Source organism: Diceros bicornis, chromosome X, assembly GCF_020826845.1.
Source record: "Diceros bicornis minor isolate mBicDic1 chromosome X, mDicBic1.mat.cur, whole genome shotgun sequence".
NCBI classification, from domain to species: domain Eukaryota; kingdom Metazoa; phylum Chordata; class Mammalia; order Perissodactyla; family Rhinocerotidae; genus Diceros; species Diceros bicornis.
This window is the reverse complement of record NC_080781.1, coordinates 134,294,366-134,438,544: the sequence shown is the minus strand read 5'-3', so window position 1 is coordinate 134,438,544 and position 144,179 is coordinate 134,294,366. Positions and strand designations below refer to the sequence as shown.

Sequence of the window (144,179 nt, the reverse complement as noted above, 5' to 3'; positions counted from 1 at the left end):
TGGTAACTTGAAACTTTAGAGTTTTGCTGAGTTAAGTTAAATAATGGCAATTTATTGAATATCTAGATCATTTCCATAGGAGATAAAATAATGAAACATTAATTGCTGAAAATAGATTTACCTACATTTTGCTTCCTTTTACAGAGGAATTAAAGATGATTGCATCTGTTAATAAACACATCTTGTGCCACATTAAAAAAAATGTGCTATGAGGAAATGTATGCTTCCAGAAATTATGAAATATATTAATGAATTTGCCAATCTAAATAATGCTGATATAACAGACAGTTCATAATTACATACTTCCTACTTGTTCACAAGAAATTAAGATTTCTAAAGGTTGAGAATTCTAATTAATATACCTAACTATATCTACTAGAAATAATAAGAGAAACATCTCCATATGCAAGGAAAATAAAATGTGTGCTTTTTGTAAAAGAAGGAATAAAGAATAGAGATGCATTTTTGTTGAGGAAAAAGTAAGTTGTAAAAGGTTTGTGGAAAAGGAATCTTTGGAAAGGCATTTTATGCATGATCAGGGCTAGTTAAGATTGGAATGAATTTAATTAAGTGAATGAGGCTTAAAATCGAAAGTAAGCTTATGAAAATTAGAATTTGTTTTTTTTCTCTCTATTAAAAGGACAAAATTCTCTTATACTGTTGGTCTACTCTTGATAAGATATTGTGAAAGGGTTTCCTTTACTCTTTAAAATAATCTGTCTAGAAAGCAAATATTTTGTGTTTTATCAAAATGACTTCCTGTGCTCTCTATCAAGTCTTTGATTACTTAAGTAAACCGAGTCTTCTTAATATTAAAAGAGCTAAGTTTTGCACACAACTATGTAACCTTCTGTTTTTACTTTTGAAATCTTTTATTGTCTCTATGGTTAAATGGATGACAAAGTATTATTTCACAGTGACCTATGATCCTATTTAGTCAAGTGTCAAAACCTTTTTTTTTTTTTTTTGTTGAGGAAGATTTACCCTGAGTTAACATCTGTTGCCAATATTTCTCTTTTTTTGCTTGAGGAAGATTAGCCCTGAGCCAACATCTGTGCCATTCTTCCTCTATTTTCTTTGTCAGTAACAACCACAGCATGGCTGACAGGTGATGTAGCTCTGAGCCTGGAATCTGAACCTGTGAACCCAGGCCACTGAAGCGGAGCACACCAAAGCCAACCACTATGCTATGGGGCCGGCCCCTCTAACCTTTTAATATTTTTGACAAACTTCCCCAAATCAAATTCTAAACGAAGTCCTTTTGACCTCTAGCTAACTTTGGGATTTTTCAGATGGCCCCTGAAACATCTCAAAGGATTTGATCTCTCTCCTTATAAAAAGAGAGATGGTACAATAACAAGACTTATTTGATATGTTAAATTACATGGGAAGCATTGTCAGATAAGTAATGGTAAACCTTCTTATATTACATTTGTGTGGATATATGTTATTAATATAAATATTCTAGAAATCATATAAAATTGCTAGAAATCTCTTATGTCCTGGTATAAAGTTATCAGTCATAATTTCAGTTATCTTAAAATGTTGCACGTTAAAGAAATAACCAAATTTCTTTGTCAATTATATTGTAATGAACTCTAATCAGATCTTTAACCATGGTGATTATTAAATCTTTTTATAGACAGTTATTGTGTTTCTCTGATGCTTTTACATATATATTTCATCTTGAGAGAGAGTCATGGAAAGGACTTTGATAAGTACTCTAGAATACAGGTTTCTGATAACTAAGATCATACCCCTGAACCGGGTATGAATTTACAGAATACTAACAAAGAAACTGATGGCTTCATGAAACTGCTAAAAAAAGATCAAGATCAAGAATTAATTACATAGGACCAACTGGACTGAGGAAGATGATTATAATTTGTATGTCTTTTTGTTTAAAATATTGCTGGTTCTTTTTTTGTTTTCCAGATAAAAAGAAACTGTCCCTCTTTAGCTAAGACTTACAGCAATTTGGTAAATTACACCTTGGTAAGCAGAATTGAAACATTTATTTTTTTCTCCCTACATGATCCCTCCAGAATTCAGAAGCTCTTAGTGAATATTCTTATTTTCATGGCAATATAGTTATTTGCATAAGTTCAATAAGAATCTGTTCTCCTTGTAACAGGACACAATTGGAAACTGTTTATATTACCAAGGCTTTGACTGGAATGTCATATTTGAGAGAGAAATGCATAGACTTAGAGATGACCAGACAGCTTTAAGGAACTAAGGTTGACTTTATGGAGCCAATAAAGTGCCTTGGAAATATCAACCTGGTACCTTGCTTACAGGGCTCCTGACAGCCTAACAAGGTGAGTAAGGAAGGTCACTTCCTGGCAGGCTCAGGCACCTCAAGAAATTTGGGTAACCTTGAGAAGAGAGGAATTCACCCAAATCTATAGATATTGCAGGTGAAATCTGATGTCAAGTCATTTACGTGGCTTTCTTGGCCTCTAGAGGCCTTTAAAAGTTCAATGTGAGATTCCTTATGAAAAGTTCCAGCAAAGCAAATTTAAAATAGGCTATATAATCAATTTCTATTCTTTCTGCATTTATGTAAATAATCAGGCCAAGTTTATTGAAACTGGACTCGTCTTGCAAACAAATTAGTCTTAATTTGGCTATCTTTGGTAAAAATGAAATTGATTTTAGAGAGAAAAATTATGTTTTGGTAATACATCTTTGTGGATATTAGATTCTAGTGCTGTTCATTGTCTTTTAATATTTTGTTTTCTACCTGTAAACTAGACTAGATCCTGAATTCTTCTAGTTTCCACCAATATTAGCCCACAACTCTACAAACTAACCTTTCCATTTTTTTTCTCCCACTCTCTGATTTTGGATTGTTAAGAACTAAAGCTGCCTTTTCCCAAAAACTATATAAGCTAAAGTGGGACAATTTGATATAAACTTCAGAGAAATCACCACAGCAGCTCATATATGGGCAATCTTCATGCCTGTTGCTATGTGGGCCACTCAGAAAGGTTATCAGAGATGTTCAAACTGCAAAACAGGAAAACCTATCAGATTGCCACTGTCTGATCTCCATCTGTCTAAAGATGCTTCAAGCCTGACATCTAGAAATCTTCTTGCTGGCAGCAGTCAGGACCCAGACACTGGGTTTATAATTGCTCCAACTGTTAACCTTTGTTTTTACTTTCATCTCCATAGTGATGCCTCTTATTAAATACTCAATTGCTTGCTTATGTGATATAGGCCTAACTTTGGGAGCCCACCTGCAAGAACACCTCCTGAAACTGGACAAAACTGTTTAACTGGACTGACCTATTCTGTAAACTGAGACACTAGTCCAATGAGATGGAACAATTTACAAACTCAACTTCTGGACTGTGAAGCTTCTTGGGGAAGTTTCAGAGGAGGGAACTGTAGGGATTCAGAGCGAGTCTGCCCAGAATGTGCCACTTTGGCATGTGCATTATTTCGAGATGAAGACAATAAAGGCCTCACAGACTCAAGAAGAACTTTTTACCTCCCACTTAACTGCCTAAAGGAATTTAGACAGGGAGTCTGTACAAGGAAGAGAGAGCTGTTACCAAAGTTAACCTTGTTTTACATAAGAAAGACCTCTCCGCATGGCATGGTAAACATTTATTTACCAAACATTTGTTCTTCCCGTCTCCGTGTGAAGTATCTTCCTCCCCTTTGAAGTCCCAGACCCCTACCCCCTTCCCCTTAGCTCAAAATAGCATATAAGCCTCAATTGTCTGATAGTCTTTGGGCCTCATATTCTTATGGAGCCCCAATATGTACATAATTAAATTTGATTTTTTCCTGTTAATCTGTCTCATGTCAATTTAATTCTTTTGTGTGTGTGTGTGTGTGTGTGTGAAGATTAGCCCTGAGCTAACATCCATGCCAATCCTCCTCTTTTTGCTGAGGAAGACTGCCCCTGAGCTAACATCTGTGCTGATCTTCCTCTACTTTATATGGGACACCGCCACAGCATGGCCTGACAAGTGGCACACCAGTGCGTGCCCGGGATCCAAACCCAGGCCACCAGCAGCAGAGCACACGCACTTGACTGCTGTGCCAGGGGGCCAGCCCCAATTTAATTCTTAGACCAGCCAGAAGAACCTAGAAGTGTGGAGGAAAATTTTTTTTCTCACCAACACTATGCTTTATTCATTCCTGGAATCCTTCACATAGTATGTAAAACTATAATGAGTAGCTTTATGCCTAGATTTTTTTTTCCTTTGGAGATTATGATCAGGAAAGTGATGACCATGTCAAAAGCTGTTCTCACACATGCTTCTATTTTGTTTTCCATGGATTGCCTGACTTGCAAGCAGAATGAGTCGTCCAACGGTTAGCTACAACACAGAGAAGCAAGATGTTTTATTTCCCCAAACAATGCATACCTGGGGCTTCCAAATCCTTGCTCCTGTTACACAGTTTTCTTTAGCTCCCTTTCCTAACCTGTTTTTTATTTTTTTTTTGGTACTTCCTCATTTTTGCCCCCAGGATATATAGAACTATTGGGCATGCATTCATTTACTTCACATCATTTTTTCTATTTTTCACTTTCTGTTAACGTTTTCACATCTTCTCCCATTGGATTTTGTCAATCTTATAGAATCCGTTAACTGTGACAGTAAACGTAGTCCTAAACTCCATCTCATCTACTCTCAATGGTACAATAATTAGTGTTCTAATTAGATTTAATTCCACATAGTATTCCTCTGCATGTTTTACAAAATCATATTATAACCTTTCACTTGCATGTACTCTTCTTTTAAATTTAGAACATTTTTTAATTAAAAAAGATATAATCTATTTTGAATATAAAACAAGTCCAGAAGTTGCTATACCTAAGATTAGGTAATTGTGAGCACAATTAGCTACCAGCTGTTCATTCCAAAGTACAAGAGTTTGCCTGTGTCACTAATTATTTGTACATAAAATTTTGCACTTTCGCATTTTGGCCTTAATTAAATCATGCAGTTAAATTACGCATGATAATTGGACATGAAAGAAAAAACTGCAAATAGAGAAAACTTAGAAAAAGTAGCCCTCATGAGTAACATATTTTCTAGCCACATAGAAAGATGGGTCTATTGAGTAGCCATCTGAAATGCCTTTTCATGGAACTAGTTTCACAAAGTGAGAGATTTGCTGAGAACTCTTTCCCCCTATGTTGCATACCCTGGCTTCCCCCAGGAATTCCTGGGGACCCAGGACAGCTTTGGGGCTCTCTGAATGCCTGATTCTCTCTGGCTGCTGAAAACTCTCCCTTTCTGCTTCAAATTACAGAAGTCTCTGGGAAGTGACTTGTCATCTCTTCCAATACTCCCTTCGCCAATCTGGCTGTAGGTACCAGGCACTGCTCTAGGCATTGGAGATACAGCAATGAGCAAAGCAAAGTCCCTGCCCTCATAAAACTGACTGTCTAGAGGGAGAAGACAGTACAAATACACAATTAAACGCACACAATTTTAGGTGGGGTAAGTCCTATCATAAAAAGTAAAATAGGAGAAGGGAATAGAGACTGAAAATTAATGCCTATTTAAGTGGCTGTTGGGAAAGACCTCTTTGAGAAGGTGATATTTGATAAGAGACCTTAAGGAAATGAGATAGTGAGTCATGCAGATGTCTTGGCGGAAGAGCTTTCTGAATGTAGAAAGCAAAGTGTGAAGCCCCTGGAGTGAAAACATATTTGGTTCAATGAAAAGACACCAGTGTGGTTGGAGCAGAAAGAGTGAAGGGGAGAGTAGTATGAGTCTTGAAGGGCAGGAGCGACAAGATCGTGGAATGTCTTGTAGGCTGCAGTAAGAACTTATTTTGCATTTTACTCAGAGGGTACTTGGAAGTCAAGGGGGAGTTTTGACCTGTACAGACAAATCACCCAATTGAGAAGTTTTTATGGGGCCAGACACTTGACCCCACCCAATTAGAAGGAAGGCTTGGTTCCAAAGTTCTAGTGACAGGGAAGAAGCATGTTTAACACACCTTATCCTCTGGATTATCTATCAACTGCCACACTGTAGTGTAACAAATTACCCCAAAACTTAGTGGCTTAACACACATATATTATCTCATAGTTTCCATGGGTCTGGACATGGCTTAGATGCATTCTCTGCTATAGGGTTCTAACAAGGCTATAATCAAGGTGTTAGCTGGGGTTGTGGTCTCATCTGAAGGCTCAACTGAGATAGGATCTGCTTCCAAGATCACTCACATGGTAAGTAGCAAAATTCAGTTCTTTGAAGGTTATTGGAGGGAGGCCTGAGTTTCTCATGACCTGTTGCCTGGAAGCATCTCTTGGTTCCTTGTCATGTGTGCCTCTCCATAGAGCATCTCACAACGTGGCAGCAAGTAAGCAAGAGGGCAAGAGATAGTGCCAATGAGAAATAGAAAAAGAAGACAGAGAGAGAACTAGCAAGATGGAATTTACAAGTCACAATCTCTTGTAATCAAACCACGGAACTGTCATCCCGTCACTTTTGCCACATTCTATTGGATAGATATCCACTATCTACAGGGGGCTTTGATTGGTCTACCGCATCTGTAGTGTGGTTCAGATGCAGGCCCAGCATGAGAAGTGGAGCTGAGGACCTGGGACAGAATGAGCTGGAGAAAGTCAAAGGAGAAGATAATATTTCCAAAAGATCTATAACTTCCAGGAAGATCAGCAGTCAGCAAAAAGGAGGCAGGTACCACTGGAGCAGAGGATTTTATTAATCACACTCTTCTCTTCTGGGCACATTCTCATCATACGTCCTGCTTATATTTTTATTTATCTATTTCATGTATTCATTCATTCACTCCTTTTTTAATAACAGATTTATTATAATATAATTCACCTACCACAAATTCACCATTTAAGGTGTATAATTCAATGGTTTTAGTATACTCACAGAGTTGTTTAACCATCACTGCAATCTAAGCTTAGAACGTTTTTGTCATCCAAAAAAGAAATTCCATGCCCATTATCAGTCAAGTTCTATCTCCCTCAGCAACCCCTAGCACCTGGCAACCATTAATTTACTTTCTGTCTCTGTGGATTGCCTATTCTAGATATCTCATATAAATGGAATCAAACAATATTTGTCTTTTTGTGTCTGGCTTTTTCCATTTAGCTTAATGTTTTTCAGGGTTCATCCATATTGCAGCATGTATCAGTACTTCATTGATTTTTATGGCTAAATAACATTACATTGTATGGATGTACCATATTTTGCTTATCTATTCATCAGTTGATGGACATTTAGATTGTTTCCGCCTTTTTGGCTACTATGAATAATGCTATGAACATGTGTGTACAAGTTAAGATTATATACATATATGTATGCACACACATATATACATACACACATATATATACATACATACAACAGCAAAATTGCTGGGCCATTGTGTATACTTAATCTAACTGAGTAGTGCTTGACTGCTCTCCAAGTGGTGGCCCTGTCTATGCTCCCACAGCAAACATGAGCATTCCTATAATACTTCAGCTCTGTCAACTTGATAATATATATTTTTTTTTTTTGTGAGGAGGATCAGCCCTGAGCTAACGTCCAGGCTAATCCTCCTCTTTTTGCTGAGGAAGACCGACTCTGAGCTAACATCTATTGCCAATCCTCCTCCTTTTTTTTTTCCCCCAAAGCCCCAGTAGACAGTTGTATGTCGTAGTTGCACATCCTTCTAGTTGCTGTATGTGGGATGTGGCCTCAGCATGGCCGGAGAAGTGGTGCGTTGGTGCGCTCCTGGGATCCGAACCTGGGCTGCCAGCAGCGGATCACGCTCACTTAACCACCAAGCCATGGGGCTGGCCCCTCAACTTGGTAATCTTTAACTTTCTGATTTTTCTAGGCCAATATGTGTAAGGTGGTATCACATAGATGTTTTAATTTGTATTAATTAATTAGTTGGAACATCTTCTTATATGTTTGCTTTTTGGGTTCCTCTTTTATAAATGTCCTATTCCTTTATCCTTTGCCTATTTTTCTATTACACTTCCTATCTTTTTTGTGATGACTTTAAAAAATATTAGTCTTTGTTGGTTTTAGTTACTGCAAATATTTTCTCCCATCTTACCATCTGTCTGTCTTTAATTTTGTCCGTGGTGTTCTTCATCAAACAGAAATCCTTAATTTTAATCTAATCAAATTGATTAACTTTCACCTTGTGTCTTTGGCTTTAGAGTCTTATTTAAGAAATCCTTCCCTACTCCAAGATAAAAAATATTTTTAAAATTTCTTTTTTGATGTTACCATTATTTCCTTTCATAATTATTATTATTATTTTTGTGAGAATTATTAGCCCTGAGCTAGCATCCAATGCCAATCCTCCTCTTTTTGCTGAGGAAGATTGGCCCTGGGCTAACATCCGTGCCCATCTTCCTCCACTTTATATGGGACGCCACCACAGCATGGCTTGACAAGTGGTGCGTCGGTGTGCGCCCAGGATCCCAACCTGCGAACCCCGGGCCGCCAAAGCAGAGCACCTACACTTAACCACTACACCACCGGGCCAGCCCTGACCTTTCATAATTATTTTTGAAACGATCTAGAATTCACCTTCATACAGGTCATTAGATGTTGGAATCTAGTTTGATTTTTCTGCCCATAATGAGACAATTTTCCCAACACCATCTACCAAGTAATCTATCCTCTCCCATAATCTGTGGTGCCACTTTTATCGTACCCTGTTTTCCTATGTATACCTGGGTCTCCCTCTGAACTCTATTCTGCTCCACGGTCTACTTAAATTTGATAGTATCATCTCTAGCATGACTTTAGCTTGGATCTATATGCATTCACCTTGGTCATTTTCTTCAGTGCTAGGAAAATAATAATTTTCCTCAAAAAAGAAAAGAAAAAAAGTGAAGCTTGCAAGATAAATCTGAGAAGAGGCTCACCTGCTGGATTCAGTGTAGGCCGCACCTTTCGGTGAAAATTAGCTACACCGTGAAGTGTGTTAACTTCAGCGTGCCATGAGTACCAAGGGCTCTTTGCAGAGTTGAAGGCTCAGTTTAGTTTCCAAGAATCTCCTCACTTTTCTTCATTCTAAAGCGTTTGTGCCAATTCCTTGCCCCATGGGGCAGCCAGAAACTTGTGCCATAAAATGCTATAAATCAAGAGCTTTGATGCACTTCTAACAAATCTGGTAGGAGCAAGACTTTCTCAAATAGCTTAATTAAATGATACTTGTTGTTAATTTACCCTAGTATCCCATTAGCTGTCCACAGAGATATCTATTATGCAACATCAACAGTGAAAATGGCGTGGGTCTTATTTGAAAGACATGGTGTTAGGGTATATAATTATCTTCAGGTTGTATTCATATACAGTATTAGCATATATTCATATTATAATTATTTCTTTGTATCTTCTAGTTAGTCCCTGGCTAGTTAGCCATTATGACTAGTTATAAACTGTGTTTTACAGTAATTTTGTGTCACATTTAAAATAATCATATGGATGCATATATATTTTGCTCAAATATTTGATCTCAAGCCATGAAACTCACCCTTGGTTTGAGCCAACTGTGGCACATGATTGCCTGCAGCCCCAATACAAGCCACAATACAATGAGATGTTTGTGGCCGGGCAGGTCAGTGCATTGCTTTTACATGTTTTCTCATAATCATCAATTTCCTACCCCCTCTCCCTTTCATTTCTGCCATGCCCACCAGCTCCCACTCCTAGAATGTTATTTTCTAATATCAAATTTTTAATTGATATGTAATTCACATATCCTAAAATTTACCCTTCGTAAGAGTACAATTCAGTGGTTTTCAGTATTCACAAGATTGTGCAAATATCACCATTATATACTTCTAGAACATTTTTATCATCCCCAAAAGAAACCCAGTACCCATTAGCAGTCATTCCCTGTAATCCCTCCCCCCAGCTCCTGGCACCACTAATCTACTTTCTGTTTCTGTGGATTTGCCTATTCTAGACATGTCATTATAAATGGAATCTTTTAAAATTATGGTTTAATACACATAACATAAAATTTACTATCTTAACCATTTTTAAGTGTACAGTTCAGTAGTGTTAAGTGCATTCACATTGTGCAAGCAATCTTCCAGAACTCTTTTTATCCTGCAAAACTGAAACTCTATACCCATAAATGACAATTTTCCATTTCCTGTTTCCTCTAATCCCTGGCAACCAGCCCACCATCCTACTTTCTGTCTATGTGAATTTGACTAGTCTAGGTACTCTAGGTATGATTCAATATAAGTGGAATCATACAGTATGTGGCTTTTTGTGACTAGCTCATTTCACTTAGCATAATGTTTTCAAGGTTCATCCTTTTTGTATCATCGGTCAGTACTCTGCTAATTTTTATGGTGGAATAATATTCCATTATATGGATATACCATATTTGTTTATCCACTCATCAGTTGATTGACATTTGGGTTGTTTCCACTTTTTGCTATTATGAATAATGCTGTATGAGCATGCCTGTGCAAGATTTTGTGTAGACATATATTTTCAATTCTCTTGGGCATATACCTAGGAGCGGAATTGCTGGGTCCTATGGTAACCCTATGTTTAACCTTTTGAGGAACTGCCAGACTTTTTTCCAATGTGGCTGTAACACTTCACATTCCCGTAAGCAATGTAAGAAGGTTCCAATTTCTCCACATCCTCGGCAATATTTCTTATTATCTGTCAATTTGATAGTCATCTTAGTGGGTTGCTGCAGGGATTCCCTACCCACTGCCCACTCTCATAATTTCTGATCTAATCCAGATGAGAGGGGATTATAGCTGTTCCCAAGTATACTGACAAGAAGGCCAGTAATCAGATCAACTGATTTTTAAACAGGAACTGCTTTCTACTTTTTTTAAAAAAAGGCCATTCTGAACCCTCAGTTTTTGACCAATTAAAATAATCAGGTGACTGAACTGCTTGAATAAACAATGTTGTGGTAGGCTGTGTAGAGCCAGTCCATCCTGGGTTTGAATCCCAGTTCTGTCTCTTTGGACTAGTTATTTAACTTTCATAGGTCTGTTTCTCTCTGTAAAACGAGGTAAAATCACAATCAGATGAAATGTATGTAAAAGAATCTACACACATCTGGTGCAGAATAGGTACATAGTAAATCTCCATTTATTTGTTCTTTGATTGTTACCACCCTTTTTTATTGAATTTTTACTAAAATTTCCTTTGATTTCAGCATTTGGGTATTCTTTGTTGAGGTCTGCTGGCTTTTCATGACAGGTAACACAGAGAAAATGGAGAATACTCAGGTGGTTACTAATGGGGAGAAGAATGTTTGATTGATTTTTTTTAAAAGGTGGGATATTGGGGCCGACCCGGTGGCGCAAGCGGTTAAGTGCGCGCGCTCCGCTGCGGCGGCCCGGGGTTCGCTGGTTCGGATCCCGGGCGCGCACCGACGCACTGCTTGGCAAGCCATGCTGTGGCGGCGTCCCATATAAAGTGGAGGAAGATGGGCACAGATGTTAGCCCAGGGCCGTCTTCCTCAGCAAAAAAAAGAGGAGGATTGGAGGATGTTAGCACAGGGCTGATCTCCTCAGAAAAAAAAAAAAAAAAAAAGTGGGATATTAAACCCTACACATTTCAGTGGTTTTGAAGCTTTACAGTCTGAGACAAGTTGTGTACCTTAAACTGTTACAGTTATCATGGTAAGCAGTATTTTCTTTCCATAGCAACTGAAGCCACATGTAATGACACTAGTGTTGGATAAAATGACCAGAGGGCAAAAACATGCCTTGCTCACAGTCTTTAGGTGAAGATAAAAGCATCTTACGGTTCTGTGACAAAAGCCCCAGGATTGCTTGGACAGTAGTAACCACTTCAGAATGGATAGGAGTGGAGTCCCAGGACTCTTTACTTGGGGTGGTGAAGTCAGCTCTAGAGTCTTGTACCAATCAGCTTAAAAAGATGGAAGAGGTCAGGGATGGCTCAACTTGCCTGGGATCTCACACAAAAAGAGAATTGATAAACATGGTTGGAACTAGGGTGAGGCAAGTGAGGTGCCTAGGGCGGGAAATTTAAGGAGGCACTCACTCTCAGGGTCATGCAAGGTTACATGGGCTGTTTGGAAATATAAAAGGTGGGATGCTGTGACAGCTCAGAGGGGAAATTTATCTGACCTACCATAGCATCAAATCACAAAATTAAATTCACCCCCAACACCCTACCCTGTCCTGTTTCCTCACCACACTTGGGCCTGATGCTGAAAACCTTGTATGGTCCTTGCCCTCTGTGAGCTACCAGACAGTCATGGACAGACCTCTGCACCCTGCCAGGGGAGGTCTGGAAGAGGATCAGAGCCGAGAAACCTTGGGCAGGTGAGAAATGTGGCATGGCTAGCACAGAGGCGGTACCACTGCAGGAGGCAGGAGACATGAAGCTGGAAAGAAAGGAGGTCTAGGGTTAGCTTGGGAAGGCAAAGAGGAACTAACATCTATCAAACCCACTATTTGCCAAGCAAAGGAAAGCCGGTCCACCTCCTCCCCCGATGGGGTTTTGATGGCTGGAAAGGCCAGAGAAAGCCTGGATGGTTAAAGAACCAGAGGTCTACAGTAGGCCAAGGGCAGAGACCCCTGAGATTGACTGTAATGCACTGTTTATAAGGGAGGATTCTTGTGCCCGGTATATCTATTTCCTTACCTACGAACTTACCAAAGAACTGCTTATAGTTTGGGAGGCAGCTTTGGCCAAAGAGTCCTTTATTTTCTTTAAAAAAGAAATCCTGTTTGTTTTTATTTTTGGCAGCTTTATTTAGAAAGAAAGTTTGGCCTTGGGAAATTAGAATGGTGATTCATTCTGCTTTGTGAAGCCAGACCCCCATGCAAGTGCCCAGAAACCCTGACCGCCGGGCCATGCATGGGCATGCGCCACCACATACCCATGGGAGAGACCTCTTAGATTCCACTAAGAGGAAAAGATGGCTTCAATGGCACAGAGGCAGGCACTCTCTGGTCAACTTGAACCAAAGTGTTCCCTGTTGCAGATACCCCAGGAGCATGCCGTTCTGTTCTTTCTGTTCTTTTTGTCTCTCAACTAGATCACTGGTTTATTATAAAAGGATATAACTCAGGAATGGCCAGATGGAAGAGATGCATAGGGCAAGATATGTGGGAAGGGAAACCTTTTCGGTTATGTTTATTTCTAAGTATTTTATTCTTTTTGGTGCTATTGTAAGTGGAATTGTTTTCTGATATGTCTTTTTGGATCAGCTCTTTTATTACGATGAAATGTTTCTTTTTGTCTCTGGTGATATTACTTGCTCTGCAGTCTACTTTGTCTAATATTTATATAGCCACTCTATCTCTCTTGTGATTAGAATTCGCATGGTATTTAGTTTTTCGTCCTTTCACTTTTAACCTCTCTTCATCTTTATATTTAAATGCATTTCCTGTAGACAAGAGTAGAGTTGCTTTATTTCTCCAGTTTGACAATTTTTATTTTTTAATTGAGGTTTTTAAACCATTTTCCTTTAATGTAATTATTGATATGCTTGAGTTTAAGTCTACCTTTCCATGTTTGGGGGATTTAGGAAGAGCCTTAGGAGCCTGTTCACCCTCTGTTTCAAAGCAACCTTTTTGTGAGGGCAAAATACATGTGGACATGATGAAGCAGGAGCAGCCAGGACTTCTGCTCTGGGCACAACTGAGCCCTAGCCCTCAGATTCTGGACAATTCTTCCCATAGGATTCAAAGGGCTTCAGTGTCCTTAATTAGAAAGTGAGGGGCTTGGCCCAGACCATCTCTACGGGCCAGCTTGGATATGCTAGCATCGCCAAGGCAGGACCCCCAGCAAGTTCCCTACTCCACCCCCTCTCATCCATGTGGGAGACCCTAACCGTCTGTAGGTTGGAGAACATAGGTAATTTCAATGTTCTAAACTTGTTCTTGCTGAGATGAGAGTAGAGGAAGAAGAAAGCATAGGTGTTTAGGCTCTCCGGGAGCCTATTTTAACATCACTTTTTTTTTTCTTTTTACTTAATGATCTCCCAGAAAGGATCATTACTTTTTTCTGGGTTCTAATGCCAGAACATGTCTCTTCCATAGTTTGTCACATCAAAACCTTTAGTAAAAGCTATAAAAAATATGTGTACATACATATGTCCTACCTGTTGTGGAGTGAGGAGAGAAAAGCAGCCATTACACTTGGGAGGAGTATTAGAGGAGGTGAGAATGGGATTGAGCCTTCCTCACCACGCAGAAAGAGTTGGGGACGGGGGCTGGCAGTATTCCCACCATGGGAATGATGTAACATGAATGCTTTTAGAGGTCACTCTGGCTGCTGGGTGGAGAACGGTTTGGAAGGGACAAGAGTAGGGGTAGCAAGGACTCCAGTCACGAGTGCAGACTAGAGCTGACGGCAATGTGGACTAAAATGGTGCCAGTGATGAGGGAGACTACAGCTCACACAACTTTTTTGCCTAAAGGGCATTTTTAGCACCAGAAAGCATGACTCTGTTTCCAGGGTTTTTGCCAGGGAGCAACAACCATGCTATATAGGAGAGGCTTGGCATCTAGAAGCAGATCTTTTTTCAGGCACATACTCCTGGGTTAATGGAGACTGTAGTAGGTAACAAAATAGACACCATCCACTTTATACTTGATGGATAGAGCTGAAAAGCATATAGATATAAAAGGAGGATCTTTCCAGAATTCACTGATTGATTTTTCAAAATTCAAAATGAATTAAAATAGTACTCCTTAAATTCCTTTCATGTATTTATCATTGAATTTTCCCACAAGTAAGATACACCATTCTTCATTAAAGTATACCACTATATATTATATTAATATCACACCCGGAAAAATAGGGAACTTGTAATGGAAAGTGAAATCACACAATGATCAGTGTATTTCAGATGTAGTAGAAACATCACCACAGCTCACACGTGGGTGGCCGTACAAGCCATGAGTGACTTGATGTTGATTTTGTACAAGTGTGTTCTCTTTTCCCTCAAGAGATGTGAAAATGAGACACTTATCTCCCTTGGGGATAAACCAAACAATTGGCAGTTTGATGACCACACAGAAATAAAACCTTACATCATTTGGTTTTTTGTCTTCCAGGGAATTCCTTTGGAGATTTTCATGGAATTTTGGGAGCTGCTCTAGAGGCTACTCATGACTGTCCTTTCTCTGCAGAGGAATACCTAGTCTCTGATATTGGCCAGTCCCCTGTGAGAAAGACCAGAGGTAAGGTGATACCTCCAAGCAAGGCCGGAAGATTCTCAGGTGGAAGTCCTTCAAGTCCTGCATGTTGTGTTCAGGGAGAATGGACATCCAGCAGCCCTCTCTGCCTTTGGTGAGTATTCTGTTGTGGTCCCTGATGGTAATTTCAGCGCCACTGACGAGGGCGTCCTTCCTGCTATTCCCTGTACCAGGCACTTTGCATGCATCATGCCATTGAATCCTCCCAACTCTAAGAGGCAGGTACTATTTATTATTGGGCCCATTGTCGAGAGAAGGACACTGTGGCTTCAGAGATGTTAATTACATTCTCCAAGACTGGTCAGGATTTAGACTTAAGCCCAAACTCTTCCTGCTCTGCTCTGTTGGTGCTAATCTCTCTGCTTTTGGGGGCGAGTCACGCCTTGTTTCCGAGGAAGCTTGGCTGATCATTATTGGGATTAATGCATTTAATAATTGCTCTCTTTTGAGTGCTGTCTCTGACCACTCAGTACTAATTGCATATTTAACGTTAATTAGTGCTGATTATATGCTCTACAACTGACAAGCGTTACATATATACATGCTATCATTACCCCCTTGCATGTAATCTGGCACTGAAAGAATCAATTTGTTTAAGGATAAGAAGAACATGAGAATTGGGGAAGATGGGACCTGGCTTTTCTGTGCCTCATGCAACATTGTGCTTTTGGATTTGGGAAGGGTTACAGAAACGCCTATCTCACTAAACAACTTTTTGTTCTACCATTTCCTGGTTATTTCAGAGGTCATGCCATGCTGAAGCATTTTTCTCTCTTTTTTGGTGAGGAAGAGTGACCCTGAGCTAACGTCTGTTTCTAATCCTCCTCTTTTTGCTGAGCTAACATCCGTGCCCATCCTCCTCTATTTTGTATATGGGATGCCACTACAGCATGGCTTGATGAGCGGTGCACATGTCTGCGCCGGGGATCCGAACCTGCGAACCCCATGCCGCAGAAGCGGAGCGCACAAAGCCAACCACTACGCCGCCAAGCCAGCCCCTGAAGCTTGTAAACTTAATAGAGTTTGTCTGTAGTGCCTGAAGGCTGTGTAATACAGCTACAAATCAGAATGGTCTGCTTAAAATTCACTTCGGGAAGATTCATCCTATTTTAAAATGAGTCCCTCCTGAAACTGAAACTTCGGAGCTTCTTTCTAAACTCCGTAAAAGTTCAGGATTTTATCTTTTAGTATGGAGAAAAGAGTACATCCAAAGACTACCCCCCAGAGTGGTCCACTTCCCCCAGCCCCCTGCTTTATTGAGATATGACTGACAAATTAAAAAAACATATTTAATGTGTGCAACGTGATGTTTCGGTATACGTATACTTTGTGAAATGATTGAGTGGTCCAGTTTTGAAATCAGAAGCACTGTGTAGGAGATAGAAAGTTCTGGAGCCCTTTCTGTGACATATACTCCTTGTCTGAGAGGCAAGTGTTGCCCCAATTATGAATAAAATTTAATATTAATGCTGTTGTTAAATTAATATTTACTTTGTTCATCCCGCTGGGGTGAGTGAGCTGGAGCAGAATTAAAGCTGGTTTTCGATCTTTCAACTCTTTGAAGGTCTTGTTAGTTTCTCACAAAATTGGCCAGCTTGAGAAAATAATATGTAGGGTTAAATCTAGTCCTCAGTGAAGATAATTCAGTCCTGGATTGAGTGGCTGCGGGTGGCGGTGGACTTGTCATGAGTCCTGAGAAACAGACTTGGGATGTCAAAGCGCGCCACGTAGGGCAACCTTGCAAAGCTCTGGTGGGTGTCTCTGCAGGAAAAGGCAGGTGAGGAGGGCAGACTGGGAAGTGTGCAAGAAAGCTGCCTTGCAGTTAGGACCGACATGTTGAATGAGATGGCAGGTCAAGGGGAACACCTTGCAGTTACCCTGCCTTTGACCTCTGGAGTTCCAGGCACCACTGAGCCTGCTCCCTGAGCCGCAACCACCGGCAGGATTTGATACACAATACTCAACCCAGGACGAAATTTTGGTTGCTCTCTGGCTACAACGGCCCTTTCCTCAGATGAGGATGACATCTGAGCTTCTTTGGCTCCACAGTGGAGTCCAGGCTGGACTCCAAAGACCGCCATCTTCTGGCTGCACACCCCTCGTCAGGTGCGGCTCAGCTAGCGCCCTGGGGTTGAGCAAGGGCGGAGGGCTTGGACCGCAGTGTAACATTGTGTCTCTGCGAGCTCACGGCTGCGTGGCGCGTGCTCGCGATGCCAACACCTCAGGGTCTAGGCGGAAGTGCTCCTTGCCCCCCGCTTTGCACCCTGGGAGCCTCCCGCCCTGGGGGGTTTCGTCGCCGGAGGAATCAGTCAGAGGGAGCTGTTCCTTCACAAACCGTCAGAGCGTCCTGCAGGACGGGGCGCCAGGAGACGCCTCTCGGCCCGCACCCCGACCCTCCTCGAAAGCCCTGGCCTCCAGGCCCCCGGCTGGCTGAGGAGGCTTCTGTGAGGGTGAGTGCAGGCGGGCTGGGCACGGCCCGTGAGGGCTACTCGGAGAAAGAAGGCCTTGGGTGGCTCGGTGCCATTTTGCCGCCTGCTGCGGGTGAGGCGCCTGCGGTATCCCCTCAGAGAGACGTCTCCCCGAGGTCTCTGTCTTCCTGAGTACCCCGGGAGGGCGGCTTGGTTGGGAGGACCTTGGGGTGCGCCGGTGGGAAGCCCGGCCTTCTGAGGCCGCCAGAGGGCCGCCATTGCAGGTGGCACTGCAGGGGGCGCTCTTTGACTCTTCGGAAATTTCGAGAAAGTTCCCAGAGTCACCCTAAACCTCCGAAACAGATTTTTGAGGAAAGTGGGTGCGTAGCAAAGCCTGAGGCTCTTCTGGGCAGGCGGGCCGGTGGGCCCGCATTGGCGCAGTCGAGGCAGGGTGGAAAGCAAGGGATTTACGCGACTTGACTAGACCGAGCTGTTGGGGCACTGTGAAATCACAGGCTTTCCAATTTTGAAGGCTATGTTGCAAGTGTGGATTTTCAAAGGATCCACTTGAGGCTTCTGTGCTTTTTGTCTGTTTTTTTGTTGTTCGAATGATAAGACATTTGCCTTGGGATGTGTATGTGAGCACATCGAGACTGAGAGCATAGAACGCCTGGCTGCTGCAGAAAAGCCGTTCGTGTAAAATGGGGTAATACCAACCTCAAAACTGAAGCCACGTGCGTGTATCAAAAAAGCTGGAGTACAGTGATGGAAGCCTACATAAATATAAACAAATGACCTTACAGCAATAAGTAAATAGAACCCCCCCAAAAGTAAACAACACAGTTTGAGGAAAAGCTTTTATGGTTGGTAGAATAACTTATGTCAAAGTGGTTTTGTGTTTAAATTGATGTTTCTGAAAGCGTTGTTTCTTTGAGGAATATGGCCAAATTGACTGAGGGAGGGAAGGGACTCAGAAAGTGTTGAAATCTCTTTCTATCAACAGAAGAAAGAATGGCATGTTCTGGACCTGATGGAGGGGGCAGTTGTGGCTTTTAACTCTCCTATGAATTTAAGAAGTGGAATTTTTATTTAATAATCGGACCAGATTATGGGGCTGGCCCCATGGCATGTGGTTAAGTTTGGTGCGCTCTGCTTTGGCAGCCCAGGTTTGTGGGTTCAGTTCCCGGGCTCAGACCTACACCGCTCATCAAGCCACCCTGTGGCAGCGACGCACATACAAAATAGAAGAAGATTGGCACAGACGTTAGCTCAGGGCTAATCTTCCTCAAGCAAAGGAAAAAAAAAGGGGAAGATTGGCAACAGGTGTTAGCTCAGAAGGACTCTTCCTCACCAAAAAAAAAAAAAAAAAATGGACCAGATTAACTTAATGTATAGCTAGAAAAATTTAATGAGTTATTTTACCAGTGGTCCCTAATTTTACCTTGTTAATGGCAAACACATACTGGCTGCATTCTATAAATTCAAATTCTGCTTGTAAATAGTGACATAGTTTATAACTCTGAAAGTAAAACTACCATGAAGCCAGGTTCTAGGGCTTTGAAATGGAAACATTCAAAAGAAAAAAGAAATGGTTGTGAAATGTGATCAGTTCTTAAATATTTTAAAACACGAACACTTAGATGCTACTGTGGCCGGTGGTGGCAGCGAGGTTAGTGGCTAGTGAACTAGGGAAGTGCCGTCATAGGTGCCAAGTGAGTCGGAGGTTGTGAGCAAAGTAGGAGATGCTAGTATTGTTAAGATTTCAGGGAATTTTGCTCTTTTTGTGGTGGGAGCAAAACCTGACAGAGAAGAGAATAGATAGCTGTGATGTCTGGCAAGACCAGGAGAGAAAAAGAGAGTAGAGAAAAGGGCGAGGACAAGGTCTGTATAGTTTCCCTGCCATTTTTCTGGGGCTTATTCAGCAGTAGATTACTAATTTCTCTGACCTCAAACACAAAGAAGGAATCTGAAAAGAAGAATAATTTTCATTAGACTAATTAGGGAAATTTTGATTATTTTTCAACTTACGTCTTTAAACAAAACAAAGTAAGAGGCTCAAATTTTTATATAGTGATTAACCCCTCAGAGGAGTGCGTGTTTTCCGTTTCTGATTTAAAATGGCAGATGAGGAGCCCCAGAGTTCTGACTGCTTGGTACTGGGAGAGCAATGTGAGCAAGCAGGTCAGTGAATCATCCAGGGGTCTGGCTTGGCCAACTGGATTTGTTATATGTGTAACTGAATTAGAATGAAGGTGGCCCTTTGCTTGTATAGCTCGGTGGCGTGAGGTGTGGCTCCCTGCAACTGGGGACCTTGGGTGGTGGGTGAGGCCACTGGGGAGATGTGATGACCCGAGGAGGGACACTTGGCTTTTCTCATCTTGGCTGGTTGTTTTACTCCTAAATGATTCTCTTTGCATCCTTGCCTTGTGAATGTTGCTATTTCTATCAGGAAAATACATTTTTAAACAGTTCTGAGAAAGATTTTCACATATGGTGTATCTTCATAGGTAAATAAAATAGCACGGTAATAAATTTCTCCTTGTTGCTCTTAATGGAATGAAATCCAGCTTTGGGCCTACTTATTCTCCCTTATTTTGAAGTTAGTCACTTAACACTGAATATCATGGCAGAGGGAGAGTCTCAGCCTGAAAGTCCATCCCAGACGATGGCAGGACCTCTTAGAAAGGTCCCTCTTCTCTCACCCAGGGCTGCGACTGTACAAAGGAGAAAATGTAATCATAAAATTCCTCCTGTCTTATAAAATTAAGCAATTCTGCAGTCAAACAGGTAGCCAGTTTATTTTAATTACTCCACAAGGCATTCACAATGATCACATTCAGCAATAAATACTGCCAAATGAAATGTTTGCTCTAGAAAATAAAATAGTCCAGTTGTGTCTGAAGTACATAGCTTGTTTTGCTTATTTCTCTGCCGGTTCTAGAAGAAAAGGGAGTATTGAGATGTGGTCACACCAAGGCATCAAAAGAGGCTCCTTTCCATGAAACTCCAGGGAATAGGTGGAAAGCATTTGATTCACGAGTTTGAAAGTCCTTGGGCCAACGTGGCCAGGTTGGAGAGGCCTTTGGACTTAGTGATGAGAAGGCATGGCTACCTCCGGCATCAGTCAGTCAATACACAGAGATATCTGCCTCTGAGCACGGGGAGCACGGCGAACCTGGCACTTGGCGGGAGGGGAGGGAACTGGATCCTTCTTCCATCTGCCAAGAGCAGGTGTAGGGGCTGTTCCCCCTCCCCTTCCCCCCACCAAGCCAGGACCACTGTGTCCAAATTTGTTTGCAAAGCATTTCACAAGTACCCAGATTTTTGAGTGATGAGAATGAAATGGACTAAAAATCCTCCCATTCCTTTTAAATTAACTGAAAGCTGTTTAGGTTGATGTGGTAATTGTGGTTGTTGGGAAAGCATAATGGTGGTAAAACAAAAAGTTGTGATAAAAATATAGTTTAATTCTTCTGGTTTTAGCCTCCACTGAAATTTCATTCAACACACATTCCCATTGTTACAGGCACTCTCAGAGCTGGGGATTGGGGAAAAGCCAGTGGGAATAAGATACGAGTACTGCTTTCAGGGAGCCCACAGGCTAGTGGGGCGGAAAGACTCGGAAGCAAATGAAAGACTTGGAAACAAATGAATATATCCCGAAGTGCTTGTGTTGTGCTTGAATATGTGACTAAGCATCCTTGGTAGAAGCAGAGGGAGTGACTGACTTAGCCTGGAGGGTTGGGCCTCTGCACACCTTCCTGAAAGAGGAGGATTTAGATTGGGCTTTGAAGGATGAGTTTCATATCCCTAGAAGGAGAAGGCAAGAGGGAAGGGCATATGTGAACAAAGTCAAGGAGGAGTGAAGAAGCACGGTGTTTTCCAAAGCAGGAGGTGACCAAGTGAGGGTGGCTGGTCCTGAGGCAATTGGAGGAGGAGTGGGAAGCCAGCATCTGGTGGGTGGGTCAGTTTGAGGAGTTGCCTTTCATTTCTTGGATAGTAGGGAGCTGTGGCAGGGTTTTAAGAAAGACTGTGATTCCAGATACCACATCTGATTTGGAGGTAGACTCATTAGGACTTGCTGAAGTGGATTGGATTTGGGGGAGGATGAAGGAGAGGCAGCTGTTAAGAACGACGCCACAGCTTTCTGGCTTGTATGGCTATTTCCACTTACTGAGATGGGGACACCAAAGCAGGAGCAGTTTGGGCAAGTTTAGTTTTGAAGATGAGTGTGAGGTACCGGTGGGACATCTAGGAAGCCGCTGGAAATGCATTCAGGGCCAGAACTCAAGGGAGCAGTCTGGGCTGGAAATAAAGACCCAGTTTCCTTGAGGTTTCCCTTTGGCAGGCTTCTGTGGACTATCGGCACCTGTTTATGGCTCTGGTGTGGAGAAACAGTCATGCCTACCTGCTCCAGCCATAAAAAGCTGCTCGGTCTCCTGTCATCCCTATGTGACTTATGCTATGTCCGCATGTTGATAGCTGCAAGCTATGTGTGACCAAGCTTCCCACTGGGTTTTCAAGTTGATAATCTCAGAACATCAGTCTCTTGAAAGACGAGGACCAGATAATTGTCAGGTTTTTAAATAGAGCACATAAACTGCCTTTGAAGCAGGCCTCCCGGTTTTCATTCTGCAAAGAAACTTTACATTTTCCCTCTGTCCTTTATCAAGAGCTTAAGATTTCTGTAAGGCTTTTCCCAAACACTACATAAATATTAAATTGACTTACAAGTGTTGTTTATGAGAGATAGAATATTGTTATTGTTATTTGATATGTATTTATGGAGTATGTGTGCTAACGTGAATCTAGCTAATGTCCCGGTAGGGAAGGATGCTTTGGAAGTTGATGAGTTTTTCTTCTGATTCTGTTTCTAACAATTAAGGACACTGTTTAAAGTAACAGGCTGTCCTTTGATTATAGAGTGTTCATGACCACTAATAAATGTACCCCATATTTAAATATACAAGTTGTACCTCTGGGAGGGCAGGGAGCTAAGGGCAGTCAGCCTTTCATGTGCTAATTCCTGAGATCAAGGCACACTAATCAAGCTAATATTTAGCTTTGGAAAGGAAAGCATAAATTCATGAATTTGTTTAGTATTCATCTCTCTGCATTGATATTTAACTAAAATATATGTATGCACACAATGTTCTAAGATTTTTCCTTTTTGTTTTTATTATTTGACAATGTATATTTTCTTTGCCGCAATATTTGTTGAATTCACGAATGCAATTGTTTTTCAGGAGAAAGTCATCCACGAGGTGTGGAACTCCCAGTGTATCTTCCCGCTGCTTGTCTCCTTGTTAAGATGAACCTTATCATTTGAGGCACTCACCAAATACATGAGTGTGCGATGCACTTTAGACTTTCCACGGAACTTCCCCTCCTTTATGGTATCTGATCCTCCTGAGAGTGACCATATGGGGTCGGGAGGTCAGGGCTTAGCACCGTTTTACAGGTGCTCAGAGAGGCCAGGTGACTTGCCTAAGGTCACACAGCTAGTGCAGAGCTGGGACTGGATCCCAAGCCTTCTGACTTCAAGAATATTGTTGATTTCCACTAGTTTTGCAAGCTCCCTTAGTTAAGCCATTGGATTAATAATTTTTTAATTGTGGATTAAAGCAAGTAGATTTTTTTGGCTTGCTAGCCTCTAACTTCAGGTCCCCCTTTTGGGAGAATGAACTTGTAAGTCAGTTGTTTCCTCATAGAAAGCAGTAAATATATCCCTTAGTAAAGGTAATAAGTTGTGGAAGTTTCACTCTCCTCCCCAGGCTGTGTCAAGCCCACTTTGAAATGTTCCTGGGTACTCCGCAGAGAGGACTTAGTAAAGGCTGTTTACTCTTTATCTCCTCTAGTATCAGCTCTGTTTGCTGAGCTTCTCAAGAAACCCAGGTGCAAGCTGTGCTGTATGGCATGGACCCCACAGTGCTTTGAAATGAGAAAGCTTTAAAGTAACAGGCAGGAGTTTGACTGGGAAATGGAAAGGTCTGTCAGCACAAAATGATTGTACTTTGAGGTGAAGTTCACAAAGTCAATCAACGTGAAGACTCTGGAATCTCTCAGTGAGAGCTGTTTCATTTTTCTATGGATTTCACAAGAAACAAGTTGGAACCTTTCGTGTAAAGTTCCAACACATATCACAGAATTTATTTGAAGTGTAGTGAGCAGGGAGGATACTGTAGCTGTCAGCGAGGGCATTTGCAGAGCCTCACTTTAATGTGGCTATGTCTTAACCATTGGCATTGAGAAAAGGAATTGTGAGGAAGTGGGGACTGGGGGTGGGGTGTGGAGGAGGGCGTCTGGCATGGGCGCAGCCAAGCGTCAGCAACAATTAGGGAGATCATTTTAAGTGAGGAGGTCCACGGTCTTTCGTTCCGGAAATGGAAGGTTTCCTTGGCCCCTCTTTCTAATTTGAGAACTGTGTGGCTAATAAATTGAGGACATTTTTACTGAAGTGATATATATCTTTTTGATCTTTCATGTGATATTGGCACATAATTCATATATCGATCTTAAATTATTTTTGGTGCATATGGGTTTTCATTAGTGGACATGGTCTCCTTTTTTAAAAAAAAAACATAGTTGAACAGTTTCTGGGAAAGAATTTCTCTGCTTTTTTGGATAAGGCAGCCTACGGTACCCGGAAGAGTGGAATAGGTGTCAGGACACCTGGGGGTTAGGCTGGGGGATTACCTTAAGGGAAGGGGGTTAAAATAAGGAGAAACCTAACTTCTAAAGGGTTCATTCCTCATTTGAAAAATAGGGATCAGCTAGACTTGCCCTGAGGAAGAACTGTACTTACAGAATTTGCACTGCTACATAAAAAATACTGGAAAGAAATCATCCGAAATGGCAATATTTGCCTCTGATTGGTAGAATTATGTTTGCATTGTTTCTCCATTCTACTTTATAAATTTAACACTCTTAAAAAGAGGAAAACTAAGATAAATTTCTTTGAAAAGTGAAGTCGCAAAAGAAACAAGAAGCCTGGCTCTTTCCCAGCATCCGAATGCGAAATGATTATAGAGTTCCACAAAACTGTCAAAGGGGCTACATAGTGATGAAAGGTTTTTGGTCTCTCTAGGGAGTATTGTAGGGAATGGCTTTGCCGGAGCTCCCTGCTCCCATAGCCCCTTTCCTCTGTGGAGGTTGGGCTCCGGGACCATTGTCTTGAGTGGTGAGTGCCCAGCATGCAGTCAGGAGTGCTAGCAGTGGGCACTCCCTTATGGAGCACCTTTTGGGTCTGAGGCTGACAGTTGTCCTGCCTCTTATTCGGTAAGCTGTCAGGCCTGTGGGCCAGCTGCCTTAGCTTTACCAAAAGGAGGCGGTTCATTCATTCTTTCACCGTGGATTGTCAGCTGAATAAAGCGGCCCACCGCAGCCTCGGGGACAAAAGCTCTCCGTTAGGATTACACTGCCAGGTTGGAGAATGGCCCTTTCAATGCTGTACAGCCTCCAATAGGTGCTGTACTCAGCTGACCACCTTTATGCAAATCCCTCTTCTTTGTCCAGAGGACCCCCCGTGACAGAGGCCAGCTAAGCCTTTCTGGGCGATAGGCTTTGTGCAGGGCTGGGAGGGAGATCAGCCAGGTTAGGTGTTTCTAGGAAGAAAAGCGGATTCAATTGGTTTTGTAAATGCCATTGCTAATAAATTGAATGCTGGCAAAAACTTCTTGCGCTTAAGATATTATTGACAAAGAACAAATTATTCCTCAAATGGAACAGATTGACGTGGCATAGAGTTCGAGAGTGTTGTGTTGTTCTTTGACATTATGCAAAATATATCACATCTTTATCTGTTGTTTCTGTTCTCTTCCAGTTTCCTTCCTGATCCTGGGCTTCCTTGTCTTTGTCCGGAGTGGAGAAGCTGCTCCGGCTGTGCTCACCTCCTCACTTGCTTTGGCTCTCTTCTCTCTCCTGGCCGTTGCTCACTCCCTCTATGCTTCTAACTGAATGTGTCTGAGGTCTTGTCTTCTCCTCCTCAGGTCACTCCCTTAGGGCACTCCAGTGGTTGGTTGAATTCCAAATATTCCCTGTGCACATGTCTTGTAGAATCATGGACTCTTCAAGCTGGAAGAGATCTCCAAGTCATCTGTCCAACTCTCTCTCATGTCTATGTAGTCAAATTGATAATTCTTGTCAAATAGAGGGGGGCCTTCTTGCATGTTTCATTGATGCCTAAACGTGCAAGAGAACCCAAAGCTGGTGAATTTTCTGTCCAGACTCTTCCATCACCCAGTTTCCCTTCAGTAAAGAACACCTCTGGCCCGGTGACCCTCAGCACTTCAGCCACTGCTGCCCCCAGGCCCATAATGGTAGTATCACATCTGCCTCTTAACTTACTCTTTGTCCCTTCCCTATTAATCTGCCTCCTTTATAGCATGTCTGAAATCCATCCTGTCTTGCAAATTTCTTTTCTTCCTTCTGCAACAACTGCCTTCTGAACTCAGACCTTTGCTCAGCCTGTCTGCTTGAGCTCCCTGCATTGTCTCTCAAAGTTGGTTTGATCTTGTTAGTTCCTTCTCAGAAATTTTCAGTCGTGCCCAGCTATCTAACAAATTAAATAACAGTGTTAACCTCTTTGGTTAGAGAACCCAGCCTGTCTGACCACATTGATTTTCCCATTTGATTCTTATGCTTTTCAGCATTCCAGCTGCTCAATTTTTAGAGAATTCTTTTGACAGTTATGTAGCTCTTCCTTGAAATAATAATAATAATTATTATTGTTAGGTCTTTTAGCTTTAAGGGCTGATGATGACAACAACAACAACAACAACAATGGCAATAAAAACAGCTGGCACAGTGCCTTGCCCATAGTAGATAACTATTTGGGACATGAATAACTGAACAGATAAATGGAAGCACTTGAAATCACTGTAGATACCTGGATTTGTCCAGAAACCAGAATGTAGGATTCAATGTCCTGAAAACAGAATTCTTGCTTCCTTGGTAACGTCCTATGGAGTCAAGTAGAGTGAACCTTAATAAATATGGACTAAGAGTGGCCTAAAATACTCCAATATAATCTGTAATATTTTTAGGTCCTTGACTCAAATTCAGTATTTCTGTGAGTTTATGTTTGTGGGTCTCCCGGTTTAGAAAGTTCTACTATGAAGAGTTCCAATATCATTTTCTTTAGTTTGTTTCACTAATTGGCTCTCAATATTTTAAACTGAAAATGAACCAAAGACAGAGAAAACTTACCTATCAGATTCTTAATTAAATGATCCACTAAGATCTCTTTAAATGGTTACTTAAAATATACCTTTATGTAAAGAGAGATGGCTGTCTACATATTAAGTCATGTCTCCTATATCTTTTTCCTACACCTTTTTCTATATCTTAGGTCATTCATTTCCTGAATCCTAGGGTCTCTGGAGAAAGAGCAAGCTCTTGTCACAATCCTCAACTAGCTGAATGCGATTTATTCCTCACAGATTTACAGGCTGGGTTCCGACAGCCATGTGTTGTAGAGAGGAACTAACACTATTCCTTGCACTGAGGGGAGAGAGTGACAACACATGACTTTCATACAGTGCCAAGTAGGGCAGGTGCCACGTGAGGTACAGGAGAGAGGCTCAGAAGTCTTCTTGGAGAAGATGCTTTGGAGAAATGTGCCTTGAAAGATAGACATGGCTTCGATCAGTAAAGTTATGGGGAAGGGCACTCTAAGCAGAGAGACTCTCATGAGCAAAGGCTGGGTGGGGGAAATGAAGAACATGTGTCTGGGTAATGGTGAGTACTTCCTGGAATTCAGAAGACGTGAGCAATGGTGTGGCTGAAAAAGTGAGTTGAGTCATATTGTAGAGAGCCTCGGGTGACAGGCTGAGATAATTTATCATGAGTGATGCTTAAAAGCTGCAAAGAGGAGAAGAACACATGTGACCATGATACAAGAGCACATTCAATAAGTGTTTGTTGAGTAATCACGTATTGAACCTCTTGTATTCTCACTTTACTAACGTGATCTTGTGTGCAATGAGGTAAGATAGAATCGGCTTAGTAAATTAAACCAAACCAAACCTATCTAACTAGGTGGGCTCCAAAGTCCACATTACCATTCTTGCTTCTTCATAATGGTTTCAAGTGACAGATCTTGTCAGAGGATCTTCCTCGAGGTCAGAACTGTGCCAAAGAAGTAGGCCTGGATGCCAGTCACCAGAGGAGTAAGCGTTGGGCATGAGCGCTGCCGCGGGCACCCGGCTGGGTTCTTGCAGATGCTCTTTGGCTAATGTGAACTGAGGTCATCTGTTGAGGAGTGGCACTATTTCCCTTCGATGGGTGCTCCTTGAGCTTCTACTCTGTGCCAGGTGCTAGGGACGGGGAGGAATGAGACCAGATTCTGGCCTTGTGCTGAAACTCCAGTCGGGGAGACTGACAAGGGCGTTGTTATGAGAGGTTCGGGGATTCGATCTGAGATGTAAAAGACACTTTCCACTCCAAACAAATGCACTGAAGGTATATTTCATTATATAGAGGAGAGTAAAGGCGATAGTCTACAAACAGATCTGAATAGGTCAAATATTAAGAGGGAAAAACATCAGCTCATCTGGACAGGGAAAACTTCCACATCGACTGAGATAGCACCAGATTCGAATAGATCATATAATGAGAGGGAAAAAACATCAGATCGATTGGGAAGGGAAAACATCCACATCGACTGAAAGGAAATGACACAAATCAACTGGAAAGAGAAACACCAGGTTGACCGAAAAGAGAACACATCAGATCGGTTACTCACAACATCCATGCCCCACTGCCAGGGAGAGTCCCTTCAATTGACATGGCTGGGCGGGAATCCGATCATCAGAGGTCCTGGGCCAGGGCTCCCCTCTACAGGTGAGACTCTCATCAGGCCTCAATCTCCAGCAGTTTATATAGCATCAGCAGTTTCCAGAGTAAACAGTTACAGAGTTTACAGAGCAAGCATTCAATGTTCCCATGCACAAATGGTTATCAGTGGCATACGTGCACTGAGCCTCCTGGCTATCGTCCCAGCCCGGCAGTTGTGTACGTGCATTGTTTTCCCTGGTTACCGTCCCAGCCCGGCACAGGTGGCCAGTCTGCCCCGGGCTGCGCCACCCAAAGGACCTTGAAATTTTTACAAATTGCAACTATCTCCGTGGGAGAATGGCCAGTTCCCACCACACAGAAAGCAGCTCTATATTTCTTTGTGTGCTGGTGGCTGTAGGTCAATGGAGTGGCCAAACATGGCTGTACTCATGTCAAGACAGGCGTGAATAGTGGTCAGACGTCCTAGAAAGTGGCACGTGCCCTGAGAAAGTAGTAGACAGTGAGTTTTAGAGGGCTCAGGGAGGAGGAATCTGAGGAGAGCATGTACAAGAGAGCATTCTATGTGATTCTGGAAAAACTTGAGAAAAGCAATATCTTTTTCGTTCCAAACCCATATATCCAGATTCTCAGATATGTTCAGGCCTCATAAATACTTGGGGTATGTTGGCCAAACATCACAAACAGATTTCCATTTTGGTACCATGCTGTTTGGCTTCAGCATTGGTACCATCCAGATAGTGCAAGGATTGTGTGTCCCTCAGGGAAGGCGGGAATACTCCTTGCCTAATGCAAAGCAAGTCCATAGCACCTGTTAGAAGAAATTCATGAACATCAACACTTATTTCTATATCTATAAACCAAGTTAAGGATTACAAGTAAAAGTTTTTTTAAATTGTACAACAGTGAGAGTTTGTATAGAGATACATCTTATCATCTCTAGGGCTTGTATCAAGGCCACTGGATAAGATGGCATCAGAAAGCTCAGTCCCTTTAGTCGAGTAGGCTGTGTGGTGATTGACGGGGGCTGGAATTAGGAGGAGACTAAGTAAATTTGACTTCATGCAGAAGCTAGAAGCAGTTTAAGAACATTCTTGGGTGAGGAGTAATCCAGTTTCTACACCCCATAGCATTGCTATGAGAATCGTAGCACTGTATGCAAAAGTCAGTTCGAACCTGGAAAGTCTTGGTAGTTGAAAGGGATTCTCATCATTATTTTAAATGTGCAGTTACGTGATTATTGACTTCTCTTTGTGTTGCTGGAAGGGCTGTTTTTGATCTAGAAACATCTCTCTCTTCAAAGGTCACCTGGATAGACTATCCAGTATCCACAGACAACACTCATCAGTTTCTTCATCTCTTGTTCTTGTGTAAGAAAATGCTTTTTACCTTTTACACTTTTTTACACTTTTACATTTTACTGTGCACTTGTGATCTAATGGAAGTAAGAATCCTCTCTGTTTTGAAACTGATCGGCAAGTTGTAAGTGATTGGGGAAAATCTAAGTAATGAGCTGCATTTTTAAATAATAATAACACCTGAATTAGTCGATAATTCATACAGTCAAGGCATAGTCAGGTTTACAGCACAGGTCAAGATGTAACATCATTCAAGTAGTCACAGTCGACTCTTAACACTAGTGAATTGACCACATGTGAAATTGTGTAGCACGAATAATAAAAATATCTGCTTACAGATGTCCTTGATTTTCACCAGCTACAGATTTAAAATGCAAATCATATTTTATCTTAAGGGATTCTACTCAGTCACTCTAAATGTACAACTCTACCCATTTCGCTGAGAGAATTATAAAATCAAGTGAAGGAAAGAAAAAGATGTTTTGGTTTTGATAAATTGGAGATTTTAGATCAATGAGGCGCATGCACGTGTGTGTGTGTATGCATGTGAACTCAGTTGTAGAACAAATGCAAACAGAACTGAACTTGAATGTTAGTTTTTTTGCATCTAATTTTGTATATATATAGCTATGTATATAATCATATTCTCTCATAAGTGAAAAATGAATCTACATATTTCCTTTGAACTGTGATGTATGAAATTCATGAACTTCATTGTATAGAGGTAGATCTTAACATCATCTTTAGGGCTTATATCAAGGCCACTGGACAAGATAGCGTCAATATCATCTGTTTATTGCAATCTATTGCAATAACATCTATTTATTGCTATAAATGTAATTTGATATTTGGGTTCCCTGGGAACTTTGATATTTCTGTAATGAAAAAGTGAACAGATATGGAAAATAGGTTTATAAATCTTAGGATGTAACAATTATACACATTCTCACCTATTTCTTTCAAAGGGGGCATTTCCACAGGTATGCAGCTGGTCAATTCCACAAATATATTTTCAAAAATTGCCTGGAACTTACATGTCTCTCATGCCAAGTTACTCATTTTGTAAAAATATCTCAATAGAAACACAAATTGCCCTAGTGCAGCCTTGAAATTCCATAGTGGGAATATTCCCTTAGTATTGGAATTCCGCGGTTGTGGTACACCTGGTGAACAGACTTTACCTTGTTTCTGGCTTAAAAGTTACTTAGATGTTAGGGATTAAGGACATGGTAATTTATGGTTCATATTGTTTGCACAAAGGAGAACATTATCTTACATATATAATTCTGGGAGAGATACATTTGTAATGCACAATCTTTGCAATTGTTCTTTTTATGTTGGAGGAAGGTCTTTTCTGTTTTCTTTTTTGTTAATTTCAGCTTTATTGAAGTATAATTGACATAAAAAATTGTGGAACACTTCACTAATTTATGTGTCATCCTTGTGCAGGGGTCATGCTAATCTTCTCTGTATCATTTCAATTTTAGTATATGTGCTGCCAAAGCTAGCACGTCTTGCAATTGTTCTTTAAAAGAAAAGGTTAGGTGAGAGTCCTTTATCCTTAGGGTGTGTCCCAGGTGTTTGGGCAGGCTATGCTGGAGACCATTTGGGGAGCAGCTTGGACTGAAACCAGTAAAACTATTAAAAATGACCTCTGTAGTTACCACATTCACCTTTCCTTGGACCCTTCATAATCTTTGGAGGGATCTCAGACTGGTATTCTTATCCCAGAGCGCATTGAATATTTATTGTTAGGTTTTCAAAGTTTCCTTTCTGTCATTTGTAAGCTAAAATGCATCATGCCATCGAAGATGCTTGAGGATGGGAGGTAAAGCAAAGCAAAGGCGCACTGAAGGCATCTTCCATGTTCCCAGTGCTCCTGAACCTGTGAAAAGCGCTGAGAAGTCTTTCAGTCAAGAGAGCTGCTTTGCTATATTTGACTCTGCATTTTCCAAATGTACCCAACCAAGGAACACTTCATTTTTATTTTTGCTTCACACCTATTAACATCCTTTGGTGTTAGTGTTCTGTGGGAGCAATAACCTTTAGGGAAGTCTGGGTTACTCATATGAGATCATTTCCTAGATGTGAGCAATAGCATCTGGCCCCAGCATTCTTGAACTCCCCAGGCATAAGATTTACCAGCCATTTCTGAACAAGAAGAATACCGGTGGTTAATTGCAACTTCAAACTTCCTAGGATAACTGGCCACGAATGTTGGCACTGATTTAGGCTCCAGGTTTGAAGGTAGCGAAAACTCCTGGGCTATCTCCAGGAGGTTCAGAAACTGGCCTTTGAGGCTTAGCACTTTCTCTGCTGCAGAGATGATGGAAACAACCCCAACCCCTAAAACCGAGAATGAGATTTGTTGACAAAGTCCCTTGTGCTCTTAGATGCTGCTGCACAAGGATGATATTCACCAGAGATCTCTCCCCTCTCCCTCACCACTGAGTGGCTTTGAGAGGATGGACTTTGGCAACTGAGTCCGTGTCCTTGGGGAGGAAGTGTGGGGACCAGCATAGCATCTGTGGCAAATGAAGAGGGTCCTTCCCTTCCAAGGAAGCCAGGAGGGTGTGCTGCTTCAGAGAAGAGTTAAAAAAAATGAGTTTCAGAATATGTTATTTGATTTTTTTTTCTTTTTGAAGAATCATCTGTTGAGCCATTTGGGTCATAGACCAAATCCAATTCCGTATTTCTGAGAACCCATCTTTTTTACTGTAGAAAAATGAATTTGTCTTTGGTTTGACAAATTAACTTTTCTTTAAGGAAACACTAAAAAATAATTTTCCCATTTTGTGAAATTTTAAAATCCTTAGCATCAACTTTCAGTGAGTTTTCTTTTCAATGAATATGATTGGAATTCTATTTAATACATAATTTTAAATTTTACAAAGTCAGCACCTGTTTATATTGCTTATAAGGTATATCTACTGAGGACAATTTCATACCAGATGTTTATCTTATGAGCCAGTAAAGGCTCATAAGCAAAAAATTTGAAAGTTTAACATAAGCCTCTTACTTAGGTGTGGTATAGCTTGGCCATTTTTATAAAATATTTGAATTAGATGAATAACTAGAATAACCTTTAGTTTCTATAAATTCTAATATAATGGGCAATGAAGTTTTATCCCTACATGAATAATAATGGAAGAATTGTTAAAGTGTTACACATATCTGTAGAATCCAAATCAAATGATAAGTTATCACTCAGATTTTGTAAAGAGCAAAGGAATAACTCTGTAGGAAGCCTAAAAGCCGTAGGCATTTTAGGGAAGGCGGCATGTGGAAATGGACATGAGGTAGCCTGGGGATAATCTTGATTCAACTCTAATTTTTTACATAGTCGTTTGCAAATTCTAATGCTTTCATCAATATTAAAGCATGATTATTTCATTTATTCACTCATTCAATAAAAATTTTGGGTGAAAGTGAGAATGGAGAATGGAAAGTCCAGGGGAGATGTGCAGGCAAGGAATAGCTTCTCGATTAGCAACTCAATTTATGAGCAGGATGGACCCTGGCAGCCTGTGGTGTCCCCCTGAAGTCCCCACTTGTGGCCCAGCCTCTCCCTGCACGCCCAGGACCTGGGGACTGATCCTAGGAAGCATGGGTGCTGAGTTGCTCCTGTGCACAGGCCCTCAGGCATCCAGGACCCCCAGGCCTGTGTAGACAAGGCTGCCCACGACCAGCAGGCCATCTTTCTGGGGCCAGCGGTTCCCCGCACAGAAAAAAAAAAAAGAGCTTCTCTTCTCTTCTCCTGGAATTTTAGAGGCTGTACTTTACTGCTTTACATTAATTTTATTATTAGACAAGATTACACACATTGGTTTTCCTCAATGGATTGAAATTGAAGTTCTATTGAAATATAACGGAACAAAGTAGTTTTTCTTTGATAATGGTTTGCTTTCCTCTGCTCTGTGACAGTTTCAGGTCTACTTTCTCCGTGGTTCTAAGAATGACAGCCTGAGCTTCCCACTACCCAGCGAACCCTGAGCTTTACTGTGGCAGAGTTCAGGGGGTGGCATTTAATAAAAAGCATGATTACTTTCACCTGGGTGCTCCACTCCTACCTATAAAGTCAGATTGTGGCTTCTGTGCCACTGCTCCTGTGTTCTCTCTGTGCTCCTCATCTCTGTTCCCTCCTCTCAGCTTCCAGAGCACTTTATGTGAATTTAAATTTCACCACTTTCGACCTCGTATTCTAGCTCGTTATCTATTTACAAATCTGATCTCTCAAAGGGAAGTCCATATCAACTTCATCTCTTTATCCCCCAGAGTCTGCCATAGCCTCCACACTTAGAAAATGTCTATCAAATGTCAAATGAATGAATGGGATTTGACTTACACACAACTCTTCAGGAAAGGTATGTTATCTGATGAGGGGAAGCATTCCTTTACTTCCACAGTTGAGTGCCTACTTTTTACTAAGAGCTATCTGGTAAAGAGAACCAGGATATTAGGATATAGGATGTTCTCCTCTTGATCTTTTCCCTTTAACATCTCCCCTTTATTCCTTTTCTTACAGATGAACTATCAATTGCACTTTGTGAGTTTCTTGTTCTTCATTTTCGGTAAATTCTTGGGTTGATTCATTTAGAGATGAAGCAATATTGGAACATGGGGAGTAAATGATGAAAAAGGAGAGGGGAAAAGAGCAGGATAGAAGAAGAAAGTGTCCATTGACTATGCCTGGAAAGAGAGGCAATGCACAGCCAGCTCTGTTAGCTGAGTTATGCGCAGTATCAATGCGTAGCTGAAATAGATAGGACAGAGCTATGATGTGTGAAGGACAGACAGGGAAATTTTTCTGTGTAAGTATCTGACTCTAGGAGACTTCAGGGGCAATATTCCCAACAATGTGTTCTTGGGTCTTGAGTGAGTCTAAGAGTATTAGCCTTGGTGTGATGCCGTGGTCCACTTGGATAATGACAGCCAAAAACACCCAGAGGGGTTCTGAGAGAGCTCTTGGTTGGGAGAGAGTGGTATTAGGTGCTGGGAACCCATGATCTCCAACCAGTGGAGGGAGGAGAGGTGGGAAGGAGTCGATGGAATGCACTGCAGGATTTTTACTGCCTACAAAGCCCTAGTGCTGCTGCACTTCAGCCTTGATGCTGTCTAGAGTCTTGAAGTATGCTGGACTGTCACTCTTTGCTATAGACCAGAGATTCTCAAATATTCAAATCTTGTGTCTCACAAATCACTGTCAAGGGACTGGGCTCTCACCAGGATAGAAACCAAACTCCCCTATGTTTTTCAGTGAAGGACATTGATGTGTTTAGACAGTTTGTCAGCATATTTATGATTTTTGGTGAGTTTCAAGGACATGGTCAATTGCAGAGAGGTTATTGGACATAAATGTGATTGCCACAGAATTTCAAAGTAATTTATCGATGGGCTGGGGATCCAGAATTGGGAGGAACGTGAGATGTTCATGCTTGTTCCTAGTTGGCTGGAAGGTCACAGATGGAGAGTGGAGGGGAGGGTGGAAGGAGGGTAGCTGGGAGACGACATGTGACATTCACAGATGGACACGAGTGTTGAAAGAGGGCTAATGCTAAGTCATAGAGAGGCAGTATGCTAGTGAGTGAATGCTCGGACACTGCCACTGATTCTCAGGGCGGCCTTGGGAAAGTTAGGTAACCTCTCTGGACCCCATTTTCCTCATATGTAAAATAGAGAAGATAATAGAGCCCGGGATGTAGTAAGTGCTTAATAAATGCCATCTAATGTTATTATTATGTTTCACTTTTTTGAAAAATCTTCTATATTCCTATTACTATGAAGCTAAATCCAGTAAATATGGTTGAGTCTGAGCCCCATCCCAAGGGAGGTCTATTGTTTAAATATAAAAATAACATTGTAATGAGGATGTTTTCATCTCCAAGGAACTCTTATCACAAGGGGCCTGAAGACAGATTCCTAGCAAGTACCATCCTCGTTTCTTTGGGATTTCAAAGAGGAAGGATAGCAACATATTTTTCGTTATTAAATTAAAAAGTTTGCAGTATCTTTCTGGTTCTACATGTCTTTTGGAATTCACAGACTGTTTTAATTTTATGAAATCCGTTTTAATTGGGGGGTTAAAATTACTAGTTTAAATGCCTCCCCTTATTGACTGTGAACTTCACGAGGGCGGAGACTATGCCATCCTCATCTCTGGATTCCCATGCTTGGCATTTCCAAGCCAGGCACGGAGGAGGCACTCCATGGATGCACTGGGAATCAGTGCAGCACTTTAGCTTTTCAAGTTATGGGCTTTCATATGTCCTAGTCTTAAAAGAAGTCAGACTAAGTCTAGGGAAAATTCAAAGAAGATTGAAAAGAGATATGATAAAAATCTACTGATGCTTCCATTAGTTCTCAGCTAGATTTTTTAAAATGAATATTATACATTTAATGGATTAATAGAAAGTCAAAGTTGGTGTACAGTGGCATAGCTAGAAATGTAGAGACCACAGCAATAGTTTTAAGAGTATGAACTATAAGTTATAAGATGAATAAGTTCTGGAGCTCTAATGTACAGCAATGTGACTATAGTTAATTGTATACTTGAAATTTGCTAAGAGGGGAGATCTTAAGTGTTCTCACCACACACACAAAAGATAATTATGTGAGGTGATGGAGGTGTTAATTACCTTGATTGTGGTAATCATTTCACAGTGTATGTGTATGTCAAATCATCACATTGTACACCTTAAATGAATGCAATTTTGTTTGTAAGTTATATCTCAATAAAACTGGAAAAACTGGAATTCCTCTCCACGCCCCACAGTAGATCACTCTCATAGTGAAGTGAAGGCTAGCCCTGGTAATGGAGCTTGAAGGAATTGGTCAGGGAAAGATAGCACCAAACAGGACATCCAGAAGAAAAATAAAAGTACCATCCCATGAGTCTTCTGTCATTAAAGCTCCTTTTCTCCATCTCAGGGGTTCGGGCTTCTATAAGGATTGATTTCTGTGTTTAATACAAGGACATGCTTTGGGAATAATGAAAAACATTAAGTTCTACATGCTGATTGAATTCTACTTAAAATCTTAAAAATCTTGCTTGTCACCTAAATATCTGTAGGGTTCATTTGTGAGGTTTTGTTGTCCAGCTATTGTGGCTAGCAAAGATAATGTGCACATCGGAGCAGCAGAGACTTCAGATCAATTCTGCGTTTCCAGGAAGTGAAGTCCTGCAGAGTTGCCCTGTTCTTTAGGTGGAAGTCAAACCCATTCTGAACTTCTCTGTCGGCAGTGGAGGAAGCCCTGGGCAGTTAAAGATAGTGTGGAAGCAGCCCTTTAACCGTTAGATGTGAGTAACTTGGAATCCATTTATCTTGTAAATGCTTCCATAGGCCATTACCGGTCCTTTAACATGTTGAAACGTCTTGAGACGTGATAGGGTTGGTAGGCCTCACACAAAAATTCACTTTGGGCGTTGAATAGGCTGGATTTCTCTGGAAGTATTTCTTCTCTAAAGTCCCAGGACTCCTAGGGACGACATCCTTTTGATTTTTGGCATTCTCAATTCCCGTTTCCTCTCTTCTGTCATCTGAGTGTATAGGACCATATTCTGTCACTGAAAACTTTGCAAAGAGAAGGGAGAGCTGTTAAGGTGAAATAGTTTGCGCTAGCACTCTCACAATCGATAACATAAATTCTCTACATAATCTTTTGTACTTATGCACATTTAATTGTATTAAACAAATACCTAGTAATTTGTGTGTATGGAGAATGGTTCTAGAGACTTTAGGGTATAGAAAGCAGAGTAAGACTTCTCTGCCCTGAGGAAGCTTAGGTTCTAATGCACAGTTTGTATAGGGGTCTTCAAAGGAAAGACTTAGGGGAAATCCGGGAAGACTTCTTGGAAACAATGACACAGGGATGGAGGGCAGTGTAGTGTAGTTATTAATTGCAATACCAGACTCTCTGGATTCAAATCTCTGATGTACCACTTACTAGCTGGATGAACTTGAGCTACCTTTCTGTGCCTTAGTTTCCTGAGAAACTGAGACGTTGAGACTCAAATAAGTTACTTGCTGCAGAGATCAGGGCCTCTCCATAAATCTGGGATAGTGGGGGACCCAGTGGGGGGCTTTAGGTGGAGGGACAGGATTAGGCTGGTGTATGGGATCATGTTGGCTGCTAGGTGAGGATGGACTGGATTGGAACAAGAGGTGAGACTGACGAGGAGGAGGTGGTTGCAAGAACTGAGGTGAAAGGCCTGAGTTTGAGGTCTGGCATGGGGGATACGCAGGAGCAGGTGGGCGTGTGCCACAACGCAGAGGCGGATGCAACATCTGACAACATCTGTTGTCAGGCCATGGATGCTCATCAGATGGGCCCACAACGAGGGCAGAGAAGGAAGAGAGTTATGAAAGGTAAGTTGGCAACCTTCAATTGCAGAAATAGATTGATGATGCTCACGCTTGAGGAGTTTTGTCATATAACTGAGATTTTCTCTGCTAATATCTTGATAAAGATGAAGAATTTGATGTTCTACTCCTTTTAGAGGATTATTGTCTAAGACGGTGGAAATTTAATTCTGGAGATCTTCTGTTGTTGCAGCCAAAGGAAGGAAATGTTGAGTGCTGTTGATAAATGAGGAAGGGAAAGGAACAAATATTGAATCCTCCCTGTTGCTGATCAGCCGAATTCCTACATAGCCTCTGGATTCTGGAGGACAGTGTTGTGGAAAGGTCACTCAGTTTGACCTTGGACGAGGAAGCAGATTACTTAGGGGCTTCAAGTACAACCCAGACAAGGGCTGGGAAACAGGATACAGAAGATTGTAGCAGGTAGCTAGAAAGCTCAGAAGTTTCCCATTTATTTATATATTGCCTTCCACATCAGTTGGGCCTCCAAAATAGTTTAGAGAGCTTTCAGAGTAATCATCTCAGAGTTTAATAACAGGGAAAGGAAATGGGTAGTGTAGCAAGACAGGGAAAGCTCATTTTCCCTGAGGTTTGAAGAGCAGTACAAAGGAGATGATGAAGCACATGTTTACACACTGATTCGATCCTAGTTCTGTCAGGAACCGTCTGTGTAACGTCAGACAAGTTACTTCAACTCTAAGTAAATTTTTTCCAGTTTTAGTGAGATATAATTGACACCTAACATTGTGGAGTTTAAGGTATACAACATAATGATTTGATATATGTATATATTGCAACATGATCACCACAACAAGTCTAGTTAACGTCCATCACCTTACAGTTACAAATTTTTTTCTTTGTGATGAGAACTTTTAATATCTACTATCTTAGCAACTTTCAAATATACAGTACAGTAATGTTAACTGTATTTACCATGCTGTACATTATATCCCCAGAACTTATTTATTTTATAACTGGAAGTTTGTACCTTTTGACCCCCTTCACCCATTTCCCCCACCCCCCCATCCCCCACCTTTGGCAACCACCAGTCTGTTCTCTGTTTCTGTGAGGGTTTTTTTTTTTCTTTCTTAGATGCCACGTATAAGTGAGATCATACGGTGTTTGTCTTTCTCTGTCTTATTTCACCTAGCATAATGCCCTCAAAGTCCATCCATATTGTTGCAAATGGCAGAATTTCCTTCTTTTTTGTCGCTAAATAATATTCCATGTAGGGAATGTGAGTAATAGCACCCATCACACAAGGCTGTTGTGAGGATTCAATGATGGTTTTTGAAATACACAGAGCCTAACATGTATGTAGTAAGTTCCATAAAGGTTGGTGATTATAGCTCCATCTCTGCTGCCACTGTCCTACTCAAGTCCTTATCCTCTCCGAGCTGAACTCCTAACCCAGTGCTTCACAAGGTTAGTGTGCATGGGCATTGCCTAGAGATCTTGTACCATGAGGATTCTGATTCAGCAGATCTGGGGCAGCCTGAGAACTTGCTTTCAGGTAGGACCAACTCTGCTGGGCTGGGGACCACACTTTAAATAGCAGAAGTGTAATTGCCATTCCTTCTTTCAGCCTCAACTTCTTTCTAACCATCTCATCCACCCCAGGGTGATCTTTATAAAATATCAATATCAATTATGTCTTTATAAAATATCAATTCAAGTCATAGCACTTCCAAGTGCCTCCACAGGGCACTAGGGTAGATCAAGTTCACACTTCTCCTCAGCCTGTTATTCGAAGCTCTTTGCTTCTGGCCCCAACTTACCTTCCTAAGTGTTCTTGATTTCAGTCGCACTGTGCTGCTTGCTGGACAGGCCTCATACTTTATTTTTGTTTTTTGTTTTGCATTCCTTTATTGTGGTGGTAAAATATACATAACATAAAATTTGCATTTTAACTATTTTTCGAGCACACAGTTGAGTGGCATTAAGTACATTTGCATTGCTGTGCAACCATCACCACTCTCCATCTCCAGAACTTTTTCATCATCCCAAACTGAAACTCTGTCCCCATTAAACAAGAATTCCCCATCTCCCCTCCCCCAGCCGCTTTTAACCACTATTTTACTTTCTGTCTCTTATCACACTTTGTTTAAAAATATTTATTGAGGCCTTATTTTATATGTGGCACTAGGCTGGGCACCTTGCTATCCATTATTTCTGTGAATCTTCACAGTAGCCCTGTGAAGTGGTGCTATTATTATTCCCATTTTATAGCTGAGGAAACTGGGGCCCAGAAAGGTCAAGTAACTGGTCCGAGTTCACACTCTAAGAAGTGGTAAGGACAGTTTGATGTCACCGTACCATGATGTTCCACCTTAGTGTCCTTACTCAGACTCTGTTTTCTGCCCTGCGATGTCCTTTCCTCTCCATTTACCAGTTGAAGTCTTTTGGATCCATTACACAGTCATCTCAGATGCTGTTTTCTGTGAAGCTTCTAGTCCAGTAGTGATCATTCCCTTACCTTGAATCAGTGGATTTATGTAAATGCCAGTCTTGCCTGTAAGCTTGTGTGCAGCCAGGGTGCAGTGGGGACAGGGATTGAATGAACTGCTGAAATTTCAGAACTGGCTGGACCATGGAAAGATTTTATAGAAGATCCAGAGACTTAACTGGAGTAAGGCTGGGATCAGGAATTTAACGGATTGGGATTGTTGACCTCTTTCAGAGCCAGGTCCAGTTTTTACTGCACCATGTAGAAACTTGAAATGTTCTGCTACAATATTGAAGGATGTAAGAAACCTCTTGCTTCTTAGTATTCCTATTGCCTCAGACTAAGAGAACATGCCATACAGAATTCCCCAAAGTGCGAAACCAATAAGAGATACACGTTTAGATCTGACTTTGTTACTCTGCAGATCTGGGTTTGCCTTTTTTTTGCTTTGTTTTGACTGTTTGTCTTTTAGGAACAGATTAGCTGAGTGAGAAGTGTTCAGTAACCTTTGGCTGCTCATCAACATTTTGCCAGGTAGGACTCAGTGTTTCTTCATTCATTTATTCATTCACCAAACATTTTTTCAGCATGGGTTTTCTGCCAGGAACAGTCTGGGGTGTTGGGAATATAACAATGGACACAATTGACTTCACACTGTCCTCAGACGAGACCACAGGATGTGCGCAGAATGAGCCTTCAGTCTAGGAAAGAGTGGACATTTTACCTGTGTAGATGTGTGTGCTCCTGTGCAAATGGGCTCATTCCCTTCATCACCTGGTTTCCCCACCACCTCACCCAAGCAGGGCCCATGCCTGTGTAGTGAGGGCTTGCCGAAAGAGCTCAGGTTGGAGAAAAGAAAAGCCATTCGCTAGAGGTACTCCAAAGGACTCAGGAAGTCTGACCCTGTTTCTGGATCTCTTTTGGATTGTGACTTTGCCACTTGCTCTTTCCTGGCTTATTTGGTGTGGTACGTGGCATGCATGTTACGTGATCCAGTCTAGGTTAATTTCCATTCTTGATTTTATCCATTGGAAAATTATATTCCCTTAAGACGGATGAGTAACTGATGAAATATAGTCTTATGAGTTGTAAATTTTGAAGAAAGTTTTGATTGAAAATAAATTTGAAAATTCCACTGACTTGGTTGATATATTTATGCCAGACACATTTAACATCATTACTGTCTACATGAGAATTGTAAATATTTCCTTTTTTTCACTGATCAAATATCTTTAATAAACCATATATGAGTAAGAGAAGATGACTTCATTCAAATGGATGAAGCATGCCTTTTCTCCTAAAAACTTTTAAAAAATCCCCAGAATCATACTGAGATTTGAAAGACCACTTTTCTTTACTTGAGCAATTGTTTATTAAAAAATGTGTGTGTCTCTCTCTCTCTATAAAGAAAGAGTTGATCCCTGATAATGCACAGCAAATTTTATAGCTACACATATATGGTGTGATTATCTTTCACAATGGCATTTTAAATACTTTGAGGTTTTTACTTTAAAATAAAAAAATATTGTAACCAGATAATACCCAAAGATGTATTCACCTCCACATGCTGCTTTTCCTCAGACCCTCTCTGGTTTTCTTTAAAATTCCATATAAACACTTTAAATGATGTTTACATGAGCCAAACACTTTCTGGCCATTATTGCACTGTGGAGGCCCCAGGAGTTTCCTTCTCGCTGTCAGTCTGGCTGAGCTGACTGACAGACTGGTGGGGGGAGGAAGAGGGGAGGATGAACTGATAAGCAGAGCACAGCTCTGGCTGCTGAAATAAGACCAAAAGTGCTGAATAGCTCATGAGACCTCCCAACGACTGCCTGGGATTTGGGCAACCCCACAGAGAGGTCAGTTGTTCACTGGTTACAGAGCACTAACTAATTAACCTCAGCCTCTTCAGATGTGGAAGGGTGAAGATGTGCTCTCTTTCTCGTTCTCTCTCTCTTTATGAAACAGAATAGTTCATGATTGCATTTGGTATCACCAAAAACTACTGGTGACATTTTCAACTGAATTCTCCCCAGTTATTCTGGAACCTCCTATTCTTCCATTGCTCTCTCTGTGGCACTTTTAATACCCCTGCTCTTTGTCCTCCTCAAATTTATTCCAGCCCCTTGACTGCTGTACTTTTTGTTCTCAGTGAACCTCCCCCATCCCTGCCCACAACTTCTTTACTTAGCTAGTCTTTACATTATGGGCCAACACTTCAAGTACTTTTGTGGCCGGTATCCTTTGTGTCTCTTGTCCTCCTTGGTGCCCAGAAAAACTCCGAGCAAGGGTCAATCTGATCATCTCCCTCCTCCATTCCTACACGTGGGCTGTTGTGTGCTGCTGGAGAAAATGTCACTTCTGTGCAGCTCAGTACCACTATAGAGTCATGCTCTTCTACCTCATGTTGCTCATGACGAGAACATGCATTCCATTAGGTGTCATGATACCTGACTCTGTACCCAGACCTGAGACCCCACTTATTCATGACATGTCAGATTTCCCCAGCTGGCCCACTGCTTGGAGATTGATCTCCTCAGGGTTCTCTCATTCTTGCGACAACAGGTGCCACCAAGAAACTTCTCTATATTGCCAATTGTTTGTCATCACTTCCCTCTCTGACAAGAGTGCGTCTTCCTCATAGTTCTTTACATGTTATACAGCTGTTATAGTATTAATATATCTAATTAAAGCTACAATTTATTGGAGCTTTAATGCAAAAAATATTATATATTATGCAATATATATAATATATAATATATATAAAAATATTATATAATTTGCAAAAAATATGCAAAAAATAAAAATGCAAAAAAATATTTTTAATCACCCATAGTTCCACCACCCAAAGACACCTCTGAATGTTTTTTTTTTCACTAGTCATGTTTTCTACACTGTATTTTATTTGTTCATTTGTGTATCATGTTTTACATGATTGGGCTAAGATAGCATATACAGTATTGTGATTTTCTTTTTGAGCTGATATTGTAACAAGTGTTTTTGCATAATACAGATTCTTCACAAACATGCTTTTCAGTGGCCTCTGCATTGATTAAAAAACACTGAAGAGTGTCACAAATGCTGAGACTTTCCATGAAATAAGAAATGTAATCTCGGGAGGAAGGATAAAGGGAGTTTGGACTCCTAGTCCTGGGCAAACGTTACTCTATTTCCAATTGAAGAATGCAACAAGTGTACACATTTCACATGGAACTTCATTAAAATTCAACTTTATAAATCCTCAAGCAGAATAGGCAAACGTGGGTGAGTCCATGTATTTTTCTGAATTTGCATAGAATTTGTTGGAGAGGCCATCAGCCCTAGCTATGTAAGTAAATTCCTTGAATTACGATGTTGTAGTCTTTATTGTAAGACTCTTCTCTTTCCCTAGGTTTGCATCCAAGGAAAGTCATGATTTTTCTATTTTGTTGCTCCTGAGCCTATTTTCTCCCCTTCCACAGCTGCAGAGTGTAGTAACTCTGAGACTCTTTAAAGTAGTCCAGGGATGATGGAAGATTGAACACCTTGGGCCTAGCTGAGTCCTGGAATAGTTCTCAGGATGTGTTCACTTTGATTGTAATTCAGGATTAAACCTTTAGTGTCATTTAGTCCTGAGCTATTTGTGCTGGGAGATGATGGCACATGTTATGTGTGTCACGTAGGCCCCAAATATGACCCCTGCAAAATGTTTCAAGAACATTAGCAGCAGGAGCCCAGATTTGATCAGCAAGTCACTTGTCTCTAGAGAAGATTGATATTGCCATGAAGCCTGAACTGAGAGCCTGATAACTTATTTGGTTTTGGCAGTTTTGAGACTGAGAGATTGAGATGAAGTTTCCTTTGACTGTGGATCTTATGTCAGTTGAACACTGATAACCTATGCCATCATAACTGTTGCACTAAAAAGTATCTGCATAAGTTATTCTCAACCACAGAGCGCCAAGGATTAATTAGAGAAATCAGTTCATGTTATATTTCCATAATCCATTTATTCAGTGTATTTTCTTGTGAACTAAAAAAAATATGTATGTGTGTGTGCATGTACACACAGACCCCCCCAAAACTGAAAGTGGATGGGAACAACACCTCCTCCCCTTGCCTCCCAAAGAGAAGAAATCTTTGCAAGCATGACGCTCTTGATATTATACTTCAGTAATAAAATTTGATGAAATTATAGATTATTTCCCATTGATTTTGGAAAAAGGCACTCAGTGCATAACTGCTCTTCTGAACAAATTAATTATTACTTTGCGTAAGAAGGCTGGCTACTCTTGGCCTGAGAACTTTTAATTAGCCTTACTCTTTTTCAGTCTTTGCCTGTTCTTTTGCTGCTGTAAGTTTCTAAGTCTTTGTTTTAGAACAGATTACGGAGTAGAAAAGACTCAAAGTGCATTAACAGTTAGATGTCTGTGCCTACCTTGTCCAATGGAGAAGGAGAGTGGTCAGATATTTAGCAGTGTGCTTTGAGTGTCTTCTCTGTGTAGAGCTGGGTGCTGTTGGAAATATCAAAGACATATAAAGCATAGCTCGTGTATTTAAAGAGCTTGCACACAAATTTTGTTGCCTCAATACATAGAAAGGGCCATATTCAACACAGACGCACACACACACACACACAAACTCCATGATAGAAACTTAAAAATTATGATGCCAATACACAGAAAGGGCTATATTAAAACACACACACACGCACATGCCCACACACACACTCTATGGTAGAAACTTCAAAATTATAATGCTTCTTTCATCATAAGTCAAATTTAAATTTATGCATGGTTCTGTCCTTTTATAGCTCTCTTCTGTCCCATTATTCTATACCTATGTTTTGCACCGTTATCCATTTACCTAAATACTATAGCTTTACAATAAGCCTCCATGTCTAGTAGGGCACATCCTTTTAACGTTGCTGTTGTTCTTCACAATTATTGTGGATATTTCTGACTTGTTGCTTTCCACGGGAATTTTGTAATTAACTTGTGAACTTATGTAGAAAACCAAACCAAAACAAAAAGTTTACTGAGTTTTGATCAGAATTACATTAATTTGTAGATTATTTGGGGAGATGTGATAAATATATGATATTGGGACTTGCTGTCCAGGGATATGGCATATCTTTCCATTTATTTAGATCTTCTTTTATATGCTTCAATAAAGATATTTTCGGTGTAATGTTTTTGCACATTTTTGTTAGGTTAACTACTAAGCACTGTATAATTTCTTTTCTATATGAAGAAACCTATAAATGTTATTTAGGAACGTGAAAAAATGATTTGAATATTAGTTATATCTTTTCTTGATGGAAATATATAATACCATAAATATGTAGGATGAAATTTTAACAAATTCCAATCATATTATTGAAGTTTTGGAAATTAAAAATTAAATTTCATAATCTCTCAGTTAGAAATATTGTCTAATTTCCTTTGTTTAAACCTTTTCCAAAGGTTCCTTCTTTGACCCACAAATTATTTAGAAGTATGTTATTTAATTTCCAAATATTTGTTTTTTTCCAGATATTTGTTTATTTATTATTGATTTCTAATTTAATTCTGTTTTGATCAAAGAACATAATCTGTATGATTTTAACATTTTAGATTTACTGAAACTGGTTTTATGGCCTAGCATATTTTGAATCTTTATGACTATTATATATAGAATGGAAAACGTGTGTTCTACAGTTCCTGAGCGCAGTGTTCTATAAACAAATGGGGCCAAGTTTGCTGTCGGTGTAGAGGTCTTCAGTATCCTTACTGATTTCCTGTTGACTTGTTCTGTTGATTACTGATGGAGGAGTGTTGAACTCACCAGCTGTAATTGTGGGTTTGTTTCTTTCTTCTTTTAGTTTGCACTTCATTTTGAAGCTTTGTAATTAGATGTACACCTATTTGGGATTGCTGTGTCTTCTTGATTGACTCCTTTATCATTATGGCGTGTCCTCCTTTTTCCCTAGTACTATTGCTTATGCTGGAGTCTACTTTGTCTGACATTAATTAGCCACTCAAGCTTTTTATCATTAGAGTTACGCAGTATATATGTTTCTATCATTTTACTTGTAACCTATCTTTGTCTCTATAATTAAAGTGAGTATCCTGTAGACACATGTAATTTGGTCTTACTTTTTATCCAGTTTTGACAATCCTAGACTTTACAATTGTGTCTTTAGTCCATCGACAGTTAATATAATTAGTAATATGGTTAGGTTTAAGTCTACCATCCTGCTTATGTTTTCTGTTTGTCCCATTGATCTTTGTTCTCTTTGTCTTCTTTTTCTGCTTTCTTTTGGATTAAATGAGTATTTAATTTGTATTTAATGTTATCTCTTTTGATTTATAATCTGTATCTCGTGGGTGTTTTATTTGTTGCCTTAGGCAGTTTATAGTGTACATCTTTTATTTATTTCTGTCTGCTGTGATTTAATATTGTGCCATTTCATGTATAATAAGAACCTTACAACAGTAGATTTTTATTTTCCACCCTCCTGTCTTTTGTGTTATTATTGTCATAGGTTTGACTTCTACATATATTATCAACCCTATAGTACTTTGCTTTTATTTTAGTTATCTTCTAAAGAAATTAAAGAGGAAAAAAGTCTTTTGTATTTATCCACATATATATTATTGCCAGTGTTTTTCATTTCTTTATGTAGATGTGAGTTTTCATCTGGTATTTTTTCCTTCTGCCTGGAGTACTTCCTTTAACATTTCTGGTAGTGCTGGTACACTGGCCTTGACTTCTTTCAGATTTTGATCATCTGAAAATGTCTTTATTTTACCTTCAATTTCTTTGAAGGGCATATTTTTGCTCGATATAGAATTCTAGGCTGATTCCCCCCACCCCCAGCACTTTAAAGATGTTCCTTTTTATTTTTTTGCTTGGGTAGTTCTGATGAGAAGTCAGACAAAGGGAGATTGTTTTTTCCCCTGTGTTAAATGTGTCTTTTATTTCTGTTTGCTTTTAAGTTTTTCTCTTCATAATTGCTTTTCAGCAATTTGTTTATGATGTGCCTTGGTGAGTTTTTCATTGTGTTTATTCTCTTGGATTCACTGAGCTTCTTGAGTATATGAGTTTATATTTTTCATCCAGTATGGGAAAAAAATGGCCATTGTTCATATATATATGAATATATTTGTTCTATATATATATATATATTTGCCTTCCTCTTCTGGGAATCCAATTACATATATTTTAGATTGCCTGATATTATCCCACACTGAGGCTCTATTCATTTTTTCAGTCTTTTTTCTCCACTCTGCAGGGTGAAACTCCAGTGTCTTCCAGCCCTGTGTAAGCTGTGCTTATTGTTGAGTTTTGAATTCATGGTATTTGTCCTTTCCCTGGTGGTGGTTCTTGGATTGATCTTATTTGTAGAGTGTCACTCTGCACAGGCACAACTTAGTATTCAGCCAGAGATTCAAGAGAACCTGGATTCACATTTCTGGAGCTTTTTTTTTTTGCCTTAGCTCTTTTCTTTCTGATATTCTCCACAAATTCCAGCCATCTCGGCATTCCTGAACTCTTATTTCTGTCTCCTAATTTTAGTGAGACTGCTGTACTCTGCTTGGGATTGTGCCCCCTGAACTGGGGTCTGGAAGTACTTTTAGGCAGAAAATGAGGATTGCTGTAGGGCTCATCTCATTTTTGCTCTTACTTCAGGGACAGCAGGCATGTGCTGCCTGCTGTCCAATGTATCTAAACAGGTACTTCCTATAATTTGTCCAGTTTTCTAGTTGTTCATGGCAAGAAGGCTATTCCCATATCAGTTATTCCATGGCCATAAGCAGTAGTCTCTATAAATTTTTGTTGCTATTCTGTTTTTAAAAAAATGTTTTCTAAATTTAGTCACTTTTCTATAGGAACAAAGTTAATTTTTAAATATTAATCTTGTATACAGCAACCTTGCTGAACTATTTTATTATTTCTAGTAAATAGTAGAATCTCTTGGATTTCCTATGTAGATAATCATAGTGTTTATGAATGAGGACTGTTCTATTTTTCCTTTCTAAGAGGTATTCATTTTATTTGTTTTTCTTATCTTAATGCTTTGGTTAGTACCTTTAGCACTATATATTAAATGTTTTAGCAGCCATCCTTGTTTTTTTCCTGAATCTAAAGAATTCCTTTAATGTTCCACTTTTAAGCTTGATGCTTGTGTGTTTTTGGTTGATTCCCCTTATCAGGTTATGGAAGTTCCTGTCTGTACTTAGTCTGTTAAGAATATTTTTAAAATTCATATATGTGTATTGAATTATATCAAAGCTGTTTTCTGCATCTACTGAGATGATCAAATTTTCTTTCTCTTTGTGTCTGATATGTTGAATTATATTTTTTTCTGATGTGAAATTATCCTGGTATTTCTAGAATTAGCCCAAGTTTTTAAATACTCTGCTGGTTTGGGTTTGGTAATTTTATTTAGGATTTTGAATCTGGATCATAAAATTGGCTTATACAATTTTCCCTTCTGATGCTGCCCTGTTCTGGCTTGGTATAAAGAGTATATTAGCACTATAAAATGAATTGGATGGGTATCTTCTCTCTTTGTCTGTTTTCTGGAATAATTTGCATGAAATATGAGATAACCTGTTATTAAAATGTTTGTAAGTATCCATCTGTGAAACCGTTGGAGCTGTTTTGTTTAGGTTTGGTTAAGTAGTTTTTCTGTGGATAAATTTTTAATGATTGAATTTCTTTACATTTATAGGATTTATTCAGATTTTATTTTCATTGTTAAATAGGTTTGACTAAAATACTTCTTTCTAGCAAATATTCTATTTTGTCTCTGTTTTCACATTTATGGGCATATAGTTGATCATACTGCTTTTTAACATCTCTTTTATTCATAGGTATGCACTTTTCATTCCAAAATGTGTCTTCTCCTTTACTTTTGATCAATCTTGTACAACAATATTTCTTATTTTATTGTTTTTTTAAGAAACAGATTCTTTGATCTGTTCTATTTTATATTTATTTTTTATTGTGTTGTTTTCTGGTCCTATCTTTATTATTTCCTTGCTTCTTTTTTATTTAGCTTTACTCTTATTTTTACAATTTGTTTTGTTGACTACTTAGCTCATTTATTTTCAATTTTTTCTAATACGCATTTAAATGTGTAAATTCCTCTGTATTGCTTTAGCTACATTTTACAGGTTTTAATATATAGTATTCTTACAATACTTCAGTTGTGACTATTTTCTGATTTCCAGAGCTACTTAGGAAATTTTGTTGTTACTGTTGCTGTTGTTTTAAATATCCAAGACTATAGGGTTTTATATTATCCTTTTGTTCTTGACTTCTAATTCAATGACATTAGGCCCAGAGCATATGGTCTGTATGATATTATTACTTGGTATTTGTTGATCTGTTTTATGGTCTAGAATGGCCTAGCCATTTTTGGTGTTCTGAAATTTCACTATGATCTTTCTAGATGTGTTTTTTTTTAGTTAATAAACTGTTTATTGAGGTAGCATTGATTTATAACACTATGTAAATTAGAGGTGTACATCATTATATTTCAATTTCTGTGTAGAATACATCATGTTCACCACCCAAAGACTATGTACTATCCATCACTGAACAAATATGCCCTGTCACCCCTTTCACCCTCCTCCTTCCCCCCTTCCCCTCTGGTAACCACCAGTCTAATCTCTGTGTCTATGTGTTTGTTGTAGTTATCTTCTACTTATGAGTGAAATCATATGGTATTTGACTTTTTCCATCTGACTTATTTCACTTAGCATAATACCCTCAAGGTCCATCCATGTTGTTGCAAATATTGGAAGGTTTCATCTCTTTTTACAGCTAAGTAGTATTTCATGGTGTGTATATACCACATCTTCTTTATCCATTCGTCCATTCATGGGCACTTAGATTGCTTCCACATCTTGGCTATTGTGAATAATGCTTTAGTGAACATAAAGGTGCATATATCTTTTTGAATTGATGTTTTCATTATCTTGGGATAAAGACCCAGTGGTGGAATAGCTAGGTCTTATGGTAGTTCTATTCTTAATTTTTAAGGAATCTCCATACTGTTTCCCATAGTGGCTGCACCAGTTTGTATTCCCATCAGCAGTGTATGAGAGTTCCCTTTTCTCCACATCCTCCCCAACACTTGTTATTTCTTGTCTGGTGAGTTATAGCCATTCTAACAGGTATGAGGTGATAGCTCATTGTAGTTTTGATTTGCATTTCCCTAATAATCTTTTCATGTGATGTGGTTTTATTTTAATTTATCCAGATTGGATCACATTTTCCATTCTGGAAAAATTTCAGCCATTATCTCTTCACTGCCTTGTCTCCCATTCATGCTATTCTCTTCATCTGGAACTCCTGTTAGATATATATTAGGCCTTCCCCTTCTGTCCTTCATGTTTCATAACCTCTTGTTTCATATTTTCCACTTCATTATTTCTCTGTAAAGACAATACGGTAAATTTCTTCATATCTATATTCCATTTACTGATTTTCTCATCTGATTTTTCTTAATGCATTGCTTAATCCATCCTTTTGAAATTAATTTCATTGAATATGTCTTTATAAAATTTCTCTTTTGTTCTTTTTTGCATCTACCTGGTCTTTTCTCATATTTTCAGTTCCATTTATTTCGTTTTTAATATTTTTAAACACAATTATTTTATAATGGCTTTCAAGTATTTTAATTTGAAGTTCTTGGAGGTCTCATACTGCTGGGGATGTATGTGTGTGTGTCCTAATTCTGGCATATGGTGGATTGTTTCCTCATGTATTTTCCAGTTTTAGATGGTGAGCTAATCTTCAGCGGTGCCTTATCTGTGGAAATTCTGTGGAAATTGGCTTTAAAGATTATCTCTCCAGAATGGGTTTGTCTTTGCTTCTCCTGAAACCTTAAGGTTGATTCAGTCTAGTAGCACCCTTTTATTCCCACCCAGAGAATGTGTTCAGACAGACAAACTTCCTTGTCTTTTCTCTTTCTTGGTGGGAGGATTTTTTAAATGAAATTGTAGCCTCTGGGAGTCTTGCCTATACGTAGCGAGGAGGTGGTGGGTTTTAGGTTCAGTTCCCTGCTTGGATTCGCCTTCACCCAAGAGGGCCTTAATACCCATGCTCCTTTGTTGCATAGCTATGCATCCCCATCCCCACAGCAGTGCAGGCTGGTGTACTAACCAGCTTTGGTTTTCAGTTTTCTTCCCAGTGTTTGACCCCTGAGCTTTCCCTTACCTTCTTGAGAGGATTTAAAGGATCTTTGCTATATTTTAACTGTTTCTTCTTGTTTAACACACATGTATTTGAATGTCATTTATTTCTACCTTGAGGCTTTATCTTTGGGGTGATGTGTGAGTCTAACTATACAATTCAAAACAGAGGACTCTGGTGATTTCAGGGCCATTTTTTATATACCCAGGATTTCTGTGATATCAACAATAAATGCAGATTGGTCTATTGAGGCATGATATTGTGTCCAGATGTGAAGCTTTCAAGCCACATCTGTCTTTGTTTCATTAAGTGTTCTTGAAGTTAAAAGAATTAAAGCTAAAGGAAGTTAAAGGAATTTAAGGGTATGGAATTAAACCTACACGTACTTGACTTTTGGATTAAGTTGTGTAACTTCACAGAATGGTTTTGTAACTTTTTCAAATATATTCATTTGTAATGTTATTGTGACAAACATTTATTGGGGACCACACAATACTGCAAGTCTTCAACATTTACCTAACGTATGAGACGATTATTGGTATTAATGAAATTCTATCTTTAAAAGAAGTAGGCATTCCTTGAGGGAAAGGTGCTATGCACTTGAGAATTTTGATTAGTCTTATTGCTTTACTGTGATTCATCATAGACTGGTTTCTTAGTAAAATATTGCTCCATTTTGATTTCAGAATTCTTTGTTACATCACTGAATAATGGAAGAGGATGACAGAGAAAAAGAGCAGAGGTATGAACTCATAACTGACTGATATTTCTGTCAAAGCCCAATCCTCTGTCCTCTGTTCCCATTTCATATCTAGCAAAATCCTACTTCCTCAGGGAAACCTGACTCTTTCAGGGAAATTTGGTCTCTAGTGGGTTTTCCATAACCCCTAGCCCCAACTCTATTATAATACTTAGTATATTACCTATGTATCTGACAGCCTTCCGCATCAAACTCTGTCCTCCATGCCTTGCACAGTGGCTGCCCAGAGTTGACACTAAATAAATGGTTTATACTCCCTGATAGGTTTAGAAACTTGTTTTGGGGCCTTGGCTTGCCTAGAGCTTAAATTCATTTACGTTTGAGAAGATAAATTACCTTATTTTTCTCAGTTCAAGCATCTAAAGTAAATTTAAAGCTCACTGATAGAAAAGTTTCTGTCAAAATTTTTCAGCATCGTCTATGTTTTTTAAAGGTGTAAAAAAAAATCTCAATTAGCATTTCATTGCTCAGCCTTCTCTCTGAGAAGGGGCACTGGCTTTGAGAGAGCCTCGTGAGTAATTATAGGTCATTTAGGAAGAATTTTCTTTAATCAGAAGTACTCTTGTAAAAGCAGGTAAGAATATATGGTGGAACAAAGACCCACCATTAAATTCAAATTAATTTGGACTTATGTTATATAGTTCTTAGGCCACTGTCCCAGACATTGTGCTGGGCTTTGCTATGGAAGGCATAGAGACAGATCTGGGCCCTACCTCAAGGGCCTCACAATCTAAAGGAGATGAGATTGGCTTTCATTTCCTTGGTTTAATATTGACAGTTGTTGTTGTCATATGAGTGATCGAGGGACTGGATTTTTGCTCAAATGTTGATGTTAACATCTCCCTTTCTGTCTTATTATTTCTTTCCATCTATTGTTCCACCATCTGAATTCTCAGCCCTCCCTTTACCATTAATAACCCTGATTGTTTTTTGTCACTTAGGGATGCACCTAATACATCAGAAAATAAAGAAAAGGACCGCGTCAAAACCTTGTTCGCGGGTCTGCGCACCCTGCTGCAAACTCATGGCTATCCTGTAAAAGGAGACAGATCTAAAACAGCACAGAGCACTACTGCCGTGTCACAGGAGGAAGGTTTGATCTGAGCACCGCAGCCCATTCTTATAGCTATTTGGTTAGCCATGTTGAAAACTAGTTGTCGGTGAAACAGTTGGCTCTCTCCCTTTACCTCAAACATCTTTGGGAGGGATTAATGACTAGAAGATCTCCTGCAGTGCCTTTTAATACACAGATATTTAGTTTCTCTCCATTCATTAATTTGGTTATGGTTGATGCTGCAAACATTATTAAGGTTCATGCAAAAGTGGAACAAGGAAATGAGAATTAATAAAAGTATACTGGGCAATAATAATGCAAATTTCTGTATCTTAGTCATTTGAAGACATATGGTAAATGTTGCTAAGGGAAGGATGGCCCTGAGGGTGTAAAACAGTACCTATAATACTCCAGTAGGTTTAACTCAAAACATCTGAGCAGATTATGCCCATAAACATGTAATCATTCTGTAAAAACCTCTTATTTAAAAAAAAAAAATTTTCTTGACTCCATGATACCTCCAGCTATTTCCCTATTTCTGTGCCCCCTTCACAGCAAAACTTCTTGAAATGACTGTATAGACTGTCTCCACTTCCTCGTGCCCCATTCTTTCCTCAGCCCACTTCACTGAGGCTGGAGCTCCTGCCACTCCAGTACAACTACATTTGTCGGGAATAACAGTGACCTCCGCGTTGCTGAATTCTTTGGTCCCTTAGCTGTCCTCATCTTTCCTGACCTTTTAAAAGCATTGGACAGGTGACTACTCCCTCCTTGACGCACTTTTCTCTTGGCTTCCAGGATAACACACTCACCTGGTTTCTCTCCTAGCTCATTGGTCACTCCTTCCCTGTCTTTCTTTGCATCCCCCTACTTCACAGACTGTTTTTGTAACTTTTTCAGATATATTCATTTACAATTAGTGGGCCCCAGGGTTCAGTCCTCAGACCTTTTCTCTTCTTTTTCTACACTCATTTCCCAAGTAATCTCATCCAGTCCCTTAATTTGAAGTGCTACCTGGATGTCAGTGACCCCTACTTGTTAAATCTGTCTGACCCTGACCTCCTACCTGAGCTCCATGCTTGAGAATCATACTCATTATTCAATCAGCAAGAGAGTTTTCTATGTGACTTCTTCACCTGGATATTTAACAGGAAAGTTAACATGGCCATAAAGGAACTCTTGATCCCTCTCTGTTCCATTGCCTGTCACACCCCCACCCTGGGTCTCCCCATTTTAGAAACTGGTACCCCCAGGCATTCTTCTAGCTGCTCAAGCTAAAAATCTAGAAGTCATTCTTGTGTCCTCCATTTATCTCACCCCCTCACCCAATCCATCAGCAAATCCTTTGGCTTCACCTCTAAAATATATCTGAAATCCATTCACTTCTCCTCATTCCCATAGCCTTGGTGTACCAACCTAATCCAGGCCACCATCATCTGTTGCTTTTGGAGAAGCTTCCTCGCTAGACTCTCTGCTTCCTCCCTTGCTCCCCAATTTGATCAGTTTTCCACAAACAGCTACAGTGATCTTTTACAAACATGTGTCACTCTCTCGCTTAAAAGCACTTCATGTTCCTTTTGGTATACCCTACATGATCTAATCCCGCCTATCTCTCAGACTTTATTTCCTACTACTCTGTCTCTTGGTCACCCTACTGTAGCTCCTTTGGCCTCCCGTCTGTTATTTATATAGGCCAAATTATTGCCTGCCTTGCTTTGTGCTTACTGCTTCCTCTGTCTGAGAGGCTTTGCTCCCAAGGTCTTCCTGTCATTCAGATCTTGGCTCAGATGTTACCTTCTCAGTAAGGCTTTCCTTGATCACCCAGTCTAAATTATTGCACTTAAAGATATATGAAATTATCGGTTCCATTGTCTATGTGTTGATTATCTGTCTCTCCCTCCCACCAGTCTGTAAGACACAAAAGACAGTCACCTTATTTGTCTTGTGCATACTGTATCCTGAGCCTCTAAAACAGAGTAGGATACATAGTAGGAGCACAGTAAATATTAGTTAAGTAAGTGAATGAATGAGGTTCAGTTTAACAAGAACTACCGAGTCCTTATTGTGAGTTAAGTACTATTCTTCTCACTGGGGTTATAGTGAAGAACTGGATATGGTGCCTGCCTTAGAAGCAAAACAACAACAAGTTTGTGGGTAAGGTGGAAAAGCCTTTTATGATTGAGTGATAAAATACATCGGTTTTCTTTTCTTGGAAATATATGGACTCTCTTCTGTCGTTTTTATTTTTTTGGAGCTAGTGTAGGAGATGAAATTCACTAGGTGGAGCTGAAGGTCAATGGGGAAACGACTTCAGAAATTAGCTTTGGGAGAATGTCATAGGTTGTTTCCTGAGTTTGAGGAACTGTGACCAGAATTGAGTTTTCAGGCTGGGACAGTGGTCACTGATCTTGAGGCAGTTGTGTAATTGGCGTGGTTTCTTTTTCATATTATTTCTACTTCCCATGCAGTTACACACCCTCATCTCGCCTCTTTAGTGAGGGTTCTGGAGCTCTCCTGCTCTTGCTTGGCCTCCTTCTATTTGAATCTACTCATAGCAAAGTATCTGAGACTCATACCCACTAAGAAAGCAAGTGCTACTCTCAGAATTATCCTTGTCAGAGGTTTAACATTTTTAATAGGGCTCAGGGTCTCTAACCCTGATCTGTGTGCCATGGGTCTCTAACTTTTCTGTGAGGAGAAGAAACTAATGTTTATTGACATGCATTAAAATAACTGGAGGCTGGAGGGCTGTGTTAGTGGAGTCCCTGAGTTAGAGAAGTTGGAGTAGGTGGCATTGGGGGAGGTGGAGAGGTGGAGAGGTAGATGGCAAAGACTCTGAGTGAGCACAGGACCAGAAACACTGCTCATGGGGAAAACCAGAAAACCTTGAAGAATGGAGAAGGCTGGATGGGAGATAGAACAGTGTCAAGAGCTTTGAAGAGATACAAGATAGGGCTTAAAGAATTTCTAGTTAAGGGCCCTTGCTAAAAGCTTAATTAGATGAAACTAAATTGTGGAATTCTCTATTTTAGCCAGGGGTTGGGGATATTTTAGGTGTCTGGGTATGCCTAGAGCCCTGACACAGCCTGTAGCTTATCTGGCATATTATGAATACTGGGTTTTGGCAGAATTCAGAAGACTTGAAGGAGTCAAAGAAAAGGAAAGAACTGGAGGTAGAAAATCCTAAGTTGTTGGAGAGGTCAGAATGTGTTTAGTAGAAATTGAGTTGGATGATCTTTTTCAATTCCAAACACTTATACGTTTATGATAATTTATAAGCATAGTCTACATCAGATCCTTCATCAGCACTCAGCATTTTCTCATGAGTCTTTTCTCTAAAATTAACTAAAACTTTGAAAATTCTAGTACCCATAGCTAATCATTTTAATGTGACAGTTTGCTATCTTTTCTTCCTTTTTCTAAAAAGGCAAAGACAATCCAGAAACCTCTACCGAAGAATCTAATTGGATTCCATCATTCCATACCTATGAAAACTTCAACCATATGACGCTACAAGTAAGAGGGGGTTTGTTCTTGGATTACTTCATATGTAGAATATGTGCAATAGAAGATAAAGAATAGTGTTTAAGTCTGGCTAGGAGACCATGCATATCAGAATTACCTAGGGAGCTGTAAAAATACAGATTCCTGGGACCCACCTTAAACTGTCTGAATCAGAATCTCAAGCCTTGTAGGGGCCAGGTGCCTGCATTTTTAACCGGCTCCCCAGATGCTTCTTATGCCAACTGAGTTTTGAAAACCACTGATCTGGAATGACAACAAATACGAACAAGTCTTTGCATAGGTTAGTGGCAAGTTAAGTAATTATCTGGTAGACTCGTTCAACATAGATTGTTAAGCCTTCAAGTCTTATTTTTTTCTCAAGGACATGAGGTGTTTATGGTTTCTATCTCCAAGAGAACGGGTTAATTTCGCTAAGTTCAAAGGCCCAAACTAAAGCCTGAATGCCCATGGTCTTTAGAGTCAAACAGATGGGGATATGTATTGTGCCTTTGTCACTTACTTGCTATGTGCCCTGGAGAGAGTTACTGTCTCTGAGCCTTGATTTCTTTCTCCGTAAAATGGGTAAAAATATCTCTCTTTCACTGAGTTGTGAGAAATAAAGTGAACATGTGTAAAACGTGTAGGGCTCTTTCTCATTCTCTCCGTGTCACTTAATTTCTCTTATTTTTCATTCCTATGTCTCTTCGTGTTGCAGTCTGAGTCACTTCTTCAACTCTATCTTCCAATTCAAAAATTATCTTTCCAGCTATGTTCTAACATGCTATTTAACTTATACGTTGAATTTTTATTTTTGATGATAATCTCATTTCTAGACATTTTGTTTGATTATTTTTCACATCTGCTTGATCAGTTTTGAGTCTCTTGTTCCTTCATCATATTTTAAGTACCCTTTGTTATTTATTTAAGCATATGAAGCATGCTTATTTTATATTCTATCTCTGATAATTCCAGTATCTGCTGTTTTTCAATCTGAATCTGCATTTTATTTTTTATACTGTCTCTCGTTCACGATGTTTCATTTCTTCCTGTGTTTATTAATATTTTATTATAAGTCCATGCTATTTGGAACATTATCTGCATGAATTCTTTGAGCCCTGGTTTTAAAGTAATTCTTTAGAGATGATTTGAATTTGTTTTTACTAGATATCTGGGATCAGATATCCCACTTACTAGCCACTTTAAAGTAAATGATAGGCTTGGGGTGTTGAGGGCTACACAGGTAGTATGTGAATTTCAGCTCTAAATCTGTGTGTGTGGGGGCTTCTGTTTAGCAATTCCCAGATGAGACTAGTTTTTCTTTTTCTTCTCTAGCCAGAGCTGAGGCTGAGGCAGGCATGCTCATTTCCTGTCTCTCTTTGCTGGATAAGATCTTTCTGTTTTGCCTGCTGAAAGTGTTACCCTTTGAGAGGCCTGGCTTTATACAGGAGTCTTTGATTTTACCTCCCACCTTGTGCAGGCGGCTTTGCTTTCTGTACCCTAAGCTCTATGCCATCAGTGTTGTCCAGATATTCCCAAGCAAGTACAGGTTCCAATGTCCCCTTAGCTCTTAATTTACATGTTCTAGTCATTTCTGATATCAGATTGTTTCCCTTACTTTCCCATAAGCTCGGTCCTGTTTTGAAATAATAAATTTTTATATATTTTATTCATCATTTTAGGTGTTTGCTACCAGGAGGCATTTGTCTCCTCCATTATATATCTAATATCCATTATCTAGCGCGAAGGCAATGGCAATTTCCATGTTTATAAGTAGATGCCCAACTAACCACAAATGAAAATGCTCTCCAAAATATTATTAGTGTTTTGGAAATTAATTTTGAATTAAATGTGAAACAACCTACACACGGAGATGAATCTTCCTAGTTTGTGTTGGAGAGTTTTGTGTTAATTGGGTGTACATTGAAATTTGTTTGTCTAAGTGACACATCATTTGATAAACATCTCATGCTTAAGATTAAGTAGATTCTGTGTAGGAGGCAGAATAATGGAATTTTAATTAAGTCTGTGCCTGCCTTATTGATATTTAAGGACCACAATACATTTTCAGTGTGCTCTTATAATTATTTATGCGTTTAGAGATAAAGTTATCATTTTATTATTGTTCCACTATTTACTTACATTATTGTTCTCTCTTCATTAGTCATTAGATGGATTTATGATAATACTCAGCACAGATGGAGTGATAATTTTCGTGGATGAAAATATCTCTTCTCTTCTTGGCTATTTACCAGTAAGTTCTTCCAGCTTTTGGGAAAGCTGTTGCTGTTTAGGGGTTCATTATTTGTTTTCAGGAGCATATAACTCACCAGAGAAGACGTTCTCAATGTTGTCAAAACGTGCACCTGATTTATTGCCGTCTCCATTGGTTTCAGTTTTAAATCTATAAAAATAAATTGATATGAGGTAATGAAATACGTTGTGTGTGTGTGTCTGTGTGCGCGTGCATGTGTGTTTGTGTGGTTTGTAAAGTGCCCCTGAAGGCAATCTCCAAAGAACAATGTGCTTTTTGAAATGGCAGTCTCCTCAGAATCCGTGGATAGTCCCCAGGGCAACTGCTTTGCAAGGCAGCCTTCACTGGGATGGATGTGTTGGATTTTGTTCATTTTTTTCAGAGTCTATCACATATTGATTAAACAACGAAAGTCATGATTTGTTCATGCTAGCTCAGGGCATCCATTTCCAGGTCTTATTTGCTTTTTGTTTCTTTGTACTGAAGAACAAATTATGATCTCATTTAGAAAAAATATATAGAATTGATTGTATAGATTAGCAATGTTGTAAGTATTGCTGAAGACACCTATACGTGAGTTGTAGTCAGGGTCTCTGGTGTCCAAAATGGTCACTCATTCCTGAGCCCTTTGGGGTTACTATGCCCCTCTCAGGAAAGCTTTCTCTATTTTCATAGCACCATTGACATAGAATATATGATTTACTAAAAGTGTTTCTGGATCTTTAGGCTGCACACCTACCAAATATATTGCTTAAATATGAAAGTACTACGTACCTTCATATTCCACTAACGCATGTGTGTGAAGAGGGGCTATGTACACTACATCCACCATCACCACCACCCCTGAAATCTCTGTCATTTGGCTCGTTGTGTTAGTCATATCTGGATTGTTGCTTTCATTGCATATTCTTCACTCCACAGAGTTGTCTCAAGAACTTGGCAAACCTTGACCCAGAGATCTATAGCAATCAAGTTTGGAACATGTAAATTTGTAGAAATTTTGTTAAACTACCCTGTAGCTAAGTTAGAAGTGGATTGATTAGATGCTTATTCCACTAGTTATGCTGTTTCAGCCGGCATGTTTCATGGCCCACTTGGAAACTCAAAGAGATTTTCTACTCTTTTCTCTTTATTTACAGATACTATGATCCATTTCTTTATTTTTCATTCTCATCCTTTCTTTTAGAAAACAGTTTACACTTTCAAATCCAGCTTATATTTGTAGTATCTGAAAACAGCTGAATAAAATGCAAACATTAGAGAGATTCATTGAATTGGACTTTGGAGTACTTATATTGTGAAAGGGGTATGGTCTTATTAAATCTACATAAAAGAAAAAATGTATGAGTATGATCCATTACAGATTAAATTTTGTTATAGTGGAGACCAGAAAACTACTCAAATTCTTGTGGTATTAGATATTATTTAAACCAAATTGGTCATTGACTACAACTAGTGACTGTGTCCTACTACATGAGGATTTTTCAGTGATGGTGTTAGTTATATTATCCTTGTTTCTTTATGTATTTTTGTTCAGAGTTTTCACTCTCAAGAGACTCTTTCACCCTTCAACATTTGAGGTATCACACACACACGCGCACCCACAAATGCACGCATACACGGTCACCCTAAGGTAGAGGTGTCTGGAACATGGGTTTGAACAACTAATCTTAAACCATGGACTTGATTACCTGAGATTGATGTACTTAAAAATAAAGCTATAACTATTACATCTGTACATAAACATTGACTGGGAATTAAGTTATATGTTCTTATAAAACAAGGTTAAAAAGAGCTATACCTGAGGCACAATTTCACACTTTTCCGCATTAAATCCTAACTCTTCTTGATTTTTAAGAACATGCAATTTTTTTCCAAGATTTGATTAAAAATTTCATTTTATAAAGCACCCGTCTTATATTAATATGGAAACCAAACCATTTCTAGAGTATCTGCCTGGCTCCAGGAATCTACAGTTTCATTAAAAATCAAGCCTCCTCTGTCTATTGGACAACTCTAAACCAATAGCATGATGGGGTGGAAAGACTTGGTCTTTGGAGTCAAATAATCTGGAGATTAAAATTTAGCCCTATCACTTACTAAGTACATGAGCTTTAGTGTCTCATCTGTAAATGGGGAAAAAAATATTACTTAGAGAGTGACGAGAGGTGAGCTATTACAAATGGTCTGGTTGGTGAAGGCCTGTCTGATTAGGTGACGTTTGAACAGAGACCTGAACGGAGTGAGTTGTGTGAGTCACGCAGATAACTGGAGCAAGTGTGTGCCAGGCAGAAGCGAAAGCAAGTGAGAAGGCCTGAAAGCAGGAATGTGCTTGGTGTGGAAAAGGTATGGTAAAGAAGCCACTGGGACTGTAGTGCTGTGAGCAAAGGAAAAAGTACTAAGAGGTGATGAGGACAGAGCCGTAACAGAGGTCCACCTTGTTTAGGGCCATTGTAATGACTTTGCATTTTCCTCTGAGGTGGGAGGAAGCTATTGTGGGGTTGTAGCAGATGAAGGAAATGATCTGAACTTAAGTGTTACCAGCATCTCTCTGGCTCTTGTGTTAAGAATAGGCTATCGGGGCAGGCATGGAAGCAGGGAGTCCACTTGGAAAGCTACTGCAATAGTCCAGGCAACAGATGGTGAGGGATTGCATTAATTAAGGTGGACGTGGAAGTAGTCAGTGTTTTGTAGGTAAAATAAGTGTTGCTGATGGACTGGATGGGGGTGTGACAAAAAGAAGGGAAGAGTCCAGGTTATGATGTTATAACACATACCGTGACTAAAGTGGTGGCTATTATCATCATCATGGTATTAAACCTATATCTGAAATCTGCCATCAGATCTTCCCAACCATTCATTTCCTTGACAGTTTTTCTTTTGGAAAAACTTGTAGTCATTACACCCTCTTTCTAGCAGCCTGCCCTCCTACGCACCCTACTTCATCATTCCTCCACCCGTGCAAAAAAAGAAAATTAAAACTAGGGATTTACGTTTAGTTGTTCTCTTTTACAATTCTTAAACAAATGAAACTTTAATACACGTTTCATCATGGAAATAATTTTTCAGCATTTTTTAGGAGACTTTATTAGGTTTTGAACATAGGTATGTGGTTAATTCATGATAATTGGGATGAGTTTTGCTCTGTTCTCCCTGCGAAGTTTACAGCACAGTAAAGAATTACTAGTGATGAGTCTTGTTTGATTCAGGATGCAGTCTGAATCTCATGCAGAGGCTCTTATCCTTCCCGGTGCCCTATACAGTTGAACAGTTTTCTAATGCATGTGTAATGTGAATGTCTCTGCCAGCAAAAAGACGCTTCTTGGGGCCGGCCCGGTGGCGCAGCGGTTGGGTGGGCACGCTCCGCTTCGGCAGCCCGGGGTTCGCAGGTTTGGATCCCCGGCGCGCACCGACGCACCACTTGTCAAGCCAATGCTGTGGCGGCGTCCCATATAAAGTAGAGGAAGATGGGCACAGATGTTAGCCCAGGGCCAGTCTTCCTCAGCAAAAAATAGGAGGATTGGCATCGGATGTTAGCTCAGGGCTGATCTTCCTCACAAAACAAAAAAAAAAGACTCCTCTTGACTGGATTATCAGTAAATGTCGTGGAGTGGAGTAAATTCCTTTGTTCTTTTTTTTGGCATGACTGAGACTAACTAATATTTGTGGGACAACTAGTAGGTATTTGCAAACTTGGCTTTTGAAAAACCTCCTTAATTCTTCACTGGTATTTATCCTTGTTTCCTTAAGGTCTAAGTACCTTGATCTCTCTGCCTTCTGTAATAAGAAGAGCAAATGCCAAAGATTTACAAAAATAACATGGTGCTGATAACACTTTCAGGTTTCTGCCCTTTATGTAGCTATGGAGCAAGGTCACTGGAATGTTCGTTATGTCCACTATTTTTAGTTGGTGGTCAATTATAAGGCCTTCGTTGTCACTGTCACCTTCCTTAAAGAATGTAGTTAATTAATAGAAACTCATTGCCACTATTTCCGTCCGAGGGAATGTACACTATCAAAAGACTGCTCACTTTGAACTCTTTTAAGTGACAATGCTGTCCTACATTCTTCTGCGAATGAAAGAAGTGGTGAGCCATAGCACTTTGTACCTCTTGTTACGGTATGATTTTATACTTTGCATCATAATTGCTTGTGCCTGTCTCATCTGTCCTACTGAGCTATGTGTTCAATGAAATTAGAATTCATGTCAGGTTTATATTTTTTAACCCTCCTAAGTACTCAGTAAAAGAAAATAATAATGAACTATTTCATGTAGAAGGTCCAAAATGCAGAAACTGGCCCAGTAGCAAATTGGCTGCTCCTGGTGCAAACTGGACTTGAGGCAGCTATGGTGTAGTGGAAGGAACAGTGCACATGGAGTTGGAGGGAGCTGGGTGTGAATCTCAACTCTGAACTTGTGACGTCTCACTAATTGGACAAGCCTTAATTTCCTCGTGAATGAAATAGGGGATAATTCTTCCTCTTAAAGGGTATCAAGTGAGCTAGTTCGGGTGAACATACCTAGGAAAATGTCTGGCGCGAAGCAGTTGTTAATCATACGTTAGGTGAATGAATGAATGAGTGGCCTCTACTGACCAGCGATAAGTTGGTTTGGTACCTAGAGTTTATTTTATAACTAAACCAATAAAAGCATTTTTATTGAAAAGGTCAAGTTTAATGAAAAATATCTATCTTTCTTTTGGGAAGTCAGTTTATTACTGTGTAATTTTCATTGTCAAAAATCATTGCCTGTTAATTTCATAACTTTTTGTTTGCTAAATTAAGGTAATATTTCTGCCCTGAATGGAGCCAAGCCTTTTCTTGATTGAGATAGGATCCATCTGCTAATTTGAGCATTGGCCAACTCATAGGCTGACTTCTACAAATGAGCCATGGAAATGTATTTCTGAATTTTGACTATAGATTATTAATATTAATCAGTTAAAACATCATTTGACTTTGTGCTTCATCACCCAAAGCCATTATTCAGCTACAAAGAATACTTTGTTTATTGCTTTGCTCCTATCACATTAAAAACTCATTACTTAATTTAATGTCTAATATTCAATTTATCCGTGTGTCACCATATTTCGGCTACATGGTATAGCACTATTCATTCATTCAACTAATATTTATTGAGTACTCACTTGTGCCAAGCTGTGTTCTAGATGTTGAGGATGTAGCAGTGAATAAGACAGCCAAGATCTCTGTTGTAAAGCAATTTACATTTTACTGAGGGGGACAGATAATAAACAGATAAACATATATATGTGGCTATAATGTCAGGTATGATAAGTGGTATGAAATAAAGGCAGGAAGAGAATGTCAGAGAATTGGTGCTATTTAAAATACTTTTCAGTAGAGACTTGAATGCAGTAAGGGAGTAAGTCATTACAAATGGCAAAGAGTGTTTCACATTGAAGAGCAGGTTTAAGGGTCCCAAGGTGACTATTTGCTTGATGTATTTGGATGTGAGCAAGAAGTTCAGTGTACCTGGAATGCAGTGAGCACCAGGGAGAGTGGGAGGGGCTAAGGTCTATAGGCAGCAAGGAACCAGAACATAGAGCTGTAAAGGCCATTGTAAGTTCTTTGGCTTTTACTCTGAATGACTTGGGTGGCCAGTGGATAGTGTTGAGCAGAGGAACAACATGATCTGACTTATGTTTTAAATGGCTCACTCCAGATGCTCTGTGGAGAATAGAGTGAGAGCAGGGATGTGGCAAAAATAGATGCAGGGAGACCAGTTAAGGCGATGGCAGTAATCCAAGCTAGAGATGATGGCTTAGACCAAGTGGTGAGAAGTGGCCTGATTCTGTATGTATTTTGAAGGTAGAACCAACAGAGTTAGCTGATGGACTGGATTTGGGGTTTGAGGGTCAAGTCAAGGCAAGGACAAGCGTGTGGGTAAATGGCGGTGTTTGTTGAAATGAGAAATACTGAGGGAAGAGCATGTTTTGTGAAGGAAAGATCAGGTGCAATGTTTTGGATATCTTAAAATTGAAATCCATCCTATTAGACATCTAGGTTGAGTTATCTAGGAGAGTTCAGGGAGAAGTCTGGACTGGAGATGAGAAGTTCAGAGTCATTAACAGATAGATGATATTTAATGAGATGGAACTGGAAGAGACTACATGGAGAGACAGTATAGTAAGAGAAAAGGTCCAATGACTAGGTCCTGGGCACTCCAATGCCAGGTAGTCAGGCAGAGGAGAAAGATCCAGCAAAGAAAAATGTGAAGGAGTAGCTTTTGAAGCAGAAGGGTATCCTTATGTGTATGGTGCCCTGGAAGCCAAGTAAACAAAGTGTTTCAAGGAAGAAGGAGGGATCAGCTGTATCAAATGCTGAGAGATTAGGTAAGACAAGGGTTGAGAATTGACTATTAGATTTGGCAATGTGGAGGTCATTGGCGACTTTGACGAAAGCAGAGTGGTTAGGATAAAAAATCTGATTAGTGTGGTTTCAAGGGAGAGTGAAAGGTGAAGAAACGAGAGATAGGAAGTGAAGTTCCTTTCAAGGATTTTTGTTCTAAAGTGGACCAGAGAAGTAGTTCAAGCTGGAGGAGAGGATATTGTGTCAAAGAAGGTTTTGTATTTTTGGAATTTTGTGTTGTTTTTGTTTTTAAGATGACAGATATGATGTAGCATCTCTGATATAGCATTTGCATGCTATGAGAAAGACCTAGTAGAGAGGGAAAGCTTGATGATATGGGGATTAGGGGAGAATTTCTGGAACGACGTCCTTGAATAGATGAGAGAGGATGAGAAGCAGTGCACTAGACTTAGGTAGAAGCTTATTCATTGGAATAGAAAGGAAAGCAGGTCTCTGGCTACGGGAACAGATAGGTTGGTAGATTTGGTGGCAGGGAGATATTGACGTTTACTTTCCCCTTTGTTTTTAATTGAAATAAGAAATGAGATCCCCAGCTGAATATGAGGAGGGTCGGGGGGTATTGGAGATTTGAAGAAGGAGGAAAATGCAAGAAATAGTCACACTGAAGAGTAGGAGATGAATTGTCTAGGGAAACGTAGAATGATTTCTAGGCAGATCTGAGTGCCCATTTTAAACAATACACAGCATGGTTGTGGGTTTTTCTCTGTATACCTTTAGTTGCATAGGTGAAGGTATAGGGTAGATGAAGAGTTGAAATTAACCAGAGTTGGGATTTTCCCAGGCAACTATGTCAGAGAGAAAGAGCACATGGTAGTGATTATAATGACCAACTATGAAATCTGAGTGAAAATGTGATAGGAATGGACTGGAGGTTTCAGTGTGTGGAATAATTGTTGGAGAGGTGGGGTATTTGCATGAGTGCACCAGAAAGGTGGAGGCGATGGCCGTAGAGTGGGGTAATGTGAATTCAGACTTTTAGATGTACAACAGGTATGACCATAAGATGACTGAGGCAGTGCAGGTGATAAGCTAGCTGGAGGTAAGGAGACAGAAGAAGTGAACAGAAGTAACACATATAACAAAATTTATTCTCTCTCTCTTTCCTTCTCAAGGATGAGATCATGGGTAAAACATTATTAAGGCTTCTGCCTGATCAAGAGAAAAATGAAGTCTGTGGAAAGATTGTTCTGGAATTTCCTTTGTTGTACTCAGGTAGGGATTTTTTTTTCTTCTTAGATTTTAAGAGACAGGTAACAATCACTCAGAGGAGTAATAAAAATAAAGACCTTAGAGCCACTATAGCTGCTGATAATGTATTAATTTAATTTATAATTTCACGAATTATGTTTTCAGTGTTAAAAAATCTGTCCTCATTAAATCTGGTTCTTTATCATGAACCCTGATTATTTTAGCTTTTGTATAATTGCTTTAGTGTTATATAAATGATGTTCTAGCTGCTACCCCACTCTGTGGATACAGCATAGATAGCTATGCAAGTGCTAATGTTCATGGAAAGAAAATAATATTTTTGTAAAATCTAGTCTAAGTCAGACAATCGTCATATGAAACAATCCTGCAGAACATGGTGAAGTACAGATGTAAACTTGTTTTGTATCTGTCTTCTTTTAGTAGGAAAACGTATTGATTTTTGCTGTCATTTAAGAAGAGGAAATGTTCAACATGGTAGCAGCCCTACTTATGAATATGCAAAATTCATTTTGAGTGTGAAAGACATTTCTAATGGTAAGCAGTTCAGTTTTTAATCTGATCTAGATAAAGTTCATGAGTTATGCAGCCCTTCATTGCTAACAGACATGCCCTTCTGCTGTCAGTACTCTCATACTCTCTATACCCCTATGACCGCAGGTTTTGGTTACAGACATTAATTAGACTTTTAAAAAATTAATAGTGAAATTTGCAAGGTGGGGTCATATGGTAACACAGTGGACGGAGCTGAAAGGGATGGCTCTTTCCTTCTACAGAAACACGGGAATGATTGTTAAAACATAACAAAAGAATTTTGATCCACAGCAAGCTTAAAAGAAAAGGAAGTCCATGGGTGCCAGAAATTAAAGGATAAAGTACAGGACCACAATGATAAGAGGAAGCTTAGGTGGTAGCCCATGTGGGTTTTAAGTCATACATAGGCTCCCTAGGCTGGGGTCTGGAGTTCTAACACTCATTCAGGGACCAACACATAAAACCTAGAGAGATAAATGATCAGTAAAATTTTGTCCACTGGCCTAGAGGAAGAGTAAATTTGCCATCTCGCTCAGAATTCAAATGGAAAAAAAATGTGTCATTTACAGGAAATCAAAACTTGAATCTACGTTGTGTGGATATGGGGTCCGAATTTATAGTTTTTAAGGTTTCTGGAACTGCAAACTGAGAAATTAACATAAACACTGATTGGGGGCTATTAAAACATCTAGGTCTTGACTCAGAGGTAAATATCCCAACAAATATGTGAACAGATGCTCAAACTCATTAGTAAGCAAAGAATGAAAAATTTAAAAACCAATGAGATGGCACTATACATCCATCAGAATGGCAACAATTAGAAGTGTGAATGATGCCAAATATTGTTGAGGATGTGAGATATGAAAACACTAATACAGTGTTGAGAGGATCCCGAAAAACAGAGTGAACTTAAGTTCTGTTGATTTTCCTATGACTCAGCAATCCTGTCACTGGGAGGAAACATTCCAGAGGGAACTTGCAGAGAGAGCTGCGTCTAAGGGCACATATACTATGTATGTCATCGTGGTGTTTGTGGTAAGAGGGAGCTGGAGACAGCCTAGGTGTGCATCATTAAGGAAATGGACAAGTAAAATTTGGGAAATAGACAGTATGGAAAACTTTGTTATAGTTTAAAGCAATGAACTCTAGATGCACATACTACATGATTAGATCTTAAAACCATATTGTTGATTGTAAAAAGTAAGAAACAGAACGAGACCTACAGCACAATGCCACTTTTGTAAATTATAAACACATATACATAAAAGCAGACTACATATTTTATAAGGATATATATTAAAGATGGTAGATGACAGTGGGTACCTGTGGGTAGGGAAGGAGCAGAGAGAAAAAGTAAAAACAAGAGGGGGGAGTTTATCTGTGTCCAAAATGCCACGAACTGAGTATAATTACCCCAGTTCCTTGCCATTGAGGTCTAAAAATATAACCAATGAATGAATGAATGAATGAGTAAATAAATAATGGCAATTAGCTCATACAATGGTTATCTGATATGTTTGTCGTGCATCTTCAACGAAAGGTCAGATACCTTTAAAAAAATCTTGACTACATACTCACACAAATTACACACACACACATTTAATACCCACGTGGTCTATATAAAAGAGGGGAGCTAAATTTCTTTTAGAGACTAAGATGTCCATCCACAGGGTAAGAACAAGAGCCTGAAAATCACCCTGAATTCACAAGAATTGTTTCTCAGTAATGACCTCTTCATGTTTTGGTGGAGACCAGGGTGGGGAAGGGGGCTGGAACGGAAGGAAGACAGGCAAAATCCGTGGCTCAGAATCTGAAAATTGTTGTCGGGCTGACAAAGAGCACGCTGATGTGGCAGGTGCCTGTCTTCTTTTGTAACCAGCGTACCTTTCTATTAGATTGTCACACGTGTATCTCTGTCTCCCTTAGAGCCTTTGGTACTCTTCGGTAGTAGCTTCTTCCCCAGCCACTCCTACGCTGAGTCATCTGCTATGGATCTTCCTTTGAAGGATCGGTTTTGTCTGGTGGGGACTGTTTGTATCCTCAGGACTCAGATCCTACGGGTGAGTATGTTGTGTGTGTGCCTCCCCCATTGTGGAGATGTGGGCTTTCTTCGAAGGATCACATCCCGTTTGGTCCCGCAGCCACTGGACGGCATTGCTAAAGCACCTGACATGTGCAGAGGGTTGTGCTAGGATATGTGAAGGAGGAAAGATCAGCTCCTGTGTTTCAGAAGGTGAACATCTGCATGCAGATCTGGACACACCTGAAAGAGATGCACAGTCATTTATGAGTGGTATTGATATAATATAAAAGAGGTATACAGGGGCTGGGCCATATTAAGAGAAGTGACCATTTTGGCCGGTGGGTAAAGGAAGGCTTCTGTCATAAGGTGAGTTTTGAGGCAGCTCCCTCGCAACATTACTCACTTGGTGTTCTCCTAATATAGCACTCACCAATTCCATCTCTAAAAATAAAAATCAGTCTTTAGAATTCATCTGATAGATTCAGGGTCAATGATTTATGCACTAAGTAACATATTTAGTAAGCACCTACTATGTGCTAGGTGCTGAGGAAACATTAGGGGAAATAGACAGTAGACAAGTAATGTTGAAATGAGTCATGGAGATGACAAAACTGAATCACGTGCTAGTGACTGGTGCGGGTAGGGAGTTCAGACAGAGTGGTCGGGGAGGATCTCTCTCTTTTGAGCAGAGAAGCTCAATGATGATAAGGTGCGAAGGTGCGAAGTCAGCGAAGAAAGGAAGGCAGTCCAGATAGAGGGTTCTGCAGCAGTAAACATTCTGAGGTAGTAACTAGCTTGGAGAGTTCCAGGGAACAAAGACCATTATGTGACCAGAATAAGGAGAAAGAGGGAAGGAGTAGTAGAAACTGAGGTTCCAGAGGTAGGTGGCGGCCAGGTTATGTAGAACTTTGAGAACCATGGTAATGAGTTTGGGTTTTATTCTAAGTGCAGAGGAAAACAGGAAGATGACGTGATCTGATGTTATTTTTAAAAGCTCAGGCTGGCTGCTGGGTGGGAAATGGAGTATAGGGGAACAAACATGGAAACCAGAGGAGCAGTGTGAAATGGCAGGACTTGGACTAGGATTGTAGCGATGGAGGGAGAAGTACGAGGGTTCGGGTTATATTTTGGAGATAGAGCCCAAAGTCCTTGCTGATGCGTTGGAAGTTGGTGGGAGAAGAGAGAGAAATGACTTAAAGATGACTCTTAACTTTTGGGCCTGAACAGCTCAGTGAATGGAAGTGCCAATAACTGACTTGAGCAAGACGGACAGTGTGGATTGTGCAGTAGGGGGCTGGGGGGGTCAAAATCAAAAGCTCTGTTTGGGCCATGTTAATATTGTGATGACATTGTGACGTACAACACACCCAACCACTTTACAAGAGAGGCCTCTGGATCCAGACAACCTGAATTCAAATCCTTTCCCTACCAGCTGGGTCCAGATCCTTTCCCTACTAGCTGCAGGACCTTATCCAAGTCACTTACATCTTTTAGCCTCATTTTTTTTTCTATAAATGGTGATAATAGGACCTCCTTTTAAGGTTGTTGTGAAGAGTAACTAAGACAGCGCCTCCTATATGGCAAGCACTTAGTAAATGTGGGCTATTAGAGTCATCATGATCATCATTATTATCATTATCATTATCATTATTGTTGTTATCAGTAGGATCCAGAGAGGGCAAAGGACCTGCTTTACTTTTCCTCTCTAGTTTAGAATGTGGGCTTTAACTGATCACATTTCAGAAACTATGAACCATCCCTTTACATTCAGTTTTAGAGTCGTGTTATATGTCACCATTTTTCCAAATTTAAGATGGTGAGAAAGGTGGTAGAGAGAAAAACAATTGAAGGAGGTTGCTTGGTCTGATTGCCCCATTCATTACCCTTCTCTGCAGCTCTCTGGGATTTGAGCTCTCACATCTACCATGAGAAGGCAGATATGCCATCTTGGGGGTCACCTCCCAAATCTACTTCCTCCTCTGAGAAAGAGAAAAATCTCATTTGGCACACCACTCTTACCCTAGTCCCCTCATGGCACAAGGATCTCTATTTGTGATCTATCTTAGTTCATCTGAGTTTCTAGGGTATTTGTTCCATAGTAGTGGTCGTTTTGGAAAATAAATCTTGTGAGAACAGAGGGCTTTTGGAGGAAGCTGTTTCTCACAGTGTGGCTGTGTAGCACAGTGGGAAGAGCAGTGAGCTCAGAGTGCAACTTTGAAATGGATCTACGTTGATGCTGCACCTACTAGCTGCGTGTCTTGGGCCAAATCATTATATCTCTGTAATCCTCAGCTTTCACATGTGTAAAATCGAGTGCCTTTCTCATATTGATATGCAGATTGGTTGCAACATTGGATATGAGATTGCTTCCAAATTTACTACATTCTATACAAGTGTGTCGGGTATTTTTACTATATAAGTACATTTTAAGTATCTAAAATGCCAGTTTTTCTGCAGGAACTTTGCACTGCAAAGGAAGCTGGTGAAGACATTCCACCAATAGAAGATTCAGATGAGGAACATCTATCTGTGGACCACAGGTGAGGGGCTAATGCTGATGTAAGTAATGGAGACCTATTATAACACACTTTTATTAAATAAAACTGAAACAAGAGAGGTAACATCCACAATTATTTTTTTCCATCAAAATGACAGAAAGCAGCAACAAACAGTTGAATCCAAAAGAGCAATCTACTGGTCCGAATTCCTTTTCCCAGCTAATGTAATTCATATATTTCCAACTGAATATAAATACAAGTGATTAGCTTTTTGTTAAAAAAGCAATAAATAGAGCAAACTTAACTGACACATTTAATGACTTTCAAATTAAGGCAATACATTTCAAAATAGTACTTGATTACTTCTTTTTTTGAGACACTTTTAAATGGTAGAAGAACAAGTACACACTGTGGTAGCTGCTGTTTACAGGCGTCTCTCTTTTTTGTGAATCTAATCTATTTTTTAACACTTGTTTGTTAACATATTTCCAGAGGACAGAAGCCAGTATTCCATTATTTTGAGTGGGAAAAATAAAAATGCATTCCTAACCCAGAGGATAATGCTAGTCTGCCAGATATCTCTAAAACCCCTTTATACATCTATTTAATAATCCACCAAGGATTTCTGCAAAATAGAAATTATTTGTAATCCTATCTAGTTATTTACTACTTGATAAACTCATTGGTAGGTATGTAGTAAGCCATGATACTAGACACTGCTCAGTGTAGAGTATTGAGAATGGGTTACATTTTTCTTCTGCATCACAGTGTACATGCATATGTAAATAGATAACAAAATGATACATTAAAGATGGGCACTACATGTGTGTGGTGATGGGTTGTAATTAGTATTTGGGTGGTGAACATGATGTAATCTATGCAGAAGTAGAAATATAATGATGTACACCTGAAATTTATACAATGTTATAAACCAGTGTTACTGCAATAAACAAAAAATTAAAAAAAAAAAAGATGTGCACTACATGCCAGTAATATTTAGCAAAATAAAATAAACACGATAATTTTTCGAGAGGTTTATTATGGTTGAAAGCGTGGCTGTGTGAGCTCTGGCGGTGAGAGGAGGTTAGCTGGAGGCTGTGGTCACTGTTACTCTTTGGTGGCAGGAGGAGCGAAGGAAGAAAGAGCTGGTGAAGAAATGAGTTAAACAGGAAATGTCTGAGGTTCTTCTATGTCTGGATCTAAGAAAGGGAGGAGAATCTTCCCTGCCTGGCAGGAGAGTTCAGAGTTGTTTGGCTGTGAACCATTGTCCAAATCTACACACAGAGCAACGGGATGGAAACCAGAGCTCACAGTGGCAGGCTGTTTGCATTCCCTTTGCTTGGTGTTCTACGTCTCTTGCTAACACGAGACTGCAGTTGTAATTGTGTGTTGAATGTGACAGGTCTGCTCATGCCATGAGCACACTCACTTGTACCAGCAAGATTTGTTTTTGGCAGAATCTCAAATTTCATGCGAATATTCGGCATTGTATCTGTGGTTCATAGGAATTGGGGACATGTGCGTGGCTGAGCTGAAGACTAATTAGCCATTCAGCTCCATTAATGTGCTTGATCAATCCCAACTTTTCTTGTAGTGCCTGTGCTTATTTAGGCTTCTTGTGGCTTGCCGATTTCTGTCATTAGTTTCTCTACTTTATTAGAAGACCTTTTACTGAATAATGTGGGGAAGAGGGTGTCTATAAAACAACATATTTAAACAATGTGAACTCAAGACACTATTCTATCAGGAGAATATCTGAGATATAATAGCAGCAAACCACATCGTTTTGCCTAGAAGCACGTGACCTAAATGTATTCTTGCTTGCAACCTAAAACAGATTTATTTAGTAGGCTTGGGTAATGAATTTTGTGTAAGTTAGCAGATCATTATAGCAAATATTCAGATAGAGTTCAGAGAGTGAGGAGGCCTGCACTTTAATTTTTAAGTAGAGTTTAATTGAATGAAAAATATTCGGATGCAGAAATGAGCCAGCTACTACATCTGTGCCACTGACCTTCATAGAATATAAGGAAGGTGTTTTCTTAAGGCTTGAAATTGTATCCTTTTCAATATTATAAGAAATTATCACTCCATTGTGGATGAATGCACTGTAGTTTTATATATCCTGTACTTTCATAAAATAGTACTAAAGTTCCTTCAAAAATTAGGCAATGGATTGCTTATCATGTAGACAGTAAGATGGAAAAATGATACTGAGGAAAGAACTGATGGATTTGATAAAGAATATTCTGTTGAATTCCAGCCCCCCGTCCCTCTTATATCCCTCCCTCTCACTTTCAGCATGCGGCCACTGTTCTGGCTCTGACTACCTCAGCTCTCACATGATGGTTTGGTGGTGGACCTGGCTTGTCCACCATCTTGAAGTCTGTAAGGGAGGACTTGTCAGCCCCATCCCTGTCTAGCACAGAGCCTAACAATGAGTAGGCAGAAATGAGCGTCTGTTCAGGGACTGACTGATTGACTGATCCTATTAAAATTGTAATTCATGAGACCTCTCAAACATGCTGCAGTGTTGTTATAAATCAGTGCAAACCAGTATTGCCTTATTTTTGTCATAGACTTGTTCCTTGTCCTCAGGATATTTTCAAATAAGAAGAAGGACAAGAGATAGGGACATGTGAGGATTGTGCTTTGCAGGCACCCTGAGCAGTCATTGATGATCTGGCACCCATTTTACAGTCCGAAGGATGGTTAGAAAAGTAATTAGGCACAAAGATCATAGGGACCTAGTGCTCTCAAAATGGTTCTGGATCTTCCCTTGGTAATTATACATGTTCTTTGAAAGGTAAGAAGCGTCCTGCTAAGAGGCTTGAAAGCTTTGTCCATGCTTATGAAAGAAACACAAAGAGGGAAATTGGAAATGTTGTGAAGAAAGGGTCTGTTTCCATGTAGGATGTTCTGTCCTTGCGTGTTTCAGATTTGAGGCTAAAGAATTTTCCTTTCGGGAGAGGGACTCAAAGGCTGGGTTATTTTCCATTAAAGCCACAGATGCACTGGAGTGGAAGCTCTTGCTTCCTTGGACTGTTGAAAATAGAAAGAAGTAGGGGATACTTGAGAGTCACTGAGGGGCAGGCAAAACATTGAATCCTGCGTAGCCCTCTCCTGTCTTAGTACTGCTGGAGTCAGGAGGAAGCACCTGGATACTCTTTTAATTTGGCCAGTTGTATATAGACGTGAGGCCCAAATTCCTGTCATAGCATCATCTTAATACAAATGTGTTCCGTACTTTATCCTTCATGATGTGATTTCGTGTTTATTAACCTAGTTTCTCGCAAATCTCTAAGGTAGGTTTGAGAGCCGTTGTAAAGATGAGAAAGTGCAGCCACAGAGGATGTCTGATCTGCCCAAACTCACACAGTTGGTTCAGTAGTAGAGCTGGAATTGGGAGCCAGCTTCTGCTGGGCTTATTCCTGTCTGGACACCAGTTCCAGGAGCTGTGGCTGGTATGGGATTCCAAGGAGAAAATTCAAGGAATCTTTGGGAAGTACTTGATTGGGGACATTACTGAGAGAAAACTTTTTTTTTCCTTTAATTTCACCTTAAATTTCTGAGGAAAGCAGAATCAGCAGGGGAGGAGACTACACCGATTAGCCCTAACACTTTGTCCGAAGATAGCATCTTTGCACCATAAGGTAGAGTAGAGAACACTGGAAAGTCAAGCAACACGTATTTCCAAGGGTTCTAGTAGCTCTTACCTTTGCTTGCAGTCTTCTGAAAGTCTGCTGCAGTCATGGAATGGGTCCCTGGGAGACTCCACCTGTCAGCAGTTGCACCAAAAAGAATGTTCCTGCCTAATTCCCCTTTCAACTTGTTACAGTGAAGAGTTATCTTGTACAAAGGTGTGAGGAGAATTTTGCAAAGATGTACGATAGTCCTAATTAGTGAGGTTTTGTTGTATGGAACTCCAGCTACCTCAGCTCTCACATGATGGATTGTTATACTGTGCTGACGTCATTCCTTATGTCCACCCCATCTTAAGCAGGAGAAGGGCCCTGCACATCATTGAATCACATGCCATTTGGTTGAATTTCTCTACCACTAAGTAGTTAGCTTCTCAATCTCCTCATTCCAGTGCCAGTGAAACTTATTCATGCAGCAAATATTTAGCACCTACTATGTAGGAGGTTCTGTTCTAGGCTCTGAGAATACAGCAGTGAACAAAGTCCTTATCCTCCTGGAGCTTACATTCTAGTGGAGGAGAAAGATGATAAATAAATCAATATTCTAGAGTAGGTTAGAAGGTGAGGAGGGCGAACGGAAAAAAATTAACCAATAAGGAGAGATAGGGAGGTTGTGGGTGGAGATTAAGTTTTGTTAGGTTTTACCATGCACAGTTGATGTTTTTATAGGTTAAAAGATGGTGCAATATTGGCAATTCCCAATGGCTTAACGTAATAGATAGGGTGGCCAGCTAAGGCCACAATAAGAAGGTGATTTTGGAGTTAACACCTGGAAGGAGTGAAGGAGATGGAGATGTGGATTTTGGAGGAGATATTCCAAACAGAAAGAATTGCAGATGCAAAGTCCCTGAGACAGGAGCACTTTGGGTGTGTCTGAGAAGCCAGCATGGCTGGAGCTAAGTCAGCAGGGGACGACTAGCAGGAAAGGAGGGCAGAGAGGAACAGAGGATCAGATCTCACAGAACTTGGGGAGGACTACAGCCAGGAAGGTGTGAGCAGCTGCGGGGGAGGCACCAGGACCATGCCAGCTCGCCCCGCCCTCCCTTGTGGAATAGCTGGGAGAGAGCCATGCTAGAGCCATTCACCCTTATTGCTTCCTGCTGTTCACTGCCATGGAAGCCTCAGCAAGACCCCCTGCTCTCCCTCTGCAGATTACTTGGCTAATTCTTCCCCACACTGCCTTCTGTCACCTTTGGCAAATACTGGAGAGGTCTTGTGGTTGAGTGTTATTTAAAAAACATAGGATTGGGATTTCTAAACTACAATATTTGGGTTTTACTTCTCAGCTTGACCATTTACATGTTTTGTGATCTTGGAGAAGCCTCCGTAAGTCTCATGTTCTGTATAATTGGTGAGGATGATTACTGCAGACTGTACGACAAAGAGGAGAAGGAAATGAGATCTATACAAAGTCAAGTTATTATTAGTTAGGTAGTACTTCCAAATATAGAGTAATTATAATTTAAAACTATACCAAATCCTTGACAGAGCTATAAAGACATTATTAAGTGCAAAGGGCTACCTGGGAACTTGGTTTACGGTCGTGATCTGAAGTCTGGGTCTGGTGATTTCTTCAATACTTTTATTTTTCTATTAATGTAAGGTTGTTCTCTTTTTCTGTTTCAAGCCAGCACATTTTAAACCTCTATCCTTATGAGATGGTTCTCTAGCATTAACACCCAAAGTGTTCCGTGACAAGTGTCCATGTCTCCTTGCTGGGTGGAGGGGGTGTGGCCAAGTCTGAATGTGATGGAATTCCCAGCTTGGAGGCCACATACAGTCTGATGGTTCGTGCTCTCACACTCACCTGAGAGACGCTCACGTGCTGACCCCTGGTGCTAACAGATAAGGAAAGGAGTTGGGCCTTTTTGACAGCCTGGCATCAGAGGAAATAACCCACAAGCCCATTCCCATGCAGCTATAGTTGTTAGATTTGGAGCCAGCCTCTTGGTTTCCATTTAACTTGTCCTGCTGGCATGTGCAGAACCTGGTCCGTGAAAAGGGCAGACATAAAAAAAAGAAGATAGAAGAAGGGATAGCAGTCTCAAGATTCTGGGTTTTATATTTCATTGTATTTATATTACCTCTAGCCAACCCATATTCCATCTTCAGCTACATGACAAATTATTTTGATCATCTGATAGCATAAAATCATTAGACTGTCTTATTAGATTTACGATTGATAAGAGCAGTTTCGTGAATATTTTTTGAAAAGCTCTAAGTAAGAGTTTGTACTCAAAACTCATTGAAGCAACACTGAAATTACTGAGGGTTTAAACACTAATGAAAATATCAAAGTTCAGAAAAATCTGGGATGGATTATCTGAGTACTAACCTACTTTATGAAAAGTAGTTTTGGGTAAATATGCTGGCAGCTGCTTGTCCTACTCAGACAATTAACAATGTAATATTTTTTCCTCATGGTGTTCACTTGTCATCCTGTAATGAAGATGTCAGGCTGTGTATTAGGTATCCGAAGAAGTGGGACAGGATCCTGCTCTCTTTTGAATTAATGCTTTTTGCTTTACCCTTTTTTATCCCAGGATATTTTTTTACTTTAGCTCCATTAAACTTTTTTTTCCAACTTTTAAACTTTTTATTTGAATACTGGCAGGAACTACCATATGTGTCTGCCTTTACCCACACTCACAACTGTTTACATTTTGCTCCATTTGCTTTATCATTATTCTCTCCCTCTCTTCCCCCTCCCTCCCACTTCATCCCTCTCTACCTCTCTCCCCTTTCTCTCTCCTCTCCCCTCTCCCCATCCCCTCCTCTCTCTCTCTTTCTTCCCTCTGCCTCATTCATTCATTGTTTATTCATTGGTTTATTTTGCTATTCCTATTTATTTTAATGCTCAGATTGTCCCAGAATCGACCAGTGGCAGCCTCTTCAACCTGGCTCTAGTGTCTTTTTGATGCTTTCTACCATTCTTGGGGCATTGCTTACTTTCTGGCACTATACATGTGATGTTCCCGATTTATTTTGCACTTTCTCAGCCTCAGCCATGAAATCAGCTGGTTCTCTATGCCTTGGTCAAAGGAACCCTGGCTTCTTTAAGTGTAGATATTTAGAAACCAAAGTCTGGGCACTAGTTGTGCTCATTGTTGCTTATTTGTTATTACTTCTAGGTGCTTTCAGAACTAGGAAACAGATACACATACTCATACATAAGCATGAAGATCTATATCTATATTATTTCCTTGTCTACCCATCTATATGTATGTGTACCTTTGTGTACATGTGTACATAAAATAATACAAACCATGAGTTCTTACCAATATCTCCAATTCTAAACCCACACCGCAGGGTTCATTCTATTCTTCCCATTTCCACTGTCACAACACTCTTCTACAATAGTCAGAGAGGCCTGGTCTCGTTGTCCTCAATATATTTACTCATTTGCTCAAGACTAAAATGCACAGACAGTAGTTTCAGGGTTGCCAACTCATGTTATTGTGAAAATATTGTTAACATTTTTTAAAGTAAAATTTATGTGTAATAAAATGCACAGATCTTAAGCGTATCATTCCACGAGCTTTGACAAATGCATAAACTAATGGGACCCACATTCCTATCAAGACATACAATATTTGCAACATACTAGAAAGCTTTTTTGGGCCCCTTCCCCATTAGTTATCCCCCCACCTAGAGGCAAGTGCTCTTCTGATGTTTTTCACCATAAATTTTTTCCTTTACTAGAACTTCATAAAAATGAAACCATATAATATATACTCTGTTGAGTCTGCCCTCTTAAACTCAGCATAGTGTCTCTGAGATTCATCATGTCATGTGTGTTAGTAGCTCATTCCTTTTTGTTACTGAGACGTATTTTGTTCTCTGGATATACCACAATTTGTTAGGCATTTTCCTTTTGATGGACATTTATTTCTAGTTTTGGGTTACTGCAAATAAAACTGCAATGAACATGCTTTTACAAGTCTTTTTGTGGACACAGTTTCATTTTTAAATTATTAAACAATTTATTTGTTAAATTATACAGTAAAATTGATTTGTTTTCTCTTGGTGTACAGTTCTATGGTTTTAACACTTGCATAGATTCGTGTAACTGCGACCAGAGTCCTGGTAAAGAACAGGTCCGTCACCCCCCAAAAAACTTCCTTGTGCTATGCCTTTCTAGTCACCCCTACCGCACTTCACCTCTAACCCCTGTCAACCACTGATTTATTCTGCATCCCTATAGTTTTGTCTTTTTGAGAATGTCCTATAAGTAGAGTCACACAGCATATATCTTTAAAGATTGGGTTCTTTCTCTCAATATAATTCCTTTGAGATTCATCCAAGTTGTTGCATGCATCCGAAACTTTATTGCTGAGGTGCATTTCTTTTTTTTTTTTTTTTTTGTGAGGAGGACCAGCCCTGAGCTAACATCTGATGCCAATCCTCCCCTTTTTTCCTTGAGGAAGATGGGCCCTGAGCTAACAACCGTGGCCGTCTTCCTCTACTTTATAGGGGACGCCGCCACAGCATGGCTTAACAAGTGATGCGTCCTTGCGCACCCGGGATCCGAACCTGCGAACCCCGGGCTGCCGCAGTGGTGTGCACGCACTTAACCGCTTGCGCCACCGGGCTGGCCCCCTGAGGTGCGTTTCATTGTATGGATGTACCACAGTTTATTCATTCACCTGTTGAAGGACATCTGAGTTGTGACCATTTTTAGGTAATTATTAATAAAGCTGCTGTAAACACTCATGTACAAGATTTTGGTGGACGTAAGTTTTCATTTCATTTCTCTAGAGTATTGAATTATGGTATTAATTTGCATTCCCCTAGTGACTAAAGATGCTGAGCATCTTTTCATCATTTGAATATTTAAATGTTTTGCTGATTTTTAAAATTACATCATTAGTTTTCTTATTATTGAGTTTTGACAATTATTTGTATATTCTGGATACAAGTCCTTTGTCAGATATTTGATGTGCGAGTACATTCTCTAGTCTGTAGCTTCTTTTCTCGTTCTCTTAACAGTGTCTTTTGCAGAACAAAAGTTTTTAATTTTGAAGAAGGATAATGCTACCATTTTTTTCTTTGTTGGATTGTGCTTCTAGTGCCATGTCTAAGAATTCATTGCCAAACCACAGATCACATAGATTTTCTCCTATTTTTTTCCCTAAAAGTTCTATAGTTCTGGGTTTTACATTTGTATCTATGATCCATTTTGAGTTAATATTTTTATAAGGTGTGAGGTTTAGATTAAAGTTCATATTTTTTGGCATATGGATGTCCCATTGTTCCAAAACCATTTGTTGAAATATGATCTCGTCCTTCTGCTCAAAAGCTTTCGGTGGTTTCCCTCGGCTCTTAGAGTAAAATCCAGAATCTTCTTGTGTGATCTGTAAGGCATACTGCTATCATGCCTGCCTATTCTTGAAAGCCTCATTTTGTGCCACACTCCCTCTTATCTGTCATACTCCGGCTGCACAGGCCTCCCTCTCTTCTGACTTCTCAAAGGTCTCTTCCAACACAGAGCCTTTGCACAGGCCTGTGTCCTTCCATTATGTTGACACATGGTTGGCTCCTGCTGGTCCCCTACATCCACTTTTGGTTCTCTCCCATGGCACCCTGCCCTTTTCCTTCATCATGCTTTTTGCAATTTGTAAATTTATAGTTATCTTTGGACTATTTGTTCATTGTCTGGATTCCCCACAAAACTGTAAACTCCATGAGGCTGTGTTCTCAGTGTCCAGCACTGTGCCCGTCCTCATAAAACTTACTGTCTGGTACAGAGATGGACAAGTAAACAAGAAACTATAGTAAAGTCACTATTCTGTGTAAATGCTATCTAAGCTCTTTCATTGTACCTTTGTTCCTTCTTTCTGCACTGACTAAAATGTACTTCACCTCCTCCTCAAATCCTCCTCATCATTCAGGCACCAATTCATTCCTCCTCCTCTTAGAAGTCCTTCCTGCCACCTGGGCTGGAAGAGCTCTCCCCTCCCTGCTCTCTACTTTTTTACCGACACTCTCCACTTTGCCTGGAGATCACAGGGGCTGACTTTGCTCTTCTTCTAGAGAATCAAAAGCTCCAAGAGGGAGGTACCCAAATTGCATTCAGCTTGTGTCTCATTCAGGACAAAGAGTAGCTCATCTTATCCAATTAACTCGCTTTCTGATTTCTAGGATACAAGCATGTAATTAGCTGTGTGTCCACCTTGCCACTGTAAACTAACAGGGCTGATTTGCAGAATGAAAAAGAAAAACATGGCCAAATTTAAGGTCATATCTCATATTTGCACAGCCAACACTTAGGCCTTCAGTACTTTAATATGCAGCAAAGACAAATCCTAAAAAATTTTTCTTTTAACATATGCTGGAACTTGACTGATCTCTGTTGCTGTATTTCCCCAGCTGGCTCAGTAATAGTCCTATAAAAGCGACAGAAGAAACACATAGAATCTCACCTTCAAGAAATGATTGAAAGAGTGGATTATAAAGTAGGAAGATTGAGATGCCAAATAAAACATGGGCTATTTGGTAAAACCTAACCATGAACATATGTACCCGGGCCAGGACCTCTGAAGCCACTAGCTGTATTAAAAAGCAGTTGGGGGCCGGCCCCGTGGCTTAGCGGTTAAGCGGCCGCTACTGGCGGCCCGGGTTCGGATCCCTGGCGCACACCGACGCACCGCTTCTCCGGCCATGCTGAGGCCGCGTCCCACATACAGCAACTAGAAGGATGTGCAGCTATGACATACAACTATCTACTGGGGCTTTGGGGGAAAAAAAAAAGGAGGAGGATTGGCAGTAGATGTTAGCTCAGAGCTGGTCTTCCTGAGCAAAGAGAGGAGGATTAGCACAGATATTAGCTCAGGGCTGATCTTCCTCACAAAAAAAAAAAGCAGTTGGACCTGCTCTGTTACGCCATAGAAAAATGTTGCATGCATTTCCTTCTTTTGAAGTGCCATGTCAAGGGAATCATTTTGACTGAACAATGATGAACTTTAATTCATAAAAAAGTTTTCAGACCATTTCACACTGGTAGAAATATTTGGTAATAGATAGATCTAAATATGAAAATAATGAAGTATGCAAGTAAATACAGTACCAAATGAATTATAAAAGCACGTGTGAGTTGTCAGTTCTAGTTCTTCAGAGACTGTTCTCTTAGAGTAGGAGATGCATCCCTATAGAACATCCTGTCCTTTGCTGGAAGGCTTGGCCTAAAAGGCTTGTTACTTACTGGAAACAGAGAAAACTCTCTTTATATCTTACGACAGAGTTCTGGTCTTAGTATAGTCTCTTTTCTGATTTATGAATTTCTCCTGGAATGAATTTTCCACAAATATATGATGGGGAACTGTGTAGCCTTAACATTCATCCTTCCTATGAATGTCTTTAATGTTAGCATCTGCCATCCAGGCTGGGATCCAGATATGTCCCAATGACTCACCAAGCAACACTATATTTCACCTTCTCTACGTTTGAAAAGGGGCAGACCAAGGAACGCTAATCAGATTCTAAAGGTGCCTTCTTGTTTGCTTAATATTTCTACACTGTTCAGAAGAGGTTAGTAACAGCAATATCCTTTCCAAGATGATAAAACGTTGAAAAAAAATTTTTTTGGTTATTGATGGCCTACCATATTTTCATAACAGTAGGTTTTTGTTTACTTGATGTTTGTCTGCTTTCTTTTCATTCTTTGACATCAGAGCACTGCTTATCACAGGTTGCTTGCCCTTTGAGGTACAGGGGACATCAGACTAGGATTTTTACCATGTTAATGTTTTGTATGTACTTTCTAATTGTTATGAATATGGTGCATTTCTTGTTTTTCCACTCTGAAGAAATACCACAGAGTGCTGTTTGATGTTTGTCCTCTTTTGATGTGTTTGTGGAAAACTAGTGGAACCCGAAAAGCACATTAGAGAAGTTCAGATTGGCTCTTTAGAGAGTGATGTTTTCTATGAAATGGATGGAATAAGCCTTTGGTGGAGATTTTCCCATTTGGACTCCATCCTTTGTAAAACAATGAAATATATGAGGGTTCGGGGTTTTGAGTTTTATTCCTTTTTAGTGGTGTGTTAGTCGTGGTTGGAAGCAAGTCTGTTAACATATAACTAAGACAAGGATTAAGTTTTCCTAGCTATGCGATAAAAGTAATTACTTACCAGATGATTTTAAAAGAGACCCCATATTTTATTTTATTTTTATTTTTTTGTGAGGAAGATCAGTCCTGTGCTAACATCTGCCAGTCCTCCTCTTTTTTTTTTTTTTTTGTTGAGGAAGACTGGCCCTGGGCTAACATCCCTGCCCATCTTCCTCCACTACATATGGGACACTGGCACAGCATGGCTTGCCAAGCAGTGCGTCAGCGTGCACCCAGGATCCGAACCGGAGATCCTTGGGCCGCCACAGCGGAGCATGCACTCTTAACCACTTTTGCCACTGGGCCGGCCCCTGAAACGCCATATTTTAAATAGTTGAAACTCAACCTTTTGTTTTATGTTTTTTTTTTTTTTTTTTGCGAGAAAGATCAGCCCTGAGCTAACATCTGCCAATCCTCCTCTTTTTGCTGAGGAAGACTGGCCCTGGGCTAACATCCATGCCCATCTTCCTCCACTTTATATGGGATGCCGCCACAGCATGGCTTGCCAAGCGGTGCATCGGTGCGCGCCCGGGATCTGAACCAGTGAACCCTGGGCCGCCGCAGCGGAGCTCACGCACTTAATCGCTTGCACCACTGGGCTGGACCCCAACATTTTGTTTTAAATCTTCATATTCTAATATGTCAAAATCATCTGAACTATTCTGTATGATGTAGGTTCAGTTATATATTAGCTTAGATATATTAGCTTCAGATATATCAGATATATATCAGCCTACACAAACAATATGATTTTAAAAACCACAAGAGAGGACGATGTCAAGATGGCAGTGTAGGCAGAATCTGAACTCACCTTCTTCCACGGACACAACAAAATTACAACTACGCTTGGAAAAATTACCCCTGATAGATAACTGAAAACTGGATAAAAAGAGCCCCCACAACAAGGGGCAGTGCTTATTAAGATGGAAAAGGCAGAAATTCCTTTCTGGAGAAAAGAAAGCCACCTTCGAGCTGCACTGCCTCACAGCTGGCTGGGAGCAATCTAACGGTAGAAAGCCTTCCCTGGAGGAGTGGGGGATCTGAGCGGAGGAGCATTACCACACTAAGCAGCTTTTGGACTCAGCACAGCCGAGACAAGTGTCAGAAGATCTGGCTTTGCTGGCTATTAACTACAATGGGGAATACACCCAGAAAAGCCATCGGGTATATGGGGGAAAAAAGCCTGATCTTAAAGGGCCCACACACAAATTCACCCGTTTTGGAAAGTAGCCTAATATCACTAGAAAGAAAGATGCACAGTCCTTTGGTGAAAAGAAACTCATTTGATAGGCTCTGGGTGCATCTTGGTGAGAGGTGAGACCTCCTCAGGGACTGAGACATTGGTGACAGCTATTATTATGACCTAGTACAGGCATGCTGACACAGATGATGACAGACACCATTGGAGTACTTTGCCTGGCTTGTTAGTGCAGTGGTCTGCCCCACTCAGTAGAGCACCGATTTAATCCAGCTCAGCCAGGGCAAGCAGCCCACCCTAGGGACTGTCCCCACCCAACAGCAAGCCCTCAGACAACTTGTGGGCCTGCATAGGCGGGGTGCCTGGATCCTATGAAGCCAGGTGAGTGGGTCTGCCTCTGCAGGGCAGGGCGTGAACGAGGGTGGGCCTGTGTTGCTGGAGTGTGTGGGGCCTCTGCAGCCGGGTGACTGGGTCCGCTTCAGTGAGTCAGGGCATGCACACGGGACAGGACTGTGTTGATGGGATGTGTGGCCCTGCGGGCATTGGGGCTTGTCAGCTGCAGCAGAATTGTGCTTCTCAAACAGCCACATAGGGGATCATCCCAACCTTCCAAAGCCCGAAACAATTGGGTGCTCCCATGGCTGGGGCTGGCCCCACTCAGCTGCAATCCTGAGAGAGTTAACAACAGCCTAGCAGGCTGGAGGCCTACAACAATTGTAAGCCCCTGAGCCTAGCAACCAGCTATGCTGGGGGCCTACTCACTTAACAGAAAAACTACAACAGGAATGTGCTATTAGACATTGCAGCCAACTCCACTGGGGCTTCTCATGCCCAATAAAGTGTCTGAAGGGACCATAGCAGCCACACACAGCTGAGCATTACAAACAGCTGGCCAGGGGGACAGCCTAGCATCCCTGGGCATGTGCAGCAAGAGCAACCCTGCCACAATAGAAAGACACACATAGCCCACACAGGGGAGACTCCTGGACCATTTGGAACTGGTGATGAGAGGGAAGCACACTGCTGAGCCTCATAAGGCATCTCTTACATAAGGCCACCTCTCCAAGAACAGGAGATGTAGTCGACCTACCTAATACATACATATAAGCACAGATAAATAGGCAAAATGAAGAGACAAAGAAATACATTCCAACTAAGGGAACAGGACAAAACCCCAGAAAAAGAACTAAATGAAAGAGATAAACAATCTACCTGAGAAAGAGTAAAAACTAAGAGTCATCAGGATGCTCACTGATCTTGGGAGAAGAATGGATGAACTCAGTGAGAAATTCAACAAAGAATTGGAACATATAAAAAAGAACCAATCAGAAATGAAGAATACAATATTGGAAATGAAAAATTTACTAGCGGAACTCAGTAGCAGAGTAGATGATACAGAAGAATGGATCAGAGAGCTGGATGAAAGACCAGAGGAAATCCACCAGCTGAACAGAAAAAAGATAAATGAATTAAAAAGAATGAGGACAGTCTAAGGGACCTCTGGGACAATATCCAGCATACTAACATCCATGTTATAGGTGTCCCAGAAAGAGAAGAGAGAGACAAAGGGGCAGAGAATCTATGTGAGGAAATAATAGCTAAAAACTTTCCTAACCTAAGGAAGGAAACAGACATCCAGGTACAGAAATCACAGAGAGCCCCAAACAAGATAAACCGAAGGGGGCCCACACCAAGACACATTATAATTAAAATGTCAAGCATTAAAGATAAAGAGAGAATGCTAAAAGCCACAAGAGAAAGGCAACAAGTTACATACAAAGGAAACCCCATAAGGTTATCAGCTGACTTCTCAGCAGAAACATTACAGACTAGAAGGGAATGGCACAATATATTAAAAGTAGTGAAAGGAAAAAACCTAAAGCCAAGAATACTCCACCCAGCAAGGTTATCATTCAGAATGGAAGGAGAGATAAAGAGTTTCCCAGAAAAGCAAAAACTAAAGGACTTTATCACCAAGAAACCAGCCTTAAAAGAAATGTTAAAGGGACTTATTCAAGTGGAAAAGAGAAAACCACAAATAGGAACAAGAAAATTATCAAAAAATAAAGCAATGAAATCACTGGTACAGGCAAATATACAGTAAAGGTATCAGATCAACCACCTATGAAGCTAATGTGAAGGTCAAAAGACAAAAGTACTAAAATTATCTATTTCCATGATAAGAGGGTAACAGATGCACATGCACAAAAAAAAGTGTTTAGATATGATATCAAAAACATAAAATGTGGGAGGAGGCAAGTAGAAGAGTAGAGCTTTTAGCAAAAGGCCAACTAAAGAGACCATCAACTTAATATAGATTGTTATATATGTAGGTTATTATATATGAACTTCATGGTAATCACAAAGCAGAAACCTATAATAAATACACAAATATCTACGAGACAGGAACCCAAAAATAAAACTAAAGAAAGCCATCAAAGCACAAGGGAAGAGAGCAAGAGAAGAAGAAAGAAACAGAACTACTAAAATATGCAGAAAAAGAGTAACAAAATGGCAATAAGTGCATGTTTTTCAATAGCTGTTTTAAATGTCAATGGATAAAATGCTCCAATCAAAAGACATAGGGTGGCTGATTGGATAAAAAAATAAGACCCATATATATGCTGCATTCAAGGGACACACTTCAGACCTAAAGACACTCACAAACTGAAAGTGAAGGGATGGGAAAAGATACTCCATGCAAATGGCAATGAAAAGAAAGCTGGGGTAGCAATACTTATATCAGACAGAATAGACTTTACAACAAAGACTATAACAAATGACGAAGAAGGGCACTACACAATGATAAAGGGAACAGTCCAACAAGAGTATATAACACTTGTAAATATCTATGCATCCAACATAAGGAGCACCTAAATATATAAAGCAATTGTTAACAGACATAAAAGGAGAAATAGACAGCAACGCAATAATAGTAGGGGACTTTAACACTCCTCTTACACCAATGGAGAGATTATCTAAACAGAATATCAGTAAGGAAACATTGGCCTTAAATGACACATTAGACCAGATGGACTTACTACATATATACAGAACATTCCATCCAAAAACTGAAGAATACACATTCTTTTCGCATTCACATGGAACTTTCTCCAAGATAGATCACATATTAGGCCACAAAACAAGTCTCAATAAATTTAAGAAGATTGAAATAATACCAAGCATCTTTTTTGACCACAACAGTATGAAACTAGAAATCAACTACAGGAATGAAGTTGGAAAAGCCACAAATATGTGGAGATTAAACAAAATGCTACTAAACAACGACTGGGTCAATGAAGAAATCAAAGGAGAAATCAAAAAACATCTGGAGACAAATGAAAATGAAAATACAACATGCCAAAATTTACGGGATACAGCAAAAGCAGTTCTAAGAGGGAAGTTTATGGCAATACAGGCTTATCTCAACAAACAAGAAAAATCTCAAATAAACAATCTAACAGTGAACTTAAAGGAACTGTAAAAAGAAGAACAAACAAAGCCGCAAATCAGTAGAAGGAAGGAAAGAGGTGATTAGGCACATGTGTATGGTGATGGATTGTAATTAGTCTTTGTGTGGTGAACATGATGTAATCTACACAGAAATAGAAATATAGTGATGTACACCCGAAATGTATATAATGTTATAAAACAGTGTTACCACAATAAAATAAAATAAAAATATAGAAAAATAAAACCAACAAGAATCTATGTCTGTGGCTTGAGCTGGAAGAAGGGAAGATGTCATTGGTACATTTGGCTTATAGACCCCAAGTCATCTTCTCAGTGGCACCAGTCCTCTTTGCACTTTGACCACGGAGCAGTGAGGGGTGTGGTGCTCAGAGTAGGGAATCCTAGAGGAGAAGAGCCAAGTATCTCCCAAACCAAGTATCTCCCAAACCATCTCCCAGCCATCACACACACACACACACAAACACATACCCCAAACATTTACCTGCTCTACTCTTTTTGGCCTTGGAATAATGGGTTAGAAAATGCATAGTCTTTTTGCCAGAATTTGCACCTAAAAACTGCCAGGGTCTTTAGTATAGGATCGTCGCTGGTTTAAATTACTCTACTGGAGAAGACTGGTGGATTCCAATAGCACACTCCTTCCACTCAGAATATCTGAATGAAATATCATACTTTGTCCCTCCCCTCAGAAAAAAGAAAGAAAAACTTTTTGAGACTAAAAATGATCATTTAAGCCAAAAAGTATTTTTGCAAACAGTCTCTCAGAAAGTGTTTCCATATTCAAATGCTAAAATGTTGAAAAAGGCGGGGGGCGGGATTTGTTGTCTCTTTGTTAGCAAGAAATTAAGATCTTGAATAATTTTGGGTCCATCAAGATCGTTCCTAAGTGAGAACAGGCTGGGCTTCTCTGGTGGGACTCTGAGTTTTCCATTGGCTTCCATAGTCATTAAAGGGAAAGAAATCTTTCACCGGCTTGTGTTTTTTCAAATCTTGATGTCTGTTTATTCCTCATTCATTTGAGAGAAGTCATGACCAGCTCCAGGTGAATTCACTGAAAAAAAAATTCTTGGAAAGCTCTCTGCCAAATTCTCAATTTGTCCAGTGGCCAAATTGCCAAAAGCCAATTCATCCCAAACCAATTCATCAAGTAACCAGTTTACAAAATTTACCCAAATTTATTGATACATCAGAAAGCATTTCTTCTTAAGAAATACTCATTTTGAATATATTCCAAGGCTTGATAAACACTTTTCCGAAAGGGACCAGACAGTAAATATTTTAGGCTTTACAGGCTGCATAAGGTCTCTATAGCATATTCTTTCTTTGTTTTACAACCTTTTAAAAAAGTAAAAATAATTGTTACCTCTTACAAAAACAGGCTGCTGCCAATTTGGCTCACAGGCTGTAGTTTGGACCCCTTATATATTCAAATAATTTGTATCTTTTCATATGAATATATTATTCTCTGTTATATGCAATGATTACATTCTTGAACATAGTCTATGGATGTATCCTTGTTAGCAGCATTTTAAGGAATGTTCAATTTGTTAAAAGTTAAAAGTCACAGAATGGTTTACCATTCTTATGAATAGCAATAGTATTCTAGGATTTCATGTGAATTTTTTTAGGTTATTCTAATATCACATTAATTTTTTTAAGAATTCATTTTCTGTTTTTTCAGTGATCTAGCATTTTTTTCAGATTCTATCACCACAGACTCATTTGCCAAGTTTACCAGTTTTCCCAAAATATGTAACATTTAACCGATAAAGTTCAGTGATTTATAGTAGATTGAAAGGTTTTAATAGTTTGTGAAGATACTGAGAATGTCTATCTTGGTCAGTTTTCCTATTTGTATAAGGAAAGTTCCATGTATCTGTGCCCAGTTCCCTACTGCTGCAGCTGGATGGAGCAGGGGACAAGAGAGGAGAATTTGTACTGGGGAAAAGAAACCAAGGAGAGCCAACATCCAGCACAGCCTGATGTTGAGTTGAGAGAGAAGTGGGGTCCATGAGAGAAGGGGATCAGGAGCCAAGTTGGTGCCTGAAGGTCCTGGAACACTGAAACCCTTACTTCCCAGTATAGTCTTAAGCTCTGCCAACCCAGTGTACTTTAAATTCCATGAATAGTTTTAAAAAACAGGTTTTGGGTAGATAAGTGTATTTGAGCGATTAGGCAAATAGATCTTTTGAGATCTTGGCCATTTAGGCAAATGGTCTATTGGCAAGCTGGCTTTAAGCAAATTAAATGTCAATAAATTGACTTGGTGAATTGGTTTTCTTCCATCCTGAAAAGCAAGACTTTTGTAGGGGAGGAAGACAATTCCTCTACCCTCTAGGTCCTTCTGGCTGGTCTAAGAATGAAACTGATACGAGACAGAATCACAAGAGAAAATCAAAGCTTTATAACATGCATACATGGGAGAAATGCAGAAAAATGGAATAACTCGCTAGAAAGGCCAAAACTACCACATTAAATACCATTTTCAGCTAAAGACAAAGAAGGATGTTGGTGGAGTTCTTTGTGGCCTCAAGGGGGAGGAAGGCAATCTACATGTAAATGTAAATGTAAATGTTTGGTAGACAGAACTTTGATAAGAATGGACTTAGCAAGGACCCTCACAGTCTGCCGATACTCAGAGTTATCTATGGTGATGGCCTGCTCTGGGGACAGGCCTTTTATCTTAAATTCTTTTAGGCAGTTATGGGGAAGGACAAAGTTTCTTTCAGAGTCTTTTGTTCTTAAAAATAATAAAGGCAGAAAAACATTGAGTGATGTCAGCATCATGGCGGAGTGAGCTTGCCCCATTGAACTCTCCCCCTCTAAGACACAACAAAAAGGACATTCATATTACAACAGAAGCTATTGACACAACACAGGGGACGTCTGAGGCACCCAGGCAGCCATACACCCAAGGGCTGAGGTGCTGGAATCCCCAGAATAAGTGGAAGGAGGTAAGAGGAGCTCCCTTCCTTCCCCAAGGACTGCGACCCAGAGCCTGAGATCACAGGGCTCTCAGAAGAGGAGGAGGGCTGGCTTGCCACCTGAAAAATGATGCTCTCCAAGACCCCTCACAGCCCAAGGGGATCCTCCTGCAGAGGGAGCAGTACTGTTGCAAGAGTAGTTTCAACAAGCTAGCTCCTTAGGATAGCAGAGAGCAACAGCGAGGTGAGAAATCTCTGAGATCGGGGAGGCGAAAGTAAGTGCCCCTCCCCCACCTGGCCTGCCCAACTGGCGCTTCAGCCCAGCGGTGCTTCAGCTCAGCACTATCCCCAGAGGCAGCAGACCTTGGGTACCTGGGCCCCACCAGCAGGGGCTGCGTGACCATGCCCCACCCCCACAGGCAGTGGCCCCCAGGTGCCCAGGCCTGACCCACAGTAGGGCAAGCCTGCGTCCCTGCATCAGAGGCAGCGGCAGCTCAGGCCCCACCATGTCACATCCCCAGCTCCTTCGGCTGGACCATTCCCCTCCCTTAGCTCCTTCAGCTTGACTGCCTCCACTCCCCCTGGCTCCAGTGGCTTCCGCTTGGCCTGTTCTCAGGCTCCAGCTGACTTGGTGCCAGCAACTTTGCTCCACCACACTCCAGTTCCAGCTACTTTGGCCCAGAGGCACTGTAGCTCCTCCTTCTTCAGCCCAGCACACTACAGTCCCAGCTTCTTTGGGACAGCACACTCCAGTTCCAGTTTCTTTGGCCCAGCGCACTCCAGTTCCAGCTTCTTTGGCCCAGTGGTGCTCCAGCTCTTCCTTCTTTGGCCCAGCGCACTCCAGTTCCAGCTTCGTCTGCCCAGCAGTGCTCCATCTCCTCCTTCTTCAGCTCAGTGCACTCCAGTTCCAGCTTCTTTGGCCCAGTGCACTCCAGTTCCAGCTTCTTTGGCCCAGTGCACTCCAGTTCCAGTTTCTTTGGCCCAGCTCACTCCAGTTCCAGCTTCTTTGGTCCAGTGGTGCTCCAGCTCTTCCTTCTTTGGCCAAGCACACTCCAGTTCCAGCTTCTTTGGCCCAGTGCACTCCAGTTCCAGCTTCTTTGGCCCAGCACACACCAGTTCCAGCATATTTGGCCCAGTGGTGCTCCAGCTCTTCCTTCTTCGGCCCAGTGTGTTCCAGTTCCAGGTTCTTCAGCCCAGCGGTGCTCCAGCTACTGCTTCTTTGGCCCAGTGGCACTTGAGCTGCAGCTGTTTCAACCCACCCGCACCCGAGCTCCAGCTGCTTCAGGCTAGCTGCGCTCCAGTCCAAGCTGTTCCCACACTCCAGCTCCAGCTGTTCCCATGCTTCCCCCCAGCAGCCTCTGCTCAGCCATGCCTCAGATCAGCCAGGGGCCAACGAGAGTGCCCGTGGATTGAGGCAGGCGAGAATACACAGCCCTTGACGCCCACCCAGGTGCAGCAAGAGGAAACTGTGACCATATATTTTCACTATGAGGAAACATAAGCTAACACCGACAGGCACCATGCAAAAATATATTAAATCTCCAGACCAAAAGGAAAGCGAAAAGCACCCAGAAGTCAACCCAGAAAGCACAGAAATGTATAACTTTAATGAAAGAGAATTGAAAATAGCCATCATAAAAAAAGCTTAATGCAATGCAAGAAAACACAGACAGACAATTCAATGAAATCAGGAGTTTCTTCACAAAAAAGATTGAAACTATAAAAAAAAAATCAGAAATCTTAGAGATGAAAAACACAATAGAGGAGATAAAGACAAATCTGGAAGCCTTAAGCACCAGAGCTGACAATATGGAGGAAAGAATTAGCAATATTGAGGACAGCAATGCAGAAATGCTCCAGGTGGAAGGGGAGAGAGAACAAAGACTAAAAAGAAATGAAGAAACTCTCCGAGAAATATCTGACTCAATTAGGAAATCCAACATAATGATTATAAGTATTCCAGAGGGAGAAGAGAGGGAAAAAGGAGCAGAGAACTTGTTCAAAGAAATAATATCTGAGAAGTTCCCAAACCTGGGGAAGGAGCTGGAAATACCAGTGAATGAAATCAATAGATCTCCTAAATATATCAACTTGAAAACACCCTCTCCAAGGCATATAGTAGTAAAGCTGGCAAAAGTCAACGACAACAAAAACATATTAAGTGCAGCTAGACAAAAAAGAAAAATAACATACAAAGGATTTCCTATCAGGCTCTCAGCCGATTTCTTGACAGAAACTTTACATGCTAGGATAGAGTGAAACGATATATTCAAAATTCTGAAGGACAATAACTTTCAGCCAAGAATACTCTATCCAGCAAAAATATCCTTCAGACATGATGGAGAAATAATAACTATCCCTGATAAACAAAAGCTAAGGAAGTGCATTGCCACAAGACCCCCACTACAAGATGTGCTCAAGAAGGCCCTCATCCCTGAGGAAAAAAATAAAAATGGTATTCAAAGTTTTGAACAAGGAGGAAAATAGGATGACAAAACCAGAAAAATTGCAGTCCCCTATCAAAATAGATTAGCAAACACTTAATTGTAAAACCAGAGGTCAAGGGAAGGTAAGCACCAAGCATAAATATAACCTCATCATGTTAAACACGAACTCACAACACAAGAAGGAATAAGATGTGACAACAATAACTTAGAAGGGGAAGGGGAAAGGGAATCGACTTAGTCTAAGGGAATAAGAGGCCATCAAAGAATGGACTATCACTTCCATGAGATTTTTTATACAACCCTCATGGTAACCACTAACCAAATAATCAGAACAGAATCACACATGATAAAGAAAGAGAAAACTAAGAGAACCCCCATACAGAACTACCATACTGAATTGGTAGTCTGAAACACATGGGACGAGAAACAAAAGAAATGCAAAAGAACCAGAAAAAGAGTGATAAAGTGAACAACAACGAGCCCCCATATATCAATAATTGCCCTAAATGTAAATGGACTGAACTCTCCAATCAAAAGACACAGAGTGGTGGGATGGATTAAAAAACAAGACCCAACAATATGCCGCCACCAGGAAACATATCTCACTGCTAAAGACAAATACAGGCTCAGAGTGAAAGGATGGAAGACAATACCCCAAGCTAATAGCAAACAAAAGAAAGTAAGTGTTGCCATACTTATATTAGACAAAGTTGACTTCAAGATAAAACAGGTAATGAGAGACAAAGAGGGGCAATATAATGATAAAAGGGACACTCCACCAAGAGGATGTATCACTTTTAACTATATATGCACCCAATACAGGAGCATCAAGGTATATAAAGCAACTATTAACAAACCTAAAAGGAGATATTAACAACACAATAATGTTAGGGGATCTTAACTCCCCACTCTCATCAATGGATAGATCATCCAGACAGCAAATAAATAAGGAAATAATGGACCCAAACGAAAAACTAGATGAGATGGACTTAATAGATATATACAGAGCACTCTTTCCAAACACAGCAGATTACACATTCTTCTCAAGTGCACATGGAACATTCTCAAGAATAGACCATATGTTGGAAAACAAGACATGCTTATATAAATTTAAGAAAATTGAAATCATAACAAGCATCTATTCAGACCATAATGCCATGAAGTTAGAAATCAACTACTAGGAAAAACAGGGAAAGTGACAAAGCTGTGGAGACTCAACAACATGGTACTAAACAACCAATGGATCATTGATGAAATTAAAGGAGAAATCAAAGCATTTCTAGAGACAAATGGAAATGAAAATACACCATACCAACTCATATGGGATGCAGCAAAAGCGGTCCTGAGAGGGAAACTCATAGCACTAGAGGCCCACCTTAACAAACAAGAAAAAGCCCAAATAAGAAACCTCAAACAATGCCTAAGGCAATTATAAAAAGAGGAAGAAACAAAGCCTAAAGTCAGCAGAAGGAGGGAAATAATAAAAATCAGAGAAGAAATAAATGAAATTGAAATGAAAAAAACTGTAGAAAGGATCAGTGAAACAAAGAGCTGGTTCTTTGAGAAGATAAACAAAATTGACAAACCCTTAGCCAGACTCACCAAGAAAAAAAGAGAGAAGTCTCAAATAAATAAAATTAGAAATGAAAAAGGAGAAATTACAACAGATACCACAGAAATACAAAATATTATGAGATAATACTATGAAAAACTATATGCCAACAAATGGGACAATCTAGAAGAAATGGATAAATTCCTAGACTCATACAACCTCCCAAAACTGAATAGAGAAGAAATAAAGAACCTGAATAGAACAATCAAAAGTAAAGAGATTGAAATAGTAATCAAAAACCTCCTAAAAAGTAAAAGTCCAGGACCAGATGGCTTCTCTGGAGAATTTTAGCAAACATTCAAAGAAGATTTAATACCTACCCTTCTCAAAGTGTTCCAAAAATAGAGGAAGATGGAACCCTTCCCAACACATCCTACGAGGCCAACGGCTCCCTGATACCAAAGCCAGGCAAAGATAACACTAAGAAGGAAAACTATAGACCAATATCCCTGATGAACATAGATGCAAAAATCCTCAACAAAATATTGGCAAACTGAATACAGCAATACGTTAAAAAGATCATACACCGTGATCAAGTGGGATTTATACCAGGGACGCAGGGATGGCTCAATATCCGCAAATCAATCACTGTGATACACCACATTAACAAAATGAGGAATAAAAAACATATGATCATCTCAATAGATGCAGAGAAGGCTTTTGACAAGATCCAACATCCATTTATGATAAAAACTCTCAACAAAGTGGGTATAGAAGGAAAGTACCTCAACATAATAAAGGCCATATATGACAAACCCACAGCCAACATCATACTCAATGGGCAAAAACTGAAAGCCATCCCTCTGAAAACAGGGACAAGACAAGTGGGCCCACTCTCGCCACTCTTATTCAACATAGTTCTGGAGGTTCTGGCCAGAGCAAGTAGGCAAGAAAAAGGAATAAAAGGAATACAAATAGGTAACAAAAAAGTGAAAATCTTGCTGTTTGCAGATGACATGATCTTATATATAGAAAACCCTAAAGAATCCATTGGAAAACTACTAGAAATAATCAACAACTACTGCCAAGTGGCAGCATACAAAGTCAACGTACTGAAATCTGCTATATTTCTATATACCAACAATGAACTAACAGAAAGAGAACTCAAGAAGACAATCCCATTTACAATTGCAAAAAAATAATAAAATATCTAGGAGTAAATTTAACCAAGGAAGTGAAAGACCTATACAATGAAACCTATAAGACATTATTGACTGAAATCAATGATGACATAGAGAAATGGAAAAATATTCCATGCACTTAGATTGGAAGAATAAACATAGTTAAAATGTCCATACTACCTAAGGCAATCTACAGGTTCAATGCAGTCCCAGTCAGAATCCCAAGGACATTGCTCACAGAAATAGAACAAAGAATACTAACATTCATATGGCGCAACAAAAGACCCCGAGTAGCTAAAGCAATCCTGAGAAAGAAGAACAAGGCTGGAGGCATCACAATCCCTGACTTCAAAACATACTACAAAGCGATAGTAATTAAAACAGCATGGTTCTGGTACAAAAACAGACACACAGATCAATGGAACAGAATTGAGGGTCCAGAAATAATACCTCATATCTATGGGCAGCTAAATTTTGACAAAGGAGCTAAGGACATACGGTGGCGAAAGGAAAGTCTCTTCAATAAATGTTGCTGGGAAAACTGGACAGCCACTTGCAAAAGAATGAAAGTAGTCCATCTTCTTTCACCATACACAAAAATTAACTCAAAATGAATCAAAGACCTGAAGGTGAGACCTGAAACTATAAAACTCCTGGAGGAAAATTTAGGTAGTACACTACTTGTCATCAGCCATAAAGGGATCTTGTTGAATTCCATGTCTACTCAGACAAGGGAAACAAAAGAAAAAATAAACAAGTGGGACTTCATCAGATTAAAGAGCTTCTACAAGGCAAGTGAAACTGGGATCAAAATGAATAGGGAACCCACCAGCTTGGAAAAAATATTTGCAAACCATATATCTGACAAGGGATTAATCTCCATAATATATAAAGAACTCACACAACTGAATAACAAAAAAAAAACAAACAACCCAATCAAAAATTGGGCAGAAGAAATGAACAGACACTTCTCCAAGGAAGATATACAGATGACCAATAGGCACATGAAAAGATGCTCAGCATCACTAATCATCAGGGACATGCAAATCAAAACCACACTAAGATATCATCTTACACCCGTTAGAATGGCTATAATCACCAAGACAACAAGCAGCAAATGCTGGAGAGCCTGTGGAGAAATTGGAACCCTAATCCACTGCTGGTGGGAATGCAAACTGGTGCAGCCTCTATGGAAAACAGTATGGAGATTCCTCAAAAAATTAAAAGTAGAAATACCTTATGATCCAGCTATCCCACTACTAGGTATCTACCCAACGAACCTGAAATCAACAATCCAAAGAGGCTTAAGCACCCCTATGTTCATCGCAGCATTATTCACTATAGCCAAGAAGTGGAAGCAACCCAAGTGTCCCTCAACTGATGAATGGATAAAGAAGATGTGGTATATATATACCATGGAATACTACTCAGCTGTAAAAAAAGACAAAATCATCCCATTTGCAACAACATGGATGGACCTGGAGGGTATTATGTTAAGTGAAGTAAGCCAGAAAGAGAAAGACAGTGCATGATTTCACTCATATGTGGAACGTAAACCAACACATGGACAGATAGAACTGTTTGGTGGTTACCAGGGGCTAGAGGGCTGGGGGTGGGCACAAGGGGTGGAGGGATGCACTTATATGGTGAAAGATAATAATGTACAACAAATATTTCACAATAAAAAAATGAAATAAAAAAAACAAAGAGAAACATTTTGGGGTGGCCTATTCTGATCCCCCACACTTTCCAAAAGCAAAGCTAAGAAGAGGCCAGGAGTGGGGCAAGTTTACATCCTGTCTGGAAAAAAATGGAGAACATAGTAGTGCGTACAAACTATTTGGAAGAGTTGATAATAGCAAATACTTATTTGCAGTTCATTCTGTGGAGAATATTCTTAAGTTAGCTTGTGGTGTGACTAGAAAGAAATGGAATTGATTTTAGCATGTGGTCTATTAATTTACAGGATGTATATTATTTGATAGTAAAAACAAAGAAAGTAATATTGAACATGTGGCATGACAATATCAAGACATTTCCAGCTGGAGTTGAGCAAAACTGAAGGTTATCTAATTTCTACTACTCCCTTGTAGAGGAAGAAAAATGATTTTCCCTCTACCCTTCAAGATTCTTGGCTGAGACCCCTCTGTGATAAAAGACAGATTAAGAGGACAAAAACAAACAAAAGTTTAATGTGTGTGTATACATACCTTTTGTATACACGGGAGATACCGAGGAAAACTGAGTAACTCCCCTAGATGGCCCAAGCCACCACTTTAAATATCATCCCCAGCTAAAGACAAAAGATACTAGGGGTTGGAGAGGTAAGGCCAGTTATGGGAGGTCAAGGAGGAGAAGCACAGTAAACATGGGTATGGTTGTTATGCAGATTTAAGTCATTGCCTTCTCCATTGATAAGAGTTTCTAGAGAGAGGGAGACACCCTTACAAATGGAGATTTCCCTTATAAATGTAAATTTCTCTTGCAAAGTGTAATTTCCACTCAGTTTTCAGAGCTTGGTCTGGGCCTGCTGTTTCTTATAAACAACCATATTAAGATAATCCTTATGCCAAATAGGCATCTTTTGGGGTGGCAAACTCTGCTCCCTTTCACCCTAATATGGTGAAACTCCTCACTAGTACAAGGAGTTGGCAGACTGGGTTCATATTCTGGCTTTGTCATTTATTAGTTATGACGTTACACATCATTCACTTTGTGGAGCTTTATTTCCCTCATCTGTAAAGTGGGGATGACAATAGAACACATGTCGTTGAGTTATTTTAGGGTATAAAAGATAATATGTTTAAGATACCTACCACGTGGTACAAACTCAGTAAATGATAGTATCTCCCCTTCAAGTCAGAAGTGAGATTGGTGGTGGGTAGGATTAGTTAGCAGTTGCCTTATGATAACTGAGGGTGATGATGGAGCACTCCCTTCAAGTTATTGATTTTCTGATCTGTTGACTTGAAACAAATAGACAGCCAGTTATTCCTCCAGCAAAAATGAGTTTATTCAGGATCAACAAAGAATTGCGACTCGGGGTCTACACCCATGACAAGCCACGTGCAAGTCCTGAGCAGCAAAGAAAGGAGAAACTCTTTTATAGAGGGGAAGAGGAAGTTGGGAGGGCTATTGTAAACAAAGAGTCCATTAGAGGAGACTGGGAGTTCGAATTGTGATGGCTTTTCAGTGGCTGAGTTGTGAAAGTCTCTCATTGGTTGGGCTTCTTGACAGTCAAGAAGGGGAAGTCTTTCTTCTTCCTGTTGGGCTCTGCTATTGAGGTAGGGTGTGAGAGCTGTCCCTTCTGGCCTTCCACCTCCATTTTAATGACGTTTCTGTATATTAATTTTCACATTTTTCCCTTTTAATCGAGATCTTTCCCTGAAAGCATCACTGATCAAGAGTCAGATTTTTCCAGTTTCAGCCGCCTTTTGTCCCTTGATGCCAGGAAGCACCTTTCCTGAGTGTCGTGTCCCACGTTAGAGGGAAGTGCACAGATTAGAAACTTATCGTGGCCACATTTGAGTTACGAGGGCTAGAAGGGAAAACTGTCAGGCATTTTTCCTTTCTAAAGCCCATATGTTATCAAGATCGTAGGTATTGGAGATCATCTGAAGCATTATGTCATCATCAAAGGTTTGACAGATAAAATTCCAACAGGCCTGGTCTGGACATCTTGGGAAAACTATCTCATAGAATGTTGTCTCCTTCAATTTCAGGAAATTTTTACTTTTGAGTTACTAGATGATGTGCAGGTCCAGTCAGGGTTTGGTGTTTTCTTTAAGTCTGTCACGTGAATCCAAGAATCTAGTCCCTGGAGTTGGGTGGCACAAGGATTAGTTACCAGTACCTGATAGGGGCCTTTCCAGTGAGGTTGAAGAAGAGTTCCTCTGCAGGTGTGTTTTCCGGTAGATGAAATCTCCAGGTTGCAAAGTATGATGCTTAAGATCTCTGTCTCCTGAGAGTGTGCTGTGATAAGATTGCTCTACCAGAACATGGTTGTTTTTAATAGAAGCCATTAGCCCTTCACAGTATTGGAGCATATATCCTTTTATCAGCTGTGGCTCAAAAGAGGCAGGAGCTGAGTGCATTGGGCATCCTGTGACTATCTCAAAGGGTGAGAGTTTATGAGTTCCAAAGTGGGGTGGATCTGAGATTTAGAAGGACCAATGGCAACGCTTTTGGCTAAGGTACTTGGAGGGTCTCTACAAATCTTGCCAATTGCGTCTTAATAAGGCCATTAGTGCATTCAGCTAAACCAGGGGATTGAGGGTGGCAAGCACAGTGAAAGTGTTGTAAAACTGGCCAAACAGCACAGACTTCTCGAAGTACCTGACCAGTAAATTGGGTTCCTTGATCACTACGAAGTTCAAGAGGAGTTCCCAGGTAGGGATAATCCTTTTCAAAAGGATTTTAGCCACAGAAGAGGCAGTAGCCTCTCTGCAAGGGAAGGCTTCAGTCTAGTGAGAAAACATACAAACTGTGACTAAAACATATTTATGTCCATGAGATGGAGGAAGTTGTGTGAAATCCACTTGCCAAATCTCAAATGGTCCATTAGGCAGTTTAAAATGTCTGGGAACAGGCTCCCCTGGTTTGTATTTTGGATAAGTGTGACAAGTGAGGTAGGTACTTTTTGCAGCCTTGTTAATATTTCCCCACCGATATTGATTCATGAATGCTGTCATTTTGTCAGTAGACCGAGGGTTTAATGGTGTACAGTGGTTAGGGGTGGGAATTTTAGAGTCTGTGGTAGGACTGGGTTGTTATTTGGCCCGAACCAGAGCTTTCTCTTTTTATCAAACCAACAATTGCTGAATTTCCAATATTGTTTTTTTCTCTTCTGAATCCAATTGTTGGGCTTCTCTAGCCAGTTTTTCTAAGTTAACATTTGGGGAAATATCCCTTTGGATTATAACAAAGGTTTGGCTGTTGTTGGTTCCTTTAAGGAACCTTGTGGAAATGTCAGCAAGGTGATTTTCTTTAGCTTCCAGAGAGTGAAGTTTAGAAAGCCCCGAGATCTTAATGACAGCTAAAGCAGCAGGTAGAAGTATAGCATCCAATAATTTCTGAACATGGGGGCCAATTTTTGTGTGTGTGTGAGGTAGATCAGCCGTGAGCTATCATCTGCCAATCCTCCTCTTTTTGCTGAGGAAGACTGGCTCTGGGCTAACATCCATGCCCATCTGCCTCCACTTTATATGGGATGCCGCCACAGCATGGCCTCACAAGCGGTGCATCAGTGCACTCCGGGGATCCGAACCCGCAAACCCCGGGCCAGCGCAGCAGAGCACGCGCACTTAACCGCTTGCACCACCGGGCCGGCATGGGGGCCATTTTTAATTTTATTTCCACTGGATGTAAGGAAGCCACGTTGCTTTCACAACATTCCAAAATCATGAGCTACTCTGAAAGCATATCTACTATCAGTCCAAGTGTTGGAAGTTTTGCCCTTGGCTGAAGTACAAGCCCATGTGACAGCATGTAATTCAGCCTGTTGGACCAAAGTAGCCATAGGTAAAGGTGCTGCCTCAGTGATATCAGAAGGAGTTGCAATAGCATGCCCGCCACAATATTTGCCGTTGTCACCTTTTAAATAAGAACCATCAGTAAACCATGAGATGTCGGTGTTACCCAAAGGAGTTTCCTGCAGGTCATCGCGAGGAGTCAGGAGGTGATCTGTCAGTGTTAAGTAGTCGCGAGGGAGTTTGTCAGTAATGGATGGGAGAAGATTAAGAGGGTTAAGGTTATTACAATGTAAAAGAGTTATGTGAGTAGCAGTTAACAAAAGGGTTTCAAAGGAGAGGAGGCTGACTGAAATATGTTGAGTGTGATGAGAATTCAGGAGGGCTTCTACTGCATGAGGTACCAAGATGGATAATGGGACCTCACAATGATTTCCTCAGTGGCCTTAACCAAAAGGGCAGTAGCAGTAATGAGTCTAAGGCAAGGGGGGTATCCCTATACCATAGGGTCCAGTTGCTGGCTATAATATCCTATGGGTTGATGGTGGTCCCTGTGTTTTGGAGTGAGAACCCCAAGGGCATTCCCTTTCTTTCCATATGCAAAAAGGAAAAAGAGAATCTGATAATTGGGATGTCCAAGGGCAGGTAGGTTCATCAAACTATCCTTTAAGGCTTTAAAGGCTGTGTGGTCCTGTCCTTCCCCCAAAATTGGGTGGAAGTTGTTGTTCTTTAATAAAACATACGGAGGTTTGAACATAAGAGAAATTTGGAGTCCGATTTCGGCTATAACCAACTAGCATGAGAAAACCTTGTGGTTGATGCTTAGTTTTTGTTTTGGGGAAACTTAGGACACCATGAAGCCTATCTGGATCTAGGTGTAGCCATTTTTTCTGATGTCAGATGCCCTAAATATTGAACTTGGGTCTGGGAAAACTGCTATTTCTCTTTGGAGACCTTATGTCCCTTTAAGGCTAAAAGCTTTGGCAAGTGGATGCTGACTTCCTGTGAGGAGACTGGGTAGGGAGAGCAAAGAAGCAAATCACTCCCATATTGCAACAAAGTAGAAGCCCTAGGGAACTTTATATCATTCAGATAAGCCTTCAGGATTTGAGAGAAATAAGGACTCTCAGTAAAACCCTGAGGCATTACTGCCAAGGTGAATTGCTTTCCTTCACAAGGGAAGACAAAAAGGTATTGAGTAGCTTCATCAACTGGAAAGCTCAAGAATGCACTGCCAAAATCAATCACCGTAAAGAATTTGCTTCCAGTCGGAATGGATGTTAGTAGTGTATGAGGGTTAAGAACAACAGAGTGTCAGGAGGTCCTGTACAAACCTCCACCGTGGGCCCTTGGGTTTTCTCACAGGTAAAATAGGAGTATTACAGGGACTAGAACAAGGGATAATGAGGCCTTGTAATCCTCTATTATGGGCTTTATACTTTGAAGGACTTCTTTACTTATAGGGTATTGATTAATTCTGGAGAGAGGTTTTGAGGAATCTATTTGAATCTTGATAGGAGGTGCGCTGTGAATTTTACCAATATCAGTTGGAGATTTTGCCCATAAGAAAGGTGGTAGTTGATTCCATAGGGACAAATGATCTGTGTTTCCAGAATCAGCTCTAGTACCATCAGAGATGGAGTAAATAAAAGATGTGAAACGGTCGTTTAATTCACCTGGTTGGCTGTTTTGATGGCTACTGTCCAATTCTAGAATTATTTCCCCCTTTCAGGAGAAAGAAGTTCTGGCATGATACTTTTCCAAGAAGACTTGGCCTAATAAATGAAGAGGGGTGGAGGAACTAAGGAGAAAAGGGTGTGTGTCTCTCAAAGGGCCTAAACAAAAGGTTCAGAGACAGGAACTTTCTGAGGTTTCTTAGAAATCACCAGACCAGCATTTGAACTGTTTTAGTACTCTGAGGCAGGGCTGCTTTATAGTAGTGGCATTGAGCATTGAGAGTGTGGCTCCGGTGTCAATTAGGACAGAAAGGTTCGTCTCCAATCTGGAGAAGTGTTCCTCCAAGCTGATTAAGAGGGAGGATTGGAAAGAGCCCTTGTAATTCCTTGGAACCCCGTCATTGAGAATTTGTAGGACATTGGAAAGGCTGGTTAGAGGGCTGAAGGCACCTGAAGCACTTACATTTGGAACAGTCTCTTTTCCAATGTCCTGACTCTTTGTAATAATACCAGAAACTAGGGGGTTTTGGTTTTGTTTAGGGGCCTTCATTTGTTGGAGTTGAAGATTAAGAATTTTAGCAGTCTTTCTTTTAAATGACTCATGCGAGAGAGTTGGTTTGCCGGATTAACTAAATCTGGAGTGGACATAGTTTCTCATTCCATTCTGGTCCTTTTCACAAGAAGGGAAAGATCCTGGTTCAGCCCATTAATAAACAAACAATTAAAAGCTACTGGGGTAGAATCAACATCTGAAGAAAGACCAGAATTTTCTTTCAAAAGAATCTGAAGTCGATCATAATAGTCATGAACAGGTTCATCAGGTTTTGTCTTTTCTTTTCTTTTCTTTTTTTGCACAATCAACAGGCTTTGGGAAAGCCCTAGGAATTGCCTGATGTAGTAGTCTAGCGACTGCCCAAGCCTGGTTATACAACAGATTAGTGGGTAGGTCTCCCAGTTATAATCCTAGAGACCTTTCAGGATTTTCCCAACTAGCAGTTTTCATCCAATGCTGGGCCGGGCCTTCACCGACAGGCATATTAACTAGCTGATGAGGAACCAGGTTAAGTTTAAATGACTATATTAAATTCTTCAGCAAGTCTGTGAGGATCTTCAGTTACTTTGGGAAAATCTTTGATTACGGCCTGCAGTTCAGCTTTAGTCCAGGAAATTAAAGAATTTAAGGCTTTGGCCTTTGGCTTAATTTTAAAGGGACAGGTTTTGATAGGTTCAGAGGAAGAGGGAGTGGGGAGAGTTTCAGGGAAAAGGGGAAGTTTGGTGAGAAAGTTAGTACGGGGGAATTGAAGGAATAGATGAGGTATAGGTGGTATAGAGGGAAGGAGGAAGATGGTGCCAGAGGTGGAGCCTGAGCACCAGGAGCAGGGGGAGAGAAACAAGATGGTGCCAGAGGAGAGGAACATGAGGCTTCGGAAGCCATTTTATCTTTCTTTAATCATTTGTTCACCTCAGTTAATCTGAAAATCTTATTTTGCAAAGAGGCAATTTTAGACTCCTGAAAACATTCAGAAGCCTGAAAATACCAATCTGAATAGGTGTTCCTTTCAGTTTTGGAAATTCCAGAGCTATGGTTGTCCAATTCAGTTTTAAGAAAAGTAAGTTTGGGAAGTTCGACAGTTCCCTGTAATGGCCATTGGTATTCTAAATTACTTTTGGTTAAATGAGTCCATTTATCCAGAAATGCACATGAGGAAGTACTGTGGCTTTTAAACATAAAATCGGCTGGGATCCTTGTAGGGGGTGCACTCTCAAAATATTTAGATAACTGGGATCCTATTTCTTAGAGGTTTTTCTCTAGAGCAAAGGAATAAATCTCAAACAGTCCGCAGACCAAATATCAGCCAGTCCAACAGGAATAGTCCAATTTCAGTAAGGTGGACTGAAGGTTGAAGCAACGCAGTTCCATTGGAACAGCCAGCTCCCAAGGGAGTCAGGCCAAAAGTGCCAGCTCCGTTTCAAGTAGGAACAGTCTGATTCCTTTGGAATCAGACCAAAGGTTTAGCATAGTTCTCGTAGAAACAGCTTGATTTCAAAGGAGTCAGGCCAAAGTGCCAACCAAGTACTCACAGACAAACAAGGCCTTAACCAGAAAAGGATGGACCCTTAAAATAGATCTTGAATAGAGCCTGGAAAGCCTCAAATGTAAAGACGGTGGAAGCTCAGATCCAGAAAAAAAAGACTTACCCTCAAACTCCAGAGTTGGTGAGAAAAGCAGTGAGCTCAATGGGCCCTGTTGTGGGTACCACACCTGTTCACTCAGTAGCCTTGGAGTCATCAGAGGTCTTCTCTGGATCCCTGTACAGGCCACCAAAATGTTTACCTTAAACAAAAAGACAGCCAGTTATTTCTCCAGCAAAAATGGGTTTATTCGGGATCAGCCAAGAATTGCAATTTGGGGTCTGCGACCATGGCAAGCCACATGCAAGTCTCAAGCAGCAAAGGGAGGAGAAACTCTTTTATAGAGGAGAAGAGGAAGTTGGGAGGCCTATTGTAAACAAAGAGTCCATTGGAGGAGACTGGGAGTTCAACGTGTGGTGGCATTTCAGTGGCTGAGTTGTGACAGTCTCTCATTGGCTGATCTTCTTGACAGTCAAGAAGAGGAAGTCTTTCTTCTTCCTGTTGGGCTCTGCTATTGAGGTAGGGTGTGAGAGTTCCCCTTTTAGCCTCAAAACTCCATTTTAATGAGATTTCTGTGTATTAATTTCCGCAGAGATGATCAAAATCATTCCCTTTGCCTATCTGCCTTTGGATATGGTTCCTAAGATGAACTAATCTGGTTTTTGAATAATGTAAGTTTATTAAGGTGATAGTCTCCAATGATTTATTTACTAAAAGGAGCTATATTGTGTCGATGCAAATAATCCATAAGCAATCTATAAATCAAAATTGGGGTCAGTTTATTATGAGCCAGATTTGAGGACCGTATAGCCTGGGGCCTTCCAGGCCACCAAAGAAGTGGGGTGTACAGAGTGGTTATATACTGTCTTGGAACAAAGAGCATACTTCACATATGTTAGGAGCTTTTACAACCTTTTACAACTGTCACAGAGATGCTTAGCTGGCACAGGATTTCACACAGCAGTTGATGAACACAGCAGGTAGCAGGTCTGTGGTCTCGAGCTGGGTGGTCACAGTAGGTCAGCAATCAATCCCTAGCCTAGAAGAAGATGCTTATCCTTAGGGAAATGCCAATGTGGGAGAAGTTACATCTTTCTTTATCTCACAGGGCTTTGTTCTTGTCTTTGGATATAGTAAATACTCAAAGCAGGCTTACAATGCATGCTCAACGGACACGTCAGGCCCTTTTGGAAAAACAAGGTCAGGCCGAATTAGTTTTACACCAAATGGCTTGGTCAGGCCGAATTAGTTTTACACCAAATGGCTTCCTCATATACTCCAGTATATCCTATTGCTTGCCATTTATTTAGCAATTGAAAGGGAAGAAATATTTAAAAGGCAGGGTAGTTATTTTGTATTAGTAGGTTGAGGGAGGGAAAATAATTTCTCCTCTACCCTTCTAGTTTCTTGGCTGAGACACCCCTGTAATAAAAAGACAGGTTAATGGAAGAAAAACAAACAGAAGTTTACTAGCATGTATACCTCCTGTACTCATGGGAGAGACCTGGGAAAACTGAGTAACTCCCTGAAATGGCCTAAGCCACCACCTTAAATACCATCTCCAGCTAAGGACAAATGAAGATGTTGGGGATGGGGAGTCAGTTATGGGAGGTGACCAGGAAAAGCACAGTAAACAGGGTAAGGGTGTTATGCAGATTTAAGTTGGGGGCCTTCTCCATGGATGCGAGTTTCGAGAGATTTAGAGTCACCCTCCTCTTCCTGGTACAGAGAAAGAGACACCCTTACAAATGGAGATTTCCCTTATAAATGTAAACATCTCTTACCAAAGGATAACTTCTACTCAGTTTTCAGAGCTTTTCCTGTGTCTGCTGTTTCTTAAAAATAATCAGCCTAAAATGATCCTTATGCCAAAGAGGCATGTTTTCAGGTGGCAAATTCTGCTCCTCTTCAGAGGGATCCGTTTGTAAATTCATTCAGGGGATATATTTACAAGTGTGCATTGAATGCAGAGGCCTGTAGCCATACAACACCCCTCTTCCTCACCCTCCCAATCTCTGCCCGAAGGAGAGTATTGATCTAGGTGACTTACAGCAATCGCAACTCTTGATGCCCAGTCTGCTTATCTTAACATTAGAGAGTCTGCTTCTTGGCTCGGAAGGAATAGAGAAATGAGAGCGTATGCAGAGCTCATCTTTGAGGAACACATTTCCTAGGAGAGAGAATTAAAATCACAAAAGAACCATTTTAAAGCAAATTACAGTATTATACATCCCAAATAATATATTTAAGTGGAGAAGAAACTTCGAGGAATGGAGTGATCACAGGGAGAATGGCTAGTGCTGGCATTTGAGATGATCACGCTGGCCTGTACAGATTGGTATTCTAGCACATTTTCCAAACATTAGTTTATCTTTACAAGAACCCTACAAGGTATGCATTATGAGCCACACTTTAAAGACCAGGAAACAGGGACTCAGGGAATCTAAGAGACTTGCTCTATGTCTCACATCTAGGAAGTGTCCAAGCTGAGGTTCGAGCCCAAGTCTGTGCAACCCCGAGTTCTGTCCACATTCCGTGGCAGCTCTGGGACACTGGACACAGTGGTGGGGGCTGGGGAAAATAGGAGGCTGTGTTCAGGCATGATCTCTAGGGAACCACTTAAGAGCATAGTGACTCTTGGGGAGAGGTAGGTTCTGGAGATGCTGGTGCCAATCCGCTTGTCAGGGATGGCTGAGATGTGGTTGGGCCTGGAGGAAAAGAGGATGCCTGCACCTTGACCCAAGGTCTCACATTTCCGACAGGGGCTGGTAGTGCGTTTCCTCTCTGAGCCTGCGGACTAACTTTGGTTGGAGTGATCTTACGAATGAGTTCCTCAACCTTTGGTCACAACCCGCAACCAAGAAGGGAGATCTGGTTTTCCTTCCTCCACCGCTTCAGATCAGACCATCTCCGCTGTACATTAGACAAGGAGAGACATTTAGGATTATATTTTTACTGTCATCTGGTTCCTGACTTTCTGCCACAACTGTTCGAAACACAGTTTAGTTTGTACTGCATTGACGTATGAAAGGACAGTATTCATTGGACGTGCTTTTCATATTTGAGGTTTCATTTATATAGCAAGTAGAAGTAGACGCTTTTTTGAGCCAAGAACAACCTTCCATTAAAGTGATTGAGCACTGTTGAGTACTTTACCAATGAAGATCAAACCCCGGGAAAAGATTTAAAAGGGAGAGAGAGTAAGAAACATTAAGGGCCCAATTTAAGAGTAACATTTTGAGATTTTACATAATGAGACAGAGGTACTTTTCTTCATAAAATTAGAAGGTGTTCTTTCCATGTAAATACAGCTAGCAAAGTGTTCTTTGGTCATTTTCTTTCTTTTTGAAAATTAACTGATGCAATTTGGAAGAGGAAAGTTCTGTTTCTATTTGTTATTAACCAAAGGCCAGCAATGTATATGGCTGCAAATCCTCTGTTACACCTCATATCCTGAGCCTGAATCCATTGTTTACATGCACAGACTAGTTAGGAATGAAATACTCCTTCATGTTTTTCTTTACCAATGTATGTGCTTAGTTGTTACTTTTACATTCTAAGTCAAATATTTGCCATCTATATTGATTTATAGAGAAGTATGAGAGGTAAATTCACTGAAGATTTTGGAAAATGTTGCTTTCCTTTATTTTACATTCTTGAAATCCAAGCCAGTGGGTTTAAAGCAAAACATAGTTGCCTCACAACGTTTTGTTGTCAAAATCAGTGTCTGGTCCAGTACAACTCACTGCATCCTTGGATACAGCACTGTCTAATAGAACCTTCTGTGATGACAGAAATGCTCTTTAATCTGCTCTAATACCATAGCCCTTAGCCACATGTAGCTACCGAGTACTTGAAATGTGGCTTCTGTGACTGAAGAACTAAATTTTAAATCTTATTTAATTTTGATTCTAATTTAGCCATATGTGGCTAGTGGCTACCATATTGGACAGTGCAGCAGTGCATTCGTTCACATACTGTTTATCTCAGGTATAAAGGTGTTTACTATTTAGAAGCCAATATGGAGGCATTTAAGTACTTTTAAAGAACAGATAGAAGCCTCTGCTTCTCCTTGAAAATAATTGTGTCAATCCGAGCAGACCTGCGGTGAGGGATGTGCAAGTAGTTTAATTGAGTTGCCTGGTCAGTTTGTTTATTCCTTTATTCACTCAGCAAATTTTCATGAAGCACCTAGTAAGTGCTCTGCATTGTGCTGGGTGCTGGGATACAAGAGGTTCAAAGCCTGTGCACTGCCTTGACGAAATTCACCAGGTAGAAAAGGTGGACAGAAAGTGATACACTTTCATACAGAACAGAAGAGAGCTGAGAAAGAGGGAAGAGTCAGAGATGGCTTGGAGGTTTCGGTCTTGAGTGCCTAGGTGGGGGTGGCACTCTTTACCGAGATAGGAGACACTGGAGGAGGAGTTGGAGTCTAATTGAACCATGTTGAGTTGAGGTGTCTGTCTGTTAGACATCCAGAATGCGTGTCCTAAAGGCAGTTGGATGTATGGGTCTCCAGCTCAGAGAGAGGTCTTGAGATAAAGATGTCACAGTCACCCCTAGTTGAAGCCAAGGGACAAAATAGGGTCTGCAAGGGAGATAATATAAAGAAAGAACAGAAAGTGAAGAACAACCTTGAAGAAGTACCAACCCTTACTAAGTAAGAAAACATTCTGTCAGACTAAACTGGGTTAGAAGTTTAGTCCAAGACTGGAAAAACTTAAAAATATAGATGATAATCTCTTAGGGACTCTATTTTTAAATGATATAGGGGCAAATTTATAAGTAACTGTTTATGTTACTTGATGCTGAAAGTCAAACCAGTAAGAAACACATATTAGATATTTTAGAGCCCCATCATACACACAAATGACTGAATTAATTCATTAAGTAGTTGTTTTATGCCATTTAAACCAATACTTCCTAAATATTATATATTTTGATATCCAAAATATGTTTTTTCAAACTCTTCTTAATTTTCTCCCATCATAAATAAATGATATAAGTAAAATGGATTTTGTGACTGGGTCTTGTGAAATATAGAATGGAAAATTTCTCTCCATTGGATCAGGATTGACTTTTTGAAACCATGCAGAATAATCCAGTTATTCTGTTAATTTTGTGTCTTCTGAATGAATTGGGAAGGTTCCACAGATATCATTTTTTCACCGTATTGCTGCTCTGAGGTCTTGCTTTTTATCATATCTGTTATCAGACTGCAGTTTCTTATTTTGTGGCATGACACAAGCTTTTCACTATTTGGCCTGCAATAGAAAAACCCTTGACAACAAAAAACACTTCCATAACAGATGCTCAGTTATGAAAATTTTAAGGCTTAAGAAGTAATTTCAAAATTAAAAACGATTCTCATTCATTCATATCCTCTCCTCTCTCTCTCCTTCTCTCATCTTCCACTGATTTGGTGAAAAGTAAGCTAGTATGCAGTATTTAGTTAGCTAGTATTTAGTGTGCCACGAAGCTGCATTCTCATCTTGGGCATCGAAATTCTGATTATGATAGAAATTAATTGTTAATGAACCAGAGAATGGAGAGCTTCTCTAATTACAGGAAGCACAATTAAATTTGGCCTGAGGCATTTTTTTGTAATTGCGGTTTGTTTAAAAATTAAGAACATTCACTCATACACCTTGGCTTTTTGTTTTTTAGCTTGCTTTGCGCACCATTATTAAAGCCTGCAGCAAACTTCATTCTAATGAGGGTCCAGATTATTTATTTTATAGATATGGCACGGAACAATTTTCTTTGTAGGACAAGCAACACCTCAAAGATTGACGATGTTACACGTTAAGAAAAATAAAACAAATATTTTTTCTTACTTGAACCTTAATTTTACTGTATTATGGAAAATTTAGATTTACATAGCAAATGAGATGTGCTTACCATCTCTTTTCACCTATTTATACAAGTGTTCAAGGCCGAAGAAGTTCTAGAAGGGATTCCCTGCGTGATGAACCTGCTGCCGCTGCCTCAGACGTATGTACATTGAAAGCCATCTACTAAAATCTTGGACCCTATCCCCGCGATGTTGATCCTTCAGTTAATGCGTGTTGCCAACATACAAAGGTTTTAATTTAAAGAAGTATCCCATGTGGGCATAGCATGTGAACGATGTTCCACAGTTGCCATTTTGTAGCCATTTCTTATTGGGAGCCAGTAACTACCATGCCTGGGATGGTCTCTGTAGTAGTTTTACAAGCATTAAGCTAAGCTCTGTGCCACTGTGCAAAGTCTTTTTGACTTGTGAGTGCATTTCAAAATGAAAGCTGACTTACCTGCCTACTGCAGGAGGCTGTGTGAGTAGACTCATGCGACTACATCATGCATCATCCCATCATGGGCAGAACCCAGTCCCTAATTAGCCTAGATTGTCCCCATCCTTTTCCTAAGCCATTGAATGTATCAGCCGTTTATCCATTCACCAGATGGTACTAGAGAGAATCTTATAGGGATACACAATAGGAATATGAAACCTGAGTCTGCCCTCAATGATCTGAAACTCTAGTCTGGGAGATAAGATCAAACTGCAAGAAAAAGGGTATAGAAGAACAGAAAAAGCATCCCAGAAAACCTTCCCAAGGATGCTCTTTCAACTTACCTGCCACTACATGGGTGCACGTAACAGAGCTACTAGGCTGGATCACTGCAATGGTGACAGTGCTACGGAGAGAAAAGATGGCCTAGACATCAGAAGATAAAGGTTTGATTCCTGATTCTGCCACTTAGCAATTATATGACGTGGGGAAAGTTATTTTACCATGGAGAACCTCAGTTTCCTCATCTGTAAAATGGGTGTGGTAATAATCTGCCAGGCTACCTCATATGGGTGTAGTAGAGCTCAAAGGAACCTCATTTATTAGTATACTGTCTGTATTCCTGCAATAGAGTGAAGCTTCTGTGAGAGCAGGAGCTGTCTTGTTCATCAGCATATCCCCAAACATGTTGAATAAGGCTTGCCACCCATAGAAGGAGCTCATACATATTAGATGCACAAAGGAATAGTGTATGTTACAGCACTCTGTTATTTTTGTAGCACTCTTCAAATATGTGGTAAAGGGATTTCAAGAGCAGTATAGACAGGCTTCCACATGATTTTGCCTGAAAGGATTTGCGTGTTCCCGGGACCGTGCAGACAGACAACAGGTGTTTTTTGTATTTAATTTCTTCTGTAATGTGGAGATGCTGTGAGCACATATTTTAAATATGAAGTGCTGATTTTGTATTGCATTTTCCAACTATTGCTCATTTAACAAGCTACTTCCATATAGATAAAAGTTTCCCCCTTCTGAAAACACAACTTCTGCTTAATCTAACATTCTGTTCCAGAAAGTATGAAACAGGGAGGAAATTAGGTAGAAGAAGGCTAATTTAAACAGAGCTAATCTAAATGTTTTATTTACACACAAATTAATTGCGGTTATGCTGGGAAAAGAGGCCAAGATGTCCATATAGCTCTGGGCATCAGACTAACATCTACACAGCTGACAACCTTACTTCATCAGTCAGTCAACAGATATTTACCCAGGATCTGTAGTGTGCTATGTGTGAAGAACCCAGAGTCCTTAGACATAGTGTGTTTTGAGGAAAACTGGATTAAAAAAATTCTCACTTTATAAAACTTATAAAAACTAAGTAATTATAACATTTAAAAGTAATTTTTTTAAGAAACCCATAATCCCGCCACTGTGGCACAATGCTATTTAATTTTGCTTATTCCCGTTGAGTCTTAGTCTACCATCATATATATTTTTTCACTCAGTTGTAATGATACCTTACATGCTACTCCGTAACCTTGGCTTTCACTTATCACTACGTTCCATTTTTCCACAGTCCCGATTTTAATCGTTTCAGTAACTATATAATATTGTTTGGAATTGCGGAACTTGTGCTTCCAATCAAGATGGAGTGACAGGGACCAGATTAACCTTCTTGCCCAAAACAGCCCAAAATAAAAGACAAAATAAGTGAAATAACAGTTTTCAAGATAATGGACATCAAGCAGTGAAGGACAGGGACTCTTAAGAGATGGGAAATGAATGAAATGAGCCCTACAGTTGCCACAGCTTACCACTTAGCGATTTTTCAGGCCATGTGTCTGAGAGGAAGAACACACAGGGATCCTAGTGGATTGCCTGAGTTGAAGAGATTGAGATGAGAGTATAGAGATTCTAAGGATGCTAGCAGAGTACCAGAGAGGAGAGGGCTGCGAGGAGAGACAATGTCAGGGATCTGGGAGGGGAAAGAAGCATCCAAGAGGATTAGATATTTGGCCAAGTGGCCAAATACAAGTGTCAATGGAGTGTCCATAGGGTACAGGGGTGTACAGAAAGATATATTTGAAGTAATAATGGTCGGAACTTTTCCACATTTGATAAACGCTATAACCCAAAGATCCAAGGATCTCAACTAAATCTAAGCAGAAGAAACGTGAAGAAAATCACACAAAGCACACACCACCCCCCTGCCAGGGATCATCTTATTTTGATCTGTCAGTTGTTGCTGTAGACAACTCTGTATTCAAAGAAGCATGTTCTATTGAAAACAGCTGTTAACTGGCAAGGACTTGAGAACAAGGTGATGTGTTGAATACAAAGTTCCTTCCACGAAAACCACCACCTCACCATTTGGACAGCAATGGCTAATGTAGCAGCATCAATGCCAATCCAAAGCAGTTTCTCCCTAATTGACTCTGTCCCAGATACTTTATTGTAATGATCAGTTTAGGTGACTCATCTTACCAGCTACTGACATTCTGCCATCCATCCCTAGAGATCTGTTGCTCCTGAACCGCGTTGCACTAAACAAGCAAGTTTGGCAGAATTGGAGCTTGTATATTATCAGGTTGCTTTTTTACCCAAATTCATTGTGCCCGGAGGTGGCAGGCAAATCTTCAGAAGCAGCTGGCTTTGAGCATGAACCCCAGGGCGTGGGTGGGGTGGGAGAGCCATAATCCACATCAGACTCAGAAGCACTCTTCCCAAGGTGATTATGTATTAATGGGGAGGACAGGGCAAACCTGGCTTAGGGAGTAATCGTGAAAGCATCTACCAGTGATTTTATCCCTACTATGAGGTAGGCACCTAATCATTTACTCATTCAGCAGATGCCTATTGGAACCTAAAAAGTGGTCTAAGAAGGCCAGCCCTAACTCCATCTAGGGGTAGGGGGGTGACATGGTACTTATGACAGAATAATAACAATACCAATAACTGAAGTGTATTGAGGACTTCTTATGCATCAAGCATTGGGCTGGGTGCTTAACTCCCATAGCAACCCTATGAGGCATTATCATTCCAGTTTTAAAGATGATGAATCTTGGATTCTTTCTATTGAATAACTTACCCAATGTTGCACAGTAAGTGGCAGAGCCAAGATTCAAACCCAGGCCTGTCTGATCCCAATATCTGTTTCTTACTGTATAATGAAGCATCTACTTTCAAAGCTCTCTGTTTTTTCACATTGTCCTATTCTTTGTTTTATGGTTTCCCTTTCTTTATATTTTTGAACATTTTAAGTGTGTTTATTTTAAAGGCCATTTCAGACTCATTCATTTATTGATTCATTGAACATATATTTACTCAACATCTACTACGTACTGCACACTGTTTTAGGTGAGGGGGGTGGATACATCAGTTAACAAAATTGAAAAATTCCTGCTCTAGAGGAGCTTAAATTTTAGCAGGAGGAGATAGATGATAAACTAGATAAGTATATTAAATAAATCATAGATAAGAAGGTGTTAAGAGCTATTGAAAAGAAGTAGAGCAGGATGAGAGGGATTAGGAATGCAACAGATGGGGGAGTGCAGTGTCAAATATGAGCAAAGATTGAAGGAGGTGAGAAAGCTAGCCATGAAGATATCTGGAGGAAAACTCAAGAAGAGGGAAAACCAAAGCAAGGCCTTGAGGTGGAAGCATGCCTGGTGTTTCTAGAGGAATAGCAGGGAGGCCAGAGGGGCCGGAGCAGAGTGAACAAAGGTGAGAGTAGGTATGGATGGAATCAGAGATGTAATGGGGGTCAGGTCAATTAGGGCCTTGGAAGCCATTGTACGGCTTTGGGGTTTACTCTGAATGAAATGGAGAACGATTGGAGAGTTGTGAGCAGAAGAGTGATGTAATCTGATTAGTTTATTAAAAGAGTCACTATGTTGAGAGCAGACTGTGGGGAGGAGGGGTAGGAGTGGAAGCTGAGAGTTGAGTTAGGAGGCTATCTCAGCAATCCAAGTGAGAGATGATGATGGCTTGGAGCAGGGTAGTAACAGTGGAAGTTTTGAGAAGTGGTCAGATTCTAGATCTATTTTGAAGGAAAAAAACTTGGATTTGCTGACACTGGATGAGATGTGTGAGAAAGAGAGAGGAGTTGGGGGTGACTTTAAGGTGCTTGACCTGGGCAACTGGAAAGATGGCGCTGCGTTAACTGAGATAGAGAAAACTGTGGGAAGAATTCACAAGCTTAGGGGTGTTTTCTGGGGAATGTAATAACGGGGTCTCAGTTTTGAAAATGTCGATGTTTGAGATGCATATTAGACAGTCAATTGGAAATATGGAGCTGGACTGGAGATAAGAATTTGGGAATCATCAACATGGATGGTCTTAAAGCTATAGACTTGGATGAGGTCATCAGGGGACTAAGTATAGATAGAGACGAGGACCAAGGACTAAGCCTGGAGCACCTCCAAAGTTGAGATTAGGGAAAAGAGCAGGAATCAGCAATGGAGACTAGAGGAAGTGACCAGTGAGGTAAGAGGTAAGTCAAGTGAAGAAAGTATTTCCAGGAGGGGGACTGATAAACAATGTCAAACACTGCTGATAGATTGGGTAGATTGACAACTCAGAAGTGACCATTAGATTTAGGTCCTGGAAGCCGTTGCTGAACTTGAGAAAATGTTGGTGGACTATAGATGGGGGCAGGGAGGTATGATCTGATTGAGTGGATTTAAGAGAGGATGGTGGAATTGGAGACATTGAGTACTTCCCTTTTGAGAAGTTTTGCTGTCAAGGAAATCACATAAACAGAGTGGTAGGTGAAGGAGAGGTGGGATCCAGAGAGGATTTTTTTCCTTCTTTTTTCTCCCCCAAAGCACCAGTACATAGTTGTGCATAGTTGTAAGTTCTTCTGGTTCTTCTATGTGAGCCGCTGCCACAACATGGCTACTGACAGAGGTGTGGTGTGGTTCTGCGCCTGGGGGAACTGGGCCCAGGCCGCCAAAGTGGAGGGCGCCCGACTTCAACTGTTAGGCCATCAGAGCTGGCTCCAGACAGGATTTTTAAATGGAGTGTATTTTTCCAGTTCTACTCTATTTTATCTAGCGTTTTTTCCATGTCTATTCAATCTGTTATCTTGACTGGATGCCCTAAAGCACTTTTTTTTCAAAAAGTAAAATGCAAGGATCTCTTAAAAGTCACTCAGAGCACTTCTGACATTAAGCTAATCATGGGGAAAATGTGAAGACTGGGGGATGTGCTTCTTGATTGCTGCCCCCACAATGTACACTCATTTCTAGTTCACATAGCTGTCAGGTATTGGAGCCTGCACTTGATGCCTACCCCATGCCCAGCCTTAAAGGCTGTGCTTCTCTTTTCAGATTCTTTAGCATACTGTTCACGGAGACAATTATGGAATAAAAGTGAATCCAAAACTCCTCTTATACTTGTAAAAGCACATTGATTGTCCTCCTATCCCCATGTATGCATTTTCATTTCATCTGTATTTTTAGCTTCTAGCTGCCTCTCTTGAAAGACTGTCTTCAGGTCTCAGTTCTGACTGCATTATAGACTGGTATTGTTTTGCTTCCAAAATAGTTGTTTTTCTTTGTTTTTTTCACAAGCCAGTTACCATTACTGCACATGATTCTGTCATTTAAGTTCATTTAAGCTCACTGCATTTATATTGATAGGCTAAAACATAGGAACACATAAAAATGGACATCTTAATGAACATCTGAGGATACCTGTTTCTACTGAAAATCATCCAAGAATCATTCAAGGAGCTAGTGATTAAATCGATACATGGCTATGATAAAGAACAGAAGGAAGAGGGTAGAGAAAGAGAGGTCATATCCCATCTCAACGAATACCACCCCACCAGAATATCTCCCTAAATAATGAAAGGATTGCCACATCGCCAGCACCATACTCCTTGTTTTAAGGGAGTACAAAACACAGTGCACTTGAGCAGTGAGATTGTGCAATTTCCTGAAGTTCAAATGCTGGGGTTTAATCTGGGGGAGTGTGCTCCAACAAACAGGTTCCTTGTAGAAAAGAAAGCATAAGTCAATGTCTTCAGCCAGTCCAAAAAAAAAAAAAGAACTAAATTTTTTGGCAGAGTTATAAAAGATTTCAGTGCTAAACCAGGTACTTAAATTTCATATGAGCAGTGAGCCCCAGACTATTCAAAAAGGATCCAGTTGTTAAGGAAATGGAAGTGGATCACTAAATAGGAATATAACTATATGATTTAAAGCAGCAAATGGCTTAAATTGAGGTAGCCAGGGTTAGGGAAAAGAGTGCTGCATTCGAAGTCACTGGATTCTCTCTCGCTCTGCTTCTAACTTGACACTATCTCTTCTTTGACACTATCAAATGGGGGGGGGTTGCACTAGAAGCTCTCCAGGGCCATTTCCATCTGTCTGCTGCTATAGTAAAGGTACTTTTGCTAATAATACTTTCAACTTTAATCATAGTTACAAACATGGAGTGGTCATTAAGCAGCCCCCAATTGGCCTCTCCTTGCTCTAAGCCAATGCTGCATGTGCAGGACCTCTGGAAAGATTGCCCCATCAGTGGTGGTGCCGTTCTCCTACAGCCTTCGCCACCTCTCTGAACTAACAGGTCTGCGTCCTCCCAACACCTCTGAAAGGCATTTTTTTTTTGCCTTAGCCTTTGATTGGTACACATTTTTCTTACACTTGTGCTTTTAGCATGTCTATACTCTGTTTCTCTTCTCAGTTTTGACAACGTGTAGTATGTGGTACCCATGGTCTCTGCTTGTTGTTATCTTCCAGCAGTAATTTTCAAAGACATGTTTCATGATGGTTTAGTGTTAGGTATTCAATTGATTGTAGCAATGCTAGAAATTGTGATGTGAAATGCATCAAAGTTGTGTTCTGCCTCTATTTCCTGTTGTTTATTTACTTCTTTGTCTCCAAATTGAAATGTCATCTCCTGCTCGTTTGGAAATTCCAAGGATCAAGTTAATATTGTAGCGGTCAAGCAGTATAGACCACAAGAATCTGTTCCCGTAATTCAGATAGAGTCTGATACATCTTTGGACTCCCACGTATCTTCCCTGGAAACCATGCCTGAATCTCCAGGTAGGTACATGTGGGCATTTCTACAGGGACTAGCAGAAGAAAAATAGTGGCCTTCAGGGTAGTTAGAATTTTTCAAATGAAGATAATGTTCTATTTATAATGGAGTGAAGTCACAAGAGTCAATTCTAACTTTCTTCATCTTCTATAAATTATTTGAGCTGATGATTTGAGAGCAATGAAAATGAATATCTCATCAATGGTTTGAGTGCTTGGGAGTATTATTCTCTCCCATTTAATTTTAATCGTCTAAAGATTGATGCTAGCTCTCAGGCCTTGGAGGAATAGCATCTTATCTTTCCATACTCATGCAGTCTTTCCTGCTATGGCATAGTAGTTGAATTCCAAAGAAACCTCTTGTTTTTAAAAACTGTACTGTAAGAAGAATTGTTAGTGAAGGGCAAAAGGGATAGTCTCTTATTACATAAATCTCAATATTAAAGACATTTCATAAATATAATTGTATAATAAATACAAAACTTGAAGCAGTGGTGGATGCATAATACAGATCATGTCCTCTAATTAGTGAATCTTATCATAGATAATTTGTATCGTGGAATCTCCGTATATTGAAGTAATACCTCTATTTTGTAAATACCCTAGTTAACACCCTTTCCAGTATTGCTGTCAATCTCAAAGCTTTGCTAAAAAAAATTCATTCAAAACAATTGATTTTGCATGGAGGGGCAAAGTCCATGAACCTGTGACTGTGATTTATAAAATGTAGAAGAGCAGTTTAGTTTTAAATTTGCACACAGAGTAAAATTCACTCTGGGGAGTCATATATCAGGACCACAAGACCTAACAGAACAGTTCTATCACCCCCAAAAGTCCTTCATGCTGCCTCTCTGAACTCAAATTCTCCATCATCCTCTGACAACCATTGATCTGTACTCCATCTCTGGTTTCCTTTTTTGAGAATGTCATGTAAATGGAATCATATAATATCTAGCCTTTTTGATCTGGCTTTGTTAACAAAATGCATTTAAGATTGATCCCTGTTGCATGAATCAGTGGTTCGTTCCTTTTTTCTTGCTGAGTCGTACTGCATCTTATGTACGTACCACAGTTGTTCTTTTTAAATTTATTTATTTATTTTGTGTGTGTGTGTGTGTGAGAGGAAAATCAGCCCTGAGCTAACATCCACGCTAATCCTCCTCTTTTTGCTGAGGAAGACCGGCTCTGAGCTAACATCTATTGCCAGTCCTCCTCCTTTTTTTCCCCAAAGCCCCAGTAGATAGTTGTATGTCATAGTTGTACATCATTCTAGTTGCTGTATGCGGGACGCGGCCTCAGCATGGCCAGAGAAGCGGTGTGTCGGTGCGCGCCCGGGATCCGAACCCTGGGCAGCCAGTAGCGGAGCACGCGCACTTAACTGCTAAGCCACAGGGCCGGCCCCACAGTTTATTTTTTTTAAATCCACTCATCTGTAGAGGGACATCTGGGTTGTTTCCAAGTTTTTGGTGATTATAAATAAAGCCCCTGTAAGCATTTGCATGGAGGCTTTTTCGTGTGAATATAAAATTCTAATTCACTTGGGTAAATTCCTGGGAGAGGGACTGCTGGGTCATACGGGAAGTGTGTGGGAAAGAAACTGCCAAATCATTTTCCAAAATGACTCCACCATTTTGCCTTATTCAAATAATGTTCTCCACTTTGCTTTGGGGGCTGTGGAAGGAGAGTCATGTCGCGACACTGCCAAGAGCACTTCAAGCACCCCTGAGATCTCGCATTCTGGGGAACCTAGTTTTTCAGACGTGATTTATGTCTAGGTTTAATTTGGTTTTGTTGATTTGAAAGTACCAAATTTCCAGAAGTAGAGCCAAAATAATTTTATAATGAAGACATACTTAACATGAATGGGTTTGGACTCCCGCTTATGCTTGGGTGGGTGGAGGTAAAGTCAAACACTCCCTCCTTTTTCTTCATTTTCAAATATGAACAGATTTTTAAGTAGTGTTCTGAATTAATCCTGGTACCTGGCACATCTAATTCTTAAAATGGAATAAAACTGGACTCTCCTATTTTTATGACTTATAAAAGAAAATAAGGAGAAATCTGTATAATCTCTTTCATAATGTTGGTACTTTTGCTTTTTTGGTCATAAATTCCACTGTGCTCTCCTCCTCAGCTACATCATCTTTGCAAAGCTTTGAATTCGACCATGAAGTGGAAGACGTGGATGAGGTGGGAGAGGTGGAGCAGGTGGACCAGATGGATGAGATGGAAGAGCTGGAGCAGGTGGATGAGGTGGAGCAAATAGAGCAGGTGGAGCGGGTGGAGCAGGAGGCCCAGGTGGAGCAGGTGGACCAGGAGACTGTCTCATCATCCAGCGTGGCTGCTGGCATCAGTGATCAGGTGCCCCTGGAGGTCTTGCCCCACGTATTTATGTGGACCACTGTGCCTGCAAAGCTCTGAATTTCCTCTCTTGTGCCCAGTTTCACTTTGCAGAAAGCATGCTCTTTGTTTTTTTTAACTGTTATCACCATTTCTGTCGTACTGGATTTTCAGATGCAGCTGAGAATCCAGTGGGTCCTAGCAAACAGGGAGGTTGGAGGTTCTCCAAGTAAGACCAATCCCTGTTCTTCTCTTAATGTGAAATATGCAAATAGTCTTTGTGCTTGAGAGAACGTTTGAGCCAAATAGGAAGCTTAACTACTAAGAAAAAGCAGTATTTTTATGAGCCGTGCTCCTCCTCACCTGCGAGGGGATGCTAACCATCTCAAGGGAAGACGACTTTCCTGCCTACCCATACCAACACCTCCCCACCAGCAGCTAAGTTTCCCCAATGGAATTTTTATTAGGTTACAAGCATGCCTTTCAGAATGTTAGATATGTCCAACCGTCAAATGTCAGCACCAATATATGGTCCGAAGCCAAATCAAAACAGTTGGATTAACTGCTCGGTTGCTCTTCTATCCCCAAATTTGTGTACATTATCACAGCTTGGGACGATCATCTTTTATATTAGACAGGATTATTAAAATCAGGATTGGCAGCCAAGATAATGAGTTTATGGTCTGTTATGTGGAATTGTGTGCATTAATTACCAAGCCTAAGATGAGTCACTCCATTCCTAATGCCAAAGGCATCCTCTTCTAATGAGAAGAACTGACGGCCAGAAGACAATTGTTTGAGTTTGGCCCCAGCAGTGTGACCTTGGCACATACCTGAGTCTCAGTTTCTCCATCTTGAAATGGTCTGCTTGCCTTGTCATAATTTTTGGACTTGTATGAAAATTCTTTCAACTATTTAAAAGAAAATTTCTGTAGAAATCCATTTTGTCCTTGTGTCCATATTATGCTAAAAAGTTGTTGTTCCCCTTTCACCTTGACAGGTTTCTCTTCTCCTTTGAATTAATTTATAATTAAACTTTAAATATAACTTTTGTTTAAAATAGTCAAAATAACCAGCAATGAGCACGTGTAGTCTGGCTCTGCTCGTGATAGCGCGTGCTTTAGGCTTATTTCTGGGTGCCGAGGATTGGCAAACTGGAATGTACCCAGAAGGTGGAGACCAGGATGGAGGGGGTGGGAAATGTCATATGGTCAGTAGTGGAAGGCACTGGAGAAGGGAGACTGGGAAGGGACAGGGCAGCTTGATCTGAATAGGTGCAGGGCCATCATGCTCCTGAAGTGTAAGATGTCTCCAGTGGATCAAACTAGGGCAGAGAGCTAGCGGCTCAGGGAAGGCAGCTTTCCGTTCCCTTCAAGGAAGCCCTTCTCAGCTAGGTTAGGTTACCCCCCCAGGTGGTGAGCCCCCTCCCCTTCAGTGGAAGGGTTTGAGTCAAGGCTTGGTAGCTCATTTGCCAGGGACAGCAGAGAAAAGATTCCTGCCTGGAGAAGAGAGGATGGATGTGATAACCTGTAAGGTTTGTCTCCTCCAGTCCTGAGTTTAGAGATTTGTTTTTGTCTAATGAATGCCTGCTTTCTTATATGAAGATATATATACTGTATAGCGAAAGAAGGACAATTAGACCATTCCCAATGGATTAAAAGTACATATATACTTTTTTATTCCAAGTGTATTCCATACAAGTTGATTCTCTCTCTCTCTCTCTCTCTCTAAGAACTCAACTGTGTGGTTCCATTAACCATAAAGGAGTTGAAGGCCCCCAGTGTGATCTCATAGACTGTCTGATTTTTGCTCTCTAGCAGTTGCATGTGTGTGTACCTTTTTCTCATCATTGGTACTGGGATTGTGGATTGGGACGGAGGCTCTCTTATCTTGTTTATACACGCAGTGTCTAGCACAGATCAAGGCAAACAACAGTTGTTTCCAGGTCCTACTTACAGCTTTGACAGATAGTTCTTTTCCAAGAATCCCACCTCTTTTCTGTCCCCTTCAGCCAATCAGTTGAGAAGTCCTATTCTCTTTCTTAATTTCTCACAGATGTGTCCCTTCTTGTCTATGTCTCCTGCCTCTGGTCTGTTTCAAGCCCGTTATCTCTACCTCAAGTTAACCTCCACAGCCTTCTAACTGGCTTCTCTCCGACTCCAAGCTTACACTCTCCCGTCAGTTCATCTTCCGCACTGTTGCCAGAAGGCATGTTTTACAACATAGATCTGAGCGTGTCACTTCCCCAATCAGATCAGTGTTTTAGAACGCTCCTTCTGGCAGCAGCACAAGATGTCTGATGAATAAAATCCAAGTCCCTCGGCCGCCTAAACTTGTATGGTCTTCACAAGGCTCTTCTGGCTTCCCTTTCACATGTGATTTGCCTCATCCCCTCTATTCCACCCAACCTGAAGCATTGCTTTGTCCTCCAACACAGTCTGTACTTTTATAAACCTGTAAATTTGTGTATTTCCAGATCTGAGGCTGTTACTCAAGATAAAATTAGATTTCTAGGGCCAAAAGGAGGATATTCCTTCAAGTACTATAACTGTGTTTGGGCAGTAGCTACTTTATAGGGCACTGTGAAGGTCAGATCTATGAATTTCTGTACAGTGCTTAGAAAAGTGCCTGGAACAAAGGAAGCGCCAGTTGAGCATTCTTCTTCTTCTCACTGCAGTGCTAACAGGGGCATCCGATGGGTGTTTCCCATGTGCCTCATTTGTGATCTGACCTGCTGTACTCTGACTCCTCCACCAAGGCCTTTGGGCAGGCTGCTCCACGTCTCTGGGCCAATGCCACAGCTTTATGTTTAGGGGAAAAATCAGACTAAATGATCCCCGTGATCCATTTCCGATCTAGAATTCCTGGATTCTCTAACCGTTTCTTCAAACTTTCTAGTGGTGAATGAAATCAGGATTGGAGTGCCATGGTTCACATTCTTCGTCTTTCAAAACGTGGAAAGAAAACAATATGGTATGATTTGGAGAACCCGGGGTCCCTGTAGCATATGAAACATAAGTGATTCCTCCCCACAGCCATTACAACCACCGTCATCAATTGCATCATACATCAATAGACGTGAGCTGGAACTGATGAAGAAATTCAAGGAGCAGCTGGAAGAGAAGACTCAGATGCTGCAGGCTGACATCAGAAGACTGCAGAATGCACTGGAAATGATGAGGGAGCAGCTTCAGACAATGCAGGATTCTAAGTTTCAGGTCAGAGACCAGTTCCATGTAAGTGGCAGAGGGGGGAGGGGAAAGGGACCTCGACGGTCTTCAACGAGTTAGTCAATAGGGCCAGCTAGTAGTGACAGCTGCTGCCCCACGGCATCATGGGACATCTGGAGCAATCTTCAGCAGGGAATTATGGCTTTGCCCTTTTTCTCTTGGCTGCAGAAGCTGAGATGGACCCAGCCAGGCTCTTGCAGTGGCAGATGTGGCTCATATATAGCCAAAGCTTCCTATGGGCAATCTCATTTCATGCCCAGCATGTCTTGTGCCCTGAGGAACGGTGTGGCCCCTGAACAAGACCTTTCTAATACTGTGTCCTTACAGATGCAGCCAAACACCTCACTCCACATTGAAAGTCCTCAGTCCCCGTCTTCGGAGCCAGTGCCCAAGAAACAATGCACTGAGCAAATGAAGAGGTCCCTCCCAGATCTCAAGGAGGCCAAACAGTTCTGTGGTTCATATTCATCTCACTCTTTCAAATTCTCTGAAGAGTGTGGGGAGCCTTACAATGCCTCGACACAGGTATGGAAAGCCTGTTTTAACTGTGTAGCTGAAAGAGGATTTCATTTTCATGAAAACTGGGGCTCACCTGGTTCTCCTGAGGGGTTAGTGGCTACTCAGTTGGCTGCAGTTCATTTGCCTGAGGTTAGAAATCATGGTTAACTAGACCTGGACACACACGCACACGTCCATGTACGTATGTGCTGGATTGCAGCTTCTCACAGCCAGGAGCGTGACTGCAACTAGTGCCCAGCCAAACAAGTAGACAGTCACCAGTGCGCTGTGCCCAGAGAGGCAAGACTACCGTTGTCTTCTGCTTTGGGAAAATAGAGTGGGAGTGTCCAATCAATTTCTGGGAGGCTCCTGCAGACACTAAGGTACTTTTGTCTCTTTCCTTTTGATGCAGCAGCACCTGCAGGAGCAGGAACAACACCTGCGGCAGCAGCTGCAACAGATGCAGGAGCAACAGATGCAGCAGCAGATGCAGGAGGAGCAGCTGCAGGAACAGCCACCGCAGCATAATGTCATTGTGGAAAATCAGACACTGCAAATAGGCCTGCCAAACCAAACTGGCCTCTCTGTGCCCCTCTATGATGATCCTGTGACGTTCATGCAGACCCAGCCCGTCGTTCCTGTCCAATTAGGAGCTGAGCAACAGCCCTCTGCGTACTATCAGGATGAAAACCTTGGGGGCCCAAAAGATGAGAGTCATAGGTACGAAGTGCATGGAATGATGATAAGGGATAATGTCACTGCTTTCCCCTTGTGGCTGGACACCATGCCTGAGACCATTGGTGACTTGCCCACGGGACACCAAAAGCCCCCTCATCAAAAGCAATGTGTTCCCACTCATCTTGCTCTGTGGCCACTGGGCCCCCTGCCTCTGCCTGCACGGTGCATGGCCAAGCATGCACCGAGGGAGCAGAGGAGTCTCTATGAAAATAGGGGGACTAGATAAGGAAGCCTCCAAGCTAGGGATTTGGCATGCAAATCTTGAAATCACTTGGCTTCATCCACCCAAGCACAATCTCACGGGCACAGGGTGTTTTCAGGGAAGTCTTGAGTGCCCACAGCTGAATACCTCCTGGGTTCCCAGCTTCCATCTCCCACTTCAGTGGGATCACAGTAGACCAGGTGAGGGGGTCTGCATGGCATTGATTATCTTTATGAGGGAAGTGGCTGTGAAACGGTTGCTAGATTGCCATTGCATACCTAAAGAGCCAAGAACACAGGATTCAGTCCTGGGAGGCAGGATGAAGACACGAACACATTTTCTGCTCAGTCATAAAGTCTTTGGTCCCAAATGCCAGAAAGAGAAGGTTCTGTTCAACAACGAAGGGATTGCATAGCACGTACTTGGTGCCCGATAAATATTTTTGAATGAATGCCAGCTCTCTGAGCTGGCCTCCCAGAGCTCTCTGGATTTCCTTCTGGGCTTTCCTTTAGGATCAGTGACCCTGACATGTGAGGTGGGTTAATGCCATGTTTCCCACTGGCCTGATCATGAAAATCAGCCTGAGGAGGTTGTTGAAAGTGCGGATTCGGAGTCGGGGATGGGGCTCAGAAATCTCTATTTATCTCACGACCCCCAGGCTTAGGGTTGTAGAGAGAGCACTGGACTTGGAGTGAGGAAATCGGCCTGGCAGCCCCTCTCAGCCGCTAGCTCCATTAGTGAGGAAGAGCAAGTCTCTGGCTTTGGGGTAGGTGAAGTGACTTGCACAAGACGGCAGAGATCACCATTGTGGCAGAACCAGGACTGTCCAAGTAATATAAATAAAACCACTTGAGACAAATAACTGTAATTTATCTCAATGTTTACATTTGCTTTACTTTGGAAAATTGAGTCTTACTCACACCAAAGTGAGAGTATATAGAAGTGAAGCCTGATTTAGCCACCAAGACCATATGTGCCTTAAGCACCTACTTATGAGCCAGACAATGTCTTCTGGGTCATTGTTTCTAGATCCATGTCACTGTAACATGTTTCTTCTCTCACAGTTTTCTTCCTGAGGACCAGCAGGGGTCCTCCATGAATCTGCTGCCCATGGCACATAGCCCAAGCTCGGAGATTGCCTCTATCTGTTTTGCTCAATGTCTCATTGGTTCTGACCCAAACTTAGCCTCCCTGGAGACCCCACAGGAGTATATCCATCTTTGGCAACAGCCACCAGATCCACAGCATCACCTTTACCTCCCAGAGAATATTTTGTCTTCCAGTGAGCAGGCCGCTCTGCAAGACCAAGCCGCCTGGCCCCAGGTATACCACCCTCTCCTCCTCTGCCCCCCAGCCCAGGTCAGGAGGTTGTGCACAGAGGCGGGCCCCTTCCCCGTAGGGCGCACATGACAGGAGTACACTCCATGTGTGAAATCCAGACTTCAAAGCTCAATAAATTTGAGGGTGGTTACTCACATGGTGGTAGCACTCACTGCTGAGTACAAAGATTCTCTTCAGGCTTCCATGAAAAAGTGAGCTATCCTCATGGATATTAAATGCAATCTGACTTGGAAACCTCTCAAAAATGTTACCTGCGCAAAGTGACTCATGCTATATGCTGAGCCCGTTGCCCCAGCCCAGACCCCTTTCTGAGCTCATGGATCTTTAGTTCTGCTACAAAATCCAGGCCGAGTGTGAGTGTGTTTCCTCATACCAAAAATGAACCAAAGGTCCTACTGTTGGATGTACTTGGTATCTATCCATGGGGTGTCCCGTATTTGTCAGGGCAGACTAAACCTTGGGGACCATCTACAATGGCCATGTTTCCAGGGCCGTGGTGGGAGCTGGTCCAGATGGCAGTCACATAGCAGGTTTTGCTCCCTGGTACACTCCCAGCAGACCCTTTGGGGACCACAAACTCCCGATCTGACTAACAGCACTTATAAAGGGTATTTTGATTCTGGCTTTAGAAATCTTAATAGAGCCTAACCTCTTTTTTAAAAAACAAAAAACAAGAAAAATCAGTAAGCTAAGGCAGAATGAAAGAGTTTGGATATTTTAAATGGCTAAAGGTGCGATTAATTTCACATACACACCTTAACCCACTGGGCTGCCAGCCCTCCAGGGAGTTGATCTGTTAGAGGGACTGCCCACACGAAGAGATCAGATGATCAGTGGACCCTGTGGTTCAGTTACCAAGCCAGCCTCTGGTGAGACCCTTCCTCATGCCAGCTCTCAAGGTGCTTCCCCTCTGGATGGGCCCTGAGAGGCAGAGCTGAGACAAAGCTGAGCAGATATCCCGGGGAAGTGGAGAAGGGTGGACCCTGGAAGGCTGTGCAGATAGGAGATCGCAGCAGAACAGCCAAGGGCAGGACCATGTGGGAACTTGCCTGTCCATAAGACTTCAGGGGCTCCCCACACCCTGCCCTGGCTCATCTGCACCACCTTCTGGGCCCTCCCTCACTCTGGGTCCCCAGACACCTCCAGCGTTCTGCCCATAGCCCAGCCCCGCTCCTTCTGCTGCTTCTGTTTTCTCCTCCACCCTCTTGAGTTCCACTTGTTGAAATCTTGCATCACCTTCAAAACCCAGCCCAAGGGGTCCCTCCTTCTCCAACAGAAAAGATTCCCTTAGCCCACTCTTTATAACACCATTTTTGTGTCTGTCCCTCCTCCCACCTCCACAGCCCAGAGTGGATTGTTACCTTTCCCATCACGTTGTTCAAGTGGGCCAGGTAGCTGCCAATCAGGCTCAGCATGGAAGTCACTTAGTCTGAGTAGAATAATGGCAAGGTCCCAGGGTAGGGGCAGGGAGAGCCCTTCCAAGGCCTTGGCTAGCCAGGGCTGCCAGAGAAGTTGGGCCGGGCAGGGCCAGCCAGGGGACCCAGTAGCCTTAGACATCAAGACAAGTTTGGGAGAGCCCAGGTGTGCGTCTGCTGGTCTTCGAGCTAAGATGCCGTTGGGAGAGAGAAGCGGGGAGGAACCCCATTTCCCCAGCTCTACCTTCTACCAGCACCTTGCAGGCTTGTGTTCCCAAGAGGTGCTTCTCAGCAGCTTGCTGCCTTGAACTAAAGGGATCCTCCCTCCACCACAAAATGGGCCCAGGAACTCTAGAAGAAGACTCCAGCTTGTCTCCCTTTTTCTCAGCAGGCACCAGTTCCTGAAGCAGGAGCCCGAGGACCTCCAGGTCCAGAGGCTTTCCAGGCCCCTGCTGAATATCCGCCAGGCAAAATTGGCTATTTCGTGCCTGCAGAGCAGTCTGACTTGGAGCAGAAGCAGCAGCAGCAGTACTTTCAGACCAAGCCTTGAGAGAAGAGGGGGAGACAGGCCGATGAGGCCTGCATGGCCAGGGGACCTCCAAGGCTCACAGAGTCCCCGGGAGTAGGGGTTGGGGAATGGGTGGGGATACTTCTCTTTCCTGCTAAGTTCTTTTTGTAGTTGTTAGAGGAGCACAACCTGTTTCTTGGAAGGCATGCTGCAGAGGCAGCCTATGATCCCTAGTGTGCTAGAGGGTGACAGCAGCCAGGCCACAGCAGGACACCACTGGACCCACCTGCCCTGCCCAGTCTCGCACACATCTGTGCTTCCATGGGGCGGCAGGCTACAGAGTCTGCTCAACTTAGAATACCCTTTTTCTGCCAAGCAATACTTTCCAGCGTGTTTTGCTATCTGCTAAGAAGCTGTGCTGCCCTAAGCTGCAAGAATTCTGAGGCCTTGGCCTTGATCAAGTCTTGCATCTCTTCCACAGTCTTTTTGGGGAAACCCACAGGGAACGGCATTCCAACCGTGGGAAGCTGAAATCAGGTCAATAGAGGCACTTCATGCTGAAATAGTCACAGCTTACCTGCTTAATAAAAATTGTCTTTCACTGCAACTCTCTGTGAACTTATGACTGCCTTTTGAACCTAGAAATGGTACTGACTCAGCCAACTGGTGCCAAGGTTCTGCGTGAAGGGCTCATTTCCTGGACTTGTGCCTCTTTTGTGTGGCCTGCTCTCCTCAGCCTCTCGTTCACACCTCAGCTCCCTGTCACATGTGCAGAGGCCAGTGGCTCCTGCCTTCCCAAGTGGCCATGTGCCCAGGCCCTCTGTGCAGCTGAGGCCTGCTGGCTCCTTCGTTGACACCGAGCGCAGCCACAGGCCCACTAGGCCTGAAACAGTTAGCCTAGGGGTTACCTACTCTGTGTAGACTGTGCTCGTTCTTCATACATCACCTCAGAGGTGAGCCTGGGTGCTAAAGGGCAAAGTGGCCATTTGCATTGCGTGCAGGTTTCTTCTCTCCTGCCCATAGCCCTTTTTTGGGCAGGCGCACTCCCTGGAGGAAAACTGATTTGCTCTCTAGTCAGGCACCAAGGAGAACATCTTTCCAGCTGTCCACAAGGGGTGGGAAAGAGGGGAGGAAGGGAGGGACGCTTCAATAACCTTATGAGAAGTCATCATTTGCTTTTAATGTCAGTCTTAAGGTAGTGAACCATTGCTGGAAGAAAGAAAAAGAAGCCTCCAGTCTCTAGTGGCAAGTTAAAATAAAGGGGGCACATGAGGCCTCACACCCACAGGAGGAGCTTGGCCTTCCTCAGGAAGCCTGATCTCTAGCAGGGTGCTATGGGCTGAATGTGTCCCCCAAATTCATACATTGAAGCCCTACCCCCCCAATGAAATGTTATTTGGAAATGAGGCCTTTGAGAGGCGCTTCGGTTCAATGAGGTCATGAGGGTAGGACCCCATGATGGGATTAGTGGCCTTATAAGAACAGACACAGAGAGCTGGCTCCCTCTCTCACCTTGTGTGCACCTCGTGGTCATATCAGCACACAGCAAGATGGTGGCTACCTACAAACCAAGAGAAGAGGTCTCAGAATAAAACCTACCTTGTTGGCACCTTGATCTTGGACTTCCAGCCTCCAGAACTGTGGAATATAAAGATCTGTTGAAGCCCCCCATCTATGGTATTTTGTTAGGGCAGCCTGAGCTGACCAGGACACAGGGGCTGTTTGCTTTCAGGCACGTCCCTTCGTAGCTGTTGGGAAGGAGCAGCTGAAGGCCCAGTCACTTGTCAGAGTCACTCCTTGGCACTTAGAGGAACGTCTCCCATTGTGTTCAGCAACGCAGAACATTTCCAAGAACCAGTTCTCTTGGGCTGCCCACCAGAGTTGGGAGCAGAGGTCAGGAGCATCCTTGATATCCTCTTTGACTTTGGATAGGCAGAGTTGGAAGTGACTGGCATTCTAAGGTGTTGGCAGGGACTCTGTTGCCTCCTGCACTGGCAGCTGCGTCTCTTGAGAGGTCGAGCTGGGAGGCAGAGGCTGCTGCATCTGCCACTTCCTTCTCTTGGGAGATCACGGGGCCACGGTACCCTCTCCTGCCAGACAATACAGGAAGGACTGCGTATGTACAAAACTACATCACACTTGTTAAAGAGAGCGATGAGAGATCACAAGGGAGCAAGAGGCACTACTCTGCTGGCATGCAGAGTGGCCCAGGCTCAGGGGTCAAGGGCTGCCTCTTAGACCGTGGGGGGATGGGTAGCACTCGGGCATGCAGGCTCCTTCTGGCTACTCAGTCAGCTGGTAGCATTCTGATCATGGGAGCAGCTCAGAGGCTTACTGTGCAGCATCGGGAGTTCCCATAGCCAGATCTGGTGTTTCCCACAGGAAAAGAATTCAGTCCTGCCTTGTTTCTCCCTGTACATGGCAAGGGAGAGGCTGGCAGGCAGGCCCGAGAGTGGCACACTCCCAAAGATGCAGGTGAGGCCCCGTTCTGCCTTGGACAAGTCACTTAAGCTCTCTGGGCCTCGGTTTCTCCATCTGAAGAAAAGGAGGGAGGAGGAGACAATGCTTTTCCTACCTAGAATGGTAGGACTGAAAGATCCTTTGGGAAAGGCACTGTGAAAGCTGGCTAGGCTGGAGGCGTCCAGTTGAGGTTCTTGTTTGATCAATGCTTAGAGTGTGTCTGGGCTTGGATTTGTTTGGCCTGGCCCAATTTATGCTGTCTTCCCCACCCCCCTGGATTTCAGACAAGGATCCTGAATTGGGAAATGTGGAGGCAGTTCAGGCTCTGCGTCGACTGCTCAGCTCCCGGCTCGGCCCCAGAGCCAGGTTACCAGAGGGGCAGACGGCCAGCTGCCCAGGCCTGCTTTTTCCCAGGGATGCTCACAGGAGTAACTGCAAGGACACCCCATCTTAGGATGAGGAGAAGTTGGGGGTACAGAGGCCAGAAGCCCAGAACCAGTGCTCCATGCAGGATCATCCAGTTGTGACTTGTTTTTGTGTATTACTGACGTCAAACCCATGGTGAGGGAATCCTCTGTGGCCTCTTTGGCAAGTCCGGGTCCAATCCGTGCCCTGAGGCATTTCTGGTACTCCTGGCGGAGACCTTAGACTTGGCTGCCTGGGCGGACCGCTGGCTTTAACTGGGGTCAGGTGGAACTTACCTTTTCACTCATTTTCCCAGGCACAAGCTCTAATTCCCCCAGCTCCAGAGGATCTCCTGATGATTGCAGCCAGGGAGAAAGTTGTCTGTTCTCAGGCCTTGAGAAGGGCAGGGCTGACCAGGCCAAAGGATGGCAGTGTAAGCTTGAGGACGAGGGCTGACTTGTGTCCCTTTAGCAACAAAGGAATAAGGAATGAGTGAGACAGACGTGCACTCTTTAGTCGTGAACTCAGGGGTGGGGGCTGTACCAGCCTTGCCCAGGGCAGGAGAGAAGTCTAGGCACTACTTGCGCAGAAGAATGGTTATAGACAAGCTTCCAGGGCCACGGCTCAAACTGGAAAGAGCTATGCTGTCCCGTGGTCTGTGCTAAGTTGCTCCAGGAGGCTCTGGGGACTTTGCAGCCGATCCCACAAAGTTTCCCCGGGGAAATCTTGAAATGGATGCGGCACTCGGAACTACTCAGGACAAACATTTTCTGTCCATCACCCTCCCTCCCGGCCTCACGTGCTGCACCCACACAGTGCATGGCGCTCGCCAGCCACCTCCTCTTTACTCTCAGACTCTTCTTGGGTGTGGGGGAGAGAGCAGAGGGAGACGAGCTGTTCCTCCAGCCGCTCAAGGGCAGGCAAATCCCGGGAAAGAGGTTGAGAGAAAGAATCCAAAGGCAAAGCTGCCCTTGCTCCCAGGCCACCCACCCCCAGCGCCCCAGCCTCAGCCACCTGGCTCTCCTTCCCGGGCCGCCGGAGAGAGGCAGCAGCATTCTACCTCAGGCCATGAGCACAGTGGCCCACACACTGCTTGATGGCTGGCCACCTGGCTAGGCATGCAAGAGCTGCCTTTTCCCAGAGTTCCTGGCCTTGCTGTGTGCCTCTGCTGGGACAGCTGTCACCCTTTCCCTCACCCCAGCTGCCTGACCCACACCAGCTCCCCCCTGAGAGGTAGGTAGAGGGGCCAGAGCATCACAGTCTTGTGGGCACAGGGTTCCTGCAGCAGGAGCAGGCTCAGACACAGTAGATCCAGGAGCCCCGGGCCCTGGCCTTCCTTCCCTCAACACAGCCACCAGCAGCCCCAAGATTCAAAGTGGGCGTCCTCCAGCAATGTGTCAGCAAGGTGGCCCCTGGCTGAGACCATCATAACCTTACCATTACCCAACAAGACCTGATGGTGGCTTGGTGAGGATTTGTTTACTCCTCCAGCATGAAGCCAACTTGGCACCCCCTGGCTGGGAAAGCACAGGAGTTGCATTTCTCTGTGGGTTGATGGGGCAGAGGAAGTTGGAAGAACATGACAGAGGTACCCTGGCTGCCACACATGGCAGAGCTTCCATACACAGCCACCGCAACCCCCACATTGGCTCATTCCTAGGTGGGCAGCACAGCCTCCTCACTGAGCAAGGCTCAGTTTGGACGTAATAGAATATTCCATGCACAGATGTAACAGCTGATTATTCATGTGTTTTCTATGGCACCAAAAATGTATAAACGTTCCTGTTCCAAAAGGTCTTTGATAATAAAGAAGGAAGAGTGTTATTCAAACTGCCAGCCCCAGTATATGTTCTTCTTCAACTCCATTTGCAGCACACAGCCCAGCGCCGGCTAATGCCCTCTGTGGTGCCTCAAATGTTCCAAGCACTTTGAAGACAGTGAAAGTGCAGGAAGCCTTGGAACCTTCTGGGATATGAGTGTTGTTAATCTCTGCCAAAACCACTGGGAAGGAAAGGTTGAGGGAGAAAGGTCAGGCAGAGGAGAAGGGGGGAAGGTGGGCATGGGAGCTTAGAACTGCAGCTTCTCTTACCAGAGTGAGAGGAGGAAGTCGGTCCTCCAACCTCAATGTGTCTCCAGCCTCAAGAGAGACCACAGCAAATTCCATCCCCGTCTCTCAAAATCAGCTACAACGACCTTCATGAAAACCCTGGTTCATAACTAGGACCCAATTAAATGTTCCATAGGGGATATTAAATAATTGGTGTGTTTTCTGTTTTCATGGGTAAACAAGATGATATTGAATGGTTCTCCATTGCTTATCAAATAAAATCCACTTCTCAGCCTAGCGTGGTCTGGCCTCACCCTTTCTTCGCAGCTGCATGTATCTTGCCCTTCGTCCACTCTGTCCTCAGCCTCGTGACACAAGCCTTTCAGCCCTCATGCATTTGTCACTATTCCATACACCTGGAATGTCCTTCCCTCCCATCTCTGCATTTCCAGCCCTTGCCCATGATGCAGAGGATGGCTGGGAAGGCTCCCTCTACTCCATGTCCCTCCACCCCTTCCTGTGCTTCACTCAGAGCACATATGTCTTTGCTCAGCTCCTGCTGTACGGGTGGCATTGCCTCTTCTAGACTGAGCTTCAGTGGGCAGAGACTGGGGCAGCTGTTGGAGGCCCACATAGCACATCAAGGTCATTGGTGAATACAGGCGTGCTCTCCAGAGCATGCCCAGGAATCTATGGGCACGTGTTGTTTGAACTGCCTCTTTGTAAAATACTCTGTGGCACAACCCAAACCCAGGGATATGTGAGTCCTTGACCATGGCGACTTACAGATACAAGCCAACCAGAAACAGGAGCAGGGCATAGGGGCGAAGGTCACAGCTGCGTGCTGGCAGGAGAGAGGGTGCAGCCAGCCATGGGTATTTAGAGCCCTGCCTTGCTCACTTCCCCAGGATGCCAGGAGCACAGACCAAGGCTGGGGCAAGGGCTCTCCAGAGTCCTCAGTAAGCTCAGTTGCTTACCTGGTCCATGATCCAACAATTAGGATGGTGGGAAGTATTCAAACATTGCCTGTTTGGGTGGTTGGTGCGGTTGGAAATGCCGAGGGGGTTTGGGGCAGAGAGGTTGCAAAATACTAGGACTTGGGAGCTGGTAGTTCTTCATTCATTCCTCAAATGAGTAGTGAGCATATACTGTGTGCCAGGCCCTGCTCTAGGCTCTAAGGATACAGAACTGAACAAATTTCCTGCCTCTGTGGAGCTTATAATCTAGTGTGTGTGTGGGGGGGGCGGTGTAGGCAGAAATGAACCATGGGAACAAAGTGAAAGGTGAAGTAGGTTGGATAGTGATAAACGCTGTGGAAACAAATTGAATCTGCAGACCTGAATAAGGAATGTTGGGAATGGCATGGGAGGAGGGATAGCAATTTCGGATAGCGTATTCATAGAAGGACTCATGGAGAAGGTGACATTGAGGGAGAGACTTGAGGATGTCTCAGGAGGAGTACTAGCAGCATGACAGGAGCAAAGGCCCAGAGGAGAGCAATGGCATGCAGTAGCTCAGGGCACTGCAGCAGAGAGTAGGAGGCAGATGTCTAGAGAGGCCCCTCTGGGGGGCCCGGTGAGCCAGCTCAAGGGGAGGGCCTGATCCTCCCCTTGCAGTGAGGGGCAGCCTTGCAGCGAGGTCATCTGCACTATGCCATGAACTGGCTTGTTGGATCCAGGTTTCTGACTTGACCTGTGGGGAGCGAATGCAGGTTTAGCCATCCAGAGTCCCTTTTCCTGTGATAAAGGGAAGGGAAGATGCCATTGTCCTGGAATGGGCAAGGCTGTTGGCCTGCACTGTGGTGGGCAGGAAAATGGTGCTTGCCTTTAGTAGACTGGGTGCAGGACAAAGCACACACCTCTCTGCTGATGCCTAGAGCTCTTCTCACAGAGCAGGCCCTGTGTCTTCACTGAGGGGCATGGTCACTTTAACAGAGAGCTCTATTTCCTGTCACTGTAAGTTAACCCAGGGGGAGGCCAGAAGCAAGTTCAACTTTCTTGGGGGAAAAGTACTCCTAGGTGGCGCTGTGTCCTTCCTACTGCATTGCAGAAGAAGGCATATAACTTGTGGTTATTCCACTCTTGATAAGAGTGGCGCTGACCAGTAGGCTCAGGTGGTGACAGCTCGTGCCTCCATTGCAAAGGGCTTCATCAGCCTTTCACCAAACGGTTTCATCCATCAATTATCGTGGGCTGCATCAGTTATGCCCCTGGGACAGGCAAATGGTCATTTTCTTTTTTTCTACTGTCAACTTAAAAAGCAAATTTGCCTGTTATTTTACCCTCAAAATGAGATTATTCAGGGATAGCCAAAAGAATTGCAATTCAGGATGTGCATGCTATGGTGAACCATAGGCAAATTGGGAAAACAAAAAGGGAAGCCGCTTTTATAGGGAAAAAAGGGGAGTGGGGAGGGGCTGTTCTAAAGGAAAGTCCATTGGGGTAAAGTAAAAGTTCAGGGTGGCAACAGCTTCTCAATGGCTGAGCTGTGGTATTTCTCATTGGTTGGGCTGTTGCTGGGAGGGGAGAGAAATCTTCCTTCAGTAGTAAAGTAGTTTTACTTCCTGTGGAAGATGCAAGGTCCCTCTCTTCCCCTTCGGTGTAATTGGCAGTATATGATAAGGCGTGAGAGCTCCCCCTACAGGCCTTCCCGACTCCAATTTAGTTAAGGTTTCTTTCATTAATTTCCACACTATCATACTTTGCACTTTCCTCAACTGGAATCCTCCAGCAAGGAAGAACTCGGCCACTTTTACTACAGCCATTGTGTTATCCAGAAATGCAGTTGGTACAGGGAAAGCAGGATGAAAGCTGAATTCTTTCCCTTGGAGGTCCAGTTCTCAGAATGAAGAGTGGTTGTCCTTGTTACTTCCAATGGGGTACAATGAGTCACTTTTATTATTTTTTTTACTTTATTATTTATTTATTTTTTGTGTGTGAGAAACATCGGCCCTGAGCTAACATCTGCCAATCCTCCTCATTTTGCTGAGGAAGACTGGCCCTGGGTTAACATCCATACCCATCTTCCTCTACTTTATATGGGACACCGCCACAGCATGGCTTGGCAAGCGGTGCGTCAGTGCGTGCCCGGGATCCGAACAGGCGAACCCCCAGCCACCGCAGCAGAGCGCCCGCACTTAACTGCTTGCACCACCGGGCGGGCCCCAGTTTTTTTATTTTAGAAAGTTTTAGATTTACAAAATTATTGCCAAGAGAGTACAGAGAATTCTCATATACCACATATCCAGTTTCCCCTATTATCATCATCTTATGTTATCATGGTATATTTTTCACAATTAATACAAGAGGGAAGATACAAACAAAGAAACTGGAGAAATTTGAAGCCTCTGGCACTTAAAGCTTTTTTAAAAAGCACTTTCAGGACTTAAAGAAACAAAACCCAACTTCTAGGCAGATTAACATAAAACTTCACACCTGAGGCATAATTATCTCTGTCCCTATTACCTCACACAACACATCTGCCTCCAAACAAAACATTACAAAGCACACCAAACGGCCAGAACACAGGCAGTCTGGACACACAAGGCAAGCATCAGGACTAGAATCAAATATGATACATATGTTTTGGAATTAAAAGACTCAAATATGACAACGATGTTGGAAATAACAGACCAGAATTTAAAATAGCCATGTTTAAAATGTGAAGAGGCTCCAATGGAAAAAGAAAATGGGCAACATGGAAAGACAGATGGATAATGCAAGAAGAGAAATGTTGCATTCAGTCCAATCCAGACAAGGGGAAACTGGACAGAAGACAAGGTGTGTTTTTATCTTCAACAAAAATGTTGCTAAAAAAAAGAGGTGATGTGGAACAACGTGTAGATTTAAAAAGATGAGGAACATGAACAATCAAATTGTATAGAACATATTTTGACACTGATTCGAAAAAAACGCATTTTAAAAGGAGTATATAGCTGCCATAAAATTGTGAAAAATAAGCAGACATTTCACTATATTAATGACATGTTAAATAATAGTCATGTTGACATTATGTTTTATAAAAGAGTACTTATCTTTTAGAAATGCACACTGAATGACTAAGAGATGAAAAGGTACGATGTTTTGGATATGCTCTACAGTATCCCAGCAGCTGATATACAGAGTAGTTAGGAGTATAGTTTGAACATGACTGGCCATATATCGAAGACTGTTGACCCTGGGTATGAGGTATGTGGGTTTATTATAGTATTTCCTACTGTTTACATGTTTGAGACTTTCTGTAACAAAAAGTTCATATTTGTAAATGTTATGCCATTAAATTTGAAATCCTGAGTAAAATAGACCATTTTTCTAGGAAAAAAATATGACCACAAAGAAATAGAAAACCTTAATTGTACATTACAAACTGAAACTGTATCCCAATCTGCAGCAAACCTCAAATGTTCCAGGACAGGGTACCTTTGGAGGCCAGTTCTACTTAATGGTCTGAGACAACTCATCACCATCCTAGGTAAACTCTTTCAAACCATAGAAAAATATGGACAATTGTTCAAGTCATTTTCCCAAGCTAATTCTCCTTGATTTAAATACCACAGGAGGACCCCCCACCACGAAAATAACACTTAAGTCAAAATCACTCACATTGTAACAAATATCCTAAATAAATTAGTAGCATATTCAACATACTAGTGAATTAAATGGACAAACAGGCTGTGTCCAATGACTGAAAATATGATTTAACACTAGAAAATGCTTTCAATTATAATTTCCTACATTCACAAGTTAGCAGAAAGAAAAAACTTTCATCACACCAATGGGTACAGAAAAATTCTTTGAATGAAATTCAACATGAGTTCATGGAAAAAACTTTTAGCAGAATAAGATTAGATGAGAATTTCCCTTTCCTGAAAGCAACAGCAAACACGCTGAAGTGTGAACTACTAGAAGCACTCTTGTCAGGGACAAGTCACAGACATATGGAATCACTTCTACTTTTTGAAGCTGCACTGGAACACAAAGCCAGAGCTATGGATATCCCAATACATGACAGGTATGAATTTTTGTGTTTGTTTTTCAATTTTTTAATTTACTGAGGTCATAATAGTTTATAACATTGTGAAATTTCAGTTGTACATTATTATTTGTCAGTCACCATATATATGTGCCCTTTAACCCTTATGCCTACTCCCCAAGACCCTTCCCCTCAGGTAACCACTAATCTGTTCTCTTGCTCAATGTGTTTGTTTATCTTCCACATATGAGTGAAATCATGTGGTGTTTGTCTTTGTCTGGCTTATTTCGCTTAACATAATACCCTCAAGTTCCATCCATGTTGTTGCAAATGGGACAATTTTGTCTTTTTTATGGCTGAGTAGTATTCCATTGTATATATATATATATACCACATCTTCTTTATCCATTCATCAGTTGATGGGCACTTGGGTTGCTTCCATGTATTGGCTATTATGAATGATGCTGCAATAAACATAGGGGTGCATAAGTCTCTTTGAATTGTTGATTTCAAGTTCTGTGGATAAATATCCAGTAGTGGGATAGCTGGGTCATACGCTATTTCTATTTCTAATTTTTTGAGAAATCTCCGTACTGTTTTCCATAGTGGCTTCACCAGTTTGCATTCCCACCAGCAGTGTATGAGGGTTCCCTTTTCCCCACATCCTCTCCAACATTTGTTGGTTTTTGTCTTGGTTATTATAGCCATTCCAACAGGTGTAAGGTGATATCTCATTGTAGTTTTGATTTGCATTTCCCCAATGATTAGTGATGTTGAACATATTTTCATGTGACTGTTGATCATCTGTATATCCTCTTTGGAAAAATGTTTGTTCATAGCCTCTGCCCATTTCTTGATAGGGTTGTTTGTTTTTTTGTTGTTGAGTTGTATGTGTTTTTTATATATTTTGGAGATCAACCCCTAGTCAGACATATGATTTGCAAGTATTTTCTCCCAGTTGGTGGGCTATCTTTTCACTTTGGTCCTGGTCTCCTTTGCCTTGCAGAAGCTTTTTAATATGATGTCGTCCCAAATGTTTATTTTTCCCTTTGTTTCCCTTGCCTGAATAGACATGGTATTCGAAAAGATGCTTCTAAGACCAAAGTCAAAGAGTGTACTGCCTGTATTTTCTTCTAGCATTTTTATGGTTTCACGTCTTACCTTCAAGTTTTTAATCCATTTTGAGTTAATTTTTGTGTATGTAAAATATAATGGTCTACTTTGCTTCTTTTGCATGTGGCTCTTCAGTTTCCCCAACACCATTTATTGAAGAGACTTTCCTTTCTCTATTGTATGTTCTTGGCTCCTCTCTCAAAGATTAGCTGTCCATAGATGTGTGGTATTATTTCTGGGCTTTCAATTATGTTCCATTGATCTGTGTGTCTGTTTCTGTACTAGAAACATGCTGTTTTGATTACTATAGCTTTGTAGTATATTTTGAAGTTAGGGAATGTGATGACTCCAGTTTTGTTCTTTTTTCTCAGGATTTATATTGGGGTCTTTTGTTGTTCCATATGAATTTTAGGATTCTTTGTTCTACTTCCATGAAGAATATCATTGGGACTCTGATTGGGATTGCATTGAATCTGTAGATTGCTTTAGGTAGCATGGACATTTTAACTATGTTTATTCTTCCAATCCATGTGCATGGAATATCATTCCATTTCTTCATGTAATCATCGATTTCTTTTAATAATGTCTAACAGTTTTCGTTGTATAGGTATAGGAGGTGAAAACCTCCTTCGTTAAATTTATTCCTAGATATTTTATTCTTTGTGTTGCAATTGAAAATGGGATTGTATTCTTGAGTTCTCTCTCTGTTAGTTCGTTATTAGAGTATAGAAATCAATTGATTTTTGTAAGTTGATTTTGAACCCTGCAACTTTGCTATAGTTGTTGATTATTTTAATAGTTTTCCAATGGATTCTTTAGGGTTTTCTGTATATAGAATCACCTTGTCTGCAAAGAGCAAGAGTTTCACTTCTTCCCTGTGAATGTGGATACCTAGTATTTCTTTTTCTTGCCTAATTGCTCTGGCCAAAACCTCCAGTACTATGTTGAATAAGAGTGGTGAGAGTAGGCACCCTTGTCTTGCTCCTGTTCTCAGAGGGATAGCTTTCAGTTTTTCGGCATTGAGTATGATCTTGGCTGTGGGTTTGTCATGTATGGCCTTTATTATGTTGAGGCACTTTCCTTCTATACCCATTTTGTTGAGAGTTTTTATCATATATGGATGTTGGATCTTGTTGAATGCCTTCTCTGCATCTATTCAGATGATAATGTGGTTTTTATTCCTCGTTTTGTTAATGTGGTGTATCACATTGATTGATTTGCATATGTTGAACCATCCCTGCATCCCTGGTATAAATGCCATTTGATCATGGTGTATGATCCTTTTAACGTATTGCTGTATTCAGTTTGCCAATATTTTGTTGAGGATTTTTGCATCTCTGTTTATAAGCAATATTGGCCTGTAATTTTTCTGCTTTGTGTTGTCCTTGTCTGGCTTTAGGATCAGGGTGATGTTGGCCTTGTAAAATGTGTTAGGAAGTGTTCCATCTTCTTCAGTTTTTTGGAATAGTTTGAGAAGTATAGGTGTTAAATCTTCGTTGAATGTTTGGTAGAGTTCTCCTGAGAAGCCATCTGGTCCTGGACTTTTGTTTTTTCAGAGGTTTTTGATTACTGTTTCAATCTCTTTACTTGTGATTGGTCTATTCAGATTCTCTGTTTCTTCTTGATTCAGTTTTGGGAGGTTATATGTGTCTAAGAATTTATCAATTTCTTCTAGATTGTCCAATTTGTTGGCATATAGTTTTTCATAGTATTCTCTTATAATCCTTTGTATTTCTGTGGCATCCATTGTAATTTCTCCTCTTTCACTTCTAATTTTCTTTATTTGAGGCTTATATCTTTTTTTCTTCATGAGTCTGGCTAAGGGTTTGTCAATTTTGTTTATCTTCTCAAAGAACTAGCTCTTAGTTTCATTGATCCTTTCTACTGTTTTTTGATTTCTGTTTCATTTATTTCTGATCTAATTTTTATTATTTCCCCCCTTCTGCTGACTTTGGGTTTTGTTTGTTCTTCTTTTTCTAAATCTCTTAGGTGTAATTTGATTACTCATTTAAGGTTTTTCTTGTTTGTTAAGGTGGTCCTGTATTGCTATGAATTTCCCTCTTAGGACTGCTTTTGCTGCATCCTGTATGAGTTGGTATGGTGTATTTTCATTTTCATTTGTCTCCAGATATTTTCTGATTTCTCCTTTAATTTCTTCATTGATCCATTGGTTGTTCAGTAGCATGTTGTTTAGTCTCCACATATTTGTCACTTTCCCAGTTTTTTCCTTATAGTTGATTTCTAGTTTCATAGCATCATCATCTAGAAAATATCCTTGTTAAGATTTCAATCTTCTTAAGTGTATTAAGGCTTGCCTTGTTTCCCAACATATGGTCTATCTTTGAGAATGTTCCATGTGCACTTGAGAAGAATGCGTATTCTGCTGTTTTTGGATGGAGTGTTCTGTATATACCTATTAAGTCCATCTGGCCTAGTTTTTTGTTTAATTCCACTATTTCCTTGTTGACTTTCTTATCTGGATGATCTATCCATTGATGTAAGTGGGGTGTTGAGGTCCCCTACTATTATTGTGTTGCTGTTAATTTCTCCTTTTAGGTCTGTTAATAGTTGCTTTATGTACTTTGGTGCTCCTATGTTAGGCGCTCATATGTTTGTAAGTGTTACGTCCTCTTGGTGGAGCATCCCTTTTATCATTGTATACTGCCCCTCTTTGTCTCTCATTGCTTTTTTTAGCTTGAAGTTGACTTTGTCTGATATAAGTTTGGCCACACGGGCTTTTTTGTTTGCCATTAGCTTGGAGTGTCGTCTTCTATCCCTTCACTTTGAGCCTGTGTTTGTCTTTAGAGCTAAGATGTGTTTCCTGGGGGCAGCATATTGTTGGGTCTTGTTTTTTAATCCACCCAGCTACTCTTTGTCTTCTGATTGGAGAATTCAATCCATTTATGTTTAGAGTGATTATTGATATATGACAGCTTGATACTGCCATTTTATCACTTGTTTTCCTTTTGTTCTGGCTTTCTCTTGTTTCTCATCCCATGTATTTCTGACTGCCAATTCAGTTTGGTGATGCTCTATGATGGTTTTATCTGTTTTCTCTTTATTTATAATTTTTGTCTCTGTTCTGATTTTTTGTTTAGTGATTACTGTGAGGTTTGTATAAAAGATCGCGTAGATGAGATAGTCCATTTTCTGATAGTCTCTTATTTTCTTAATCTAAGCAGGTGCTATCCCTTTTCTCTTCCCCGTCTACATTATTGTCACAACGTATTCCATTTTGTATTATGAGTTTGTGATTAAAATGAAGTGATTAGAGTTATTTTGATACTTTCCTTCCCTTTATCTTTAATGTTATAATTAAGTGTGTGCTAACCTGTTCTGATAGAGAGCTTCGGTTTTCTCATTTTGTCTATTTATTCCCTTGCTCATGGCTTTGTAAACTCTTGCTTTTTTTCAGGTATAAGGGCCTTCTTGATCATTTCTTATAGCGAGTGTCTTGTGGTGATGAACTCCCTCAGCTTTTGTTTATCTGGGAAAGTTTTTATTTCTGCATCATATCTGAAGGATAGTTTCACTGGATAGTGTTTTCTTGGCTGAAACTTTTTGACTTTCAGAATTTTGAATATATCATTCCATGATACTACCTAGCCTGTAAGGTTTCTGCTGAGAAATCTGCTGAAAGCCTGATAGGGGTTCCTTTGTAGGTTGTTTTTTACTGCCTTGGTCCCCTTAATATCTTTTCTTTGTCATTGACATTTGCCAGTTTTACTAACATATGCCTTGGAGGAGGTCTTTTTCACATTGATATAATTAGGAGTTCTATTAG

The 144,179-nt window shown here is 41.2% G+C and overlaps 1 protein-coding gene and 1 non-coding gene across 2 annotated transcripts; one reads left to right on the top strand and one right to left on the bottom strand.

The window, feature by feature from the left end:
* Positions 1–31,151: 31,151 nt before the first annotated feature.
* LOC131401508 (U6 spliceosomal RNA) lies at positions 31,152–31,258 on the bottom strand. Its single transcript, XR_009217707.1, has one exon. It is a non-coding gene; the product is annotated as a U6 spliceosomal RNA (small nuclear RNA).
* A 21,174-nt stretch (positions 31,259–52,432) lies between these two features.
* Positions 52,433–129,441, top strand: LOC131400393 (circadian clock protein PASD1-like). Its single transcript, XM_058535130.1, has 17 exons — positions 52,433–52,464; positions 53,424–53,575; positions 56,964–57,052; positions 59,202–59,291; positions 66,794–66,893; positions 67,311–67,424; positions 69,348–69,481; positions 71,902–71,984; positions 92,724–92,744; positions 111,746–111,801; positions 119,026–119,133; positions 121,262–121,488; positions 124,503–124,685; positions 125,025–125,222; positions 125,608–125,915; positions 127,200–127,458; positions 129,280–129,441. The coding sequence occupies exons 1-17, from the start codon at positions 52,433–52,435 to the stop codon at positions 129,439–129,441; spliced, it is 2,316 nt and encodes a 771-aa protein (XP_058391113.1).
* The last annotated feature ends 14,738 nt before the right edge of the window (positions 129,442–144,179 follow it).

Excerpts from the sequence above, each read along its gene's own strand:
- LOC131400393 (XM_058535130.1), top strand. The coding sequence starts at position 52,433 with ATGGAAGAGGATGACAGAGAAAAAGAGCAGAG. Across the intron at positions 66,894-67,310 it reads ATTTCCTTTGTTGTACTCAG|TAGGAAAACGTATTGATTTT; the intron begins GTAGGGATTTTT and ends GTCTTCTTTTAG. Across the intron at positions 111,802-119,025 it reads TGCCGCTGCCTCAGACGTAT|CGGTCAAGCAGTATAGACCA; the intron begins GTACATTGAAAG and ends TTAATATTGTAG.